The sequence below is a fragment of the Onychomys torridus genome, chromosome 23, assembly GCF_903995425.1.
Source record: "Onychomys torridus chromosome 23, mOncTor1.1, whole genome shotgun sequence".
Lineage (NCBI taxonomy): Eukaryota > Metazoa > Chordata > Mammalia > Rodentia > Cricetidae > Onychomys > Onychomys torridus.
The window spans coordinates 3,504,489-3,642,656 of NC_050465.1; the positions used below are offsets into that span (position 1 = coordinate 3,504,489).

General features: G+C 42.9%; 4 protein-coding genes and 2 pseudogenes across 17 annotated transcripts in view; 5 read left to right on the forward strand and 1 right to left on the reverse strand.

The window, feature by feature from the left end:
- The window catches only part of Dgkd (diacylglycerol kinase delta), a 97,812-nt gene extending 69,659 nt beyond the window's left edge, over nt 1-28,153 (forward strand). For both annotated transcript variants that reach the window (XM_036173069.1, XM_036173070.1), the window contains exons 8-30: nt 333-435; nt 1,036-1,198; nt 4,102-4,210; nt 6,643-6,782; nt 8,084-8,168; nt 9,527-9,621; nt 9,707-9,806; nt 9,889-10,162; nt 10,632-10,793; nt 11,464-11,589; nt 13,852-13,948; nt 16,150-16,260; nt 17,156-17,252; nt 17,393-17,500; nt 18,326-18,439; nt 19,242-19,376; nt 19,828-19,979; nt 21,241-21,352; nt 21,433-21,525; nt 22,340-22,459; nt 23,855-23,972; nt 25,105-25,235; nt 26,061-28,153. In XM_036173069.1, the coding sequence (XP_036028962.1) occupies nt 333-435; nt 1,036-1,198; nt 4,102-4,210; nt 6,643-6,782; nt 8,084-8,168; nt 9,527-9,621; nt 9,707-9,806; nt 9,889-10,162; nt 10,632-10,793; nt 11,464-11,589; nt 13,852-13,948; nt 16,150-16,260; nt 17,156-17,252; nt 17,393-17,500; nt 18,326-18,439; nt 19,242-19,376; nt 19,828-19,979; nt 21,241-21,352; nt 21,433-21,525; nt 22,340-22,459; nt 23,855-23,972; nt 25,105-25,235; nt 26,061-26,150 (2,835 nt within the window). In that variant the 3' untranslated portion in view covers nt 26,151-28,153. The remainder of the gene's footprint in view (nt 1-332; nt 436-1,035; nt 1,199-4,101; nt 4,211-6,642; nt 6,783-8,083; nt 8,169-9,526; nt 9,622-9,706; nt 9,807-9,888; nt 10,163-10,631; nt 10,794-11,463; nt 11,590-13,851; nt 13,949-16,149; nt 16,261-17,155; nt 17,253-17,392; nt 17,501-18,325; nt 18,440-19,241; nt 19,377-19,827; nt 19,980-21,240; nt 21,353-21,432; nt 21,526-22,339; nt 22,460-23,854; nt 23,973-25,104; nt 25,236-26,060) is intronic.
- Nucleotides 28,154-29,118: 965 nt separating this feature from the next.
- Nucleotides 29,119-111,737, reverse strand: Usp40 (ubiquitin specific peptidase 40). 13 transcript variants are annotated; one of them, XM_036172803.1, is made up of 33 exons: nt 111,643-111,737; nt 111,198-111,386; nt 110,505-110,722; nt 107,732-107,799; nt 106,258-106,371; nt 102,295-102,459; nt 96,309-96,455; nt 94,102-94,245; nt 87,672-87,800; nt 84,289-84,384; nt 83,112-83,219; nt 72,501-72,801; nt 69,398-69,479; nt 67,658-67,829; nt 65,432-65,516; nt 64,376-64,446; nt 62,944-63,266; nt 59,655-59,778; nt 57,998-58,055; nt 52,479-52,532; nt 51,467-51,555; nt 50,272-50,358; nt 48,337-48,373; nt 45,615-45,679; nt 43,715-43,789; nt 41,325-41,448; nt 37,756-37,850; nt 35,954-36,072; nt 35,214-35,279; nt 33,722-33,932; nt 33,506-33,601; nt 32,093-32,187; nt 29,119-30,529 (listed from the first exon to the last, which is right to left on the reverse strand). In XM_036172803.1, the coding sequence occupies exons 3-33, from the start codon at nt 110,701-110,703 to the stop codon at nt 30,418-30,420; spliced, it is 3,711 nt and encodes a 1,236-aa protein (XP_036028696.1). In that variant the 5' UTR covers nt 110,704-110,722; nt 111,198-111,386; nt 111,643-111,737; the 3' UTR covers nt 29,119-30,417. The 13 variants fall into 13 exon arrangements, with proteins under 13 accessions (XP_036028696.1, XP_036028694.1, XP_036028695.1 ...); XM_036172801.1 differs by having other exon boundaries at nt 111,198-111,397; XM_036172802.1 differs by lacking the exon at nt 111,198-111,386.
- A 4,567-nt stretch (nt 111,738-116,304) lies between these two features.
- LOC118573365 lies at nt 116,305-118,938 on the forward strand (annotated as a pseudogene).
- A 49-nt stretch (nt 118,939-118,987) lies between these two features.
- LOC118573366 lies at nt 118,988-121,314 on the forward strand (annotated as a pseudogene).
- Nucleotides 121,315-125,499: 4,185 nt separating this feature from the next.
- On the forward strand, nt 125,500-131,140 carry LOC118573367 (UDP-glucuronosyltransferase 1A7-like). Its single transcript, XM_036173661.1, has 2 exons — nt 125,500-126,354; nt 131,132-131,140. The coding sequence occupies exons 1-2, from the start codon at nt 125,500-125,502 to the stop codon at nt 131,138-131,140; spliced, it is 864 nt and encodes a 287-aa protein (XP_036029554.1).
- Nucleotides 131,141-132,610: 1,470 nt separating this feature from the next.
- Nucleotides 132,611-138,168, forward strand: part of LOC118573368 (UDP-glucuronosyltransferase 1A7-like) — a 5,641-nt gene continuing 83 nt past the window's right edge. The window contains exon 1 of the mRNA XM_036173662.1: nt 132,611-133,465. Coding sequence (XP_036029555.1) covers nt 132,611-133,465 — 855 coding nt within the window. The remainder of the gene's footprint in view (nt 133,466-138,168) is intronic.

The window sequence follows — 138,168 nt, forward strand, 5'->3', positions numbered from 1 at the left end:
CTGTGGTTTCTGGCATGTACCTGGTTTTGAGCATGTGACTGACTAGAAAGGAACCTAGTCACATGAAGGTAGGTTGTCTGGGAGCCCTGAAAGTTAAGGGTAGCTATGACAGAAGCTGGAGGCTGCTGTTCAGTTTCATGTCTGGCTCCTATTGGATGTATCTGATTCTCACTTCCATGGTACAAGGCCAGGAAACAGGTTGCTCAGAGCACAGGTTGGCCTACTCTGATGGTGTTTGCCTCTTCCTGAGAGGACTTTCCAGCTGCTGGCCAGGGAGTCTCTGGTATGTCTGAGGAGACTGACTCCTGGTGACATGTGGATTTTCATTTTAGGTTCACACATCGTGCAAAGAGTCCTTGGTGACAAAGTGCCCACTTGGACTGTGTAAGGTGTCTGTTATCCCTCCCACAGCACTCAACAGTATTGACTCTGATGGTAGGTACTCCATGCTTGTGTTCACATACACGACCTTTCTCCGTGCTGCCTTCCCCCACCATCTCTGGAGATGGGTGTGTTGGCAATTTTGAGACTTGGTCATCAAGAGGCAGGCTTAGCTGTGGAATGGTCAGGGCCACAGTTGGCATCCTGGGACTTGCCATGTGACCCACAGCTTGAATGAACTAGCACTTTTCTGGAAGGGTTGATAGAGACCTTTGGATATTGAGTGGAGACCAAATGTAAAGTGTCCTGGTCTGCCATGAGCTAGAGGGCTGTGCCTGTTACCATCTGTGGCAGAGCCTAGCATGCTGGCCCAGAGCTTCTCTCCATGTCCATCTGGACAATGAAGAAGCATGATGGCAAGGATTGGTGAAGGTGATCTCTGAGTACAAGTTTCAGAGGAAAGAGTTCTGCCAGGCTAGAAGATGTGAGGTGAGATGAGGTGGGCTCAACCTCCTCACAGCTGGGCTGTCCGTCATAGACTCATTGGCTCACTCTGTGAATTCTGTGCCTCTTGTGCTGATTGTTGCTGCTTATTGAGTCCACAGCACCTCAACAGATTGTAAGGGTTCTTTGCTGTTCCACCTTTACTTCCAGGGTTCTGGAAGGCCACCTGTCCCCCGTCTTGCACAAGCCCCTTGCTGGTCTTTGTCAACTCCAAAAGTGGAGACAACCAAGGTGTGAAGTTTCTCAGAAGATTCAAGCAGCTGCTGAACCCTGCCCAAGTATTTGACCTCATGAATGGAGGACCACACCTTGGGTAGGGATTGTGTGAGATGTGCTGTTCTTACAATGATTTATAGTTAAGACATGCTTGTTTTAAAAAGATCAAAGATAAGAAATTTTTAGCTAGTGCATATGAGCACTAGCTGCTCTTGTAGAGGACCCAAGTTTGATTCCCAGCACCCACATGGCAGCTCACAACAGTTTATAAGTCCAGTTCCAGGAGATCTGACACCCTCTTCTTGCCTCTGTAGACACTGCACACATGTGGTACATGATCATACATGGCAGCAAAACATCAAATATACATAAAATAAAAACAAATCTTTATAAAGAAAATTTTAAATAGCAAAGAAGTTCACCTGCCAAAATCCCCAAATTACACTTATGAAGGACATGCCCCTAATAGTTGGTAGATGTTTGCACCCTTTGAGCTTCCACTGTAAAAGCACATGTCTGTAAACATGTACCAAACACCTACACTAGCTGCTGTGTACAGCATGTTCACATGCATCAGCTCCTGTGCTTGGGGTCTTTCCATGTTGGTACTTACAGACTTGCCTTGCTCTCTTTACTGCCTCCTTAGTTCCTTGGTTTCTCCAGCAAAACCAAGGGGGCTTTTCCATCTTGAGAACACAGTAGTATCTTCATGCAGGTGTAATGAGACTTGAGGGGCATTTGGGTCTAAAGCTTCTCATCTCCTAGCCAGGGAGACAGTGCCTTTCCCTTTTGTGTTTGTATTTTCCACAGGTTTGTAGGAAACATTTGTTTTTGTAAGTAAGACTCAGAGGACATGCTAGCATTGGGAGAGATTGAAGTGGAAGGTGCTTGCAGCCCTACTTCAGTGTGAGTCTGGGAGGAACTCAGGAGGGGGTTCTTTTGGAGCCAGATGCTGCTATAACATGAGCTGGGGCTGCTTCTCTGTGTGTCTTTAGCTGACGTACTGTGGGGCTCATGCTTCCCATCACTCCTGGATATTCTTCCTTCAGTTTCTTTTTGTTATTCTTGCCAACTTGCTGCACAGCTTGCTAGAAGACAGTCACAAGTGGACTCCTCCCTCAGACTGCTTGCTCAAAGGCAGCACTCCTAGAATCCTGCATATAACTGTTTTTGGAATGGCACTGATCCACTCTTTCTGAGGTTGATGAGGAACTAGTCTCAGTTCAGCAGTAGGGAGATTCAAAGTCTCATGTGGAGGCGGCACTACATCAGACAGGTTCAGGTGGCTATGAATGTGCTGCCAGGGGTATTGCATGAAGGTTCCACTCTACTCTGACAGGGGGGCTGCATGGTAGAACTGGGTTTTAGCTTCACTGTGCTGTGGCAGGGAGCTACACGGTAGAACTGGATTTTGATGTGCAAGAGCTCCATGATTTACAGCTGGGCACAGGCTGAGGTGACACAAGAGGTCCAGTTGAGGTGGCATGGGAGTTGGTTTACTCCCTTCCTGTTTATGGGAAGCACCTGACATCATACAGTTGGTAATCTTCTTGAGTTCTGGCCTTGACTGAGCACTGCTTTACCAGAGAGCAAGGATCTTCATAGGTGAATATTTAAAGGACACATGTAAATATTTCTCTTACCACTTGGAGGTCACATGCAGCCTTGCTGCTCAGAACTTAGGTTCAGATCTGTGGCCATGTCTTGTGCCTATCCTAGTTTGTGTTCTGAGCATGTTCTCTGTGTCTAGCTCTGCTACAGACAGAGTCTGCAAGCCCCCTAGGTAGGAAAGCAACATATGTTGATAGTTAGGGTCACATGGTAGGACTCTGTGCCACTTGAATGGAGGGAGACACTGATTCTTTGGAATCTCCTGTAAGGGTACCTATATTAAGCTAGTGTCTTAGTATGTCCAATGTGCTAGCCTCTGAGGAGAGCCTTCATCTTCTCCTACATGCCTTGGTGGGGACTGGTCAGACCATGGGAGAGCTGAGGGCATCAGATGCTTGTCAGAGAGGGCTGCAATTGTTTGCTGAGATATTTGACTCTTTCCTGAAAAGGAAGGACAACAGCCTCTTAATTATCAACTCATTAGACAAAACATATGACATACCTCATGTTTGAGAAGGGTTTTGTTGGAGGCTCCCTGAGGACTCAGAGCAGCCATAGAGGTTGAGCCTAGCAGAACTTATTGAGAGAAAGAGGAGGATGTTGCTAGGGGGCCTGTCCAAAAGCTGGGCTAGGACTATGTCCAAGGAGGAACATATCCTGGTGGAGGCACTGTAGGACACTAGGGATGTGCATCCTGCTGGAGGTATGAGCATGAAGCTTCAGGAGTGTACACTGTGTGGAATCAGTCATTAGCACCTGTACGGTTCTTGCATTGAAAGCAAGGATGAAATCTGCAGGAAGAGCATGAGGAGCGAGCAGAGGCTGTGGTGGCATGAATGGGAGGGCCGTATAACCAGCAGGGGCCCATAAGGGAGGCTGAAGTTAAGGAGAGGAGGGCTGTGTGTCTGGTCTGGCGTTAAGTGCTGCAGAGGGGCTGCATACTGTGCACTTCTGTAGCCTGGGTGAGTGGTGTCAAGGCTCAGTGCCAAGCCACCAGGAAGGCTGGTTGGTTAGCACATGAACGAGGAATATTGAGGGTGGGGATTCTTGGGTCCAGTATTTGGCTGCGATGTGGAAGACTGTGCCCATAAGTCCTCTTAGGCGCTGACATCAAGTGAGACTGTCTTGATACTCTGAAATGTGTATATTGTCTCCTCCTTGGCCCTGCTGAAAGAGGTGCTGGGACAACCCACGTAGACAGAAATGGGCCCCGAGCCTCTAGAGGGCTAGACAGACACCTAATGTTGCCTTGTAGAACCTGTATACACCTGGGCTTGGCCTGGGTGCAGGTTCAGCCACATGGAATAGGGTGCTCCCCTCAGCTCAGGACAGACAACCCATTATTTATCTTAGAGTATACTCATTTCCCCTGCTTCCCATTCTCTACAGCTTACGGTTATTTCAGAAATTTGACACCTTCCGGATTCTGGTTTGTGGCGGGGATGGCAGTGTTGGCTGGGTCCTCTCTGAAATCGACAGTCTGAACCTTCACAAACAGGTACCTGGGTTGAGGGACATCCCACCTCCAGGCAAGAGCTGAGGTCAGAAAGGGGCCATGAAGTCTGGGTACTGTGCTGTTTCAGTGTGGCTGTGTCCAAGATGTAGCAGTGAAGTACTGGGAGAGGAGAGAGGAGAGAGGAGAGAAGAGAGAGGGATGGAGGGCCATTTAGGTCAAGGGAGGTATAAAAACAACATGGCATCAGGCTTTATGTGGGGAATGAGTGTGGGGGCTATAGTCACCTAAGTCTCAGCTGTTTCCTGGGATGTGATGTTCCTAATTGCTGGATGCTTCAGGGTTGAGAGGAAACGAAGAAAGAATCTTCAACAAGTTAGAGTTTTTATACTAAAATAAAAATAGATTATCCTAATTGCTTATTGTGTTCATTGAATTTTCACTCCCAGCCCCCTTCCTTGGTCTTTAGCCAGTGTATACACTGTCATAACCATCACTCAGATTGTTTGTATCAAAATGCACACAGTTCACCTGATATTCACCTGCTGGTCAGTTACTGTACTGTTGAAAGAGCAGTATGTGTGCACTTCCATACTTTGCTCCCTGGGCACCTTGGAGTGGCAGTTCTGCAGGGGATGCCCTGAGGTAGTGCTTCTCCCTAGGACAGGGGCTGGATGGCTGAGACAACCCTGGCAAAATCCTGTACATGCTCCACTGTCTTCTCTTTTGAGGAGCCCTTGTTTAAATATTTGTAGAGCCACACTGCCCTGTCAAGACTACTGCAGTTCACATTCTTCCTTTGTAGCTAATTCATTTTATTCTGCCCAACTATGTAAACAGTTTTTTTTTTTTTTTTTTTTTTGGGTGTGTGTGTGTGTGTGTGTGTGTGTGTGTGTTTCAAGACAGGGTTTCTCTGTAGTTTTGGAGCCTGTCCTGGATCTCTCTCTTTAGACCAGGCTGGTCTTGAACTCACAGAGATCTGCCTGGCTCTGCCTCCCGAGTACTGGGATTAAAGGCATGCACCACTGTTGTCTGGCAACAGTTTTATTTTTAAGTAATGATAAAGTCAAACACAGCCTTATTGGGCTGATATTTTAAATGGATCCCCTGTTCATGGGTTTGGTCTTAATTTTTATTGAGGTAATCACATTGAAGAAAATTGATGTTTCATGGTCATTGTTATATCAGCATCTCACTTGTCATTAAAGATCATTTTCCCTAGTTTTTTGGTTTGTCATTTTTCTCTTCCTTCATATTTTTTGTTGTTCTTGAGTTACTTGCCCCTATGCCAAGATCATAAAAACATTAATCTGTGTTGCACTATATATTGTTTAATGAATCCCTGACTTGAATGAGTTTTCAGTGATTTTGTGTTCTCTGTCCAGTCCTGCTCACCAAGTGGTAGGCACTTCGTGTGTTATCTGGAGTAGAGATGGTCCTAGGGCTTACTGACAGCCACCAGTAACTCTAGAAAAAGAAGTATCGCCTCCCAGTGGTGGGATTATGGTAGGACAGTTAGTTTTGTGACTGAGCTTACTGTTGCTTGCTAGGAAAGCTGTGAATGTGGTTCTTCTACTCAGTCATGTTCTGTGAACATTTGTTTCCTGTGGTTCCTTTGTGTTCCTTGGAGCTCTGTCAGCTCTCTCCTGCACCTCTAGTTTCCCCCACCCTGTGTGTGGTGGTGTTCCTTCTCCTGTCTTCTAGTACATGCTGTATGGATGAACCTCATGGGTCCCATCCTCATCCTTCACACTCTTCCTTAGGGTAAAGCTTTGTGACTTGCTGGAGTTTGGTGCCATGTCAACTTTGGGGACACTCTGGGGTTTTTGGGTATTGTAGTGCCACAGGTTTCCAACCCTACCTGTCACTCAGCTTCTACCTTGCTCATATGTCTCCATGCATCCAGGGCCCAAGTAGAAGCCTTGCTCAGTCTAAGATAGAGCAGGGTTGGGGTCAGTTTGGGGAAGCCACCCACTCATAGGTAAATGGGAGCAGATTAGGTCTGGTATGTTCATACTGCCTTAGCATGCTCTTTGATAGGATCCTAGAAGTCAGTGGGGGGTGATTTTAGCAGTGTGGAGTGATACTAGAGATGGCTTTTGGAATGTGAATTTGGCATCAGTGAGCGAGCTGCATAGTGGGTAGAGGGATGTTTGGGGAGTTACAGACTGACTCTTCAGGTGTGGTACTGCAGTATCTTTGGGAAGGAAGGGCTTGTAGAAACCAGAGTCCTTAAGGGTTGATTGTCAAGACGTGAATAATTGAGGAAAGGCTGGTGGTCCTGGTATCTACTATTGACCCCAGAACCTATGTGTCCCCTTCTGGTGGTGTCTGCTGAGAAGGTACAGGCCACATACTCAGATCAGACCTCCTGCACTTCCTGTGGCCATTGATGACATCAGCAGGGTGGGTCCTGGATGGGAATGATTCTTAGACCTGGTGTCTAAGGACATATTTTTCCCACTGTTTTCCACCAGTGTCAGCTAGGTGTGCTGCCCCTGGGGACAGGGAATGACCTGGCCCGTGTTCTCGGCTGGGGCTCTGCCTGTGATGATGACACCCACCTCCCTCAGATCTTGGCGAAGCTGGAGAGAGCCAGCACTAAGATGCTGGACAGGTGAGTGGGGCAGCCAGCACTGTGTGAATGGCAGCTGTGGCCAGGCTTCTTTGTCTGAAACCAGTGAGAACCAGGAGCGTGGGCCTTCTGACATGATTTGTATAAATTGGAGTTGAGCATATATTTTTTTTCTGATGATTTTTGTATAGATTCTGAAAAGGATAAAAGCAAGTAAAGTGAGAACATGACTTAGACTTTCAGGCCATCTTCTGAGGCCATTCTTGCATCCTTTAGGATTGCAGAGAAGGTGACTGTAGTCTGACTGTCTTGGTTCAGGGTCTAGTAATGATCTGCAAAATGATCCTCATCCTTGAGCAATACCATTGTCCCACTTTTGTTCCCAGAATGAGTATCGGTAGTTATCCTCTAGAGCACGGGTTCTCAATCTTCCTAATGCTGGGAACCTTTAATATAGTTCCTTATGTTGTGGTGACCCCAACCATACAATTATTTTCATGGCTGCTTTGTAACTGTAATTTTGCTACTCTTAGGAGTCTTAATGTAAATATCTGTGTTTTCTGATGGTCTTAGGTGATCCCTGTATTGGACCCAAAAGGGGTCACAACCCAGAGGTTGAGAACCACTGTTCTAGAGCATAAATAACTTGGCCTCCTTGAATGGAGTGTTCCTATTTCTGAGCTCAATGGCAGTTTCCCCACCCCCAAGACTCTATAATTTTTTTTGGTGTAAGTGTTCCTTGGTGCTTAGGATTCAGGAGCTTATGGCCAGAATGATTTTAATATACTTCCCATTTGGGCCCCTCTTAGTGAGAGGGTCCATGTGTCAGCTGTTGTGAGATACTACTTATCTCCTCTGGGCACACTGAGCAGTGTGAAGCTCTCGAAACTCTGTCTGATGTCAAGGTGGGAGATATTTCCAGTCTCTTCCAACAGAGCTGTGGTGACCTATGGGTTGTGGAGATGAGACATTTCTCACAGACAGGTGATGAGCTAAATTACAGATGCAAAGTCAAGATAAAGCTTAAAAATGAAGCCAGATTGCAAGTGCTGTGGTAGCCTGCAGTCCTAGCACGTACGAGGGGGAGACAGAGCTCTGGTCAGGTCATTCTGTTTCAGTTATAGAGTGAGTTCAAGGCTAACTGGGGTCACACTAGCCCATGTCTCCAAACAAACAAACAAACAAACAAACAAATGGAAAAAGAAGTCAGAATAGTACTAAGGTTAAGGCACAAAGACCAGAACATTGGAGCAATGAGGGGATGGTTGGGGGGGGGGGGGCGTCTTTAGATCCCTGAGTGCTGGTGGGCAGCCTGCAACTGAGCTGACCTTGGACCTGTGCAGGTGGAGTGTCATGGCATATGAGACCAAGCTTCCTCGGCAGGCCTCCTCCTCCACAGTCACTGAAGACTTCGGCGAGGACTCAGAGGTACCACTACCTACTTGCTCTTGCTCTTTCTCTTTTATAGTGCTGGGCATGGCACTTAGGATCTCACTCAACACTGGGATGCACCCTAGTCCATCACCTGCTGTATAAGCCCCACATGGTGATCTTCATGTACTCAGCTGTTTGACTGCACCCCTGTCCCTTGTGTGGTCCTCAAGGGTGAACCTTGGGCTAAGCAGGCTCAATCCTAGGGCTTCATAACTATGTGGGAGTTTCCTAAGTTGTCACCAGGATTTGAGGGGCTTCCAAATACCTAATCCCCTGTGACGTTCTGTGCTCCTGACTAGCTCAGCACCTATTGCAATCTGCTGTTGTTTCTACAAGCCCCCTCCTGTCTGCTTTCAGAAGTCCCCATGCTCTATTTCTGCTCACCTTCCCTTTCAGATGTCTGGGCTGCCCTTGCAGTTAGCTCACTCTGTGTCAGCATCAGTTCTCCCTGGATTCACCTTTGCAGTCTTGAGGGGTGGGGTTTTGTCTTTATGTCCTGACTGCAGTGCTGGGCACATGCAGTGTTGGCCCTACTAGGTGACTGGCACTACCTGAGTGTTGGTTGGTCTGTCAAGCAAAGGGTCAAGGGCAGCAGCAGTCAACAAGCAAAGCCAGACTGCTTTGCATGGCTTTACGGGCAGAGATTGTTCTGTGCTTTTGTTTTGAGAAGAATATTTTGTAGATGTTGGGCATGGTAGGGCATGCCTTTAGTCCCAGCACTTGAGAGGCAGAGGCAGGAGGATCTCTGTGTGTTCAAGCCCAGCCTGGTCTATAGAGCAAGTTCTAGGACAGCCAAGCCTACACAGAGAAACCCTGTCTCAGAAACAACCCAATAAATATTTGTTCAGAGCCTGAGAATTTCCCAGAAAAATCTTGGAGAGTCTAGTCAAGGTGGCTCTTTTTTTGGCCATGGGAAAGCTTGCTGGCCACGGGGAGGACAGAGGACAGTGGAGCTCTCCCATTGGTGGGTAGAGGTTCGCAGGCTGGTTTACACCCCATTGGCAGAGTTCCTGGTGAGCTAGAAAAGGCAGCTCTGCTCTGACTGGCCACTAGTATATCACTGAAGATGGACTGGGGTTACATGCCAGGGCCTCCAGGCTTGTTTCACTGTCCTGACTGTCTGTTACCTCTGACAGGTTTTGTTTTGTTCGGATCCATTGTTTTAGTCTGTTCACAGGTTGGTAAAGCTTTTGACCTTGTTCCCTTAGCAGTGGATAGCACTGACAGTGTTTGGAGATGATCTGTTCTGTTAGAGGTTACACCAGAAAGGCCCGAGAAAACCCCTGAGTCGGAGACTGATGGCACTCACGTCAGTTGTGAGACTAAGCGCCCCTTGTGTTGTGTGGTTATAGGTGCAACAAATTCTCTTCTATGAAGACTCCGTTGCAGCCCATCTTTCTAAAATCTTGACTTCAGACCAGCATTCCGTGGTGATCTCATCAGCCAAGTGAGTGCCAGGGCTTCAGGGCTTCAGAGAGGCAGCCAAGCGTGCCACCCAGGGTCCCACCCCAGCTGCCTTCTGTCTCCTGCAGAGTGCTCTGTGAGACGGTGAAGGACTTTGTAGCTCGCGTGGGCAAGGCCTATGAGAAGACAACAGAGAGCTCACGGGAGTCGGAGGTCATGGCCAAGAAGGTGGGTTCCTGGCACAGGGTAGGTGGGGCGGGCAGCAGGTGCAGAAGAGCCTACTCCCCATACCACCTTTTCTTTCATACAGTGCTCCGTCTTGAAAGAGAAGCTAGACTCTCTCCTCAAGACCTTGGACGATGAGTCTCAGGCTTCATCCTCTCTGTCCAACCCACCTCCAACCATTGCTGAGGAGGCTGAGGATGGGGACGGGTCAGGTAACATCTGTAACTCTGCTGGGGACCGGCTGATGGGCTCGGCATGCCCCTCCCGGCCACAAATCTTCCGGCCTCGGGAGCAGCTAATGCTGAGAGCGAACAGCCTGAAGAAAGCGATTCGCCAGATCATAGAGCACACAGAGAAAGGTAATGGACCTCTCAGTCACCAGGTGGCACCAGAATTTCCATGTTCCCTGGGTGTGGTATTCAACCAAGTACTGGAAACAGTCCTTCTGGTCCCTTACATTGGACACTCCCAACCTTACCACCATTCCCACCCTCCTGTCCTCTCTCACTTCACACCATGCCCTTCCCTCACTCCTTACCCTGAGTGGACCCACCTCTTCTCACTTCTGACTCTGTGGTCACACACTACCTTGTCACTCTCCTGCTGGGGCCTCTCTGTAACTCCTTTCACCTCCAAATCCTCCTGTCTCAGAGTCCTCCTCTCTAGCCTAGTAGCTGGGATGCCCAGGGCCTGTTACATTACCTGAGCTAGGGCACTGGGCTAAGGTGTGGTATGGTGAAGATTTTGGGTCTGAGCCTTGAGAAGAGAGGCCTAAAGCACCCCTAGTCCTACTGGCACAGTCTTAGCAAGAATATCCTTTCTTACCAGCGGTGGATGAGCAGAATGCCCAGACCCAGGAGCACCAGGGTTTCGTGCTGGGCCTCTCTGAATCTGAGGAGAAGAAGGACCTGAAAACTGATAATAGGGTGTGCCCGACATCTGCCCATAGTGAGAGCTGTGTAGTTGCCAAGGGGAGGAGCCACCGCAAAGGTATGACTGGGCTTTGGTTTGGGTGATACTTGGTGAGCTTGTCATGGGCATTTTAGGGTGCCTTTTCTCATTGCTCTGGCTACATGAGTAAACCAACATTCCCTCCAATAGTCTACATCTCTGTACCTCCTTCATGTCACTGAGATGTGTTTAGTGGAGACATGTACTGTAGGACCTGCAGGAAAGAGGGCCTCCCCAGCTGAGGAGCATCTGGTGCCTGTCTTCCCTGAGTTTCCTCAGAGCCTTCTTATGGCTGCTCATATGTGTCTGGCAAAACCGAGACTTTGGTCCCTCTTGCAATAGACCCCAGCAATGGTTTTCAAAAGCCTGTCCTGCCACTGTTGGGGAGGGACTCTTCCAGAGTAGACATCGTGTTGATTAGCATCAGAACTCTGTGCCTTCTACACCCAGACTGTGATTAGGGATCGACCCCTCTCCATCCTTATACTGCTTTCCATGTCTCTGTCCCTTCACAATGAGTCCAGACCCACAGTGTATGTGTGAGGACCTCTCCTTTCCCCAGGGACTGTTCATCACACATAACTATTGGCTGATGAGTGGCTGATAACCCTTCTTCTTCCCACAGCCCTCTTGTCTGTTCATTTTCTTGTGACTTCTTTCAGCTGTGTTTGACTTTGGACAGTTTCAAGTGTGTTGTCCTGTTTTACAGCATCCAGAGCCCCTTGTGAAAAGCTAGTGAGCAAAGGTCTGTCCCTCGGCAGCTCTGCTTCCCTCCCTCCCCAGACAGGAAGCCGGGATGGCCTGCCTGCTCTGAACACCAAGATCCTGTATCCAAGTGAGTAAACCACTCCCTGATGGAGGTCTCAGGTTGAGGGTGGGGGACCAAGGAGGAGGATAGAGATGCTTGCTGGCCATGGCTGGCCTTGTGGCACTCTGGGTCTTGGAATAAGAGTGTTGCTATCCTTGGAGAGCTTGTAGGCTCATGGAAATACAGACAGAACTCTGTAGTTTGTGTGACTGTATGAAAAGTGCCTTTTTGTTTAATTAGTGTTTTTTATTTGTTAGCAATTTAATACATGTATATAATGTATTTTGATCATATCTATTCCCAACACTCCCCTCCATATCCCCCCTATGGCCCTCTAATGTGTTCTCCCTACTTTATGTCCTCCTCTTAAAAATTTTTAAATTTTTTATAATCCACCTAGTCTAATTAATATGCTCCACCCACTGCAACATAGGCAAGTTATAAGCAGCCACACACCTAACAAAAATGACTCTCTCTTCCCTAACAGCTATCAACTGCCAGTAAGTAGCTCCTTAGCTGGGCCCAAGGCCTTAGAAGGAACTCTTCCCCTGTCTGTTTGACTTTTGACTGGCTTGATATTGTGCAGGTAGTCAGTGCTGCTGTCCATAAGACAGCCTGTCACAGCTCTCTTCCCCATCCTCTGGCTCTTACATTTTTCTCTGTCCTGTTTTCCTCAGTGTTCCCAGACTTTGGGAGGGGTTGATATAGATGTCCTATTTAGGGTAGAGCACTCAACACTCATTCATTCTTGGCACTTGGACCAACTAAGAGTCTACATTAACCACCGCCCACTGGAGAAGCATCTCTGACCAAGGTGGAGCATAGCACTAATCTATAGGTAGAAACAAATATTTAGATTACAGTTTGACATCGTAATTGTTTAGCAAAACAGAAGGTTCTTTCTTAGGACCCATACTCTTCCCAGGCATGGACTATTGGCCAGGCTTATAGCACTAGGTATGACTTCCCCTCTTGTGGTACAGGCCACAAATCCAGGCAGGAAGTAGTTAGCTATCCCATAACAGTCATAGCACTATGGTACCATGGGCACCTCCTGCCTGGTCAGTATTGCAGCATGCAGGCTCTAGTGCTGGGTAAGACCTTTGGTATTTTTTCTCCTAGCAGTCCACAAAACACATTTCAGCTCCATGAAAGCTAGCCAAGAGAGAGAGAGAGAGAGAGAGAGAGAGAGAGAGAGAGAGAGAGAGAGAGAGAGTTCCAAATTGGTTTCTCTCTGCCCTGAAAGTCAGGTGTGCTGTGTCTTTAGCAAGAGAGGTTTACCATGTAGTTATGGTGGACAACTGTAGTGGTACGTTTCTCTGGTCCTGCCTGGCCCCGTGGTCCTGTAGCTGATTATAAAACAATCATTTAGAGACTTAATATTATTTGCAAAGTGTATGGCCTATGGGAGGCTTCTTGCTAGCTAGCTCTTTCATCTTAAATTAACCCATTTCTATTAAATCTGTTTTGCCACATGGCTGTGGTGTTACTGGTCTGCTGGCATCTTGTTGCTCCTTGGGCGGTGGCTAGGCATCTCTCCCTACTCTTCTTTCTTCTCTCTGTATCTCTGCTTGGATTTCCTACCTGCCTCTAAGCTGCCTTGCCATAAGCCAAAACAGCTTTATTTATTAGCCAGTGGGAGCAACACATATTCACAGCATACAGGAAGACATTCCACAGCATCCCCCCCCCCCTTTTTTTTTTCCTGTGTAGCTTTGCGCCTTTTCTGGAACTCACTTGGTAGCCCAGGCTGGCCTCGAACTCACAGAGATCTGCCTGGCTCTGCCTCCTGAGTGCTGGGATTAAAGGCATGTGTCACCACCGCCCGGCTACTTCCCCCATTTTAAGCCTCTGAGTGATTATTTTATAAAGGGCTGCAGACCTCGGGGCGGGAGGAGAAACAGACCATTACAGACAACCAAGAGCAGTGTCAATAGTGCATGTTGTTTTGGGTACTCCTGGGGCCTCCCTGGACCAATAACATAGAGGGTAGTATCTCAAGCCTGCAAAGGTACCTGTTTAAATAAAAGGCATGTAGTGCCCAAATAATGCCCAGGTATATAGCTAAGGAGACTGTTTTTAGGTGTCTTCTGGGTGTTAAATTCTACTGGCTAATATAACCTACTTTTGTCGTGTAAATATGGGATGGTAGTGGTGATTTTGAATTGTTAGTCCAATTGGAGCACTTGTTCATAATGTTGTCCTGTAGAATATGTGGCGTCAACCTTTGAGATTTGATTTGCTCTGTCTAGAGCTTCCGGCCAGTACCCTCTTCCTCTTCCCTTTCAGGTGTCCGGGCAGGGATGTCTGGCTCCTTGCCAGGGGGCTCAGTCATCAGTCGCTTGCTAATTAATGCTGATCCCTTTAATGCCGAACCTGAAAACCTGTGAGTATGAGGCAACACCACTGGGACATTTTGTTAGGAAGCAGAGTGCAGAGGTCTGATTCAAAAATCAGATAGAGCCGTCAGCAGACAGCTGAGTAGCAAGCTCTTTTTTGGCTGTTCTTGAATGAGGAAAATTGGCAGCCTCAGAAGTGTGTCTGTGAGCCTTCTCCATAGGCTACTGTAGGACAGCAGAGGACAGACCTGTTGATTGTCCTGTCCCAGGCTCCACAACAGGCCAGATCTGTGTTGACTGTGTTGACATCTCTTTACTCGTACATTGTTTTTGTCCTTGTCTCTTGTTTTCCCATGATGTCTGCCATCCCTGCAGTGATGTAGCATTCTGAGACTGAAAGATCAGTCCTCCAGGTGGTTGTCCCTGGTCTTAGGGTTCCCAGGAGACAATGTCTTACTTGGAGGATTTTAGAGAGAAAGTCTCATTGCTGCTCTCTGCAGTGGTACAGTGGGGGCATGGCCTCTTCTGTTGTGTTCTAAGGCCTTGAGGACACCTGTGTGGTGGTTTAATGCATCCCTTGTGTATATTAGAGCTCACTGGAGATGGTTTTCCTCAAACCAAAGAAGACAATATTCTAGAGATTTTTGTTTTTGTTATCACTGCTAATTACAGCCTCTGGGCAGCTAGAGGGTGGTGACAGCTGGCTATAAGTTGCCTGATCTTACTATCTGGTGTGGTATGACGGAGTACTTGTGTGGTTCACAGAGGCCCTGTTTGGGTAAGCTGGCTCTTCAGTCAGCCTGGTGGTACATGGATCTCTGCTCTTGGTCTGGTCTTGTGCTCAGACCCTGATGGTTTCGAAACCTCAGCAGGGCCAGAGTTGTAGTCCCTCTGGGACAGCACTCTTGGGGCCCTGGACCAGGAGACTTCCTTTGCTTATGTCCTTTGATGTCATGGCCCCATCTGTGACTAAGCCTGTTCTTCCCCTCTTTGTCATTGGTAGGTTCCTCTTCCTTAGATCCCTGCACCCAACCTTTTCTTGTTTTGTCTTTGTACCCTATTTTCTGCATTACTTTTTTTTTTTTAATCTTCTAGGACCTATAAATACTGTTCATCATGTGTTCTTTAGCTTATAATATAGTTTGGCCCCAGAGCTTTTCTGAGCAATTACAAGGCACTTGAATTAGGTGTGTGATCAGGAAGGATTCCTGCTGTAGAGATTGGTTCTCATCAGATTGTAAGAAACTTAGGCTAAAATGTATTAGAATTCTGGTGCAAGCTTTGTGGACTCTTCTTCATGTCCAGTGTCTATGAGAGTTTTCAGAATTTACCCTCCTCCGAGTGTCTCTCTTCCCTGGGACTAGGGGAGAGCATGGGGTAGGACACACCTATGGCTCTGGAGGAGTGGGTGAATGCAGAGACAATGCCAAGGACAAGTACCCAGTAGCGCTCTGGAGATGGGAGACTTTTGACATTGGTACAGGAGTTTTCAATCACTGCCCTTTCACTTCAGAGACTGCTTGGGCAGTCTAGGGATGTTAGAGAAGCATGCCATGATTATCTTTGGGAAACAGGCTGGCAGTGCCTCGGAAGGGCAAACCAGAAGCTGTGTGTCCCAGTAGTTCTGCCCATGTTACAAACTCTAGAGATTCTAAAACACATGTCTACAGCAACACTGGGCATTAATGCTCCCAAGTCATCATTAGAAAACAAAACAATTTGAGTGTCCGTCAGCTAATGATAGACAAAAATATGGTGTGTCCACATAATAGAAGATTGCTTTGCAATAAATATAAACTGTGGATGAGGGAAAGGAGCCAGGTACACAGGCCACTTTCATTCCATTGATTTGACAGATCCTGGATAGGCACACCCAGAGGATCAGTGATTTCCAGGATCAGAATGGTAGGAGCCAGGGCAAGTGATGGTGGTTCTGAAATTTGATTGTAGAGATGAAAGGACTCTGAATGTACTAAAAACTGTTGAATCATGTACATTAAAGTGGTAGTGACATTGTATGTGAATTATGTCTCAGTAGAGCTCTTACCTAAACAAATACCCCAAACAAACCCTGAACAGGGCCCTGGGTTCAAACTCTAAACACAGAAAAACAAAACACCAAAGTGAAACAACAGCAAAACATGGAAGAAGTGATGAGTTTTGCTCTGTGGGAGAAATGGCAGCAGGTCAGTCTGTGGAGGAACCTGTCAGGCAGAGCTGTTGTGAGACTTTAAACTCACCTTTGCAGAGAGTACTACACAGAGAAGTGTGTCATGAACAACTATTTTGGCATCGGCTTGGATGCGAAGATATCTCTGGACTTTAACAACAAACGTGATGAGCACCCAGAGAAATGCAGGTAGGTAGTCCTCGTTGTCAGGTGTGGAAAGCAGGCAGCCCAAGAAGCCATCTCAGAAGGGGAAGGGCTCCACCCCTGGAGTTGGCCAGCTTGGGCAGACTGGGATGGGTTGTTTCTTACCTAGCATCAGCGTCTGTGATGGTGCATTAGAGGCAGGTGATGTCCTGTCCCAGGACTGTGTAGGGAGAGCTCTGCTCATCTACACACTGCCTCGTCCCTTCCCAGTTGTGGTCGGGACAGGGTGTATGGAAGTTGGGGATTGGAAATTTATTTTTTTCCCATGTGCTTTTCTGTGCTTTCTGGATTCTCTGTGGCAAGCGTAATCTGACTGACTGACTTGTGTGGGTGTGGATGAGCACGTGCTACAATGCATGCGTGGAGGTCAGAAGACCACCGCGAAGTGTCATGTGCCCCTTGCTTGCCACTCTGTTTTGAAAGTTTTCTATTTTTCACTGCTGTGTACCTGGTTGGCTGGTCCATGGTCTTCTGGGGATTTCTTGCTTTCCCATCAAGCTAGCATGCCTTGGGACTGTGGATGTGCTCTACGGCATTCAGTTGTATGTGGGTTCTGGAGATTCAGGCTCCAGTCCTCACACTTGCACAGCAAACACTTTATCCACTAGTCATCTCCCCAGCATAATTTTACAGCCAGAAGTCATGATATATACATTTTTTAAGGGTCACTTACTGGTTTTTCAGTTGTGCTTGCTCTTGGTGGAGTGCTAGTTTGTAACGTACTTCCTCATTGGTAAATTTACTCTTCTTGCATGTCAGAGAACCCAGACTATCTTGTCATGGTGTCCTGCTATACACAGTTGCTGAGTCCCAAGCTTCAAAGCAGTAATTCAGGTTATTGTAAGGAAAGCCCTGCCCAAAGGAACACTTCTTTTCCCAGGAGTCGGACGAAGAACATGATGTGGTACGGTGTCCTGGGCACCAAAGAACTGCTGCACAGAACCTATAGGAACCTGGAGCAAAAGGTCCTGCTGGAGGTGAGTGGTAGCCTCCTGGGTGATCTCCCATCCTTGGCTATAGACATTCCTGTTGGACTCCCTGAGGAGCTAGTGCTGGGGAAGGATTGGTTGGTGCATGCTGAACATTGCTCTTTTCTTTCCACCTTTTTGTGGCTCAGTGTGATGGGCGCCCGATTCCCCTCCCGAGTCTTCAGGGAATTGCTGTTCTCAACATTCCCAGCTATGCCGGAGGGACCAACTTCTGGGGGGGCACCAAGGAAGATGATGTATGTATGGGGTTTGAGGTGGGTGGGCTGGGCTTAGCAAAGTTGGGCATTTGTGACTAGATGTAATATTTTCCTGGTCCTGGCAGTGGGCATGGTGTCAGACAGATAGACAGGCTCCCTCACTGATTGGCCTGATACCTAGAAGGCAGGTCTAGCATATGATCAAGTGAGAGGAAGCTGAGACTTGAAGAACTTAGCCTGGCCAAGTTGGCTGGTACCAGATTGGGGGAGTACACCGTGTTGGTAGAAAAAACAAGATGTAAAAGCTGAGCATAAGGGGCAGAGAGCATAGAGAAAGGTTCCCCAACTACAGACGGAGAAGTGAGATGTCTGTAGGGCTTGGATTACATCTATAGAAGCCAAGGGCAGAAGTATGGAATTTATGCTAAGAATATAGGAAGATGTCAACAGGCTTTAACGGGGGGGGGGGGGGCATGTATGGTATCTTTACATGTAACTAAAAAGAAAATAACTAGCACTTATTGCAGATTTAAGAGTGGGCCACTGTTGTAAGCATCTGTTAGCACATTCATTTCACATACCTGCCCCTAAGGAGCTAGCAGTGTTACCTCCCTCTGAAGGAAGAAGGGCACGAATATCTTGCCTGAGGTCTCATGGCTAATAAGTAGTAAGTGTGAGAGCTAGTCCCAGACATTGTGCTAGCTGGATAAGATGCCCCACCCTGTGCTGTGTTTATAACCATCACTGCACCACCTGTGGGTGTGGGACTGTCTGCCTCACCAGAACCCCCAGAGCAGGAAGCAAAATAAGGGGGGTGGGTATTTGGGGAAGTGGGACAGACAGCTTTCAAGCTGGCCCTTTCAGACTTTTGCAGCTCCATCATTCGATGATAAGATTCTGGAGGTGGTCGCTGTGTTCGGCAGCATGCAAATGGCTGTGTCTCGTGTAATTAAGCTACAGCATCATCGGATTGCCCAGGTACTGGCTATGCTGCTCCAGGGGTCTAGCCTACCCTCTTCTGGGGCTCATCCCTGTTTGGAGAGGCAGGACCTGGCCTGGGACTCCCTGGATTTACTCACAGCACAGACCCAAGGAATATAGGTGTCTTCCTAGGACCTAAAGGTAGCCACACTATGTCCCCTTTCCCACTGAGTGCTGTGAGCCTTGCTGGGGTGGAAAAGACCCAGCCGAGCCGTGTCTGCTGCAGAAGTAGTGCACTGTGGCCATGGAGCTGTCTGTGACAGTGAGTGAGCCCACCAGTGTCTGGCACATGACTCTGAGGCTAGCTTTAACTCTGACAGCATCGATGAGCTGGTCTAGGTCCACACACAGGGGCAGGGAGGAAGTGACTATACATACAGTGGAGTGCTGATAAAATCTATTGGGTGAGATTAGCTGGTGTCTTCTGGCATTCTGTCTCCAACAGCAGCTGTTTAATGTTTGCCTTTTTGTTCTTGGGCACATTTAGTAAAAAGAGTTGCTGTACTTCATCACCTGCTGTTGGACTTTGCCCTGCCGTGGGGATGTTTACACATAACATGGATCATGACTGACTCCTTTACACTTTATCTCTCACTATCTGAACATCTTCTACATCTACTTACCTTATATTTGGGGAAGGAACAGTAGCGGCAGGTGGGGCAACAGAGCAGAGTATAAAAAAGGAGGGCCTTAGGTCAACAGCCAAATAAATGGCTGTGGGTGAGAGGGTGGGAGTGTAGACACTGTGGGTGCTTTAAAGCCCTTGGCACCTAAATAACTGTTAATGGCATCTGCTTAGTGTCGAACAGTGAAGATCTCCATCCTGGGGGACGAGGGCGTGCCTGTGCAGGTGGATGGAGAAGCCTGGATCCAGCCACCTGGGTACATTCGGATTGTGCACAAGAACAGGGCACAGACGCTGACCAGAGACAGGGTAAAAGCAACTGCCAGAAGGGGCGGGTGGGTGGAGGCTACCAGTGGCTTGCCCATGGGCTCTCTTGTACATTTATAAGAGGCAAAGATGTTTCATGCTTTGTTGCTGGATTTCTCTTCACGATACAGAGATTATTTGACGTAGTGGCGTGCCCTATAGTCTCAGTAATCCAGAGACAGGAGGCCAGCTAAGGTTATATAGTGAGACATGTTTCTTTTTTTGAGTTGAGGATCGAACCCAGGGCCTTGTACTTGCTAGGCGAGCGCTCTACCACTGAGCTAAATCCCCAACCCGTGAGACACGTTTCAAAAGACACGAAGATGAAGCTAACATCCCTTCCATAAAAAGCTGTTACCTTGCTGAACCCTTGGAGTGTGTTGTGGGCAGGTGTTGCTCACCCTCTGGAGGGGAGGGCACAGGGGAAGTCTTGACTCTAGTTCTCATGGTTTAGGCCTTTGAGAACACTCTGAAGTCTTGGGAGGACAAACAGAAGTGTGAGCTGCCCCGCCCACCATCCTTTTCCCTGCACCCTGAGATCCTGTCTGAGGAGGAAGCTACCCAGATGGACCAGTTTGGGCAAGCAGCGGGGGGCCTCATTCACAGGTAGGCTCTGCTGTATTTCTTGAGGCTTGGCAGGCTTTGGGGCTTTTCCAGGTCCCATTTGCTTGCTGGCTCTGCTTCACTGAGGGCCTTAAGCCTGACTCCTCTGGCTTGGTTGGCTTCCCTAGTCTTCTTGGTTATGCAGGTTTGCACAGTGAAAATGTCAGATCCACAGGATTTTCAGAGCCACTAAATCTTTAAATCCCATGCTGGGTTTCTGAGAAAGGCCTCAGTTGTCCTGGAGAGTAGTGTGCATCCTGCTCTGGTATTTATTGAGGAAAATCACCAGGCTTTTTCTTCTGTTAGCTGTTGTTGACAAGTGGTTCCTAGAGCTGCTGTTGCTTTTGTGGAATTGCCATTGCAGGCTCCCCTCCTCACCTCGGGCTTTCTCTAGAAGTTCTTGTCCTTTCCACAGCTTAGCCTCCCTCTTCTGTGAAGTTGCAAACCAGTTAGTGCCCTTGGCTGGACATTTCTTGTTTCTCTTGAGCTTTTTTTTCTTTGGCTCTGGCTATGGGTGCCCTGTGTGTTTCTCGGCCATGTCTGCCATGCTGTGGTGGGCAGACTGCTTAGCAGGTCAGTTTCTCTTTGGTCCTTGTGGGCGTCTCTAGGCGTCTCTGCCTCCACGCTGTTGTCTCTTGTTGGCAAGAAGCTGACACTGGCGCTACGCTCATTCTGCTCCCTTCCCTGTCTGCTATGTTTGTCTAGTTCCTTGTTTTGCAAGGGCCATGGTCCTATTGTCTTATAGTCCCTGGTAGCCTAGGAAGCCTGCCTGGAAGGTGTGTTCACTAGGTCAGCCTTCTGAGAGCCATCAGTAGTCCGACGCTTCCCATAGTATATGCAAGTTGCCCCCAAGCTTCTCATTCAGCATGCTCTGTCCCATCCCACCTCACCTTACCCAGCTCTCTGAACTATGCTGTGGTTGGCTCTTGGTCTTGCCCAGCCTGTTCTGGCCCAGAGCTCATCATCACCCCAGGTTCCAGTCAGAGGTGGTCTAACTTCAGACTGCAGAGTGACTTGGCCTAGTGCACAGCCTGCAAAGCTGCCTGCCTACTTTTCATTTTATACATTTTCTTCCCTGGAAAAGCTAGGGTTTGATGACAGATTTCCCACATAAGTCCACTGTTTGTTATCGGTCAGAATGTGATATGCCAGTGGCTATGACTGAGGTTGTGATGGTCTGTAGACCACTCCCTGTGCATCTGTCCTCTGAGTGTGTTCATAAGCAGTGTGTAAAGGCCTGACATATGTCTCCTTCCTTTTTCAGCATCCGGGAAATAGCACAGTCCCACAGAGACATGGAACAAGAACTCGCACATGCTGTCAATGCCAGCTCCAAAGCCATGGAGCGAGTGTATGGCAAGCCCAGAACTGCAGAGGTACTTAGCCTTTTTGGGTCTGGTACCTCCTCACTTTTGCAGCTCTTGGCCTTCCACATAGATGCATTTGTTCTTCTCAGGGGTTGAATTGCAGCTTTGTTCTGGAGATGGTGAATAACATCAGAGCGCTACGCAGTGAGACAGAGCTGCTGCTGGCTGGGAAGATGGCCCTGGTGAGCTGATAAGTGACAGGAGGGCTCTGGCTGTATGTGAGATGACCCTTGTCACCAGGGTGTTGGACACTGAAGGGTAGCAGTTTTCAGTTCAGGGTCCTGAGCCTGAAGGAAGGGGACTCAAAACCATGTAGTGTGGCCATTGGGTTGTGGCCACACTCTTTGGCAACATTTCAGCCAGGGTGTTGTTAGATGTTAAAGACCCTCTTAACAGTACCCGTGTAGTGGACAAATCATGTTTCTTCCCTTTCCTGTGGCAGGTGTTGGTCACATTAGGTGGGCTGTGCCGTCCTGTCTCCACCATGTCTCCACTCAGCATGTGGAACGACTGCTGGGTCAATCCTCAGTCTATTGGGTGGAGTGGGGTGTTGCCAAGCTCCAGTTTGCTGTGATGGCTGGCCACTAGCCTGAGTAGGACAGGGTGGGCCTTACTGGAGACTCCCGACTATGTCCCATTCTCCACTCCAAAGTGGTACTGTCCTGAATGCTCTAGCTGCTGCCTTAGCTATCTTCCATGCTTGTGCAGGAAGAGCAGGACCTGCCTGCTTGGTGACAGAAGAACCTAAAAGGACCACAGCTGGCCAGGTGCCAGGGCTGCTACAAGTGACTCCCAAAAGCCAGGGCAGAGGTTCACCCATGCTCACCTATTCCCTCAGGAAGGGAGGTTCTGGGCTCAAGCCTTAGCTGTAGCTTCAGTTCTACAAAGTTTTATAGCAGTGCCTAAGGAGCTTGAGAAGCCTTACCCACCTGGCTTGGCTGGTCCAGGCTTGCTGTGGTTTGCAGCTCCATTCCTCTCTCCCTTCTTTTGGAGCAGCAGTTGGATCCCCCTCAGAAGGAAAGGCTCGGAGCTGCCCTAGTCGAGATGGACCAGCAGCTCAGGAAGCTGACAGACACACCCTGGCTCTGCCAGCCCATGGAGCTTGGTGAGGAAGAGGTATGTTGGTGCTGAGTTTAATGGCTCATGCTGTTGTTAGTCCCTGTGTGCAGTATAGTCCTTGAGGCAGCTTTGGTCTGGAGACTTCTCTACTAAAATGGCCCTGGAGGCCAGGAGAGATTAGGCATGAAGGAAGGAGTTTACGAGTTGGGGATGAAGAGTGATCCTTGAAGAATGGGTCCCCACCGCCTCTGAAACAGGCAGGACTGGGGGGAAGGAAGCAGCAAGATGTGGAGCTAGCCTGCCGCTGTGACTAGTACACTGCAGCTCCTTGGAGGTTGTTGACAGGGATTGAGCCGGTGTAGTGGAATATTAGTGTCAGGGGTGTGACTTTTGTTTATGTTGCGTTTGTTTAACTCTATGAAGCTGTGTTACTGTGCTTGTGTAAAACACCTCATGGTCTAAAAAGAACTGGCCAGTAGCAAGGCAGGAGAGGGGATAAGGCAGGGCTGGCAGGCAGAGAGAATATATAGAGGGAGAAATCAGGGAAGAGAGAGACTAGCAGCCAGAGGAGGAGGAGGACTCCAGGGGCCAGCCACCCAGCTACACAGCAAGCCATGGAATAAGAGTAAGATTTACAGAAGAGAATGAGAAAAATCCAGAGGCAAAAGGTAGATGGGTTAAATTAAGGAAAGCTAGCTAGAAACTAAGCCGAGATGAGGGTGGGTATTCATAAGTAAGAAAAAGCCTGTTGTATTTATTTGATAGCTGGTGTCCATTCCCCATTCACAGTTTGCATCTATGGGTACTTAAAGAGAGTCCAACTGTGTGCATATCTAATAGTTTGGTTAGTCGGGGTTCCAGGGCACACTGTACTTGGGATAGAATCCACCTACAGCAGGAAGAGCAAGCTGAAGGAGACAGAAGAGGGAGGTATCTGGCAAGGACAAGCCCTAGGCTGCCTCTGGGATTCTGGTATCTTAAGAGATGGGAACAGAAGGGGCCAAGAGAAAAAGTCATCTTGGCCTCCTATAACACAGGAGAGAATGTCCTCTTTTTAACATAGTACAGGAGGTAAATGATATGAAATAGCACCTCTGCCCAGCTTAGTCTGTTGGAACCTTTAGCAGCAGGATATGAAAAACTAAGGATGAGGATGTTGGGGCTCAGAGTCTGAGAACACAAGTACCCCTTCCAGACGACCCCATCACCTGCATCAGGCAGCTCACAACTACATGTAACTCCAATTCCATGGGATCTAATGCCATTTCTGGCCTCCCTGGGAACCCATGCATACATGGCTTACACACAAATAAATAAACCCAAACAAATGTATAAGAATAAGAGAATCAAACATTTAGTGAACATGTTTCTTCCTACCCCCAGTCCCCAAAGATAGATTGGGTCTTGGCAAATGAGTTCCTTATTCTCAGTGTTTCCTACTTTCTCCAACAGAATGTGATGCTGGATCTTTCTAAACGCAGCCGCAGTGGTAAATTCCGCCTCGTGACCAAGTTTAAAAAGGAGAAAAATAATAAGAACAAAGAAGTTCACAGTAGCCTAGGAGCCCCTGGTACCTGCCGCTCTCCTGCATCTGTTTCTCTGGCTGTCAGTGCCAGCTGTCCTGGCTCAATTCTCCTGGTCTCTGCTTTTCTCCTTATCCTTGAGGCTTTTCCCCTTGGTCCTTGTGCTCTGATCGACCCCTAGTCACATTGGCTGCACTCGTCTGTCTTGTACCTACAAGACCAAACCTTGCTTGCTTCCTTTCTCTGTCTGGGTACTGACTGATGTAATGCCCTGCTCAAATACACCTTCCATGGAGACTGTGGGGTGATGGACAACTGAGCTGACCTGACTACCCTGAATTTGGGGGCTTGAGGTAGGGAGGACAACAGCAGAAATGACAGACAAACTTGGAGACACAAAACTCAGACTGTGCTGGGTCCTCTGTGCCTGCTCCTGCTGTCAGGCTGCCGATTCCCATTTAATTGACTCACTGATCAAGGTTCCTAAGCCTGGCACTCCAGGCCACCAGTGATTGTGGGTGAAGAAATCAATAGGAAATGGCGCTAAAGGACATTTTTCTCCCCTTGAATCAGTAAATTGGGGATTAAAATGTATCTCAGTGGTCGGCTCAGAGCACTGTGGCTGTGTCTGGCACCTTTGGGGCCCAGGACTGGATTTGGTGTGGCATCTGCCACCACTCAGGGCAGCTCCTGTTTGATTTTTCCATCTTTGCATGTTTGTCTAGAATTCGGTTTATGAGAATGATGGTGGATCTGACTCTGCATGGCCTAAGTCTGCATGTCTCCCTGTAGTGCTCCAGTTGTGAGCTCCTCTGGAAGCTGGAGGAAATGCTGGCTTTAGTCACAAAGATGTTCCCTTTGTGTTTGGTGATGTTTAATGCCCCTGGAACACAGAGGTATCCAAAAGGCTGGTGACCCACCTGGCAGGAGTAGCCAGCACTCCTGCACTGCATGCCCCTCCGAGGAGGGTGGCTTTCTGTCTGTCTCCTTTGCACTGCTGGAGCACAGTGCCTGTGGCTAGGTGATGGGTTCTGGCTTCTGGGGACATCTTGGGCACCACTGCTGGGATGTCTTGGGTGCTGGTTGCTGGAGACATCTTGGGTAGCACTGCTGGGTGTCTTGGTGTTGGCTGCTGGGCTCTGAGCATTCACTGCACTCGTGCTTTTCCGTCTCTGACAGTTCACCTCTGGGGGACAGAGGAGGTTGCTGCCTGGCTGGAGCACCTCAGTCTCTGTGAGTATAAGGACATCTTCACGAGGCACGACATCCGGGGCTCTGAGCTCCTGCACCTGGAGCGGAGGGACCTCAAGGTACTTCACAGGTGTCTTCTAGAACCCACACCTGGGCTTTTACACACTCCTTTCCGCTATGTTCTCTTCCCTGACCTTGGCGCATCCTCACATCACTAGTCATCACAGTTCTTGGTTCTTGGACCTTTTGTGTACCTCAGGTTGACTATGGTCCTTATTTTATCAGTGGTGACTTTCTCTGACAGATAAGCAAGGCCAAGTACAGACACAGTGGGGGAAGTGGTGGTTTTCTTAGCCACATAAGAAGGTACCTTCCTAACGTTAGAAACTAGGGAATGCAGCCCTGTGGTTCAGCTGGCAAGCTCTAAGTCCCCGTGGCTGGTGGGCCCTACTGTGCCCCATGTGAGTAAAGATGGAAGAGTCTGCTTTCTCAGGCCTGGGAGGAGGGTCAAGCTGCTCATCCTCCCTCCCTGAACATGCGCTCAGGTCTGTACCCATTGCACTACAAAGCTAAGCCCTGGCCCTCTTGGCCTTGAAGAGCTGTCTTTTGGGCATTGTTTCTGGTTTTGTCCCAAGGCGGCAAAAGGCCATGGGGACTTCCTTGACAGGTGGCTCCTCCAAGGCTGCCACCCACTTGCTGTCAGGCCTCCTTTCTTTTGTCTGCTGGCTGTCCTTCATGACAGCAGTCTTTGTAGGCTACAGGAGCCATGTGTTGGGTATCTGCATGACTGATGTTTGTGCCGATTCCTTCCTATTTCATCCGCTGGTGTTTTCCTCATTTGTATTCGAAAAGAGACTGAGAAAACATTGGTGGCAGCCAATTTGTAAAGCCTCTGGCCTGAGCCTTTTTCCTGATAACCATGGTGCCTATCTTCTCTGTTGCAGGACCTCGGTGTGACCAAAGTGGGCCACATGAAGAGGATCCTTTGTGGGATCAAGGAGCTGAGCCGGAGCTCCCCTGCCGCCGAGGCCTAGCCTCTGCATTCTCTGCCTGCATCTTCCGCTCCTCCCGAGACTGAGGCCCAGGGAGGACACCACTCAGCCCCGGCCTTTCTCACGGTGCTATTATCCCTTTGTTAATGACAGGAAGCCTGATGCCCCTTGGTAACAGCTGGAAGTCTTGAACATACCAACACAGCTACCTTTGAGAACCCCTTTCCTAGCTGTAGTCACGGGGCAGACTGGCAGTCCCACCTGTGGCTCGCCACAGAGAATATGGTGAAGGCTGGCCTCCCAGCACCTGCACTCTGCAGAACTTTCTTACCTGGGCCGCATGCTCGGGTTGTCCTGTGTTCTCCTTTTCAGTGTCCTTAATTGGTCACACCGGGCAGTACCATCTCCATCTCTACTGGGTCTCAGAAGCAGAGTCGGGTCCAGCCTCAGTGGTCCTCACCAGAATGTTCTCTGTGCCTGACAGCCACTCTGGTTCTTCACAGCAGCCCGCAAAGGGCGCCCACTGCTATGCCCCTTTTGTTCATGAGCTTTAGTTTTTAGAAACAAAAGTTATGTACTTTCCTGGTTTGAAAGTGACATGGATATGTTTCTAGGTTTATTAGAATCTGTGAAGGACAGGAAAGCTTAGGCCGGGCTTTAGGGCACTGGGCTTTCCACTGGGCTCTAAGATGCTACAGGCGTCTGCAGTCTAGTCTGGGGCAGACAAGGATGAGTTTACACTAGCTCAGCATTACTGTGGAGACGATGTATGCCATGGGAGAATGAACAGACAGCAGGAGCAGTCTGGGTCCATCTCAGGTGGCCTAGAGTCTCAGGCTCCGTAGTGGCTTCCCATCTGCTGTGAGGACTCTAACCATATAGCCCACGATGCTGCTGCCCTGCCACTATCTGCTGGGCAGAACTGGTTCTCAAACAGCAGGTGGCACTGTTGGTAGCAGAAGCTCCACAAGGCCCAGACTACATGCTGTGGGCAGTGCCCAGGTGAGGATACCCCTGGCCTTCATTGCCACTGACTTCCCCCTTCCCCACTTTCCTCACGGGGATTTGTAGACCAGCTGGAAAGGGCTTTAGCTCAGCCTTGGCAGGAGGGCTGCTGGGCTGTGGTCCTTACCCAGAGAGGACAGTGCCGTGAACTCTGCCACTGCTTTCCTATCTGACATGAGAAGGAGGTGCTGAGCTTGACTCTGGGTGGGGCCTACAGCAGCCCCAGCTGAGGAGGCAGGGCTGACGTGCTGCTTGTTCTGCAGACAGACACCCTGCTCATCTTCCCTGTCAGCCACAGGCAGATCTGAGAGTCCTGGCCAGTAGAGTGGCGGATGGAGAGCCTACAGCGCAGTCGCTGCTGCACTGTGCCCCAGGCTAGTTCCACCACAGCCCAGAGTTTCACCACAGCCACTGCCTGTCTCTGTGGGACCCGTTGCTTATCACATGTGGGCTGGGAGACTCTCTGCCTGTCTGTGGACTTCATGCCTCCATGAAAGCAACCCTGAATGGAAGCAGCTGTCACGTTTCCATCTGGTTCTGTTTCTTACTGAGCAGTCAGTTGAGACCTGAATGTGAAGGCAGGGATCATCTGGCCTCAGAGAAGTCACAGAGCCTGTGACAGACCAACAGAAACTTAGGTGAGGAGGAGGAAGAGGAGGAGGAGGAGCTGCTGAGGGCAGCAACACTCAAGTCCTTAGCGGCCTCCCGAGAAGGCATTGCATTTGGGTGAGGGGTGCTGGAGATCAGTGTTGTCCACAGCTGACACAGCACTGTTTACACAGTCCACAAGAAATGAGAGGTCCAGTCTGAGTGCTGGAGGGGCCTGTCAGAGGGGGCAAGAAGGAAGGGTCCCTGAGGAATTGGAGAAAAGGTTTTGTGCCTGCAGGTGGGGCTCACCCTCATATTTATAATCTTAATTTATAGTGACCACCTGGAGCCGATGCCTCTTTGTATTGTTATGTACATAGTCCGCATCAGAGAGTTGTAAATAAGTTCTTCTCTGTATAATAAAAACAAGCCTGTTTTTGATCTTCCATTCAGCACTCTTGTCCTCATTCCTGTGGTGTGACAGTTGCTAGCTGCTCTAAGACTTGGTGGCTGTAAAGCAAAAACAGTCATTGTAATCTGGGGGGGGGGGGGAGAGGGAGAGAGGGAGAGAGGGAGAGAGAGGGGCAGTGCAGCCAGCACAGCCCTGGATTAGTGACTAGCAACAAAAAAGGTCAAGCCGGTGCAGGAGCCTCAACTGGTGGACTGTAGCTGCTGTTCATGCTTCTTGTCAAGGTGCAGTGAATCACCTCCATACACTGATGTTTGGCTTACTGAACTTCAAAGAGGGAGCTGCTTGTGCTCCCTTAGGTAGTGAGGAGATTCTGTCATCGTTGAGGCCCTCATAGTTAAGTCTGATCTAGAGGGAAGGTAGCAACTATGAAACCACAGTTTTGGATTGACAGGAAATTCTTGGTACCACCTTGGCCCTGGTCAGATCCTGTTCCCCAGAATAGTGAACAGAGCTATGTGACAGCCAGTTTCTTCCAAAATACTTTCCCAGAAGTCTAGATTTATTTTAAGCCAAAATACCCTTATTGCCAAAGCAGTATTTCTACTATAAGCCATGTTTGTTGACTGTCTGAAGTATGCTTGGAGAAAAGGCCACACTCTTCAAGCAGCAGGACACAAGGCAGTCAGTGTATGACAGAACCAAGGACTGCAACTTTAAAAATGGTTTATTGTTTCTTTAATACAATCTTAGTGTCGTGCCCCCCCCCCCCCCCCCCCCCCCGCGCGCTCTGTTTAGTCTGTTCTATCTCCCAATTAAAAAAACAAAACAAACAAAAACCAACCAAGTAGAAAGGCCTGTCAACAGGCTTGGGCTGCAACCAGCCAGCACTTGAGGCACGTCTTTTTTTTTTTTTGGTTTTTCAAGACAGGATTTCTCTGTGTAGCTCTGGCTGTCCTGGACTAGCTCTGTAAACCAGGCTGGCCTTGAACTCACAGAGATCCACCTGGCTCTGCCACCCGAGTGCTGGGATTAAAGGCGTGCGCCACCACCTCCCGGTGAGGCACGTCTTCTAAAAGCAGTGTCTCAGCTTGTCCATCAGTACTGTTGCCAGAAGCTGGGGTGAGGAGCCATGTCAGTTACAGTACAAGAAACATAGCCACTAACCAGAGGACTCAGTTGTAGTCAAGTAATATTTACTGTGTGGGTCTCCTGGAACCCCTTGGTGTGTAGCTATAAGGACAGACCTAAAGATCACTCACTAGTCCAAATCCAACATCTTAAGATCCATGTGCTTCAACAGAAACAGTCACCTAAAATGACACCAACTGGCAAAATGGTGTTGAGAAGACAAAGGAAGAACAGGATTACCTGCTGAGTGTCAGCTGCACAGAGAAGTCAGCATAGCAATACCAGAGTGTGAGAAGCTTTAGCCAGCAGGAGGCAGCTGAAGCACAGGCCAGAGTTACTTTGCCCTGTCTCTCCCTGCCTTAGTTCTGTTACATGAAGACATGTAAGAGCTGATGAGAAACTGAGACCTGACAACTTCTCTTAGGAGTGCTGTCTTAGACTAAGTCGGTCCAGGGTCCCAAACCTGCCAGTTCAGTAATAGATACTGTTTTGATAGTGTATTAGTTACAGTGAATAAATACCAAATCTCTTAAATCAGCTAGTTATGTGTGCTCACTGGGAAGGAAAAGGTCAGGCTGCCCAGGACAACTGGGAACCTGAATTTGTTGTGCTAGGCTTCTGTGATTTCCTGCCTCTTGCCAGGCTATAGATGGTCAACATCACACCAAGGGAACATCAGCCTGTGAGCTGTCTTAGAGTCCTACCTTGAACTTGTCCCAAGAAGAGGCACGTGCTGTAAGTGAGGGCTGGAACCGGGAATGAACTCGGGACACACATACCCTTTCCTTGCAGTTTCAGCTTTAGATGACTAACTGGTCACCTCAGCAGTGTAAGCAACTGACCGTGTGTCTTACCTATCACATTTGTCCTCTTTGAATAACTTGCCACTGTCCAGGAGCACACTTTATGGAAAGAGGCTGCTGGGGCCAGGCTTGGGAGGTCTGTGCTGATTGGCACAGTGTCTGGGTCTGCTCAGCTCTGCGGCTGCTGTGTTGCAGAGCTGGTGATCAGGTGTACCTGCTTGGCCTGAGAAGTGTCATCCCTTTGTCACAAAGCTGAAGACTTGGTATCATTGGCTATGGAGGCAACCAGCTTGTCCACCATAAACCCACAAGGCAGCGGTCACAGGACTGGTGGGTGGTTCTATCTGGAACACAGTACATACGGCTGCAGGGGCTATCTGAAGCTGGCAACATGGATGGACAGAGAAGCTTCTGGTCCCCGGGGCCGAGTGCGCATCTCTGCACTGGAGAACACGTTGCTGTTCTGTGCACGCAGGGCTTCTCGGCTGTGGGAGACAGGATGGCACTGATACACAGGCATGGGTGAGGGGCCTATTTAGTTTTTTCTTTTTTAAGATTTACTTTCATGTGTATGTGTGTGTTGCCTGCATGCCTGGTGCCTGTGGAGGTCAGAAGAGGGCATTAAATATCCTGGAACAGGAGTTATACATGGTCTGAGCCACCATGTGGGTGCTAGGAACTGAAGCTAGGTCTTCTCTCTGCAAAAGGAACAAGAGCCATCTCTCCAGGCCCTGCACCAAAGGTACTTAGAATGGCTCCCAAGTGCATGCCTGATACTAGGGCTCAATGCGGAATAGGGTTTGCAAGTTGGGCACATGTTTTCAAACTGCCCATCTGAGGGCTCCAGTTCACTCTCATGCCATCCCTGTAAGAAGAGGGTTCCCCACATCCGGGCTGCACATTCAACAGTGTAGCCCTTCTCTCCTTCACATTTTAAACTGAGAGTTAACATTCACAGTGTACCCAGATCATAGCCACACACCTATGTGACAGTTCAGTCAGCTCCAGTTTGCTTCCTCAGTCTCTGTCCCCAAGTAACCCCCACTCTCACTCACCACTTAGCAGACCAGTCTTCACTGTGACTCCAACACAATCATGGCACTGTGGCTGCTGGTCTGGCATTCACACTGCACAGTGCCCCCTGCAGACGACTTCTATGACAGACTCATTCGAAGGCTGAGCTCAGGTTATTGTGCACTTTCTACTGTATCTGCTAAAAGTAGTTTCTGAGGGTACTGCTGTGTAACAGGTGTGTACTCAGTAGTGTGAAGCACCTCCAAAATGTTGTTCCACCTCTATAACCTGCCAGCTGGGCCACTGTCCCAGGCACTGTCTTCTTACCAAGGTGGCATCATTTCAGCAGTCCTAGTGAATGTGTAGTAGTTTGAATTGACGTTCTGTTGATGAATGAACTTAGTTGAGCATTTTCTGTATGCTGACAAGCTGTCTGCATTTCCCTTCTGTGAATTGTCTGCTCAAATTCTTTGTTTTTATTAGCTTGTTGGCCTCTCTACTAGCAGGTATGTTTATACTAGTAGTCCTAGCTTTTGACCTAGCCATCACACTCACAGAGACACGCTCTATAGACTAACCAGCATCTGGGCCGCCAGTCACTGAGCTTCACCCGTGTGTGGCAGCAGAGTGCCACACTACCACCATTTGTGATGGGCTCTCGGAGAGGGTGTGTAGGGAACAGTGATCCTGGTCCTTTATAAAGGTGAGCCTTTAATGAGCCCCATTGGTGGCTTTTGAATCTGGAAGCCTATAATAACATTAAGTCTCAAAAAATAATATGGAAAAAAGTGGGAAGCAGTGCTGGCTGGTAAGGACACAACCATTCCAGTCGCATGCAGAGGGGGTATGCCTGGCTGAACACAGGAGTAGCAGCAATACACAATGTTCCAGCTCTTCATGGGGATGATCATGACAGGGCCTGACCTGGAACACTGTTGGGTGACAACTAGGGCCCTGCAGAAGATCAGATGAGAAGTCTGAAAGGGTAGCAAGAATGCCAGCTTTCAGTCCTAGTGGCCAAGCCTCAGAGTTACCTTTTCTTTTTCTCCAAAGCCAGCTGCTTCTGGTTTTCCTTCCCAATGTCATCTCTGATTGTGCTGAAGTCATCATCGTCATCAAACAGGAGATTCTACATTTCAAAACAATAAAGACCAAATTTTCAGTCTGGCCTACATTTACAACAGGCTTGTAGTAAACTATTCAAACTGACAAGATACTCAGACTTAACTGATTTTTTTTTTTCAGTCAGTATTTATATTTATTTGCATGTGGTGTGTGTGTAGGGAGGTGGGGGAGGGGGTACATGCACATATCATGAGCATGCCACAACATGTGTGGAGATCAGAAGACAACTTTGTAGAGTCTGTTCTACCCTTCCTATGGCCGGGAGGATGGCTTAGCAGTTAAGGACTTGCTGTTCAAGTCTGAGAACCTGAATTCAAATCTCCAGCAACTATGTGGGAAAAGTCAGGCATATCTACTCATGCTGGCCACCTCTGCACTACAGAGGTGAAGACAGGAGGACCATCAGGGCTTGCTGGCCACCAAGTCTAGTTCCAGGTTCAGCAAAGTGCTAGCGAAGGATACCCAGCGTCCTCTCCTGGCCTCTGTGCATGCACAGGCATGCATAGCTATACATACACACAAATGAATAAAATAAACTTTAAGTCTAGACTGGCCTGAAACTTACAATCCTCCTGCCTCCAACTCCCAAGTGCTGTGATTACTGGTAAAGGCACCATGCCTGGCTGTTTGCCACTATTTAATGTACAGTTAGATTTTTATGTTTATTGGGTGTGATGGTTCGTATTACCTGTCCACTTGACAGAATCTAGAATCACCTGGGAGAGGGGCCTGCCTGTGGGATGTCTTGACTGCCTGAACTGAGCTGGGAAGACCCACCTACTCCAAGTGGCATCACTCTCTGGACACAGGGTCCTGGACTGTAAGATGGAGAAACTGGGCAGCAAGCATGCACTCATCTCCGTTCCTGACTCTGGTTGTGATGTGACAAGGTTTCTCAGGCCCTTGTCCCTGGGACTTCACCATGATAGGCTCTATCCTGGTCCTGTGAGCTCCAATAAGCCCTTTCTCTCCAAGTTGCTTTTATCAGGGCATTTTATCAGAGGCAGACAGAGGATCTAGGACAAGGGTCCTGAGCAAGTTGGCCTGAGTCCTTTGATACTGTCCTTGGCAGGGTGGCTCAAGGCTCTGCCTCCCTCACAATGAATTAGCTGTCTTTCCCCTCTTTCTCATTCATTCTTTGAAACAATTTGTATAAAACAAGATTATCTGCTAAGTTTCTCTACAAAATATTTGATCTTTGTGCTTCAACATGGTAAATTCACTTTTGTTTTTGAGGATCGAACCCAGGGCCTTGCGTTTGCTAGGCAAGCGCTCTACCACTGAGCTAAATCCCCAACCTGGTAAATTCACTTTTAACCCACCTTAATGCCAATAGTGTCTCCATCTTTCAAGTAATATGGTCCCCCTTGCAAAGTATCTTGGTTTTTCTTCTTTTTCCTTTTGGCAACTTGCTGATTCTATTGGAAAATCAATAAAATTCAGCTTCGAAGTTTTCACTGGACTTTCTACCGCTGTGAAAAACTTGGTTCTAATGTCAAGTCAACCAGCTCTGCTTTCTCTGAGAAAGCCCAACTCACCCAGCTAGATATTGGAAGCCACTCAAACTTTTCAGGAAAGTATTTGGCAATTTCAATCTTCTCCACAGGGAGAGAATAGAAATCAGCCACTCTCTGCCTCAAGGAGCCAGCAGTCCATCCTCGGGTGGTGTCCCATACCAGGTCCATGGCCAGGGTGTAGGCTCTCTCACCAGGGATGCGTAGCTGTGTCCTCAGCAGCACATCCCGAGGGCTGCAGGAGAGCAAAGTGGGCACCAGGCAATAGGACAGAAAAGATGGATGCTGCAGGGCATCATGGACAAGGCTCCCCACCTCAGGTGTACAGCAGGACAGTGGTCCTGCAGCAGAGTGACAAGGGGCACATGGAAAACAGCTGTGCGGCACAAGGCTACCACTACTGTGAAAGACATTGTCAGAGTATGGTCACTCTAGATAAAGACTGGTTCAAACCAATCAGACTGTCTACTAAGAAACTTCTGGAGAAACATGAGAAATACACACATCACCCATGCTCATAAAATACAGGTTTATAAGCTTGTTGGAAAAAGGCTTAGTAGTAATTACAGTACTGGAAAAGTCATAAACAAGATGACCTGTTTTCATTTGCCAATTCAGGAGGCATCTAAATGATAAATTCAAGGTGGGTTTGAAGGTGAAATCAATACTCATGAGCTCTGCTTATGGGACCAGAAACCACCATGACCTCATTTTCAAGGAGATGAAAGCATTTAAGAGATTCAAAGTGTTCACATGAATTGGTCCCTAAACTCCCTGTCCACACATGTACTCTTAGAAAGAGACTGGGGTTGAGGGAAGGCCAGGCCTGGAGGGAAGGACACTTTCAGAACAGGCTGACCGTAAGAGCAATCTCACTGCAATGGGGGAAGGAAGACAGTGCTCACTGATCTTCTAAACATTTTCCCCATGTGCAAAAAGCACAAAATGCTCTGAGTTTAGATGACTTTGGGGTACTTCTTCAGTATATAAATAATCACTACATCACACATACTACTGCAGGTCTTGGGGCTACAGCAATGAAAAATGAACAGTTTGCTCTCACAGCACTTCTATAACAGACCAGGAGACAGACACCTGCAAATGCATCACTCAGCACGCCGTGTGTCAGTAGGGCAGAGTGACGGGAGCCGCTCTAAATCATATACCCTCCCTGGGGAGAGTTGTAGGGGTGCATCCCTTAATGCCTCCGGTTGCCAAGAGCTTAGTAATTACTTGGGGATGACAGAAAAACTAACACTCGCTGCTCTTAACACCAAAGTGAGTTATAAGGAAGCCACACAGATCTCTAGAACCCAATCTAGAGTTTTTTGAGGCAGGTTCTTGCTACGCAGTCTAGGCTGGCATTGAACCTGTGGTACTCCTGCTTCAGCCACACCCTGTTACAGTCGGAGTTGTTGGACTGTTCAGAAGCAGTGAGAAAACCACACTTCTGATCAACCCCTATACTTTCAGGGAAACTGCCATCCTGTGGGAGGTGTGCATCAGGCTTCCTTACCCCAAGTCCTCCTCTTTTTGAAGAAGCTCTAAGCAGAGCTCTGTTCTCCGGCCCAGTCTGTACTCCCTGGGTATCGAAACAGAGCAACTGAGTAAGTCACTAGGTTTTTCTCTGCGCCCCAGGCCCCAATTCTAACCCTTTCCTGAACAAAGGGGGTGCTGTCTGCATGCTGCAGTTGAGGAGCCAGGCTTTCAGAAAGCAGGAGCATCTACACTGTGGTGGCTGCCTCGAGGACACTGGGTCGTTCCTCACTGCGCATGGAGACCCAGCTCTGGGAAGACAGCCAGATGCCAATCAAACACCCCTTTGGCCAACGTTGGCTGGGTGCTTTTTGGTTGATAATTGGGCAGACATGAAAGAACATGTTAGGGCTGCTTTTGCTAAAGGAAACTAAAATTAAATGCTCCAAACATTCCCACCAGGGTTCTAGAGGTGGAGCAGCTGGTCATGTGTGTGCCCTGAATATCAGAGAGCTCTATTTCTTGAAATCCTTTAAGTTATGGTCTTGTGGTCTTTAGGGTACAGAGACAATGCACAATGCTATGTCTGACCTTACCATGGAGGCTGATAATTATCCCAGAGTTAACTTGGGACAAGCAGCTTATCCAACTATAAGTTCTTAGGGATGGGTTTTCTGGGATAATCTGGCTCATGGCACAGCTTCCCTCATAGACCCTGCTTGCCCCCTAACCCCTACAGTGGCAGCAGGAAGGTGGCCAGGAACCCATTGAGACACGTACTTGAGCTGCCGCCAGTCAATGCGCAAGAGCCTGCTAGGGCGTTTGTTCTCCACTGTCCAAACTCTAAGCAGGGCTGTAGACCGGACTGCAAGCTCTGAGACAGAGGTCAAGGCCATGGCCTAGAAAAAGAAACTCTGATTTTAAAAGCACTCCTAAGCATCTGAATGAAACACTACATAACTCCAAGGGACGAGCACTTCAGTGTCAGAGTGTCAATAAATCTATTAGAAACCACAAGAGTCTGGTGTGGTAGGACATGCCCACAACCACAACCTTAAGAGGTCTCCAGGAGGATTAGAAGTTCAAGGTCATCCTTGGCTACATGTTTGTATTCCAGGTCAGCCTGGGATTTATCATATCCTGCCTCAAAAACCCCCTAACATTACAGAAATATCTGTCATAAATGAAGAATATCCTAGTACTTTTTATATTCCTTTCACTGAAACAGACCAGAAAAATGAGCTTTCTGTTTCTAAATCCACGTTACAAAATATTTTATTATTTTTAAAATTTGAGACAGGCTTCTGCTCTGCAACCCAGTTTGGATAATCTTCCTGCCTAGCCTCTTAAGTAACTACAGGTATGTACTAGCACTCCTGGCTGAAATTGTTTGTTGTTGCTGTTTGTTGTTTTGAGACAGGGTCTCTCTATGTAGTCCCAGCTGTCCTAGCATTCACTGTATAGATCAGGCTGACCATGAACTCACAGAGATCCACCTGCCTCTGCTTCCCAAGTGCTAGAATTAAAGGCGTGCGTCATTGCACTCAAATTGAAAAACTTCTTAGTCATGTTTTTACAAAGCCACTTAAGGATCAATTCTATATGGGTGTGACTTACACACACAGAGCCTGCTTGTTCATCTACATGAACACAAGTATGCAAACACATCTGCTCTTCGGTTACCGAACTTTTGGTTTTGAACTAGTTAAAAGACTTTGACTCTAACAGGCAGGCCCAAACTGTGTGATCTAATTCCATAGGGGCAGAAAACGTCAAGCGCCTTTCACATGGGGGGGTAAAGCATGGAAAACAGCCATTGTGCATTAGTTTTTTGCCTAAAAATGGCCATCTTTAATCTTTCAATTGAGTACCAGGAATAAAAAGGTCTTCTCACTTGTTTTCATGGAAATGGAGCCATTGCTTTTCTCAAGGAGGGTTATTTCATTTCCTGGGGGACACAAAAGATGCCCACTGCAGGTCACACTAGGCACTGTGTCTGTCTCTGTAGTAGCAGAAGCAGTGTTCAGGGCAGTCTGACAGCACAAGCTGCTGTCTCAGCACTGTGTGAGACCCAGCCTTCCCATTTGCACGGTGACAAAGTGACACACAGACAACACACGTCCAGGTCAGCATCCTCATATAGTCAGCTCTCAGCTGACTAAGGGAAACCCATACCACACAGCTCGGAACTAATGACATTTAACAAGAGGGTCACAATGTACAAACAATATCAATGAACAGCTAAAGGGAATGCTTTACATGTGGTTCAAGAAGCCATGTTTCCTAAAAAGTCAAAATGAATATAAGCCCCAAGTCGCTGAGGACAGATCCAAACACAAGCCCAGCATGCCTGTGAGGACTGGTGAGTGGTTACAGAGCAATGGCACCAACAGATAGATACCACATTGTCTATGCTGAGCGTGGGCTGCCTGCTGATACTTACCCCTGACCATGGCATATAACACATGCCATATCAGGACAGACTGTAATTGGGGGAAGAGGAAATAGAAGAATACATTAATTAATATCTCCCTGGAAGAAGCCGTATCAACACCAAAGAATGCTTCAGGAAGGGGCCTGACCTTTGACTTCAGTTCCACCAATGTGGCCTCTTCTGAGATCTCCACATCTCCCAAGTAGAGGAGGGTAACATCTGCAGGCTCAGGGCCAGGAGCACCTTCAAAAGGACAGATGCATGTTTGGGAAGAACCTAGCCTTACTTACGTCATGTTTCTCAAGACTGTAAACAGGCTCACCAGAGTGCTGTCTGAACCTCTCACCTGATTCCTTTGCATCTGCTTATGACTTCACTGTTGGCCATTCAGCTGCTCGGCTTACACTTAATGCTGTCTCCCTGCTGGCTGCTTTCCCGATTCCTTCCTGCCTCACAGAAGACTGTAGGCCAGATACTCTACATTTTTTTTCTTTCTCAGAACACTTACCTGACCTTTTCCTGTGTTTCCCTGTGTGTGTGCATATTTATGAGCAAGATTTTCAAGAGGAGGCAGGCAGTTATGGCTTTTGTCTACCAGTGTCTGCTATGCTGAATGCTATACAGTAAAGGCTCAGTAAATATTCATGGAATGAAGCAAATCTTAACAAGAGGATCTATGTATGCTTAAAAATAAAACCCAAACCAAAAGACAATGCCTGGGTGGCGAGCACACAGATCCAGTATTTGAAGGCAGGTAGAGGAAGATCACTGATGTCTGGTCACTTTGATCTACTGACTGGGCCAGTCAGGGCTACCCTATCTGAAAACCCGGAAACATGATGGCGGTGAAGTGGCACAGCAGATTATGGTCCTTTCTGCGAAAACCAGGTGACCTGAGTTCAAGTTCCTAAGTCCATGTAAAGGTGGAAAGAGGAACCAACTCCACAAAGTTGACCTACAACTTTCACATATGCTCCAAGAAAACACACACACACACACACACACACACACACACACACACACAATGGGGGAACATGTCAAATGTTCTCTCATGGAAAATTAATAGCTAAAACTTAAGTTCAGGATATCCACACTCATTTTTTAAAAATTACATTTCTTGATTACTGTGGAGCACCCTGCTAACACATATTAAGAAATTGCAGGTTGATTCTACATAATTAAATGAAGTTCTCTTCCTGAAGTGGGTTTTAGTAAGTTGTTTGGCTGGCCTTGAACTCTTCATCTTTCTGCTTCAGTCTTCTGAGAATGGGGAGGACAAGTGCATCTACTACTACCAGCTTACCAGTGTTCTTATGTCCCCAAACACTCAAATTCTAAATGAAAAGAGTTCCCACTGTGACACAGAAGCACTATCCAAGGTGAATCCTTCTCTTGACTTTCTAGGAGAAACAGGTTGAATATGCTTTCTAAACCTGTCCCCTCTCTATATGTAATCATGATTTCTAGCACCTAGATATCTTCAGAACTATTGACAATGAACTCATACAATCTAATCAGAATAATTCTCTGCAAATGCCACAGCTGACACTTAGAGAAGAATTTGACTTATTTACATTGATTTTCTTATGGAGGTTTAAAACAAGAACAAATACCATTTGTTCTTCAAAGCACCAAAACAGCTCAAGGTTAAGTAAAAGATACAGTAACCACACCATATCCCTAAAGCGTTGGGCCTGCTAAAACACATGCATTCCCTTTACTCACACCTCTAGACATGAAGCACACTTGCTGTAGTGAAGTGGGACTCTGCAAAGGCAGTTCCCTTCCTGCTGGGGGTGTGTCCACCGTGATGCATGAGTTGCAGTCTGAATTCGACAGCAAGTTTCTGCTGCCTGTATTTCAAACAAGTCAGCTGTATGACACCCAAGAAGCAGCCCCTAGGTGCTTTGGTAAAGACTCCGAAAGGCAGGAAACTACGCAGGATGTGTCTGGGCTCCAGCTCTGGCTCTTACCTTTGTAGTCAGGGGAATGGTGAAGCCACAATTATGTAGGCCCATGATAGTAAGTGGGACTGTTGCCCTGAGGCCCTTGAGAACTGCCACATAAAAGGTCTTTGAAAAAGTACCAGGCATTAGTAATACTCAAGATCTTCATGCTAGTTCATATTTTGGTCAACTTGATACAAACCAGTGTCATCTGGGAAAAGGTAAACTCAATTGAGAAAAATGTCTCCATCAGATTGCCCGTAGGCAAGCAAGCATGTGGGACATTTTATTGCTTGATGTGGGTGAGCCCAGCCCACTGTGGGCAGTGCTACCCCTGCTACTGGGCAGATAGTTCTGCAAGAAGTAATCTGAATGTGAGCCTGAAAAGCAAGTCAGTAAGCAGATTTCCTCCATGGTCTCTGCTTCAGTTCTTACTCCAGGTTCCTGCTAGAGCTCCTATCCTGACTTCTCTCAGTGATGGATAATCATGTGAACTATGAGGCGTATTGACTTTTCCTTCCCAAGTTCCTTTTGGTCAAGGTGTTTTACCATAACAACAGAAAGCAAACTAGGGCAATTGCTAAGATCACAGCACTTCCCAGAGCTCACAAAGCACTGCTTAAAAATGGACGTTAGTTTGGAAGATATTATTATAAAGGAATGACTAGTTTTTGATTTTCAACTTGCCATATATACATATGATAAAAGGTAGATTATTAAATCTACTTGTTTTAAAAATGATAAATAATGAAATTTTTGTCTGATTTTGTCAAATATTAATAGAGAGGACATTGTTAATACATATAATGGAGTTTTTTTGTCTGAATCTGTCAAATGTTAGTGGACTAGACATTGTTAATGCAATTCTTGACTGTATATATTGTATATACTTATTGGATATAGTTTATCTTATATTAGTCATAAACTTCTTTTATTATTTTAGACAAAAAAAGGGGAAATGTGGTGATAGTGTCCCCCAATATATTGTGTACCCTAATAAACTTTTCTGGGGTCAGAGAACAGAACAGCCACTAGACAGACATAGAAGCCAGGCATGGTGGTGTACACCTTTAATCCCAGGACTTGAGATCTAATGTTCTGCTTGGAAAAAACACACGCCTTTAATCCCAGGAAGTGATGGCAGGAAGCAGAAAAGTATATAAGGCGTGAGAACCAGGAACTAGAGGCTTAAGCTCTTAGGCTTTTAGCAGCAGTTCAGCTGAGATCCATTCAGATGAGGACTCAGAGGCTTCCAGCTTGAGGAAACAGGATCAGCTGAGAAGTTGACAAGGTGGGGGCTGGATGTGGTTTGTTCTGTTTCTCTGATCTTTCAGCATTCACCCCAACATCTGGCTCTGTGTTTGTGTTTATTAATAAGACCTTTTAAGATTTGTGCACCATACACACACACACACACACACACACACACACACACACACACAGACACACAGACACACAGACACACAGACACACACACACACACACACACGTATATCTAAACTTTTACTTTATGTGTATGGGTGTTTTGCCTACAAGTAGTCTGTGCACATGTGCAGGCAGTGCCTGAGGAGGAGGTGGTCAAGAAGAGGGTGTTGGATACGGTGGAGAGGAGTTACAGATGGTTGTGAGCCACCATGTGGGTGCTGGGAACTGAACCCAGGTCCTCTGAAAGAGCAACAAGTGCTCTTAACTGCTAAGGCACTGCTCCAGCCCCGCAACCTGGCATTCTTTATGTAAGTACTGCAGCTGACTCCCAGGGCACTGTTCTTACCTTGGGTGGGAGCAGATCCCCAGCTGCTACCTTGAGGAGAGGCACAATTGGAGTGGTCCCGACTCTCCCAGTGTCCTGACAGTCTTGCAGGCTGGTACCACCAGATGGGCACCTTCAAGAAACCCTGAAGAACAGAGTGTTTTAAGACTGAGTCTTCAAGTCTTCACTTTCACTGCTAGAGAGTTACAGGCTGTTGTGCTGGGAACCAAACTTGGGTCCTCTGTAAAAGCAGTACATGCTGATTTCTGAGTCAACTCTCCAGCCTTCATATGTACATTTCTACAACGTTCTTTTGAGAAGAGACTGGCCAAATAAATTATAGGTCTAGGGATGTAGTGCAGTGGCAGAGTGAGACACTAGCACAGGCAAGGTCCTCCCTTCCATCCCCAGCACACACAACATAAGTACTTTCACAAAGTGACTACCATGCTAAGAGTGAGAAACTTCATATGTACACACACTTAGAGACAAAATACAAATGAGAAAACTAGGTGAAAGTCAGGCAAGGTGGCTCCTGCCTTTAATCCCACCACTTGGGAAGCTGGGGCAGGACTGCCATGAATTCAAAATTAGCATGGACTATATGCAAAATATGGTTTGTAGCATATAATCATTTGTGCAATGGGAAAATATGCACATGCATGTACATACATGTACACTGTATACATATAGGACACATACCTGAGTGTACACACACCAAAGTGTAAACCCTCTGCAGGCTACAGAAAAAATTGGATGCCTATGTGGAGGACTGGGATGGTGAGGGCTGGGAAGAGGAGACATTCCAACTTTTCTTGGTTCAACATTTTAGGTATTTGGAATTTTATATCATAGATCTATTCAAACATTCACTTTAAAGATCCTTGTGCAAAGTCAAATAACAGTCTATGAAATGATGAAAAAGAAAAGAACAGATTTGATATGTGATCCTCAAGACATGGTTAAGTGAATTTAAAGACAGAACACTAATGAAGAGATATGGCCCTGCAGTGGACAGTGCAAAGGGACATTAACTCGCAGCTTACAAATATGCACATTTGAAGCCCCTTTATTTTCTTCTCACCATCCCCCTGCTTCACCCTCACGGGACTCTAATGCTTGGCTACAGTCCATTTTCTTAGAAGGACACACAGGAAACAAGGGGAAAGACATGGCTGTGACTCCTGCTTTTCATTTTCATCATTTGACAACGGCTTTCTATGCTGTTTGAATGTTCTAATAAGTGAATGTCATTTATCTGGGTATTGGAATTTGAACATTTTTATTTTTACCTTTTTGCTTTAGAGATGAATAAACACTGGTCTTAAAAGCAGTGATATGCAATGCTTGTAAAAACAAATAAAAATCACAACACGTGTGGGGGCAGCAAAGTGGGCCTTTTTACTTTCTCAGAGGACTGTCATTTGGAATGTGTCAGTGGTACATACCTTTTTTTTTTTTTTTTTTTTTTTTTTTTTTTCGGAGCTGAGGACTGAACCCAGGGCCTTGTGCTTGTTAGGCAAGCACTCTACCACTGAGCTAAATCCCCAACCGGAATGTGTCAGAAAAACAATTCGGCAATACAGAGCAAAAAAGTCTTTTTAAAACATGCATACCTTTGATTTAATAATCCTACCTTAGAGAGTTTCAGTACTAAATATAAGAACAAAATTAAGGGCTGGGAAGATGGCTCAGTGCCTTTTCAGAAGACCAGTGTCAGGACCTACACAGCAGCTCACAACTATAACTCCAGTTCCAGGGGATCTGGAGCTCTCTTCTGGTCTCTGTGGGCACCAAGTACACACACGGTACACAGAAAAACATAAAGGCAAAAATAAAAATAAATAAAAAAAGCAAAACTTAAAAACAAGCTGAATTTGTAACACTGGGAATATAAGAAATTAAGAAGCAGAGAATGACTAGTTTGGATGTAATGATAATTTCTGGACTTTTGATAAGGTAACTTTTGATAGTAACTATAAAGCCTGGTATGGTAGACACGCCTTTAATCCCAGTACTCAGGAGGCAGAGTCTGGTGGGTCTCCTTGTGTTCAAGGCCAGCCTGGTCTTCACAGCTAGCTTCAGGACAGCCAAAGGTATATAGGGAGACTCCCTCTAAAAAATAAGTTAAACATAAAAATGGAGGAAATAAAATTCTCTATATAATTAATTTAACATATAATTTAAACTTAATTGTATACAGACATTTTAATAGATAATGATTTTAATTTTATTTTACATATAGCTATTTTATCTAGAAGTTAGGAAGGAAATTTGCCTGACTGGTAAGATTTTGGCCAAGTTGTCTATGTTTTTTTATGACTGCTATATTTTCTCATTTCCCCATCATCACAGTAATCGGAAAACAGTAACCATTACTTATGAAATGCTATTTAGAAACAATGTCTTACCGGAGGAGGAAGTTTTCCTTCAGTTAAAAGCAAAGTGTCCCCAGAACATATCATGAGCTCTTTCAGTGTTGCGTCCTGGGAACACAGAAATCCTTTTCGTCACTTACGACTTCTGAAAGGAACAACGAGACCACTGGGTCTTTTAAAGTCTCATGCTTCCAGCACTGTCTCAAGAAACAGACAATGAAGCAGACCCGAAGACAAGAGATGAAACAGACGACATGTCATAGCAGCATTATGTATCAAATGTGGCGCAGACCACACGGACCTTCTGGGGGAAAGGGCTGCACTTGGAAAGTAAGAGCAAAGAAGAAAAGGAATTCTGTGGTGAAAAAAAAAAGAACAGAGGCAAAGTCTGGGGTGACACAGCAGCCTATTTTGGTTAAGAGCCGAGAGAGGGGAAGGATCGGAGTAGACAGCACCAGGTGGCAAGCGCTGGCAGTGAGTACAAGAATGGACACTGGCTGAGGTGTGGGTACAAACAGCCACTAAGACAGTTTGGCCACTGTGGACGATGCTGCAGAGGAACACCTGGTGGCAGGGAAGCCGCTGAAGTAACTTAGTTAAGAGGGGAAAGGCTCAAGGGACAGTCTGGCAGTGCAAAGGGTCAAGGAGAGTCTAGAAAGGCCGGCAACCTTTGAAGGCCTGGACTAAGTCAGAGAAGGAGGGAGACAGTAAGAAGATGAGGATGGGGAAGACTGTAAAGCTTGGAAGGCACTGCTTTGAAGGCAGTGTATTTACTTTGAGATAAGTTGTTTGACACTGATTGGGGAACGGATTATGAAGGAGACGTCCAGGCATGATGGTGGACGCCTGTAAGCCCAGCACTTGGTAGGCAGAGGCAGGAGGGTAGGCGTTCGAGGCCAGCCTGGGGTATGCAGTAATACACTGCCTTTGGAGAACAACAGACAAGTGAAGAGGCTACCTAATTTTAGGACTTCAGGATTCTCTGAGGCCATTTCTTCCTCTGTCATCCAATACCACCAAGACTCAGTGGACTTTACTGACCGGGAAAGGGTATCCCAGTGGAAGCCCTGGTATGCCTGTTTGAAAGTGTTCTGCTGTGAACCACTGCTGATTCCTAGACAGTGGGAAGGCACACAGAGCTGTGCCGACCACAAGACAGCAGGAAGTTCGCGGGAAGAGGGGAAGTGCTGACCCAGCTATCTAAGGTAGAGCTTCATTTGGCCACCTGCTAAGAATGTGGGTGAGGAGGTCTAATGCAATTTAAGACCAACAAATGAACTAATTGGATTCCAACTACCTAAACATAATTCTTCCTGCTGCTGGACTATGTGGCTGGTTGGTAGGAGTATTTATTTACAGAGAAATTCTGAAATTAAAGTATGTGGGGGGGTGGAATTTCTGAGTGTCTTCAAAGGCTTTCCCACATCCGCATACCATTTGCTCTCTGAAGTTCTCACTGTGAACTACTACTCCTCAGGCATGCCTGCTCATCAGAGGGAATCATCACTCATGACAGAAATGCTTTTACCTAGCCCAGACTTGTCATTTATTAGAAAACCAGTTGGAAAAAGTGAACATAGATAGACACATCCACAGATTTTTTTTGTATTCTAAAGAATAAAAGCTTTCTTTAGAATTGCTTCCTATAAGGGAAGAAGGAATTATGTATGAAAATATGAAATAAGCTTAACCATTTTAAAAAGCAAATTGTAGAAAAAGTGGGCTAGCAAGATGGTTCAATGGGTAAGGGAAATTGCCACCCAAGCCAGGTGAACTTGGAACCCATATAAGATAGAAGGAAAGAAGTGACTGCATGAAGTTGTCCTTTGGCCTCTAAGGCCTGCTGTGGCACATGTGGCATGTCCCAGCTCCCCGTCACACACACAATATAAAAATCAAGTGTTTTGAACATGAGGAGAAAGGAGGATCTTACTTCTTCACACAAAGGCTCCCCGGCTTCATAGCACCAATCCATCTTCCTCAAGTGCCACTGCTCTCCTAGGAGGGAATCGGCAGCAAGATGAAGAACTCTAGAGGAAAAGCTGTAAGGGTATGCAGGAACAGCTTCTAGAGAAAAAAGGCAGCCAGTGCAGCCCCATCCAGTCACAGGGTCATTTGTGCTGAAATTATGTTCTCCACAATATGAAAAATACTAAGTTGTTCCTTCAGCTCTAGTTTGCTTTCCTCCCAGCAGGAACTTGTAAAAATCAAAGCCACATACTTACTGGGGATATGTTCAGGAGTAACACTGAGCTGCCAAGTGCAAGCTCCTGAGCCCTCCTACAGTCAGACACACAGTAAACTGTAAGAACACTGGGCAGAGTGCACTTGCTGCCATGTGGTGGCGTTTCCTTTGTGCCTTACGAATACATGTATACTAGATCACATATCAGTTCTCGCTTTCTTTCTCTCTGCCCCTGCCAAGTATGGAACCTCTTCTGAAATCCTTAGCAAGTTGAATTTGATGTTGCTGTCACAGCTGGGAAATTTCTAAGGTGTACAGGAAACTATCCCCACCTACTCAGCAGTTAATCCTAGGCATGTCCATCAAGGGCATGTGAGTATCTACAAATGTTAATACAACCTGACTAGAGCTCCGTTTTCAGTAGACTAGCTGCACTGGGGAAATGACACTTCCTTTAAAACTGTCCCTCTGTGGGAAACATGTTGAATGGCGGAAGGTAAAACCCTGATTGTGAAAGGACTAGCAATGTTGATAAGTAAATACACCTAACAGGCAGAGGGTATTACTTCCTATTTACCTCTAGATAAATAGGAAAGTCCAAGGTTTGACTCTCCACAGTACCCCTTTTTTGTAAGAACCTGACTAGCTGTTAGTACTGGTTTAAACACAGTTAAGATTTGTCAACTAACTTCCTTCTTGTTTCCTTATTCTTTTTCTTAGGGGCTGGGGGGGCAGGAGGCTGTAGAGGATCAAATCAAGGGCTTTGAACATGCTAGGGAAGTACTCCACCACTGAGATATGTCATCAGATATTGTTTTTTTTTTTTTTTTTTTTTTGAGACAGGGCTTTGCTATGCTGCCAGTCTAGCTTAGAACTGTTTTTGTTTTTGTTTGTTTTGTTTTTTGTTTTTTTGAGTCAGGGTCTCTCTACACATCCCTGGCTATCCTGGAACTTACTCTGTAGACTAGGCTGGCCTGGGACTTGCAGAGATCTGCCTGCCTATGCTTCTTCAGTGCTGGGGCTAAAGGTGTATGCCATACAACTTTTGATCTTCTCTCCTCTGCCTTCAAAGGCTGGGATTATGGGGATGGGGCAGCACCCTGGGCCCTTATACTAACTTTTAAAATTAATCTAAGTATCTTTTAAAAAATCGCTAACGAGTTTCACAATAGTAGCACAGGCCTTTAATCCCAGCACTTAGGAGGCAGAGGCAGGCAGAACTCTGTGAGTTTGAGGCCAACCTGGGCTACATACAGAGTGAGTTCCAGGACAGCCAGGGCTATACAGAGAAATCCTGTCTAAAAAAAAAAAAAAGTCACTAATGAGTTACAAGTGAACACCATCTCTTCACTGTACTGCACAATGACAAGAAGCTGGGTTCTGAGAGCAGAGAAATGCCCCCCATTGGCTGTCTGGGAATGTCTTCTAGCTGTTTGAAGCCTGTTTGAAGCTTCCTCCTCACAAACTGGAACTAGGTGGAGATCCTTATGCTGGAGGGCTGCTGCTGAGGATGAACAAAGCACTGCATATACACTGCATATACACTGCATGCACACCCACACACTGCATGCACACCCACACACACTGCATGCACACCCACACACTGCATGCACACACACTGCACCCATACCCACACCCACTGCACGTACACACACCCACTGCATGCACACCCACACACACTGCGTGCACACACACCCACACCCACTGCATGCACAACACACTGCATGCACACACTGCATGCATGCACACTGCATGCACACACACTGTACATGCACACACACACACTGCACACGCACGCACATACTACACGCATACATACTGCATGCATACACATATACTGCATGCATACACATATACTGCATGCATACACATACACTGCATGTATACACATACACTGCATATACATACACTGCAGGAGTGCCTTGCCTTGAGAGTATATTAACTTCCCTCCTGAGACAAAGGCTTGAGAACAGGAGAGCACTCTAACAGGTCAGTATGGTGCTCTGCTAAGCTCACTGACACAGTTCTGGGTGGGAAGCACATTCAATTATCCTCAATGTATCTTCTTTATTTGCATTATATTTTCTAATTTACAACACAAAATACTGAAATAAACAGGGTGTAATTAAATTTTGAATTACTGTGATTTTTAAAAAAATCAGTAAAACACCTGCCAGAACAGTTTCAGGTGGTAGAAACCTTAGCTTTCTTTCTGTTACATCTTTGCTGGATCCAATGTTAGTTATCTTTACTTAGCACTAATTTGCCATTATTTTTAGTATGCAAATAAGAACCAGAAGAATTTTTATGTATTCACAAGATTTAAGCTATTATTTTTTCCTCACACTCTGTAAAATATTTTTCCATAACTCCCACAGAAGGAAGAAAGCTTGAGAATTCATCAAGAAGCTTCCAGATAACTGTTTTAAAGCATGTGGATAAAATTATATTATCAGGGTAAATAGCTTACCTCGCTGACCTGATTTCTCCAGCATTATCTTTAAACACTGTAAAAAAAAAAAAAAAAAAAAAAAAAAAAAAAAAAAAAAAATTACCCTCAGTGTTAGTTTTCTGATTCTGATCTACATAGTGTGAGGAGACACCTGGATTCTAAGCCCAGGACTAATTAAAGTCTGATTATCTACTTCATTGTTCTTGGATAAAGACACACAAAACCTTGATTTTTCACAAGCTAGCTCTCCTCTAGGGACAAGGTAGGCCAATCTAGATAGAGAAACAGAGTCCCTGCCACTTGCAACCAGGGCTTAGTTTAGAGTTCTGTTAACAATACGAGGCCCTGTGGGTGGCACACACTTGTAATTTCAGTCACTAAGGGTTAAATAACCAGCAACACAGACCAAACCAGACATTTAATTTGCTGACTTCTTAAAAGGACAAACAGGGTACACATGACCAAGTTTCATATACACAACCTCTTAGGAATCCTCCAGCCTGAACTAACACCCGGAAATCCCATACAAACTCACAGGAAAGAACTGTGGAAGTTGTGACCTCACAGCACAGTGTAAAACACCAGACACTTAGAAAACAAAAGCATAATTAACAACACCCAACTTCCTCAGGAAAAACATTCCTAAACCAAACTCATCAACAGATCAAAGTTGGGGTGAAATTACTTAAGAGCAAAGAGAAGCAAAACCAGCTTCTCACCGTCTGTCAGTGACTTGAGGTCTAGTTTAAGAAGAAAAGTAGAACACATGTCTGGCTCTTGGGCCCCGAGCATCTACTACAGGCCAGGCAACCAGTTATTCTCTTGTAGAGTTTGCATTATGTAAGCAGGTGGATGAGGGCATATTTGTGGACTCCAGGTACCTATATAGGTAGCAAGTTCTTGCTTGTGTAGCCCTGTCTAGCCTGGCCCTCACTATGTAGCTCAGGCTGCTCAGACTTGTAATACTTCCACTTCAGCCTCCTGAGTGTCTGGATTATAGCACACCATGTTTAATTTTTTCCCTTCAAACACCCTTCTGAAATTTTGTAACCTTCCTTCCATAGGACTTCAGCTCTTCTTCCTGAAGTTCAATCGCCCCACTTTGGTAAGTGCACCTCAGTCTCTACAGTCGCTTCACTGTCTTTTGTGAAGACGACGTTGCAGCTTGGCATACACTTTCCTGTCCTAGACAGAGAACAGCACTCACTACAGGACGCCCTGGTCCTCCTCCTAGAACCCAGTAGCTAAGCCTAGCAGCTATGCCCTGGGTGGTGGGGCTGCTTGCTGCTACCGAGCTGCTCAGGGATTGTAAACTGTGGTAGAGAAGGAAAGCATCCATATATATATATATGTATGTTTTAAGAGAAAACAGATGCAGTCCATTCACTCTCCCAGTTTACTGAAAACCCCTTCTTAATGACAACATAAGTCTTCACTTGTTTTCTCAATACACTGAAACATACAAAAACAGTCAACCCTGCTGTGTGATATTTTTATGTATATTAAGTAGGAAATATATTAAAATGTTAATAGTAGTGGGATAAGAAACAATGAAGGATTTTAATATTTTCTTTTAAATTAATTTCTTGCTGTTCCGAAACAGTTTTCTGTCACTCAGGCTGGCCTGGAACTCCCATATAGATGAAGATGCCTCTTACACCTTCCAAGTGCTGGGAATGCAGGGGGTGCCATCCTGTCTGCATAGCTCAAACTTCTATAGTATTGCTGATAATCAGAAAAGCAATAATCTTACAATAATAATAATAATAATAATAATAATAATAATAACAACAACAACTTTATTTAAAAGTTCCAGTTGGCTCACCAGCCTTCTGAATTGCCCTTTAACGAGCACAATCAAATCCTGGAAGTATACTGTGTAAGCCTTCAGCTTACGACTTCCAGATCCTGGCTTAGGACAGCATGGCCCCCAAGCCCAAAGTCATTACTCACATCTCTCACAGAGAGTGTTTCTTCTACAATGACTTCCATCTCTGCCCCAGGATGAATGTCACTTGCCAAAGCAAAAAACAGGAACAGCTATGAGCAAGACAGAAGTGTGAAAATAATTTCTCTGAATTGAAATATCTTACAGCCCATTATTTATTCATTCATTCATTCATTCATTCATTCATTCATTTATTGGTTTTTCAAGACAGGGTTTCTCTGTGTAGCTTTGTGCTTTTCCTGGAACTCGATTTGGAGACCAGGCTGTCCTTGAACTCACAGAGATCTGCCTGGCTCTGCCTCCCGAGTGCTGGGATTAAAGGCGTGCACTACCACCGCCCATGCCTATGATTTATTTCCAAACAAGTAGAGCTAAATGTCCATAGAGCATTAATACAAAGCTCAGTGGTGGGAGCAGAGTGCTTGCCCAGCATTCTTAAGGCCCAAGTTTTAACCTGATGTTGCAAAAACATGCAGTCAGGCAGACAAAACAAGCACCAAATTTTGTGAAAATAAGATCATATTGAATAATTTCATGTTATCATTTAAGTAACAATTTCACTTTTTTGAAAGCAAAAATATAATGGTACTCATGAGCACAGGACGCCTAACAAATGTCCCCATCATTTTAATCTACCTCACTTGTCACAGCTTGGCATGCCTGATACTTGCTATCATTCCAAGGAAAGCAGACTGAAGGACAGGGATTGGGAAAGTAATTAGATGGATCCAGGAGCCACAGGGAACAGGATCAAAGTCCAGGCTGCCCTGATTCAGGTAGTAATGAAGCTATGGCAATAACAGCTCTTTATCTAGGCAGTTTCTGGCAAGGGGTCCACTTTGTGGGCTGCTGAAGAGGACAAGGGTGAGGGAAGTCGGTATACAGCTATCACACATCCCGGCAAAACTCACTTAAGCCCAGTCAGTGTTTATATAACATCTCCTTGTTCAAACTGGTGGCCACTCAACCTTACACAGTCCCCCCAACCACAAAAGGAACCTCAGAAATATCCTTTGGAATAGTATTTTTTGTTCCAACAGGAAAATATATACACAGTCTAATAATATAAAATTTTAAAGGAAATTTAAAAGTAACTTTTTACAGAAAAACAGCACTCCTGGAGCATTAAATGTATCAGTAACAAAATAAAGACTTTTTAGCAAGAAAGGGCAAGCTCTCTTCTGCTGGGCTTTACTGTACCTGAGAGGAAGTTGGTGCTTTTCCCAGACAAAGTCCCAAGGAACTCCCCATCTTCACCTCTGCTTCCTCCAAAGTCCAAGCATCTGGTACTATGAGGAAATTTGATAATAAGGTGAATATTTTGAATTTCTACCTCTCTTAGCAAAATGACATTATTTTCTTTGAAAACTTAAGAGGATCACGGCTGCGCTGTAGCTTAGTAGGAGAATCTGTACTTATCCTGGGCAAGGCCCTTAGTTCCAGCCAGTATCACCACACCATTACTAGATTTTTTTTTTTTTTTTGAGACAGGGTTTCTCTGTGTAGCTTTGCACCTTTCCTGGAACTCACTCTGTAGCCCAGACAGGCCTCAAACTCACAGAGATCCGCCTGGCTCTGCCTCCCGAGTGCTGGGATTAAAGGCATGCGCCACCACCACCCAGCTAGATTTTTTATACACACTCTAAAGAATAGATTATTGGGAGAAAAAGGTGAATTGTGCTTCATGTGAAAGTATCACATATACAGGGGCTATGTTTAGTTTCCACATTTCTACAGCAGTCTCATTATCTTGTACCACAATGCTAAGAAACATGATTCATACTTAACATAACTTGACCTGTTTACACGCATTAAAAAGTCTGCACGATGGACTGGCTTCATCCACATTTAGAGTTGTTAGAGTGAGCACCATCAGTCATTAGATCATCTAGGATGAATCAGGTTCTGATGACAAGGGGTGTCAGGAAACAAAGACTATTCATAATTGGTGTCACAATGGACTGAACCAGCAGAGACTAAGAAGTCAAGTTATGAAGAGCCTTAGATGACAACCATGACTGCAGCAAGGACTGAAGAAAACAGAGACAGTGCAGGGCAAATAAGACAGTAACAAATAAGATACTTGGAGGAAATATGTCCACAGGTCACTCTCCCAAAGGCAACTTAGGAATGTGAGATATTGAAGCCATTATTTACTGTCCACATGTTCTGAATGAGAGCCTGCTAGTCTTTGAAAGCTGCCAAGATTTACCTGGACAAAGAAGCTTCCCGTTTCTATCAATGGGTCTCAAACAGCTGCTCTCAGCTGTGAATGAAAAGAAGGTGGTTAATTACTAAACAAAGAGCTCCAAAGCAATACTTCACTACATTAATTACAGGAAGTACAATAAGCAAGCCCCCAGCCCCCAAAAAGCAAAAAACCTCTGGATGAACCCAGTGGCTCTATACTGCGTCTGTAATCTCAGTGCTCACTCAGGAGGCCAGGGAAGAAGGGTCATGGATTCAAGGCCAGCTTTGGTGGCTATTCTTCACTTTGCAGTCATGCAGAACTATATAAACAGCTAAAATGGTTCAGTGGGAAAAATCACAACTAGCCAATGACTTTAGCATGTTCCCCCCCAAACATTACAAATTCTAAGGTTACAGAGGTATTAGGAAAAGAAAAAAAAGTGAAATGAATACATATGTATTTAAAACAGTAGAACAGCCAAATATTTATGTCTTGCAGAACACTGATCTAAAACAGGGTATGGTGGTACACACCCTACTATAAGCATTTGGAACTACTGCTAAAAATCTGAAGTCAGCCTGCTCCACATAGTGAATTCCAGGCCAGCCAGGGCTACACAGTGAGACCCTGTCTCCAAAACAAAAACAAGGAGATAGGTCCAGAATATGGACAAGGACTGCCACCACCAAGGACAGCTGGTGGTGAGGCATGAGCAGCTTTCCTGCTCCTTGGCAAGTGCTTGGACTGTGGAGTTGAACTCAGCTTCCAGGACTCTATTTCTGTGTTTAATGTCAGGAGACATCTCAGAAAGCTTTTTCAGTCTGAAGTCTTTCTCCAACATCACTTCCCCTGGGCTAGTTTTGGTTTTTTACTTCTTGTCACAACTACCATCCTCACTTAGGTCACTAAGTTTGCCTTCAGCAAGTTCCTTTGTTGTGTGTCTGGAGCCTCCTGAGTGACAGCTATGCCATGTTCCTGTAGACAGCAGCTGCTTCTATACTGGGTTTCTTTGGGTGCTTTCTTTCATGATCCATTTTTGTATGATGTCAGGTAGGCTTATAGCTGGGAGAAGAGGTAGCAGAACTACACACACTTTGCTTTCTGTGTGCGGAAATGCATGAGACATGCACTAGCCAATCACCACTGGACTTGAAGGAAGGGATGTGACTGGTCTCCTCTGCGCACTGAAGAGTAATAACTATGGACATGCTTCAGTCAAAGACGCACTGAAGTCTGAACTATTTAACTGAAATTCAAGCAAACTGCAAGTGTGTAAAGCAGAGCACCTGAATTTCAAATATACTTAGCAAATGGATGAGGCCAGCATGTGCTGCTGAGGATGCAGACTCCTGATCTCAGGGAAGGAGCACATTAAGTTTTCAGTCCAAAAGAATTCTTACAAAGCCAAGCATGAACTTGGAAGGAAGGAATGTCAAGATTTCTCAATGGGCAAGAATGGCACAAGCTTAAAATGATCTTAACTTTGTTAGAGTGAAACAGACTTTCTTCCCGAGTCTCCAGAGTTCTGTCTCGTATATTATGCTGTTATGAAGCTGACATACATTTTAAGTACACATTTCTTGTTAAAGAAGTAGATCAAAGTACTTCCCTAATTTAAAAAGTAGATTTTAAATACTGTGTTTTCAAAATAGTTTGTTTCAGTCTCAGCTGGGTATGATACTGCATGCCAACTACTTGGCCTACTACTGCAGGAGGGTTGTTTAAGGCCAGAAGTACAAGGTTGAGGCAGGGCAACATAGCAAGACAACTTCTTACCTCAGTTATAAACAAAGAAAACCAACTTTCCCTTTCCCTCCACAAGTCTTTTCTGTGTGTTCTGTGCCAGGGCACTGGGCTAGAAGCTCTGGTACAGAGGTGAGCCTGACAGCATGGCCTCTGCCCGCACAGAGCCTCATCTAATGGGAGGTGAACGGCAATGGGACAAATCCAAAGGCAGTCTGCAGAGTCCAGCGTGTTATGAGTGAAGCAGGAAGACTGAGACTCCCGGTCCGAACACCAGAGAATGTGGAAGTTAAGAGCAAAGGAACAGCTCAAGCTAGAAGATAGAGTGCAAAGGCAAGAAAGTTCAGAGAAGGGGGCACGGAGCGTCTCCAGGGAGACGAGAGCTTGTGCCAGGGCAGTCTGCAGTCTGCAGGGAATAAGCAGTGTTGGCAATGAGGTCACAGAGAGGCAGGCCCTGACTGCAAGATTCACAGATACACAGCTTTAGGGTAGTGGAAAAGCAGAAGGAGCTTGGACAGAGGGCAGGATCTAGCTCCTCAAGTGCAGAGGATCCCTTGCTGCTCGAGACATGGTGTGGAGGGAGAACAGGTGTCGCGAGGAGAAATCAGTTACTGGGCACAGTATCGAGCCAGTGTTCTTGATAAACCATATGCCTTTGATAAACTTGACTGATGTATTTTTAGTTAGAGTACTAAATACCCAGTCTAAGAGTACAACCCAAAGAGCTTGGTAAACACATAAGCACTCACACACAAACTACCATCCTCAAACCCCCATGCTACTCAACCCAACACCCTGACCCTCACCTGCCTTCTGTGACTGTCACTTAAAATGAGGTTACTAAAACACCTCCTGTGTAGAAACATAGTTTATACTTGTCTGTGTATACTTCCTTTCATTTGGCAGAATGATTTCTGAGAATGCATTCACGCTCTGTGTTTGGTGAGTGATGTAGATAAGTGTTGTAAGTAGTTTGCTTATCCATTTATTTGCTCACAGATGTAGGCTGCTTCCAGTTTTTGGGTTATGAATGTGTGTGTGTGTGTGTGTGTGTGTGTGTGTGTGTGTGTGTGTGTATGTATAGATATATAAAGACAGGGTTTCTCTATGTAGCTCTGTAGCCCAGGCTGACCTCAAACTCAGATCCTTCTGCCTCTGCCTCCCCAGTGCTGGATTAAAGGTGTACACCACCACTCTCATTTATGTTTTTATAAGGTTGTATGTTTTACCTTTCTCCACTAAATATCTAGGAATATAATTGGTAGGTAAATGTTTACATTTAAACAAACCAAACAAAAACCAAATCTAAGTTTTCCAAAGAGAATACAGCACTTCCTATTCCCTGCACTCAGCAACTCCACAGCTGGTTTTCTTGGGAATGGATGTTTACCTAGGGAGAGGGCTGCAACTTCCCTCTAGTGGCTCCTGACCCTTTTCTTTCCCACAGGCAGGTCTTCTTAGTTTGGGCTGGGATATCTTCTGTCTGGGTTACAAGTACTTTCTGTAAATTCTTTATCCAAGTCTAAACATGTGTTTTATAAGTTTTTCTCCTAGTTTGTAGCTTGCTTTTTCAAATGTCCTTTGAAGAGAACTTATCATGGCTACTCTGGGTAATTTACTTTTTTAAAAAAATATTCTTTCATAGTTTGAGTGTGCTTAAAAAAATCCTCTCTATATAGTAAAGTCACCAAGATTTTCTTCAAGAAATTTTATTTGTTTTAGTTTTAGCATTTAGTTCTATATTGATTTTAAGTTAATATTTCATAAGGTGGAGGGTAAAGATGAAGTCCGGATCTGAACATATAGAGGTCAAATGATCCATAACTTGTCTTTGAGGAAAGCCTCAAAGTCTTAAAGGTGCAAAAACTATTCTTTGTCCATTGTGCATAGCAGTGAGTTACACACATTGACATGCTCTCTGCGTCGTTTTCCAGACACCAGCAGCGGACAGAGTGAGTCTTGAAGCCACACACTGTTGCACTCTCTGAGCTGTCCTGGCTACTTTAAGGCTTTTGTTGTTGCTGCAGTTTGTGAGACAATGTCTCACTATGAAGCCTTGGCTGGTTTGGAACTTGCTCTATGTAGACCAGGTTGATCTTGCACTCACAGAGATCTGCCTGCCTCTGTCTCCCAAGTGCTGAGACTAACCATACCTGGTTACTTTCAATTCTTTATATTTCCATGCAATTTTAGAATGGCATTATCTTCTAAAAATAACCCTGTTAATGGTTTTAAGTGAGAACACACTGACTCTGGGGAGATGAGCTCTTCACAACAGTGTGCCTTTGGATTCGTGAACATGGCACACTGGTCCAGTTACTTGTGGTGTTCTTTAGTTCCCTCTGTACGTTTTCTAGTCCTCATGGTGTAGATTCTGCATATATCTTTCCAAACACACCTTTGACACTTTATGACATCACTACTGTTTTCTGGTAAGCACACCAGGGCAAACACTTGTAATTCTAATACTTAGGAGGCTGAGATAGGAGGATTTTGAGTTGCAGGTCATCTTAAGCTATATGGTAAGACCTTATCCAAAACAAAACAAAACAAACCCCAGATAAATAAACACAGTTTTCTCCATTTTAATGTCCATTTTGTTTTTTGCTGTTGACAGATAAGAGTTTAATGGATTCCTGTACATTGATTTTGAATTCTTGCATTCAATGTCACTAAAATGACAATGAGAAGGGACCATCACAAACATTAGCAAGGACTTGGGAGAAATTGCAACCCTGACACACTACTAATGTTTTGAAAATTAGTTAAACTAATTTACTAATGGTAAACACTTTGGAAACTGTATGGCAGTTTCTAATAAAAATAAACAGAGGGCTGGAGAGATGGCTCAGAGGTTAAGACTGTTCTCCTAGAGGTCCTGAGTTCAATTCCCAGCAACCACATGGTGGCTCACAACCACCTGTAATGAGATCTGGCGCCCTCTTCTGGCCTGCAGGCCGAACACTCACTGTACACATAATAAATAAATAAAATGTTTAAAAAAAATAAACATAAAATTGCCAGATGACTCGCAATGTTATAATGTTCTAAGTCTAACCAAGAGCCTTGAAAACACATGTCTACATGAAGATTCATATCCAAGTGTGCCCAACAGCACTACTCCAAAAGGCTAATGAAATGTAAACATCCTACAAACTGAATGGCAGTCAAGACTAAAAGGGGATAAACTGTTGGAAAGTTCTAACTAATGGACAGACTTCAAAGACTAGTGTGCTAAGCAAGAAGCCAGACACAAAAGTCTACGAACCATGTGGCTCCATTTATATGAAATGTTCAGAGAATGAACTGACAGAGACAGAAAGCCCATGGATGTTTCTGGAGTGATAGAGATGTTCCAAAACTAGACTGTGATCTTCTAGATCCATACATTCCTGACTGCCACTAAATTATACACTCAAGATGAATGGATTTTATGATATCTACATTGTATCTCAACGAAGCCATTAAAATCTAACTCTGAATGAGCAGTGAATTTGTAGACCTCACACTATAAAATTTATATAAACATAAAAGTAGACCTAAGTATATAATATATAGTACATTATGAATACATTTGAGTCAGGTATCTCATTGTCTTGGGGAGAAAGGGATAAGTTTGAGAAGGATACAGAAAACTTTTTATGGTTCAATTAAAAACAAACACATGAAAAAATATTAACATTTGTCCATTTTGGGTGGTAGGTATGAGAGATTTCCTTATTTTTTGTACTCTTTCATATTTTTCAATAAAAAAATTAAATTAAGCTAAAAACCAAAAAGCAAATAGAAATGATTACCTAGTTCCTTCATTAATTTTAATTCCTTTATGGCTTTAATTCGAATATCAAACACCACCTAAAATAGAGAAATAAACTAATGACTGTGTATAGGTTCAATGGATGGAGATGAAAATGAAGATTACCAGTGTGTACACGTAGAGATCATTTGACATATTACCTGACATTTGTTTTTGTCTACAGAGTTTTTAGCCACCCCTGACATCATTCTGTAAGACTGAAGGCAAAAGCTCAGAACAGATCCTAACTGTCTTCACCAAACTGATGGTAATGGGGACAAAAGGATACCATGGGAAAATAAAGAAACAGGTCTCACTGGAAAGCAATCAACTGACGACCATTCACCTGTAAAAGTCAAGGAAAGAAAATAGTGGACAGGCCCATTCCTCACAGTGGGGAAAATGGAGCTGGGCCCCCGGAACAGAGGATAAAAGTGCATAACAGCAATCCAAGATGACTATGGCTTCCACTTAAGTGACTTTTAGATTCTTTTTCTTTTTAGCTCACTTTAGGGCAATATCCCCTAGGGATCAAATGCTGGTAAAACTCAGAGGTGAAAGTGATGTCAGAATGCATACACCTGGTCCTCCACCAGAATCCACATGGTGCCGAGCAAGCAGCAGGCTCGAGTGACAAAGGACATCACCAGCACTTTCCACTCAGGATCAGGTACTAGTGTGCACTAGTCCTGTACTGTTCTTTTAGACAACCAATGAGTATAATGCTCCTTAAGAAATTCTAATATCAGGAATTGAAAAGATGGCTCCAGGGAGACAGTTTCTGCTGTCAAGCCTAATGACCTGAGTTTGATCCTTGGAACCTGCATAGTGGAGAGAGAGAAAACCAACTTCCAGGCCGTTCTCTGACTTCCACATGCATGCCTGTTCCCACAAATAAACAAATGTAAAGGAAGAAATTTAAAGAAATTATAAAATGGTATAAAAGAAAACAACTTAGTTTAATTTGCTATAGAAAAAAATCATTAATAAATTATTAACAAGAAAATATAAAAAGATGTTTTCTAACCAGGTATGGCAACACATGGCTTTAATATCAGCACTCAGGAGACAGAGGCAGGTAGATCTCTGTGAGTTTAAGGCCAGCCTGGTCTATATAGGAAGTTCCAGGATAGCTAGAACTCCATAGAGAGACTCTCAAAAATGCAAACACTGCCCCCCCCCCCCCCCCCCAAAAAAAAAAGAAAGAAAAAAATTATCTGAGATAATTTTTAAGAAAATTAGAATTATAGTCTTCAAATGGAGCTGGAGGAATTCCTTCTAAGGGCAGTTGGTAGGACACAGTATATATATATATAGTAATTTAGGATAAAAGCAAAAACTTGGCAACACAAAAACCAAAATAACAAATACATATCTGCACACATACATGTGCACTTAACAATGCAGAGAGGATCCTTGACAACAGGTCTTCATGTTACCAATGAGCCCCACATTCTAGTTGTAGACTCCCAGGGTGAGGAGTGTAAAACAGCCCAAACTTCTGAGACAGGCCACTGGCTGGTACAAGTAAATAAGCAGTAACAAGGCAGTAAGACTTCAGACGTCTGCTGACACCGCTGTGCGGAAGACTGACTCTGTTTGTACATATAAACGCTGTTGCCAGACACTGCCAGCCAGGCTAATGGCCATGTACTCACTGTGTGCACGGTTGCGGCTATCTGAACCTGTTCCTCGTCAGATTCTAACTGGCACAAGTTTTTCACTTGCAGCCAGTTCAGCTCATCCACACTGGAGGTCCATCTCCCTTGTCTGGGCAACAGACTGTAAGTAAAGAAGGACATTGAAAGAATGAATCCTTCCACTTTCCTTGGACATCACTTTTCTAAACTGTGCATGTATCTCTTAAAGTGACTAAAGAAAAGGGACCCCCCCCCCAAAAAAAAAAAAAAGCCGGGTGGTGGTGGCGCACGCCTTTAATCCCAGCACTTGAGAGGCAGAGGCAGGCGGATCTCTGTGAGTTCAAGGCCAGCCTGGGCTACCAAGCGAGATCCAGGGAAGGCGCAAAGCTACACAGGGAAACCCTGTCTGGGGGGGAGGGGGAGGAAGATAAAAAGAAAAGGGACCACACTCTACTGACTTGCTGCCACAATACCAGCTACCTTTTTGGGGTAATCCCAAGTTAAATAATTGGAGTTTGTTTTCAAGGGGCTTTTTTTTTTTTTTTTTTTTGAGATAAGGTCTTATGCAGCCCAGGCTGACCTTCAACTCACCATGTAGCCAAGACTGGCCTAAAACTCCCAAGTGCTGGGATGACAGACATGTACTACTACTGTAGTACTACACCTGGCTTCAAGGGACACGTCTAAAAAGGAATGGTCAACTGCTGTCTGCCTGCACAGGAAACACTAAGGTGGCTTTGGAAGATTATTAAAGCCTACCCATTGGGATCTGAACTTAACAGCAGGGCAGCTGTGTACACATGTGCAAATCTACAGAACAACCAAAGTGTCATACTTAGGTGGTCATATACATCATATATCTGGCATTTCTCTGTAGAGTTGTTTGTTTTGTCTTAGACAGGGTTTCTCTGAGTAGCCCTGGCTGTCCTCCAACTTGGGGAATGCAGAGGTTTGAATGAGAATGGTCCGTATAGGTGGAAATGTTTAGGAAGGATTAGGGAGTTTGGCCTTGTTGGAGGAGGTGCGCCACTGCGGACAGGTCTGAGATTGTAAAAGCCCACAGTCCCCAGTCTCAGTCTCTCTGCCTCCTGTGGATAAGACTGTAAACTGTCAGCTGCTGCTCCAGGGTCATGCCTGCCTGCCATGCTGGTCAAGGACTCTAACTCTCTGGAACCATGGACCTCAAATTAAGCACTTCCTTTTATAAGTTGCCTTGGCCATGGTACTACTTTATTACCCCCAACACATTTCTACACATTATTTCAGTTACTGCACTCTGATACCCTACCTCAGAAGATAAAACGGAGTTTTAGGAGAAGATGTTTTCGGAAGACTATCTCACAGTAGTGGACAACTGGAGGAGGAGGAGGATGGCAAAGATGTCACCACACTTAGCACTTGCTATGTGTGACACTCTAAGCAGGTACTAGTAATCATGTCATCTTATGTAAGAAACTGAGCAGAAAGGTGAGATTAACTTGTCTAAACTCACACTGTTGGTCACACATCAAACTGGGAAATAATCTAGGCAGTTGGCTGAGTATTAGTCTTTATCACTGGGTCATACCACCTCACTCAGGAACAGTTGGGCAAATGATGATGCCCACATCCATTAGTAGGAAGCTTACAGAGTCTACAAACATAGGTGGGGAAAGCAAGACACAGCTATTTATCAAAAAGATAATCGTTAGTATGCTTAAAAAGAGAAAAACCTCCCAACAATGATTTCAGTTTAGAAGAAAAGCAAAGCCACCAGACAGCAAGCAAAATTGCATGGTCAACAGAGGGTCAGGATCTCCAATGTTCTTGCTTTATCTCCTGAGCCTACTAAATGAAGACTGTCTTTTATAAAGAGCACATGATTCACTCTCCTATAAATGAGGCAAAGAAGTGGAACCCCTTTCCTGAGAGATAACAGACATACAATGGATCACAAAAGCCACAGGGCTCTGCTTCTCAGCAGCGCACACTGACTGTAAAAAGGCACCAACACAGACATGGCAGCAACGAGGAGCAGTGCTTTGGAGCTTCAGGCTACAGGAGCCAGGGGGATTTTCTTCCAAGCAACTGTCCCTTTGGGAAGGCTAGGTGGCTCCCAGAAGTCATGGAGAAGACCACAAGGAAAGCCTGAATTGTCCCACGAATCTCTTTTTCCTTATGAGAATGGGCTTTTAGTTTTATAACTCAATCAGAATTCACTTGACAGGATTTTGTCTTATAGACAACTAATTGAGACCATATCTGCTACGCAGGGACAGCTCTATAACAGTATACACACACACACACACACACACACACACACACACACACACACACACACATATACATATACATACATACATACATACATATATATGTTTTACAACTCAAGTATTCAATACAGTCCTTAGGAGCTAGACCTGATGCAGCCAGCACTTGGGACACAGAGACAGGTAGATCAGGAGTTAAAGGCTAGCCTCAGATAAATAGAGTTTGAGGCCAGTCTGGATGACATGAGCTCTGATCTCAGAAGTAAACAACAGGGGATGCAGCAGGAATGGATAAAGGTGTCAGTGACACAAGCCTGAAGACCTGCGTTTGGTCCCTGTAACCTACATAAGAGGTGGCAGGAGAGACCAACACCAGAGTTGCCCTTTGACTTCTATAGGTGCCTATGAATGCATGCCATGCACACATACACAAATCATAAACAAAAGACAGTATTTGGAACAATGGCTAGAAATAAAGGAACATTTCGTTATTACCACTAAAATAAATCTGAGTTCTACTGGGTAGTGCTGTAATTAGGATTACTTTGAAAGTTCTCCCCCTGGTGGGAGGACCAACCCCGAAGCTGCCTAGGCCCAGAACTAGGCTTATGACTTTGCCTGCCCCCACATCTACCCCATCTATGATCTGCTGGAGAACATGAAGGAATCTGACCTGCAGGCCCAAAGCTGTATGATCTCCATAACACAGGGCAACAACAGGATATCCAAGAAGAGTCCCAGTGAGGACCCAGCATTGATAGTGTAATAGAAACCAGAGTCCTTGAACCAGACCAATGATTCTTTGCGATGAACACTTGCAAGTAAAGATATGTGGACAAAGGGGTTCACAGTGTGACTCACAGTGAGTCACACTGCAGCTTCTATGATGAGATTTTAGATTTTTTTTCCTTTTTTCTCTTGAATTTTGTTTTACTGGGGGGGGGGTAACAGAGGTAGAGGCAGATGCAAAGGTATGGGGAAATGAAAGATACATGATGTAAAAGACACACCGAATAAATAAAAAGAAAGTTCTCCCCTTTCCCTTTTCAGTGAGTTACCTGTTATCATCACTGTCTGCATCCTGAACCAAAATTAAGCTTCCATTTCTGAGACCTTGTTCTCTGAATGTCTTCTTCATGTCCTCCTTGGAAATAGCAGTCCAACATTCTTCATCTGTAGACTCCACACTGTTTGTGAGGATGACACCTACAGGAATGGCCAAGGCTGTGAACACAGTGCCCACTTCTGCGTTAGCTGGAAAGACGTGTGGCGACTCCACCAACTGCTCACACTTTGAGCCTTCACCACTCATTCCGAGATGAACAATGTGTAACAGCAGAGGCTCACAATCAGAACCAGTCTGAATCTGGACTCCACCAACCTGCAACAACACAACACAACCACGAGGGAAGTTTGTTTGCCAAATTCAACACCCTTCCACAGCAAAAGCCTGTTCTTGTAGCACAACCCACATCTTTTCCAGCTGAATAGTTAATAGTTTTTTTATACTGCCTTTTAAGTACTGAAAGAACAGTTTCGGATTTTATGTTGAAAATTTCTCTTATCCATCTTTTCTGACTTGAAAGGAGGTGCTCAATAAATTACTGTTATGTGTGTGCATTTGTGTGTACATGTGTGCATGAAGATATGCATATATGCATATGTGTGCAGCCAAGGTGACAGTCTTGGGTGTCCTTTCTGTTTTTTTGAGACAGAGTCTCTCTCTCACTGACCTAGAACTCACCAAGTAGGCTAAGCTGGCTGGCCAGTAGCCCCAGCAATATGCCCATTTCTACTTCCCCAGTGTGGGGATTACAAGAGCATGTCATCATACCTGGCTTTTTTTTTACCTGGGGTCAGGGGATCTATCTCAGGGCTTCAAGCACTTTATCTAGGAACAATCTCTTCTGCCATTAAAATATTTCTTTAATCTAACAACTACTGTTGACTGGACCTCAAAAGTACTGAACATTCCAGCAATTTCCTTCCCTCCCTTTTCCCCTGGCACCTCTTTTCAGTTTCTGAGACACACATCTTAGGCTGGCCTAGAACTCATTATGTAGTTTAGGCTGCCCTTCAACTTGAGCAGTTCTTCTGTCTCAGGCTTCCCTGGTGCTGGGATCACATGTGTTCATTACATCCAGTTCATTGCAGTAATTTTCTAATGGCTAACTGTATGCTGAATAAAATTTCATTATAATGACTTTTTTGTTAGGAATGAGACTTAGTCTCATGTTGCCCAGGTTGGCTTTGAACTTGCTATGTAGCTGAGGATGACCTTGAACTTTGATCTTCTTGCGTCTACTTCCTGAATGCTGAGATTACAAGTGTGTGCCACCATCATACTTGGTTTTATGTAGCACTGGGGACTGGGCTGGGTCCAAGGCTTCCTGTATGCTAGGCAAGCACTCTACCAACCAGGATAGCCCTGCAATGGAATTTTTAAACACCCTAAATTACCATGAATATTTCTTCAGGCATTTTTCTTACCTCTATTCCATTCCACACAAAGATGTCTTCCCCATCAGCAATTTCAGCTTCACACAGTGTCAGTTCATCTCCTAGAATGATGGGACAGTCAGTTCATTCCCCATGACCACCAAATGCAGCTAAACCAAAGACAGAGCTGCAACTCTCCAATGTGTATTTAAAAAGGCACTTATTAAGAAAATCACAAAAAGCAGTAATTATTTTATTATATATAGTATTTTATATTGCTTTTATCTGGACCATTATATAGTTTTGTTAGCACAGCAGCAGGACAGGAGGGTACACAGAGGTCAAGAGTCAGGCCCATGTCACCTGAGATTACGCATAGACTCCAAATGGCACCAGATCACCACCAATCTGCTGTAGGGGTTAGTTGTCACAATATTTGGTGGGGTCCCAAATGTATGTTACTGCTCTATCATTCTCACAATTGGTTTGTTGTTATTTGTCGTTTTTTTGTCTGCTACAAAAAGTGAAGCTGGGTGGGAAAAGCAAAGTCACATAAATAAAATTCTAAGGGTTTTAAACCATTTTGCTCAATAATTTGTGGTTATATATACATATGTAAATTATATACATATGTAAATTATATTTATATATAATTTGAAAGTTTTGGTAGAAGGGTGGCCTTAAGTTTCAAAATGTATAAAACATTTCATATTGGGAAGATGGACAGATTGCTTCTTTAAAACTCACAATGTTACCCTAATCTATGCAATCAAAAGATGGAAGGGCTACCGAGACGGCTCAGTGGGAAGACACCTGCTGACGGTCTGCTGACCTGAGTTCCTGTATGGTGGAAACAAAGAGTCCACTCCTGAAAGGTGTCCTCTGACTTCCAATGGCTCCTGTGTCTCCATGTGCACACCCTTGTGCTGGTGTGTACACACACATAGACACACACACACACACACACACACACACACACACACACACACACAGATAAATGCAATTTTAAAAAGAAGGTAGAAGGCAAAATAGGACTGACAAAGAAAATTACAGATAAGTTCCCAAGATACACATAAAATGAGTTGCTATGTTCCCTACTGATCTTACCATCGAGGGTATGGTACACATGAAGTCCTGCTGGCACACGCTTTGCAACACTAAGAACCATGTCTCCTTCCCAGAATTCCAATAGCTAAAGAACATTAAGAGTGGAGAAACAATGAGCTATAACACATGAGTAGCACAAGCCCTGACTCAGGAAGAACAGCAAATGAATACTCCTGTCCCTGACCAACACCAGCATTTTAGAAAGAAACATCATTTGATAAATTATTCAAGTCTGAAGATGTTGACTGCATCCATTACAGACTGAAGAATTTAGATGCACAAGGAAAAACTCCAAAAGCATCTAAACAATCTTATTCAATGTAAGGCCCAAGCTGGCCTAGGAATTTCTGCCCAAAGAGCTATCTATGGTTTTGTTTAGAAAAGCAACTCTGGCTCCAGCCCACATGTATGCTCCAGGGATGCTAGAAAGGAAGGCCCCTACTCTAAAATTAAAAAGGAGTTTTTATTTTGGGCTGGAGTGTAGCTCAGGGTACAGTATTTGCCTAGCTTGCCTGAGGACCAGAGTTTTATACCAGCACCACACACAAGCACAGGATCTGTTATATACTGGATGGCCAGAGGTTTGCTAAGTTTCTACACCTGAGCCTGAGGACTGTAGGAACTGCACTGAAATAATATTAGAACGACATTTCTACTCTAAGCTTTCTTCATAACATTGTAAGATATTTCTCATAAAAAGCCAAGACATTTTGTTTTAGAAGACGTTTATAAGAGTCATTTACTGTGTTAATTTCCTGGTCTCTTGCCAGCAGCTTCTATCTGAGGTAACAGTGTGCAGAGATGTGTGCTTGAAATACTAGATAGACAACAGAGAAAAGAGAGCACAATACTTAAGAGACAAGTCAGGCCTTTTCAATGTGAAATGCTCTCCACAAGCTCAGAACCCCAAGTCTCTGGGCTTTAACTCTGCCAGAACTTAACTCAGAAGTTAAGACAGCTATGGGATTCTAAGGAGCTGGCCACTGGAGCAGCATGTACACTATATGTAAAGTAAAAAAGATACTAGCTTAGCCGGGCATGGTGGCGCACGCCTGTAATCCCAGCACTCGGGAGGCAGAGCCAGACAGATCTCTGTGAGTTAAGAGGCCAGACTGGGCTACAGAGTGAGTTCCAGGACAGGTCCAAAACGACACAGAGAGAAACCCTGTCTCGCGAAAAAACAAAAACAAAACAACAACAAAGATAATAGTTTGCTTTTCTTAGGAGAAAATAAAAGAAAAAGCTGATACTTTTAGTGATAGATACAAATATCTAGAGAATTCATTTAAGTTTATTCTGGGGCCCCAAGTTTACATTTTCTCCTTTTTCTCCTCTTTTTGACATGGAGTCTCAAGCTTACTGTGTAGCTGAGGCTGACCTTGAACTCCTGCTCTGCTCGCACCATGAAAATGCTGGGATAATAGACACGTGCCACTAAGCCTGGCCAGAGCTTCCATTTCTAAATCCTCTGATCAGGAAGTAGTGAGGGGGAGGAAGTGGGGCTAAGGGCAGGACACCAGGTAGGAGGAGGAGAGACCAGGGTCCTAGCACTACCATACTAACTAGATGTCTGTGCATGTGCGACACTGGGTGCCTTCAGATACTAGTTCATTTTCAAATGGAGTTGGCTTGCCTTGGTGAGGCTGAAGAGTCAAATGAAATGATGAAAGCATCATGAGCTAAGTATCAAACAAGAGGATCTATTAAGGGCTTGTCTAGTATGTTCACACTAGAACAACAAATATGAATATTAGCAGTCAAGTGACCTAACACCAGACAATACAACACTAGTTATCTTCATTTGTTCAGTGGTTCTTGTTTTAAGTATTAGGCTCAACTTTTCTTCTCATTTCTTTTGAAAAGCAATTCTCTTTCATTTGTTTTGCAAAAGTAGAGACAATTTTACTTTGTCATCTACCAGGCTCCATCAGTCACCTCAAAAGCTGCTGAGAAAATACACAGAAATGCATTTCTGAAGACTTAAACCTGTGATCCCAGTACTTAGGGGGTTGATGTGGGAGAACTGTGATTTCACGTCCAGCCTGGGCAATATAGTGAGACACTATCTAAAAACAAATCAAACCAACCACGCAACCAAGCAAACAAAGAACAACAACCCCAGACTTCCAAGTAAGAGAAGGTTTGGTTCATTCTGCTATGCACTGGCAGATACAGTCAGCCTGAAATGGACCTCAATGTTTCTGTTAAAAGAAAAATAATAATTACCTGAAATATTGACTGACGGAGATCTCCTAAAGTTTTTCTTTTATCAAAGGTTAAATCCCACACACTCTCTGTCTGAGAGATTTCAGGGTGCAGAGCCCCATTAAAGAAACGGTAGTGAGGACCCAGATGGAGATGCAATTCAAAATTGTTGTTTGCAGAGTCACATTCTGCCCTTTAGAGACATAATAAACATACATATACTATGTTTTTGTAACACTCTATCTCAAACCAAAAATAGTTGTCTTACCAATACAAGCAAGCTCTCCATTCTACTTTGGTAACATCTTTTTCTTCTGCCTGCCAGAATGATTCATTTTGGCTTTCAACACAAAGCATACATTCAGTTGGAAGTGCATCATGAATTCTAAGAGAAAATTGTTTCCATGGAAACTGCACACTGTTAGCCATCTCCAGTCCTGTCACAAACACTGACAGACAGAATGCTAAATGCCCACACACATGTTCAGAGGTGGATTTCCAACTTCCACTAGGCTCCCGAGGCTTTCCCAGAAGATGTCAATAACTGTTAGAAGATTCTTCCCAGCACTTGTTTCCAGGCTGAAATCCTGAGTGACAAGCTGTTTCCTGCTCCTCTCCGCCTACACTCAGTTGACTCAAAGCCTGGCACCAAACTCATCCTCCTAGGCAGGATGACCAGTGCTGGCTGGAAGGAGGCTGCCACCAGGACTCAGTACTTGAGATGCATTCTATTCTGAGCAAGAGGAACATTAATAAAGCCACACTAAGGACTTCAGTTTTAGCTTTTGCTGTTTTGTTTTTATTTCTTAAGTTGCAACTGCTAACCTAACAGGTGTTTTTTTTTTTTTTTTTTTTTTTTTTTTTTTTTTCCCATTTAACGTGTTTCAATGCTTTAGCTTTTATTGAGAGTTCCATTGATCTTGGTGTCTCATTTGTTGGATCTGCTATTTTCACTGCCAGCTACAACTCCAGGATAAAATTTCTAAACACAGTTTGCTACATTCTCTGCCCCTTCAACACCCAGGAGGATCACAGAAACATCCACTTCCCTCCCCAATACTCTGCTGAAACCCCTGGAAAGCAAATACAGCATCAGAACAGTCTCCAAAGCCCAAGGTTAGCCATGCTCCCAAGTCATGCTTTTAGTTATTTTAAGCCTTTATTTTTATTTGGGGTATTTTGCTTACATGCACACATGTGCATGTATATGTATGCATGGCCATATGTGTGCACTACCTTCAGAGGCCAGAAGAGAGCATAGATCCCAGAGAACACGAATTACAGACAGTTGTGTGCATAGTGTGGGTGTTGGAAACAAGGTTCCTCTGGAAGAGCAGCCAGCGGTCTTAACCACCGAGTCCAGCCATTACAGTCCTCATCTACCCACCACCTACCCTAGACTGACATTAAGCCCTTTTGCAATCAACCCACCTCTAGTCTTCAGTCACTATGTGTTAGTTCTTACAACCACTTAAAACTGAGGGAATCATTTGGCCAGGCAGAGCACAATTCTTGTAGTGCAACTGCAAGCTAGTGATCACGCCTCTAGACTTCCTAGGCTCTGACTGCTACTTAGCAATTGTTACTCTATGTTATTACTCACTCTTACATATGGATAAATAGTATCTTTACTATTATCTATACCTATAACTAGTTGATAGATATACGTATTTTGATAAACTTTCATACTTAATGCTTATGTCCCAAACTGATGAGTATTTTCCAGAAATACTTTGCAAACACCAAATGTATTCAAACTACCTTCTCATTTGCAGTTGAATGTTGGCTTCATCCATTTCCTTCAGCAAATGACATGGAACCCTGTATCTTGGATTGGCTCGAGCTGTGAACAAAACTGTCCATTAATTTGTTTTGACTAAACAAAATTGGGTTGCTAAAGAGGCAGGATGAAAATCTGAGGTCAGGTATGGTAATACACACCTGTGATTCCAGCACTGGGAAAGCTGAGACACAAGGAGTTGGAGGCCAACCTGGGATACACTGAAAGACATTCTCTCAAATAAATATGAGGGGCTGAAGAGATGGCTCAGAAGTTAGGTGTGCTTGATGCTTTTGCATAGGACTGGGGTTTGGTTCTTACCACTTCAGGCAGCTTCAAATGTCTATAATTCCAGGGGTCTGATGCCCTCAGATGTGCACATACACAACTGTGCTGGAAGCCAGGGGCACTATCATTGACTAGTTAAGTGAAAACAGATTTTTCTCTCAATCTTAGTTTTGCTGGAAAAGCACCACCACCAACAAAAAGATGAAAATAACTTTTTTAAGTTGATCTAGAAGAATCCCATTGTTTCAACTCTCTTTGAGCATTCTGTTGTTGTTTAAAGAACACTCACTAGTTTTGTCCCTATTATAAATTTAACAGTTGGTTACTGTAAAAACTCAGAAATTAGGGCTGGAGGTAGCTCAGCAGTTAAGAACTTTTCTTCTAGGAGATCTAGGTTTGGTTTTCAACACCCACATGGTGTCCAGCAACCCTGTGTAACTCAAGTTCTAGGGATCTAATGCCTTCCTCTGGCCTCCCAGAGCACCCAGCACACATATGGTGCACAGACATACAAGGCAAAACACTTAAAATACATAAATCTTTTTTAATTCCAGAAATCTTTTTTTTTTTTTTTTGATAGAGGATCCTGAAACTATTTAACTTGGGTTGGTCTTGAATTCACTACAATCTTCTTGCCTGAGTCTCCCAGGTGCTGGGGTTGTATGTATAAATCACCATGACTAGTGTGAAAATTATTTTCAAAGTATATTAGGGAATTACCTGTAGTCTCATCCCCAAGACATCACCCACACATACATTTTATAAAAACTGAAATGTAGTCAGCAAACTGGTAGCTTGCTTTTTTTACTTCATATTCCCACAGGATTAAATATGTGACTGAACAGTTGTGTACTTAGGAAGTAGCATAATTATTCTAATATTTTTCTTTATTTTGAAAAAAAATTACTTAATGTGCATGAGTTTTTTTTTTTTTTTTTTTTTTTTTTGCCTGCATGTGTGCCTCTGTGCCACCTGTGTATCTGGTGCTCTTGGAGGCCAGAAGAGGGTATTAGATAACCTGGAGTTGCAGTTTTGAGTCATTATGTGGGTGCTGGGAATCAAAACCCAGATCCTCTGACAAGCAGCCAGTAAGCTTAACCACTGAGCCATCTCTCCAGTCCCTAAGTCTTTTCTTTTAGATACTGTGGTGGATTGAATAAGAATGGCTCCCACAGACTCATAGATTTAGATGCTTGGTCAGCAGGGAACAGCAGCATATTAGGAAGTGTGGACTTGTCAGTGTATATGTGGCTTTGTTGGAAGATACGTGTCACTGGGGTGGACTTTTGAGGTTTCAAATGCCCAAGCCAGGCCCTGTGTCACTCTCTCTTTCTGCAGCCTGCCTATCCGGATACAGAACTCTCAGTTACCTCTCCAACACCCTGTCTACCTGAATGACACCATGCTTTCCACCATGATCATGGACTAAACTCTAAACTGTAAGCCAGCCCCAATTAAATGTTTTCCTTTATGAGAGTTGCTGTGGTCATGTGTCTTCACAGCAATAATTAAGATAGATCTGAAGGTGATTTCTAGCTGGTCATGGTTACAAAGATAATGATGGCAACAGATACCTTTAAGTATTAAGTATTCATCCACTATGCTGACCTTCTTCTCTCTTGCTCCACTTTGATGTGCAGCCCACTAGGCTGCAGAGTTACTAGGTTGCCCAGGCTGGCTTTGAACTCATTCTATCGCCCAGTCAGGTCTTGAACTGTAATCCTCCTGCCTCACTTTCTGAATACCTGGGATTACAAGTCTATACCACTAGGTTGGGATCTCTTTCCTTCCTTCAAAGACAAAGGCTTTCTGGTTAGCATTTATCATGTAAAATCAAGATCTATAAAGTTAATTTTTCTTTAATTCTTATGCAAATTAATAACTGTTTTATTATTTATAAAAAAGATCGCTATTCCCATTTTCTAAGAACATTATCTTACTGCTAATCATAGCTCTGCCAATCTAAGAAGCTTTTTCTCTTTCTTTTTTCTTGAAACAGGGTCTCACTAAATAACCCTGGGTGGCCAGAAATTTGCTATGAAACCAGGCTAGCCTTGAACTCACAGAGAGATCTGCCTGCTTCTGCCTCCCAAGTCCTATGACTGAAGGTGTAAACCACCACATTCGGCAGCAGTTTTTTTTTTTTTTTTTTTTTTTTTTACTTTTAAGATAACTCTGGCGAGGGACCAAACCATCTTACTGATTTACTCATGGTAATAGTTTCTATTATAAATACTTATTATTTATTAAGATGAAGTTGGGATAGTTAAACTAAGGTAGGAGCTCTCTCAGAAGGTTCAACAGAGTGCTTCAAATATATTTCAACCGTTCAAGAACATAATACTTTGAGGAAATGGAAGAGACAGGGGTGTAAAAAGGAAAGTAAGAAAACAAGACCATGTACAACTCAAAAGCAACATGTGGCTGAATGACAGAGCCAAGCATAAAACTGGGCAACTGCACTCAAGTTTGCCACCATAATAACAACATAGGCCATCCAAGAAAATTCAATTTTGAAAAAATGTAACTATGACCAAGAGGAGAAAAATTTAAGACCTTTTCTCCTAAAATGACAAACTGAAAAATAAAGTATGATTTCCTGCTTAAATAAAGAAATGCATAAGTAAGGAAAACTTAAAAGACAAGCTAATAGATTTCATTTGGCTAGTATTAGTTTTAAAATATGTAAAGACAGCCAGGCAAACCCATCTCTTCAAAGACATGACTTCAGGCAGCACTGGAAGCTTGTCTGCTGGAGTTACTAACAAGAAAAATCAGAACACTTATCTCCCGTACCTTCAGAGGGCCTCCGCAGCTTGGCTTTCCGATAAAACAGCATGTAGGCACTTTCTTTACCCTGGAACTGCTGTGCGATAGCGTTCTCTCTGATTGGCTGGACTTGGGAATCATTGATATCAAACCAGTGGGGGCAGCTGGTGTTATCACTTAACCCTGGGGGTTCTGAAGCAAGTGTATGCAGAATCTGTTCCCGGTTCCTTTGGAGGTCAGACGGGGCCTGAGTCAAATGGCTCTTGAGGAGACTAACTGTACTTTCATCTGCGCTGAGCAGAAACATCTGAGGATGGAGCTGTAAGAACTATTCAGAACAAACAAAAACAAAAATTAGGGTTTATTTAAAAAAAGTTCTAATAATAACGTTTTTAAGGCCAGGCGGTGGTGGCGCATGCCTGTAATCCCAGCACTCGGGAGGCAGAGGCAGGTGGACCTCTATTAGTTCAAGGCCAGCCTGGTCTACAGAGCGAGTTCCAGGACAGGCTCCAAAGCTACAGAGAAACCCTGTCTCAAAAAACCAAAAAGGTTTTTAACTAGATAAGACAATGTGTGTGTGTGTGTAGATGTTTTTAACCTTCCCTTCTTTTTTGCTAGCCGTGTGTGTGTGTGTGTGTGTGTGTGTGTGTGTGTGTGTGTGTGTGTGTGTGTGTAACACTCATCTGGGCATGACGAATCTGAGTACACTGTTATAGTTCTGCTGAGGGAAAAAAGTGTCAAGCCACGGTGTAAAAGCACTTAACAATCTATCACCACTGTGTTTCAACAAGTGCTTCAATCGGGAAGAACAAACGTTTCTAAACTATCCAGGAGCCATCTAACCACAGATTCACATTTGCTGACTCTTGAGATTGAGTCCTGTGTTCTTGGAGTTCTCAGAAAACTCTTGCCCACACCTGTAATTTGAAGTGTTTTCAATTAAAAGGCTTCCACAAAACAAAGGAAAAAAAAAAACCTTTGTCAACTACAAATCAGACAGGGGATTAATACTGAGCATGTAAAAAGAATACCAAAAAACAACAAAAAAAGCCCCACCAAATCAATCAATCAAAAAATGATCTAGTGAAAGGAACAGAAAGTTCTCACTAGGAAAACCACAAAGACCAATAAAAGCTTTAAAAAGTAATCAACATCCTTAGTCATCAGGGAAATGCAAATGAAAACCACTTCGATTCCATCTTACCCCAGTCAGAATGGTTGTCATCAAGAAAACAAGACAACAAATGCTGGAGGATCCTTGGGAAGAGGTCTAAGTAACCATTCATAGCCACTATGGAAATAAGTATGGATGTTCCTCAAAAAATGACAGCTGTGCCAACTCTGAGAATATATTGGAAGGACTTTAGCACACCACAGTCACTTGCCCATCCATATTTATTGCTGCGCTCTTCACAATAGCCAAGGGAACCAGAGTAGATGTTTGTCAAGAGATGAACAGAAAATGTAGCACATGTACACAGTAGAATTTTAGATAGCCATAAGGAAAAATGGAGTCATGACATCTGTAGTAAAATGAATATAACTGGCAATATTACAGTAAGCAAAGAAAGCTTTGTCTTAGGAAGACAGATAATATATGCTTCCTCTCATATGTGGAATGTAGATTTAAATATATATTTATAGATATCCATATATTAATAGGTATGTATTTATATGCATATTTATACACGGTCATGAGCATTTTTTTTTTTTTTTTTTTTTTTTGGTTTTTCGAGACAGGGTTTCTCTGTGTAGCTTTGCACCTTTCCTGGAACTCACTCGGCCTTGAACTCACAGAGATCTGCCTGGCTCTGCCTCCCGAGTGCTGGGATTAAAGGCGTGCTCCACCCAGCTGCAAGTGGTCTTAAAGGCAGTGGGAAACAGAGATGGTAAAGAATACATGCAATAAAAAATAGAAGTTGGGACTAACAGGAGGAAGAAAGGAAACCATTGTTGTAGGATATTTGTTCACACTGACATTCCTTGACTACCAATAACGTTTACCTTGAATCAGAGGGCTGTGGAATATTCCTTTACACTATGTGAATATATATATATATATATATATTGATTGGTTTAATAAAGAAGCTGACTGGCCAATAGCTGAACAGGATAAAGTTTAGGTGGGAGAGCTAAATGGAGAACGATGGAAAGAAGGGTAGAGTCAGAGGAGTTGCCAGCAGAGGCAGAGAGAAGCAAGATGGGCATGGCATATTGAGAAAAGGTCCTGAGCCAAGTGGCAAAGCATAGATAAAAAATATGGGTTAATTTAAATGTAAAAGATGGCTAGTAACAAGCCTGAGCTACAGCCGATCATTTACAATTAATATTAAGACTCTGAATGGTTATTCAAGAGCGGCTTCTGATATAGGAAAACTCTGCCTACAGAGGGTGAAGTTAGTGAGTCAGTCAATATTAATAAATATTATTAATACTTGCCATAGAGGGTTTGGAGGACCCAGATAGAGGGGCACAGGAAGACAGAGGAAGGGGCTTAAAGAGATTCATGGCCCTTTTGATCTGTGAAGCGTGGAAAGTTAGGGTCAGCTCATCACTTCTCTACTGCTCTTTGGATCTATCAGGTTTTTTTTTTTTTTTTTTTACCCCAATATCTGACTTCTGAGTTTTTATTGATATCAGAATAACTTAGATAAACACAGCATCTTAAGGGACTATTCTTTTTTATTCCATAATTATATTTATAATAATCATTAATTACATTAATTGTATTTATTATATTTCCTGATACTACTGTCCATTTGTGTTTTTTCCCCCCATCATACAAAACAGAGATTCTGTACTTAGGAAATTATTGCTGTATATTCCTTTCTTCGTTATCTTGAGATAATTTTTCTGTCTCTATGAATTTGTATATTCTCTATATTTCATGTAATATAATTCTATAGTATTTGTCCTTTTTTTAATGTAAAAACATTTTATGTACAACTGCAGGAGAAATAATACATAGCTAGCTTTAACATAAAAACATGTTATAATTGAAAAGTCCAGGGTTATTTTAAACAGTAAAATATTTTCTCTGTAGAAAATAGTATAAATGATAACATATCCTAATAAGCCCCTTTAAGCCAAATGATAGCTGAATTATACATATAAATCTTGATTAGATTCTGGGATACAGAAGAAACCTATCTTCATCTGTTCAGAGAGCTATGTTTTACTTACATTGTGTAAGTGAGATTCCTATTCATCTTCCTCTTCACTGTTTAACTTATGGCAGACATTTTTCTAATCCATAATCTAAAAAGAGTTTAGCCTCCCCTCCTGAAAGTACAGCCAGCATTTTCTGTCATCAGCTTGATACAGTACAGATTCTTATCCTAGTAGTGAAATATTTCATTAAAGCTTGCCCAGTAATTGGGTAAAACCAAAACTTATTATAAGCCACAGTCATCCTAGGGTCCCTCCTGCTATACAGCCTCCCTGGATCTGTGGGTTGCAGTCTGATTGTCCTTTGCTTTATATCTAGTATCCACTTATGAGTGGATGTTTGTCATTCTGAGTTTGGGTTACCTCACTCAGGATCATATTTTCTAGTTCCATCCATTTGCCTGCAAATGTCATGTTGTCATTGTTTTTCTCTGCTGAGTAGTACTCCGTTGTGTATATGTATCACATTTTCTTTTTTTTTTAACTGATATATTTTTTATTAAATTTTTTAAATATTATATTTGTGTTTTAATTTTACATATCAGCCATGGGTTCCCCTGTCCTCCCTCTTCCCACACCCACCCCAAACTTCTCCCCATCCCCTCCCCTCTATTCCCATCTCCTCCAGGGGCAAGACTCCCCTGGGGATTCATTTAAACCTGGTGGGTTCAGTACAGGAAGGTCCAGTCCCCTCCTTCCCGACTGAGCAAAGTGTCCCTGTGTAAGCCCAAGGTTCCAAACAGCTAGCTCATGCACTAAGGACAGGTCCCGGTCCCACAGCCTGGGTGCCTCCCAAACAGATCAAGCTATTCAATTATCTCACTTATCCAGAGGGCCTGATCCAGCTGGGGTCTCCACAACCTTTGGTTCATAATTCATGTGCTTCCATTCGTTTGGCTATTTGTCCCTGTGCTTTTTCCAATCTCAACAATTCATGCTCTTACAGTCCCTCCTCTTTCTCGACAATTGGACACCTGGAGCTCCACCTGGGGCCTGGCTGAGGATCTCTGCATCCACTTCCATCAGTTATTGGATGAGAGTTCCAGCTCGACTGGTAGGGTGTTTGGCCATCTGATCACCAGACTAGGTCAGATCAGGCTTTCTCTCGACTATTGCCAGCAGTCTACAGAGGATATATCATTGTGGATTTAAGGGGACATCTCCAGCACTCTGCCTATTCCTGTTCTCATGTGGTTTTCATTTATCATGGTCTGTTATTCCTTGTTCTCCCTTTCTGTTCTTGATCCAGCTGGGATCTCCTGCTCCCCTAAGCTTTCTTTCCCTCAAACCTTGCCCTTCATTACTCCCACTGTCGTCCAGGTTGTTCATGTAGATCTCATCCATTTCTCTGTCATTGGGTGGTCCCTGTGTCTTTCCTAGGGTCCCATTTTCTAGGTAGCCTCCCTGGAGTTGTATAGCAGTCTAGTCATCTTTGTTTTACATCTAGTATCCTCCTGAGTGAGTACATACTATGTTTGTCCTTCTGAGTCTGGGTTACCTCACTTAGGATGATTTTTTCTAGATCCATCCATTTGCTTGCAAACCTCATGATGGCATTGTTTTTCTCTGCTGAGTAGTACTCCATTGTGTATATGTACCATATTTTCTTTATCCATTCTTCAGTTGAAGGGCATCTAGGTTGTTTCCATGTTCTGGCTATTACAAACAATGCTGATATGAACATAGCTGAGCAAATGCCCTTGTGGTATGTTTGAGCATTCCTTGGGTATATGCCCAAGAGTGCTACAGCTGGGTCTTGGGGGAGATGGATTCCCAATTTTCTAAGGAAGCGCCATACTGATTTTCAAAGTGGCTGTACAAGCTTGCATTCCCACCAGCAGTGGAGGAGGGTTCCCCTTGCTCCACATCCTCTCCAGCATAAGCTGTCTTCTGTGTTTTATATCTTAGCCACTCTGACAGGTGTAAGGTGGTATCTCAGAGTCATTTTGATTTGCATTTCCCAGATAATTAGGGATGTTGAGCAATTCCTTAAATGTCTTTCAGCCATTTGAACTTCCTCTGTTGAGAATTCTCTGTTTAGTTCTATAGCCCATTTCTTAATTGGACTGTTGGGCATTTTGATGTCTAATTTCTTGAGTTCTTTATACATTTTCTTAATTCATTCTTCAGTTGATGGGCATCTACTTTGTTTCTGGGTTCTGGCTATTACGAATAATGCTGCTATGAACATAGTTGAGCATGTTTCTTTGTGGTATGACTGAGCATTCCTTAAGGAACTATTCTATTGTCACTAATTTCATAATCCTTTGGTTTTATTTTGACTCTTTAAAACTTTTCTTTGGTTTAATTTTTAATCTTTAATACTTTTCTTATGGTATATATATTATTTTAAAATTTATAAGACTATTATATATATTTAAACTTTCTGTTATTATATTAATGGTCATATAGAGTACTAATTCTAGAAATAGGCTTTATCTAGCTTCCTGTATGTGATTTTGAGTCTGAAGCAGGTCACTAGGAACTAAGTTTATATACTCCTGATGTACTTAACAAATTGTGGAGATCTACTGCATATGACATTTAAACTGTTTAAGTTTTCTGCAGTGAACCATGACCATTCCTGACAGTGACCTTTAAGGTCTCCAAGATGATGGGGCACTGCAATAACAAAGCCACCTGGACTGCAATAACACCATTAAGCTGACAACACCACCCCAAAATCAGCTTTGGACTACAAACTGCTCAGAACAACTTCAAACAGTTAGTTAAGATGGTCCAGCCTCATAGACTGCTCCAGCCAGGACTTCAGATAAGCCCTGCACTTTCCCATCACACCTAGACTGGACAACAGCTAGCTCTTCCAGGACTTAACCATTATCTCAGTTTTTCTCAGGGTCTCCTAAAGATGCCATAGCCCCAGACAGCAGGAAGTAATTTTAAGAGCATGATGCTCATATTCCCAAGAGGTAGGGTGGGTGGTTTTTGGTCAGTCAGTGGTTTACGGATGTTTATCATCACTTAGGGGGTTACTTGCAAGTTGTTACTGGTCATGGTAAAGGAGGTTAGGTTAAGTGATCTCTTTCTGGAAAGATTTTTTTTTTTAAAAGGGGGAGATAGGAATGATAGGATAAGAGGGTAGGAAATTGAATCTACTTTTAAACTAAAAAGTAGTTATTAATTTCAAATATTTTACATTGGTATGGATTTTGGTATATTGATACAAATTTAAGGTTATTTTTGTTAGACCATATTGTATATATGTTTCTACTCTTAAGATATTTTTGTATATTGATACAAATTTCAGGTTACTTTTGTTACAACATACTGTATATATGTTTCTACTCTTGTTTAAAGTATTGTACCTATGAGGCTCATTTAAAAATGTAATGTCAAGTTCTAGTCCTTGAAAGCTATTTAGGATAATAAAGAAAAACAGGTTAGTAGTTAGTCATCTATAACAATTAAACTTATAGTCATGTTAGGTATGTTTTCAAGGTCAAACAGAGATATATTTTAGATAGATGTTTTTTAAACACTTTAGAGATCTACAGGATATGACATTAAGATGTTTTAATAACATAAGGCTTTTCATGACAGGGAGACACAACTGCTCCTGGCAACACCAATTTACTTCAAAAAAGATAATGGGCATTGAAGAACCTCTATATGGAATTTGCTTTCATTGTGGCAATGTTATCCACTGGGCAAGAAACTGCCCTTGCCTTGACTGCTGACAGTACACAGTCCAAATTGGACAAGCAGGATACAAAAGAAGGCAGCTACCAAACTTTGTCAAGACAAGATGGGACAGTCCTTCAAAAATTTCTGCTTCACAGAAAAGTTTGTCAGATATTCTAGGCCTGTAGGCCAAGGATGGATGCCCAATGTGGCAAAGCAACCTTCGGTGACTGTCCAGGCAGCTAGATGTCTCTGTCATTTCTGTACGTATTTTTAAAAGTTGTTTGCTCTGTATTCCTGTTTGCTCAGGTAATACTATATCCTTCTTGGGTCTCTGATGTGGTTGAAGACTAGATAGTTATAGATACAGTTTTCCTTGTTATCAAATTCACAAAAGAAATCCACAAAAGAAATGTAAAATGTATAAGGTTGAGAGACATAAATACTTAAGTTGTTTATCTAAGAAAATGTTTTAAGGTCTAAAAAGATGTTTCTAGGTAGGTAATAGAAGTTGTGATAAAAAAGTGAATTAGGTACAAAACTCTGGACTCACTAAGATAACAGAGTATTTTGTCTGAATTTGTCCAATATAAATGGACTGGACATTGTAAATGTAATTCTTACTTGATAATTATCTTTATTGTATATAGTTTTACTTATGTTAAAGTTAAAACCTTCCTTTTTATTTATACAAAAAGGAGGAAATGTTGTGAGATATTTGTTTGCATTGACACTCCAAGACTGACAATAAATTTACCTTGAATTAGAGGGTGGAGTCAGTGATGGGTTGACTGGAATTAGCCCTAGAGATTTTGGAGGACCCAGATAGAGGGGCACATATAGGGAGGGGCTCAGAGAGATTTTCAGGCCTTTCAATTGGTAAGTATGTAGAGTTAGGGTCAGCTGATCATCCCTCCACCACTCTTTGATCTATCAGTTTTTTTATGCCAATATTTGACTTCCAAGTTTTTATTGATATCAGAATAACTTAGATAAATGCAACAAACCATGTTGGGGAAAAGGAATAATAGGGGAGGTAATGTGAGAGGAAAATTATTGAGAACAAAGTACAATGACAAACAGGTTATAGATCAAGATGAAACCTATTACTTTGTATGCTAATCTAAAATTTTTAAAAATAAAAAAAGCAATCTAAATAAAGGCAATTACAAAGTTTAAAAGTATTTTTGATAGTGGTTCACTATAGATCCAGAGTGTTAGGAAAATAAGTAATCGCATGACCAAGCCTCCTTTATTTTAACCTTACTAATCTTCTCTACTATGGAAAATTAATAGGGAACTTCAGGTAGTATGAGCATGGAAAGGCTCAAGTTGCAACTTCAAAGACTATTCAAGTTCTTGCAAAGGAAGAGAAAAAAATCTGCCCCATTACTGTCAATTCCTCCTTCTCACTCCCTTCTCTCTCATCTCTATCCCCTCTTCTGCGTGGCATTGGACACCCTCTCCATTTGCTGACCCCCATCAATCAACACAAAACTAAGACAACATGGAATGACTTTTTTTTTTCAGACTAAAGCATACCCCCATATCCAGCAAAAATATCATTAAAAACTGAAGGCAGAATAGAGATTTTTTTTTTTTTGATAAAGGCTGAGTATGTTTCCTACTACAGTCTGGAGTCTTAAGAACTGATGCAGGGTAGGATACTAAAAATAAGCCTGGACAAACAGAAAAAGCATTGAACAACAAGATGAATATATAAAATAACTTTCCCCCTAATTTCTTTAAAAGTCACCTAAATATTAAAAGTAAAATTAGTTTGTGTAGCAGAACTGGCATCACATGCAGTGGTGAGATGTAAGATGGTAGCAACAGAAAAGGATGGGACTGTGTTACTAGCATCTTACACAGGACAGATTCAGTCTGCTCATCAATAATTAGTAACAAAAATGTAAAATGTAATCTAGACATCAGTCACTAAAAATTAAACAGATAGGTAAAAAAATTAAACTAAAATTTCTTGCGTACTACAAAGGAAAGTGAGGATGGAAAATCAAGATAGAAGAAGAATAGAAAAATTAGTGATCTAGAAGATTCAAGGACAATCTTATCAATTATTACATTAAATGTAAATAAATAAATACTAAAAACAAGAAGATGTTGACAAACTCTCATCTGACAGTAAACAAAAAGGAAGTGATGAGAATCAGGAAAAAGGTGTTTTCTTAAAAAGTTTAAAAGCTTGTAAACTTCTAGCAAGACCAATGAAAAAGAACCCAACAGTATACATTATCAACACATAAATAGAAAGGAGACATAATTCCAGGCCTTCAAAACTTAAAAGGATAACATGGTAATTTTTCAAATAGCATTATGACAACAAATATAACCATAAAAAGTTAATTAAAAACCTTATTCCACCCTGCAAAAAGAAACTGAGACATGCATAAGAATCTTGAGTAGCTATATTCATACCAGACCAAGTATACCTCACAGGACAGGTATGAGCAGAGATTAAGAAGGACATTTGATGTCAGGAAACTGTAACAATATTAAATGTTCATATTCTTAGTAATACAGCTTCAAGATATACAAAGAATAGTCATAACTAAAGAAGGAAGGGACAAGCCCATAATTATAACTGGAAGACATAAAAATACCTCTTTTAATAATTCATAGGACAAAAAGAAAAAATTAGTAAAGGCAGAGAATAAAGACCATTTTTAAGCAATTGATCTCATTGATATTTATCTCTGGTTGTGAGCCTAGTCTTTAATGGCTGAGCCATCTCTACAACCCCCTCATTGATATTCATGAAACAGGACATCACCAACTGCAAAAAACAGTATCTCAAAAACTGAGTCATGAAACAAGTCTCACTACATTCAAAAGAAATGAAGTCACATCTAATAAGTTCTTAGAGCACAATAGTATTAACCAAAAAAATCGGTTTGTAGATAAAATTAAAAGTTACTAGAAATCTCCAAATATTTGGAAATTAAGCACCACACTTTCACACATGGGAAATTACACAATTTTAAACTGAGTGATAAGGAGAATTTACAGGTAAGTTAGTGCTTAGCAAGAAGTCTTAACTTTACAAGCATGTATCAGAAGACTTAACTACAAAAAGATGCTAAATTAAATTTCTCGAAACAATTAAAAATAAGAACATAATAAAATAGAAAACAGATAATAGAGACCATCAACAGCTATATATTTAATTGCATCAAAAGCGAAGGTTGGCTTTTTTGAAAAGCCTTTCCACAACAACCTCAATAACCCCCTATGAACACTGATGGGAAGAAAGAAGCAAGGATATAAATCTTATTCATGAGAAGTGAAAAAGAAACCAAAACTTCAAGTTCTAAAGACACGAAAAGGATAATACAGGGCATTTTGAACCAATTTTATGCCAGGAAATTAGAGCTCATAGACAGAGTCTCTAAAACAACATCATTACAAACAAATTCAACAGTGGAAAGTGAGCTTTTCTGATGGTCGAATTACTCACTTGACACTCAGAAGAGCAGGTCAATGCTTTGTTCTCTGTGAAGTTGCTGCATTTCTTGCAACACTAGTTCGTGAGTCTGATTTAAACACAGGAGCCAAATGCCTGGCTTGACGACTCCTTAAGCTTTAGAGTAACTTCTTAGTGATTAATAGCTTCTTTTCCTGCTTATGTCTTCATAAATATCCTAAATACACCATATGTGATCTGTAACCCACCAGCAGAATTCTAACCACTAAACAAAAAGACTGATTACTTTTTATCTGTTTTAAAGTTCCTTTTACATAGGTACTCATGTAGCTAGATCATGATATGGTTCCTGGAATGAGGACTGCCTATGTTGATGTCAGCACTACCTTTCGCAATGGTCCATGCTGTTTTCTGTACTTCTTGTTCCAAGATATTCCTGTCTTTTTCAAGAGTTTCTGGCCCAGCTGATCAACAGGGATTTGATTGGTCTCCTCCTTATGAAAGAAATACAGTCAGTTAACATCCGATGAGAAATAATGACACTACAAATTCAGAGGGATCAAAAGGAGTGCACCTGCTTATCTCCTCTAGAGCACAAACTTAAAATTTATAAGATCAATCAGACTATATGTTTTTAAAGGTAACCTTAAGTGCCCGTTTAGAAGACCTTCAATTTGAAAACCTATTTGCCAAGGGTCTCAGACAGAAATTCAAAGAGCACCATGCAGAGGGAGTTCTGCAGTTTGCCACATTCCTAACATTATTTATGATTTTGGAAGAACAAACAAGGAAGAAGGAAGACGTTGCTGACACAGGTTTTATATCTTCCTAAGATTAATAGGCTGTACCTTTAGCCCCCAATACTTCAGAATAGGATGTGCTTAGAGGTAAAGACTCCAAAGACACAGGTTAAAATGCTCTTTTATTTGTTTAGAGATAGGGTCTTATGTTGCCCAGGCTAGCTATGTAACTGAGAATGACTTTGAACTTCTGACCCTCTTTCTTCTACCTCTCAAGTTCTGGGATTATATGATACTTCATACACCACTTTATGTGGCACTAAAGATTGAACTTGGGTCTTGTATATGCTAGACAAGCATTTTACCAACTGGGCCACATTCCTGGTACTTGTCTTTTTTGCAAGTGCTTCCAGTATCAGGACAAATCGATTTTTCTTTGAAACAGGCTCTCATTTTGTAGCCCAGGCTGGCCCCAAATTCAAGATGTTTCTCTGCTTCAGCCTCTCAAAATGAGAGATTAAAAGAAAGAGCCACCATACCAAATGATTAAGTTCAAATGAATTAGGGTGTGGTGGCACACACCTTTAATCCCAGCACTGGGGAGATAAAGGCAGGCAGATCTCTGTGAGTTCAAGGCCAGCTTGGTCTACAAAGCAAAGAGCCCTTGTCTTAAAAAAAAAAAAAAAAAAAAAAAAAAAGTTAAAAGGAAACCATATTTTAATTTAGATATCCTCATATAAATCACACCACACACACAAACACAACACATACATGTATATATAATATTTACCTGCACATAAATATGTACAAAGATCCACTTTACCTGCAATAAGATTGTTTTTAGAATCATCAATGGGTCATCAGCCTCTTCTTCATTTTGAAGATCTTTCAAATGCACATCCATATCATTTATCTCTTCCTAAGAAGGAAAATAGTGTTTCACAGACGCCAGTTTAATAACCAAATAAAAATGTTTAAGCCACTGGAGGATGAAAGGTTAAACTATCATTATAAGCTATACAAGCTGGAGAATCAGACAATTTTACACAATTTACTTAGTCTCTCTGGTTTTATTAGGACTATGAGACAAAGAAAGAATCTAGCTTGTGGTTGTGTAAGAATGGCCTCCATCAGCTCATTTATTTAAATGCTTAGTCACTAGGGAGTGAACTATTTGAGAAGGACTAGGAGATGTGACCTTGTTGGAGTAGGTGTGGCTTTGTTGGACGAAGTATATAACTGGGGATGTGTGCTGAGGTTTCAGAAAGCTCATACCAGGCCCAGTGTGCCATTCTCTTTTTGCCTCCACGCTCTCTGCCATGATGGTGGACTAAACCTCTGAACTATAAGCAAGCCCCACTTAGATGCTTTCTTTTGCCTTATGATGGTGTCTCGTCACAGCAACACAAGAGTGACGAAGACATAGTACAATTCAGAGTGGGTTCCCACATTTGCCAGCTAAGAAACGTGGGGTCTCATAAAATTTGTGTTCATTACCATTCATTTAAAAATATTTTTTGGTCTTCACTAGTATGTGTACAGTTTCTTGTTTTGGTTTAAGGAAATCCTACCCGTTTTTGTAGGCTCAACCTAAACATTGACTTCTATTTCCTTATCATTCAAAAAGTTAAAGCCCAGGCTATGCACAGTGGCACAGGTCCCTTGCTAGGCAAATTTTGTTGACTTGAAAAAACATACATATAGTTGGGCAGTGGTGGAATACTCCTTTAATCCCAGCACTAAGCAGAGACAGGTGGCTTTCTAGTTTCAGAACAGCCAGGGTTACACAGAGAAAACATGTATTGAAAACAAAAATACACATAACACTTTGCAAAAGTATTTTTGTTTTGTTTTGTTTCTGTTTTGAGATGGTCTTGAACTCAGAGATCCACCTGCTTCTGCCTTCAGAGTGCTGGGATCAAAGGCATTGGCTCTACAAGTTTTTTGCTCTTTTTTTTTTTTTTGTCTTTGTAAATTATAACTTTCTTAGATTTCTGATTTTTAAAAAAAGATTTATTTATTTTATGTATGAGTGCTTATACTTCATGTATCATTGGTGCCTTCAGAGGCCTGAAGATGGTGTTCTATCCCTTGGAACTAGAGTTACAGATGGTTGTGTGTTCCCCTGGAAGTGCTGGGAACTGAGCCCAGGTTTTTTTCCAGAGCAGCAAACTGAGCCTTTTCTCCAGCCCACTAAAAAAGTATTTTAAACTAGCTAAAAAGTATTTTAAAACTAGCTAATTTAAAACTGCTAATTAATAACATGAAGAAAAAAGTAGTTAAGAAATAACAGATTATGGCAGACCCATCTATCATCTTTGGCAACTCATTAAAAATGATAAAGCAGACAAAACAAAAGCATCTTTTTCTTTTTAAGTTGATTTTTTTTAGTAAGTATACAAAATAATAAATTTAACTGTCAACTTAACAAACTCTAAAATCACCTGGGAGGTAGGCCTTGGGCATGCCTGTGGGGAATTATCTTGATTGAGTTAACTGAGTGGGATGACTCACTCACTATGGGTGGCACCATTCCCTGGGCTGAGATCCCAGACTATAAAAGAGAATGTGCACTGAATACAAACATTCATTTCCCTCTGCTTCCTGACCAAAGATGTACTGTGACCAGCTGCATCCTCGAGCTCTTGACCCCATGACTTCCCTGCCATGATGCACCCTTCTTCCTTTGGCCAGACATTTTAGCACAGCGACAAGATAGTAACTAAGCCCAGCCTTGCTAACAGTGTCCATTTCAATGCTCACACAGAACAGCTTCAGGGAAGGAAGCCTAGGGCTGACTTAAATGAGGGAGGAACAACCAATTCTCCAATGCTTTGGCACCAACTGAATGTTCTACATCTCCACTCAATCCTGACACTAGCTATGTGGGAACAGATCCCACCTGTTGAGGAGTCAGTCTCAAAAGATTGGTCCTGGTCTACAGAGTGAGTTCCAGGACAGCTAGGGCTACACAGAGAAACCCTGTCTAAAAACAACAACAACAACAACAACAACAACAACAACAAAAACAAAAACCCAAAAATCCAAAAAACAAAGAACAACAAAACCCACAGAAAAAAAAAAAAAAAAGAAAATAATCAAGCTCACACAGAAATCCATATTCTACTTATTCTCTTTTGTTTGTATTGAAACAGGGTCTTACTCTGTAGACCAGGCTTGCCTGAAACTCTCTGTAGCCCAGACTGGCCTCAAACTCATGGTGATTCTCTTGCCTCAGCCTTTCAAGTGTTAGACTTATAGGTGTGTGCCACCATGCCCACTTTCTTCAGCGTACCCTTGATTTTGTGAGGAGACAGGACTTTAATAGATAGCAACTGGGTGTGACTGCCCATCCTTATGCCTGGAGTCCCAGCACTTGAGACAGGCAGGATGAGTGTCAGCTACAAGACACCATAGACTGCAAAGTAAGAGTGTCAAATAGACAAACAGAAAACACAAAATCAAACCACCAGATAGGCAATGAAGAGAACACAAAGCCTGTTCCTTCAAGTCACACTAACAGCAGAAGATTCTAACATTTCTAGAGAACAGCAAGTCACTGAAGAGATGAACACAAAATTTCAAGGAGATCTAGAACCCACAACCCTAGGGGAAGACAGAAGAATCATTAAACCTGAAAATAAAGTATCGTGTGACTGTTTTATGAGTTAACAGGCTGCCAGCTGGATAAATGACACAGCCCGAAAGCAGCTGAGCAAAACTACAGGGGAAAGCAGAAACAAGTGCCCTCAGGCTGGACTGGCTTAGAGGCAGGTGCACCTTTCAAGTCCAAAGCAAGGCCTTATGCTACTGAAAAAGGCTGAAACAGACAATGTTAAAGGTCTGTGGATTTGATGGAGGGCTAGGGAAGAGAATACCCTTGTGTTTGGTAGGCAAACACAAAGCATTTACAAGCAAAGGTGCCAGACGCTCTCAACTTTAATCCAAATTGTTCACTAGGGTGAGGTCACTAGTGTGTAGGAATCTATGTATGCCACATGCATAAATATGACAAAGGTAAACAACTGGAGATTCTAGGTAGAGGGCACACAGGAGCTATACATGTAAAATGAACCTTTAGGACTATGAAAGTTTTCTAAAGGAGGGATATATACTAAAGGCAAAAAACGATCAATAGAATACTGTAACAAGAACAGAAATGTAACAAAATTACAAACTTATTTCTAAACAAATTTGTTAGCTTACTTGACACTGCCAGTTTCCTAGATGATCAACATCTTTAATGTACACATGGTAATGACCTCCATAGCAGCCACCTTTGTGGATAATGACAGAGAAGAGGTCATACATATATTCTGTGTCATCCAGTTCACTCTAAAAGAAAAATAAACATTGATACAGTTTAAGAAGGTGAGATACACAATCAAAGGGAAGAGAACTCCCTACCCTTGAAACTAGTAAGAAACATCCTTGTAATGATTAGAGTGCTATCACAGTATTTAAGGATAAATAAAGATAAATTTAAATAATTGGGCTAAAATTTTTTTTCTTGTCTTTGAGGATGGCCTCAAATTCTTGGAGATCTTCCTTCTTTGGCTTCTTTTGTGTTAAGATTATAGGCATGAACCACTATGCACAGCTGAATTTTAAGTCTTAACTTATAGATTTATTGTCAATCATACCACATTGAGCACATGCATCTGAAGATGTTATTTTTACTGGCATTAACTAAGATAATGAGTCTGTGTTAGACTGTTAGTAAAGAAAGCCATCTTTGTATTGTGCCCATCATGCTGTTTAGGACATATGCTCTTTTCCTACCCAAACTGTCTGATATCCCGAGAAGGATGCTGTGTACCTTCAAGTCAAGGCTCTCCTGGCATGTTAGTTTCTTGCACAGAATAGGAACTCATCAATTGTGAACATCACCTGGTCTTGTTCAGAGGTGTTAGTTTAGTGGAATGAAAAGGTTCCTCTATGATCAACCCCTTCTATAATATACTATGCAATCAATCACAAGTAACCCAACAGTAAACTCCTACAGTAACAATGAAAAAAAATACTATATTTAAGAGATACTTTAAATTCCAGATGCAGAAGGAAAAGGAAAAGCCAGCTATGGTGGCACACCTCTGTAATTCCAGCACTTGGGAGACCATCCTTAGCTACATAGCAGGTTTTATGCTAGCTTGGGCTACATGAGGCCCTGTCTATAAAAACAACAAAGAAAGAAGAAAAGACAAAAAAAGAAAAGAGAGATGGTGGAGAGAGCAAGGAAGGGAGGAAAGGATGACTTAGTCCTTTCATTCTAGGAGTGTGAACCACAGGACATGAGATACGAGGTCTCTTCTGGCTTTGAACTCAATGTCATCTGCAATGTAAAATGTGCACATGGGTGTTACCTGGGAGATACAAGTGACCAGATGAATTTATTTCCTTAACTATAGTTTTTAAGTGGGCAACATTTAAAAAATGTCTTATTCAGGCAAAAGACAAGAAACAGAAAGATAAAAAATGACATTTTTTCTCAGTATAGAAATTCAAAAGTAAAATTAATGTGGAGTTTCTAGATAAGTGCCTGTTTTTTGATATATTAAAATATGTTAGAATCATGTGATAAACTGCCTTTTATAAAAGGAGAAACAAGTATATTAGTAGCTCTAGGAAAGTCATTTTTTGAGTGTTTCAGTAACGGGCTTAGGGCCAGTAGGCACTACTAGACCCGAGGGTTGTTAATTCATGTAAGAAAACAAATAGCACAGAGCTCAGCAGTGAGGCCCAAATAGAGGGAGGCTCAGCTATGAAGTTAAAAAATTATATCTATATATTTTTTAACACAGAAATTCAATAGCTGGATGTTTGTAAACAAAACAATTACCTGTAATAAGAAATAGGTAGAATGATGGAAAACTAAAGAACCTGGAAATAAATGACAAAACTATGCCCAGTTAATTTTTGACATGCATTTGATAAAAGGCAGCCAGTTCAACAGTGGCTCTAGCAGACCTGGATTTGTACTTGTAGAAGATGAAGTTAGATCTTTATCTTTCACCTTTATAAAGTTCTATTCAAAATGTATCACAGACCTTAATTTAAAGTGCGCAACCCTGAAATTTCTAGAACATAAGGGGACATCTTTCAAGATAATGGAGAAGACAAAAACTTTTTGAATACTAATACATAGGAACTAACCCACTATCAAAAAATGGGACTACACAAAAATAAAAGGTTCTGTACAGCAAAGAAACAGTCAGCAGAATTAACGGATAGTGCACAGGTTAGGAGAAAGGCTTTCCCAGCCACACTTCAGATAAGGGGCTGATATCAGAATTTACCAAGAAATGCAAACATTAAATGTCAAGGAAATAAAACTGCCAGTCAACACAAAGGCAGACAAATTTAAAAGACAGTTAATTTTCAATAAAATAGCTAAAGAAACACAAATGGCCAATAACTACTTGAAAAGCGTTCAAATCCCTAGCCAAATACTTAGAGATGCTCCACCTGACCACAATGGGAATGGCTCTCATCAACAAATGTGACAACTGATACAGGTGAGGATGTGGAGAGAAATGAACCCTTAGCCACTGTTGTTGGAGGTGTTAAGTTAATACAGCCATTGTGGAAATCAGTTTGGAGATTTCTCAAAAAATTCAAACTATAACTACCATACAACCCAGCTACTTCACTCCTGGGTATATAATATATCCAGACAACTCCATACCTTATTGTCTTAGTTAGGGCTCCAGCTGCTGTGACGAAACATCAAAAACAACTTGGGGAGGAAAGAGTTTATTTGGCTTACTTCCCACTTAGGGAAGCCTGGGCAGGAACTCAAACAGGGAGGGACCCTAAAGCAGGAGCTGATGCAAAGGTCATGGAGGAGTGCTGCTTAGGTTTTGCTCTGCCTGCTTTCTTATAACCCAGGACTACCAGCCCACAGGTACAACCACCCATAATGGGCTGGGTTCTTCCAAATCAACCACTAATTAAGAAACTGGCCGGGCAGTGGTGGCCCACGCCTATAATCCCAGCACTCAGGAGGCAGAGGCAGGTGGATCTCTGTGAGTTCGAGGCCAGCCTGGTCTACAGAGCTAGTCTAGGACAGGCTCCAAAGCTACAGAGAAACCCTGTCTCGAAAAACCAAAAAAAAAAAAAAAGGAAAAAAAAAAAAAAAAAAGAAAAGACAAGAAACTGCCCTACAGGCTTGCCTGCAGCAAGACCTTACGGAGACATTTTCTCAATCGAGGTTCCTGCTCTCAGATAATACTAGCTGTGTCAAGTTGACAAAAACTAGACAGGACAACTGACCCCTTGTCAATTTGACATACTAATATAACACTGTTTAGCCATACTCTTTCTTGTTCATCCCCAAGATCACACATTAATAAACATAACACTATAAAACATTCCAAGTTTTGAAAGTCCCATAACCTTTAAAAGTTCAAACACTTAATGTTAGAATTCCTAGCCACTCCCCCAGCTACATGACCACACATGCGCTGTCCAATAGCCAGGCAAGATGCTTAGTCATCCTAGGGCCTTACGTCCTATGTAATTCATGCGCTGCATGATCACATAATTTATGCACATACGTGGCATAACTATGTAAGCCCATATGCGCATGTGTGTGGGGCCTATAAAAGCAGGTTCCACGTATTCCTCCCCTCTTTTCCTGCACGGTCATTCCATAGGCCTCTGCATACCCCTTCTGTTCCTTCTCTTAATAAACTCTTATGGTGGGTTTTGTTGTGCCTCGTGGCTTTTCTCAAATGGTAAAAAGCACTGCTTAATAAATAACACTTAAAACTTCATATTCAAACTCCAAAAATCCAAGGTATTTTTAAGAGTTCAGAGTCTCTCAACTGTGGGCTCCTGTAAAATAAGAAATAAGTTAAATGCTTTCTTACTTTGAGAGAGAAGAACCAGGGCATATTCACAATCTGAACCAAGCTAAACCAACTTGAACAGTATAAATAACTCAGTGTTCTATGTCTGGGATTTACTCATGATCCAGGCTCCCCCAAAGGGCCTGGGTCACCTCTCCAGCTCTACCTTCTTCAGCTCACACAGACTGTCTTCTAGGCTCAGGTCAGTCCCACTCCATGGCTCCTGCTATCTTTGGTGATCTTCCCGTGGTACTGGCATCTCCACAATGCTGCAACTGGGTTGCACTTTCTCCAATAGCCTCTCATGGGCTCTCTTCATGGCACTATGCCTTAACTTCCCTCCATGACCCTTTCAAAGCTGGGGCTCCAACTGCTACTGAAGTCCCAGAGGTTGTACTTTCACCAATGACCTTTCTTGACCTCTCACGAGTACCAAGCCTCAGCTGTTTTCTATGACCCTTTCATGCTTTCAAAACAAGTACCATCTGGGAGACTCTTACACAATACCAGTTCAGCTGCCAGCTCAAGGTACAACCTTGGCTGCCTCTGGAACACAGCTTCTGTGTGTTGACCCCAAGGAAAAAACTCCCAGAAGATTTCACCTCAATGATTCTGCTCTCCTCTTAATCACTGCTAATTACTCAGCTCTAGCTGACCAGTTATCAATTGTCCCAATAAAGCAAAAGTTTCACTTTAGTGGTTCTGGTCTTTTGTTAATCATGCTGAGTCTTCAGCCCCAGATGACCACAATCACAGACTTAATTCAAAATAGCAAATAGCCAAGATAAAGTCTTTAAACATCCCCCTGAACTTCAGAAGCCAGGCCTCCATCTGCACTGTTCTCAGTATTATCTTCCGAGCTCCAACAGAAAACCCACAGAGATCTCAATGCTCAATGGCTTTTTTAGCCCAAGTTCCAAAGTCCTTCCACAATTCTCCCCAAAACATGGTCAGGTTTGCCACAGTAATACCCTACAATCTTGGCATCAACTTCCATCTTAGGGTTACTGCTGCTCTGATGAAACACCATAATCAAAAGCATCTTGGGGAGTAAAGTGTTTATTTGTCTTACATATCTGGAGTCATGGTCCACTGAGGGAAGCCAAGGCAGGAACTTGAACCTGATGGGAACCTGGAGGCAGAAGCTGATGCAGAGGCATGGAAGAGTACTGCTTACTTGTTTGCTCATGGCTTATTCAGCCTGCTTTCACATAGAACCCAGGACCACCGCCCCATGGGTGGCACCACCCACAATGGGCTGGGTCCTCCCAGATCAATCACTAATTAAGAAAACGCTCTATAGGCTTGCCTGCAGTCAGATCTTATGGAAGTATTTTCTCAGTTGAGCTTGCTTCCTCTCAGATGATATTAGCTGGTATCAAGGTGACATAAAAACTAGCTAGAACATTTACTATTGAGGTATTTGCACCCCCATGTTTATTACTGCCTATTTTCACTATAACAAAGAATTGGAATCAATCAAGATGTCAATAGACAAGTGGATAATGGAAATTTGGTGTGTATATATACATGAATATTAAGCAGCTCTAAAAAATATAATAAAATTTGCATGAAAAATCCCACATGGTATCCCTCATATGTGGGTATATACCAAGTCAATAATATGCACATGTGGGTACAGTATAACAAGTGGGAAAGAGAAGAAGAAAGGCTAAATATAAAAGGACGAGGAAGAACTGAGTGTAGGCAATGGCTATGAGTTATAGAAGAGCATAGACGGTTTATTATTTTTCTAATTTTGCCATGGTCCTTTCAGTTTTGGTGGTGGGCAGGTTCATAAAAATATATTTGATCATGAAAGTGTAAAATCAATGCGAAGCTCCACAGCTTCAGAATGGCTATTTGTATAGAAGTTCACTGAGCTCTAAATACTTAGGGTCTGGTTAATTTCAGTGTATGACTTTTTTTTTTTTTTTATAATAAAGTTTATTTTAAAAAAAGAAATACATGAGTCCTCACTCTGATTTTGGTATATATAAGAGGGACATAAAATATTTTAAAATGCCTTATAAAAGTAGGCTAATTTCATAATTAACTTGATTTCAAAATATTTTCTTTCCTGTGTCTTAAGGACTCCACTGTTCTGCTGCTGCCGTTTGGTGGCACCGCAGATGAAGCCATGTTCTTGCCCTGCCAGGCAAGTGCTCTACAGTAGCTGTACCCTGGCCTTGCAAACTCTAGGAAAGTTCCATTTGCCTGTGCAAGTTCTAGACATTAACTCATTACCACACTCAAATTAAACTAAATCTAAACAGCAAAGTAACAAAATTACTGGTCATTTTTCTAAAAGCAGGTAATTTATAGTTTGGTTTATACATTTTCATCTTAAAGATTTTTCAAGCAGAATTTAACAAAGAAAACTGAGATACTTTAGATATTCAAAAGGACTGTCAGGCATGGTACCACAGGCCTGTAATCTTAACCCATAAGATAGAGGTTGAGTTCAAGGCCAACCTGGGCTGTAAAAGATCCTGTTTCAAAGAAAAAAAGAACAAAAGGAGAAATTCAAAGAGTATAAGAAAACCAATTTGGACTACTCTCTCCTCCTAGGAGACGTGCACTTTTGGCCATGTCTGAAGATGTTCTGGCTTGTCTGTTGAGTAGGGATGCATACACATTATATGAATCAGGGGTAGTCACCATGACAAAGAATTATTTAACTCAAAATATTAACAGGACCATGGTTGAGAAATCCTATAATAAACTGAGTATTTTAGTCTTGGGAAGGAGGGAAGGAGAAAGAATTCAAACATAAAGTTTCAAACCTGTTCACAAAAAGGCTTGAGATTGATCCGGAGGGGGAACGTATAACAGCTCGTTTCCTTGTAGCGTTCACATTTCACAAAATCAAAATTAAATCTTAGTAATGAAATAGTAAGAAAAGGAGGCAGCTTACGCAACTTGGCAGACTGTAAAAAGAAAAATTAACCAAGTTTTAAAAATGAAAGGATACATAATGCTACGTAAAATAGTAAAAAATGACATATGTCCTTAAATCATACAAATGCATACTGAATTCAATTAAAACTTAAATCACACAAGAAGGTTCTGAATTCAATATAAATTCATTTACTTTATGGAACTAAGGATGGTATTGTACAATTACACTTACAGAAAAAAACATTTACCCGCCCCAGTTTTATGCTTTCAGGGTTGTTATCCAAAATTACTATTTGATGGGTGTGTCCTAAATGGGTGCTCCCTCTCCGTCATTAGCCCTTGGGCTTTCACCTTGCTCCTTGCTCCTTTGCTTCACCTAGCAAACACACAATCTTATTCAGTGAAGAAGTAGAATTCTGAATGATTCAAAGTTATATATGTATATATATTTTTTCCGAAGAGAAGATTCATAGTTGTCATTAGACTGTGAAAAGAGGCTCTTGACTCCCCAGGGTTCAAGATCTACTGATGAGGTTTTATTTGTTGCTCTTTTAAGATTTATTTTTACTTGATGTCTGATTCCCTGGGACTGAAGTCACAGAGGGTGAGAGTTGTGGTGTTGGAATCTATCCGGTCCTCTGGAAAGCAGCCAGTGCTCTTAACCACTGAGCCACCTACCCAGCCCTGTCTGTTGTTTTCCAAGTTCAAAAGCAAACATCTCATTGCTGTTTTCACTCCTCACTTTAAAACAAGATACTAATTAAGCTGCTTTTTAAGAGTCATCAGCTGTCCCCAATGTTCTTGCACTGGTGGCCTTAGGGAAGAAGAATGCTTCCCTGCAGAAATCAGTAATTATATGTTTAACATCACTAAAAACATATTTAAAGTTACAATTTCATATATCCTATGGGTTAAAAAAGGTGAAATAAGGCTAGGAGTAGTAGTGTATACTTATAATCCCAGGATTTAGAAGGAGGAGGGATGAGAGTCTGAAGATAACCTGGGCTTTATAGCAAGTTCCTGGCCAGCCTGGGCTACACAGAAAGACTGTCTAAAATCAACAAAAGAAAAAAAAGCAATCATTGTAACATGGAAGATTTCTAAATTTATTCCAAAGATGCACCTAAAATAAACGAGAAACTCAACTCTAATATGGCTAGAAAAAAGTGTCTCATTGGTCACAGGTAGAGAAGGAGCTGAGAGGAAGGCTAGAGAGGTGCAGCAAATGGCACACTCAAGTCAGAGGAATGGAAAATGCACTAATCACTCTCTCTCTCTCTCTCTCACACACACACACACACACACACACACACACTCAAGTCAGAGGAATGGAAAATGCACTAATCACACTCTCTCTCTCTCTCTCACACACACACACACACACACACACACACACTCAAGTCAGAGGAACGGAAAATGCACTATCACTCTCACACACACACACACACACACACACACACACTCAAGTCAGAGGAATGGAAAATGCACTAATCACTGTCTCTCTCTCTCTCACACACACACACACACACACACACACACACACACTCAAGTCAGAGGAATGGAAAATGCACTAATCACACACTCTCTCTCTCTCTCTCTCTCTCACACACACACACACACACACAACCTCTAATAATACTTTTATATTAATATTAAAGAATTACTAATACTTAGCAGATCTGCTAACACTAGCTTTTGTTGGAAATTAAACCATGTAAAATATATTAAAAACCCATTTCACACAGAAATCACATACAGCTGTGAAAGTATGCGGAAAAAGAAATATACATGGTTGCCAGAGGAGATAAAGGAGGAAAAAACAAACTCAAAAAGGTTTTCCAAATCTGTCTTCTGAAGACAGCCATTCATAGGCCAGACTCCTGGAGAATAAGTAGGTAAACTCATGTAGGACACAGAACTCTTCCCCTAACTGGCACAACACAATAGCATGAGGCCAGTTTTCAGCTTTTGAGGTATTGCCATCTGTAGTATTCAAAGCAATTAAGTGTATCTTCCTGACTTCACACAGATGACTTCAGCTGGCATATCTTCCTGTCTATAGGCATAAAGGAAGGAAGGCATGGTTGGTTACTTTTGCTGCTTTAACCAGCCGGTCACAGGTGCCACAGTGGTACAGGTTATCACAGTCGAAAACTTCCTCTTCCACATACATGTTCCAGAGTGCATCTTCTAAACCAGATACATTTTTGACTGCTACTGTCAGATCCAAGAAGTCTTCCTGAAATATAAAAGAATATTACACTGAGAGAACAAATGATTTCACAGACGTTTACAACTGAAATATATATTGGGAGTGATCAAATATATATATTCTTCAATTTGCACATAAGAAGATATATATGCCATGGTAATATATTATAAATTCTTACACTAAATTATTATTCTTTCTAAGTCAAACTATAATTCTGTTTAAAGTACATTAAGAAAATAGTTTATAAGAAAAAGGTTTATGAGTTTAAATGTAGATTTAATAACCTTCATGTTTCCCCAGGAAATAAATTGTAAAAAGATATATACTTGAGTTTAAGTACCCCCCCAACACGTATGTGTATGTACACACACGTATGTATACACACACACATACACACACATGCACACATACACACAATTGGTTAGTGTTGCTTTAATCTTTAAAATGATAATAGCAACCCCTAGGCAGAGTTGAATTTTTCTAATGTAAACTTCCTCACTTTCTTTTGCTAAGATTGGTTTAAAATATGCCGAGAAAATGACCAGAAAAAATATTTTGGCACAGATTAAACAGGTATTTCTATGAAAGTTAAAAAAGATGGCACTTTGTAAAAAGGAAATCTCCTATATCTACTGTGGGAACCCACAAAGTTTTCCTAGTGAGATCTGAGCTTGCTTTACCCATCAGAGCTGCATTAGAGGATTGATGGCTTGACCACATATGTGCATGGTTACTAGGTGACTGGAAGGGTCTACACCTGGCTGAGCTAGGGGGAGGTCTTTGCTCCACTCTTTGGAATTCCTATAAATAGCCTTTAGAAGAGACAGAAGGGGTCAGAAGATAAGGATCCAGGCCCTCCCGAGCTGTCCTGTGTTCCTATCTGTTTCTCTTCCCTCTGTCCTTCTATCTAATATCTCCTATCCCTCCCTGTCATAAAATGTGGGAGTCAGTCTTCCAGCTGGGCTCCCACAAATGGTGCCAAGAACAGGGCATTATGGGTGTAAGGGGGCATTCCTGATAAGGAATTAAAAACAAGGTGACAGTATTTTATTGTCAGGAGTGAAAGTAAGGCAGCCGAACGCCGAAGTTGAAAAGTGAGGCTGCAGGGAATATCTCTCTCTCTAGGTTTCTTTCTTGTCTCTCTCTTAATTTCTACCTATAAAAAGGGGGAAAAATAAGGTAGAATGTAGGAATATAGTGTAGAAAAAAACTTACGGCAAGAAGGAAAAAAAAATATCAGGCAGAATACAGGAATATAGTGTAAAAAAACTTAGGAGAAGATAAGCAACAGGATAGAGGAACTATGTTCTTGATTTTCCAACTCTGGGTCTATGAATGCAAACTCCTGGGGAAGAATCAGAGAAAATATATCAAAGATGAGAAAAACGCGCAGAAAAAGATTCTGTGGAAGCTTTTGGCCTGTGAATAGCTTAGATTTCAGTCCTGAGCAGCAGAGGAAAGAATTTTCCCCAAGATGGATATGGACGAAATAAAACTTTTCACTTGACTGACATAGTTACTGTATGAAAACATCATACCACCAGAATTAGTTTCCTGGGCTATGAAGCCAAATTTAGGGAACAGAAGTCTTGGGAAAAACTTAGTAATCTTTCTCTCAAAAACTGATAGCTTTCTTGGGAAAAACTTAGTAATCTTTCTCTAAAAAATTGAAAGCTTTTCAGGTCTTTCCTTTTCAAGTTTTTTTCTTCCTGTAAGGGCAAAATTAAACTCACCTGGAAAATCTATCAGAACAAGAAAATCACCTGTAATTGCTCTAGAAGAAAAAAAAAAAACCTCTTGGAATATGACAAATCCTCTCTGCTAGTCCTGTCTCTCCTTTAAGCCAGGAGTAGAAAAACAGCAGCCAGAATACCTGTAGCCAGAGATATGCCCAAGAAAATGCAGGCAGAAAGCTGAGAGCTGCAGCAGAGGCAGTGCAGCACCCGGTAGGGGCTGCTGGAGCAGTGCAGCAGTGACAGGGACTCTGTATCTGGGGGAGGAGACAAGCCAGGACAAGACAAAGATCTATCCCAGAGGGAATCTCTCTGAAAAGGATGAAAAATCTTTTATTTCAAGTACTTTCATCCTCTTTCACTGACCTGGTAAGACCGAGGAGCAAGCCCCGAGGGGTCTTTACTTCTGGCACCAAAGCACCTGTCGGAATGAGCACAGGCAGACTTATGTGACCTGCTCTGGGCAAAGTGTCAGGTGAAGGAAATACACCTATCAGTGCCAGCTCAGGGAGAACAGAAATCTCCTGTAGTAAAAGCAAAAACTTGGGGTTGGGGATTTAGCTCAGTGGTAGAGCGCTTGCCTAGCAAGCGCAAGGCCCTGGGTTCAGTCCTCAGTTCCCCCACACCCCCACCCTCCCAAAAAAGAGCAAAATCTTGACTCAGAAACCTTCCGTGGTAAAAGCAAAAGCTTGAACACAAACCGTGTAAATGGAAATGGGAGTGCAGTGGACCAGAAAGGCAGTATGGGAAATGTAATTAGTTCATCACAGCATGACGATTAAAGAACGGCAGCCCAGTAAAAAAGATACTGGTCCTGCACTGCCCCCAAACTCTGTTTTTTCAGTTTTTTTTTTTTCCCAGCTCAAAATGCTATTTTTTCCACAAGCTTTTTAGCTTGCCTCTTGAGAACTACAAACAGGTGAACAACTTGCCCTGTCAGAAGGCAATTAAAATGTTAATACCATTTGTCAACAAGTCACTTTGAAATCCTTTAGAAAACTAGGGAAAGAGAACCATACACTGGGAAATTACTTTCGGTGTGAAAAAAGAAAAAACTTACAGGCAAATAAAAAAAAAAAAAATAAAAAATTTGGGTTGTGCTTGAAATGCAAGAGAGAAACATTGGCATCATTGAAACGCTCATGATAATCTTAAAAAGCAGCTTTTAAAAATTGAGAAGAGGGAATTTTACCCTCAGTCAAACTTGGAGCCACTGATGAATTAGGCTCTAACTTCAAACTGTCAGGAAAACTTTCAGAATGATATCAAAGCTGACTATAAACTCCAAACTTTAGAAATGATTTGTGTACTTCCTATCTTGTTAATAGTTCTGTTAAGAAATATTTTCTAGATGATTACTATAGAGTTTGCTTTTGAATGTAAGTTAATTCTATTAAGAGATTCTTTCTAGGGGCTGGAGATATGGCTCAGAGGTTAAGAGTAATGACTGCTCTTCCAGAGGTCCTGAGTTCAATTCCCAGCACCCACATGGTGGCTCACAACCATCTGTAATGAGGTCTGGCGCCCTCTTCTGTGTACAAAATAAATAAATAAATCTTTTTAAAAAAAGATTCTTTCTAGTATAATTTCTATTAAGAGATTCTTCCAAATAAGTTTGTAAAATAGGTCTATAAAGTTTCCTCTTGAATATAAGTTTGTAAAAAGTATAAATATTGAATGAAAAAGTGTAAATGTTGAATGTAAGTTTGTAAAAAATGTAAATGTTGAATGTAAGTTTATAAAAATGTAAATGTTGAATGTAAGTTTATAAAAAAGTGTATACTGATGTTCATATTAGAATTATTTTTATAACTCCATTAATAGCTATCTAGTCTGAACGAGTAAGGTAACACTAATTTTTAAAAGATAAACCAAATCAAATTAGAGGCATCTTGAAGTTTTTATTACTCTTTTACCCTCGGATATATTTGAATACTTTTTATGATAGCTTAAAATATAATGTTATGGTCTCAGTAGCTTCTGGAAAACTTAAGTGAAGGTGTCATAATTTGGAGAGCTTTTCTGTCTTCTTCCTAGAAGTTTCTACTCCTTCTGTTTTTGTTTAGAAAGGGGTAGGCCTCCCACAAAGGGATAAGCCTCCCATAATCAACTTAGTTTGTAAAAGTGTCTTTATAACTAGCATGGGTTTTAGTTTACTTGAGTGGAAACTTTGAAGTGATTTTAAATGACTGTTTTCTCTTGGGAATCAAAATAGTCTCTTGAAAATTTTATTGAATATCTGTAAAGGAGAGAGTTTTGATTTAGAAAAGGGCTTAGTGCAGCTAAGACTGCTATAGTCACCTTAGACCCATTCCAATAAGGATATTCCATCTTTATTATCCTCTACTCCTTTACAGGGAAGTGTGGCAGCTATAAAGATCACTGTGGATGTTTGTAAGCTCTTAGTCAGGACCTGAGTTAGAATTGAATTAGGCTCTGTACCCACTCCTATCAGAGGTTGGTAGCCAAAGATGGGCAACTTTCTTCTTGATAGTTTCCTAAACATATGTATGTAAAATTAATGAAGAAGAATGACCTAAGACAGGCACAGTCGATCTGAGGGGACTGAGGGGCTCTTTTTTATATCAAGAAGGGGGAGTTGTGGAGGCCTACAAAGTTTTCCTATGAGATCTGAGCTTGCTTTACCAAGCAGAGCTGCATTAGAGGACTGTTTGACCATGTGCATGGTTACTAGGTGATTGGAAGGGTCTACACCTGGTTGAGCTGGGGGAAGGTCTTTGCTACACTCTTTGGTATTCCACAATCTACTGAAACTACATTTGAATTGTATTTCTAGCAATAAATGCTGTTATGGAAACTGAAAAGTAGCAGAGCACAGGTTTACTTCATGACAAAATTCTTAAGTAATAGAACTAATACTTCATGTTAACAATATGCTGTTTCCATGGAAAGTTACTGTTTATACAATAGGCTTTTGTATGACATGTTTTACCACTGCTTTGTTAATAACTGCATTAGAGCTCAGTCAATCAAAGACATGGAAGACACCTTTAGTTACTTTCAAACTAGGCTAACCAAGACAGCTTCTACTAGCACAGGTAATAAGGGCCAGATACACCATTTTTTTTTTCATCCCCAACTAGCATTTGTAACTATGTAAGGCCCTGGGCTCAAACTCAAGGTCCCACATAAATAAATAAATGAATGAATGAATGAATGAATAAATAAATGAATGAATGAATGAATGAAAAAACCATAGATATATTTAACACATATTTATTAATATATATTTGCATCTATTTCTAAAAAAAAGCAACAAATGCATTTGGAAAATGGTATTAAATTTTCCATTCAGTCAGATACAGAAACCTCCTACAACTCCTACCATAATAACAGGAGATTTTCATTAAATATTCAGTAATGAACCCATTTGCTGAGTAGGACTTGAAAAGCAACAGAGATGATTTCATTGACACAAACAAATTCCCAGTCAAACTGAATTGGCAATCTGTATTATCACAAAGAAATTAAAGCGATAATTCAAACAGAACTGTACCAGCTCTAAATGACAGTTTATATGTTATATAAATATAAGCACACACTGCAAATACACTTCCTAAAGGATGTTAACAAACTAAACCTATTTAATTAGAGATTTGTTAATTAAATATTTTTTTGGTATCCTGACTTTATTACCTCCCCAATTAACTTTCTTTTCCGTGTATGTGTGTAGGTCATGTGTATGCCAGAGCCTGCAGAACCCAGAAGATCCCTTAGAGCTGGAGCTATAGGCAGCTGTGAGCAGCCCTACATAGGTGCTGGGAATGGAACATTGGTCCTTCGGAAGAGTGGCAGAAAGCATTCTCAGCCACTGAGCCATCTTTCAAGCTCCCTAGTGAACTGTCTTTACACTAACTTCTTTCATGAGATGTCTATATGTAAACATTTCCCCAAACCACCTTTTTTAAACATCTATCAGAGCACTGAATAAAGACTGTTTCAAGAATTTGCAGGCTGGTAAAAAAGGCTCAATAGGTAAAGGTCCCTACCACCAAGCCTGACAATCTGAGTTCAATCCCTAGGACCCATGTGGTGAAAGAAGCATAGTAGATTTCATTGTACGGATTATAATTTACAAAAATTTGTTAGCAAAGGAGCTCCTGTCCACTCACCTGCTTCTCACTGATGTTCTTACACTCTTTGCAAATAATCTGGTTCACAATGGTGCCATGGTATAGACGATTAATGAGGTCATGGCCAGAGGTCCCAACTAAAGAAGTTTCCAAAGCACTAAAGAGAATTCTGTTCAGTTCCTGCACATCATGTTGTCTCATTTCCTAAAAAACAGAAATAGTTTTTGTTTTGGAGAAAAGGTCTTTGAGTTGTCAAGGCTGGCCCTGAATTTACAATTTTCCTGCTTGAGTCTGAGTGCTGCTGGTATTACAGGTACAATGTCCAGCTAAAACAGCTGACTTTTAAATATAACTTTTACTTCAAATTTTTAAGAATGGATGTTTAAGAATACTATCAATTAAACATATAAGAAAAACTTTGGATAGATGTATAGATGACTAAGTACGTTAAAACACCACTTATTTTTATTTGTAAATAAAAATAAAACTATAACTAGGCAGTGTTTAGTGTGTATTTCCTCAGTGGCGGTGAAGTGCACTCTGAATTATGAGAGAACACCCACCTGCCCATGTCACAGGAGGACAGAAGGAAAGAGCAGGACAGGTTTAGACAGTGTGTAAGCCAGCAGTGTGTGCACAGGTAAACCTCACTTAGATCACAACAGCTGGAGACGGCAGAAATCAGAAATGAGTATTTCAAAGCATAAACCAACTAAAACAAGAGTAATGTAGTGTTGCTGAGAAAAATTCAAACTGCCTCTTAACTTGAATCCATTTGGAGTCATTGGCTGTGTGTGATCAAGTCTTTCAGAACAAGCTGTACCTCCAAGACGTGCTCTACCACTGGCAGGCAGAGAAGGGCAGTGAAAGGGAGAATCAAGGCCAAGGCCAAGGTACCAGGAGGAGTGGGGGCCTTAGCTAGAACAGCAAGTGCTACTGAGCCCATCACACTGACATAAAAGTGTCACAGAAACAGCAAAGTGTCTTTCAGCCTTGGTACATTTGATGTCACTGTTGCCTTCACTAAGGAAAGCCAAAAGGAGGCAGAGGAACAATTCAGGGTACAGAAAGAGAAGCAGCCAGGGGAATAATATAACAATAAGTTTATGTGACATGTGGCAGGTAAAGGGGATGAAAGCTGAAGCAGTGTGAGACTGGTGATCTTTTTCTTGCCCTTTAAAATATAAGATACCAATAACTCTCATCCAATAACTGATGGAAGTGGATGCAGAGATCCTCAGCCAGGCCCCAGGTGGAGCTCCAGGTGTCCAACTGTCGAGAAAGAGGAGGGACTGTAAGAGCGTGAATTGTTGAATCCAAGATTGGAAAAGCACAGGGACAAAGAGCCAATCGAATGGAAGCACATGAATTATGAACCAAAAGCTGTGGAGCCCCCAGCTGGATCAGGCCCTCTGGGTAAGTGAGACAATTGAATAGCTTGATCTGTTTGGGAGGCATCCAGGCTGTGGGACCGGGACCTGTCCCAGTGCATGAGCTGGCTGTTTGGAACCTTGGGCTTACACAGGGACACTTTGCTCAGCCTGGAAGGAGGGGACTGGACCTTCCTGTACTGAATCCACCAGGTTTAAATGAATCCCCAGGGGAGTCTTGGCCCTGGAGGTAATGGGAATGGAGGGGAGGGGATGGGAGAAAGGTGGGGGTGGGTGCGGGAGCGGGGAGGACAGGGGAACCCATGGCTGATGTGTAAAATTAAAACACAAATATAATTAAAAAAAAAAAAGTTTAAAAAAAAATAAGATACCAGGGGATGTAAATGTGTCCTATATCACGGTTTGAAAGGGAAGAAAAACTTCAAAGTCTGTTTCTGAGCAACCATTTATTTAGCAAAGGTACCTCAAAGACCTTCTACCATCCAGGTTCAGTTCTTTACTTACAAAACATAAAAGAATTAAGAAAAGTGTTTCAGCCAGGTGGTGGTGGTGTACATCTTAAATCCTAGCACTTGGGAGGCAGAGGCAGACAGATTTCTGTGAGTTCGAGGATAGCCTGGTCTACAAAGTGAGTTCCAAGACAGCCAGGGCTACACAAAAAAATCTTGTCTCAACACACTAAACACACACACACACACACACACACACACACACACACACACACACAACAAACAAACAAACAAACAAAAAACCAGGCTGTGGGCCTGGGTGGTAGCTGAGCTGGTCAGTCTGGGCCACTGGGGCTACCTACCTCATGCAAGGGGGCACTCAAGGTCAGTCCACCCTTGCCTGTGGTGAGGGGTGGGGCCATCTCTCCTGAGTACAGGGGCTAGCTCTCCTGTAAGGGTCAGGGCCAGCTCTCTTGCTGCAGTGTCCAGAGAGAGGCAATGCCATCTTTCCCTGGGCCAGCAAAGGGCAGGGCAGGTTCAGTATGACTCACTGCAATAAACATTTGCTAATAAAGCTGATTGGACAAAAGGGTGTACTATATTACACATTGAGGCTCGCATTGCCACTAGGACGAATGAAGAGGTGGTGGAGAGGCAGGGAAAAAAGGAGAAGTGAAGAGGGTTTTTGTTTTGTTTGTTTTTTGTTTTGATCTTGTTTTTGTTTGCTTGCTTGCTTCATTTTGATTTTTTATTTTATTTTATTTTGTGGGGAGGTACTGCAGGAGTAAGGGGAGGATACAGGGGACCAAGAGGTGAGCAGAATTGGGGTGCACGATGTGAAACTCACAAAGAATCACTAAACAAACTAAATTTTCAAAAAAACTATTATGAAGCCAGCAACTTAGTAGAAGCTCAAATACAAAGAGAAGCCTCCATTGAAACATGGCATATCCACACAGCAGAGGTTCACTGGGCAGTAAGAAGGAATGAACCTTGACATTATGTTAAGTGAAACATATCAGTTACAAAAGATCACATAATGCATAACTCTATTCCTATGTAATGTTCAGGAACAGGCAGATCTACACACAGAAAAGTAGGCTTTGGACTAACCAAGAGCCAGAGGAAGAGTGAATGGGGAGTGACTGCAAATGCATGGGGGTTAGAGTAGTGAAAACAATCTAAACTGATGGTAGTAGTGATTGTTGCCCAATTCTGTGAAGATACTAAAAGCCACTGAACTATACCTTTAAAAGAGTGGATTTTATGGTATATAAACCTCAATGAAGTGGTTATAATTTTAAAGGGAAGGGTATAGGAATACACCCTAAGCATCAGTCCTATGCCTGAAATGTAGCATGCTTTTTAGAGAATGTACTATTACCTGCTTCAAAGTCCAAGCCCTACTTCTTTAATACCATAGGGATTATACCACTGATTAAGGAGTGCTCCTAGTTAGAAGGCCACAGGAGAGAGCTTTACAGGAATGTACCTATTCTGCAAACAATAAGACCTTGTATTGTCTGTATTGATATACTAACAATCCATCAGTACTGACTGCAAGATCCTCAGTTGTTGCCACAGATGTTTGTCTGTATGTGGTAGAATGCCTTTTAGGAATACAAACAGAAAAATGAGTCATGCCCTACAGCAGATATAGAAAGAAAATGAAAAGTTAGGAGTCAGGGTGGAGGAAATTAAATTCAGGGGTCAGGACAAGGAAATGAAAAAAATCAGGCAAAGCACTAATCTAGCTGCAGTGCATTCTCATCAGGGTGCCCAGATCAAGCAAGAAGCCCATCCCAAATGTGGGCAACACTCTGAACAACCACTAGTTTATGGACTATCGCTGACGACTGAAACGTTGATGAGCAATCTGACATCTACACTTTAAATAACAATGATGTAACAGGTGTCAAAGCTCAACTAAACTACATAAAAATTGTGGAGTACAAATTTCAAAAATCAGTTCCTGTATCTCTCCCTGAATTAACAACATTCTTCCTAACCCCAAGGCACAGGCAGTTGTAAGCATCTAAATATCCACGTGTGCGTGCCTTGTAATTATTCATGTGTAAAGACTTCCAAACAGGCTGAGCTGCAGAGACAAAATTAAAGGACATGAGACAGAACAGGAAGCCTCCCTGCTGGCACCTTCCTACCTCATCGCTGGTCCACCCGAAGCTGTCAGTGAGGTCTATGGTGGATGCAGCCTCCTGGTCTAAGAGCAGTAACTGAGCAAACAAGCGCTGTAACTGCAAAGGTATGATCCGAACCTGGGGAGAGAGTGAGAATTTCCAGGTGAGTATTCACGTGTGGAGTGAAGCTTCAAAAGCTGTAGACTAGTTTTCTCCTATCTCCTGGCTTACCCAGTAGAAAATCCCTTATTACACAGGGAGAACTAATTAAGATTCAGTTCTTTGAAAATTCTAATTCAGTCCAAAAGGTTTTAGTGATCTGGAGTTTTCTCCCATGACATAGTTTGGATCAGTCTGGAGTTCTGAAACTTCAGAAGCTAGGCTCCACCTGGCCTCCCTTTCTGCTAGCTCCAGGCCAGAGAGCAGGGCCTCTCACAGTCCAGTGTGCAGGCCAACTTTAAAGACTCAAAGAAAGAGTAAGCATTCAGGAAGTCCTGTGATAATTCTATACTCCCATGATATTAAAAATATATACTTCAAAAGCACTGCTCTGCAACAGGTTGAAAAGAAATTGACATTTATTTTTGCCATAAAGATGGTTTTGAAGCATGAGACTGCATGGCAAATCACCATTCTTCGAAGTCCTGAGCCTGCGTGTGATAAGGAGCTTCTGAGTGAGGTTCCAGCAGGAAGAACACAATTAGAGCTGTGCTTTAAACAACTTCACCACAGCAATGTACAAGACAATGTACTAATTTCTCCTTAATGTATTTCCAGAACACTAAAGTGAGAAAATACTGGTCTCTAGGGTTTCCCCCATGTATTACTGCAAATAAGTGCACTGAATGGATGTTCTGGTTAGCTAGTATGGATAGTTTTCAAGCTTCTCCTTTGCCTTGAAAATAAGTACAGCAAAGTGAGACATGTTTGTGATAGCAGCAGCAGCAGCATGGCATTTTGAAAAAACATTCTTTCTTGGAGGAAAATGTCATTGCTAATTAAGTATGAGGCAAGTCACTTTCTGTCAATAAAGACAATACTTTGTAATAAATAACTTTGTTTTCTATGGATAAGGACCTTAATTCCTTCCTTAAGAACCATTTCCTGGGCTAGGGAGATGTGCTTGCCACACAAGAATGAGCACTGGAGTTCAAATCCCTAGCACCCACTTACAGGCTGTCTGAGCGTGATGACAAGCCTTAATCTCTGCTCTCAGAAGGCAGAGCCAGGGTCCCTAGACAAGTGGGCTAGGTAAATTAGCTGGAGTGAGAGTACAAGTGAGAGACTCTGCCTCAATGAATAAGGTGGAAAGCGATGGAGGGTGTCAACCTCTGACATGCACAAACACACATGTATGCTCACATGCATACACATGCACACTCCCACAACAGGCAAACATGCATATCACAGGAATGCATACAACACACATGTACACATGCAAAAAAATTCCCAAAATTTCCTGAATATTCAAAGACCCAATAAATTACAGATTTAGTACCTTTGCATCAGGTTTATCCTTATCCTCTAAAGAACCAAGCTCTTCTGGACCAAGAGAAAATAAAGCTTCTAAACAAAAAAAAGTAGAGTCAGATATGTAAATGATATGATTTCATCTTAGAAAATTGTTTAGGAAGCCAAGACCTCCATTAAGCAGTATCAGCAAAAGATTTAGAAATGACTAAGTCAATATTTGTACCTTTCATTTACACATTTTGTAGTCTTTTAACATTGTTGTCCACTGGATCTAAGAACATATGTACGAGATGTGACCATCAGTATGACAGATCCATAGGACATAAAAATACAAGCAGGCAAAGCACTATGGGACATCCTTTAATCCTAGAATTCCTGGGGCAGTGGCAGGAAGATCTCAAGTTCAAGGCCTACTTGGTCTACATAACAAGACCTTGCCTTAAAAATCCATAGACTAAGAGGACGTAGCTCAAGGGTAGGTGCCTATCTAACAAGAGCAAAGACCTGGTACTGCCCCCAAACAAACAAAATCTCTATAAACATAAAACAAACAAACAAACAATGACTGGTTTCAACTCCCTTAGGCTATGGGACTCAAAAGTTATGAGGAGTCTCAGAAAATAGAAAAATGTCACAGGTGAATATTTTCCCATGTGAGGCTGCTAAGCAATCTTCCAAGTCAAGGGCCAGACTGGGTGTCTTTTATCTTAATATCCCCCCATCCTTTGCTTTTTGGTGTGTAAATGTCTTTTCTAGAGTTCCAATAATAAGAGATGACAATGATCTTACTTGAAAAAGGAAGTTGTCAGCCCCTGCACTGGCCTCCAGATTTCTTTTTTGAAACATTCCAGAGGTAAAGTGATGAATGGGGTGAATATGTCTCTTTATTGAAAAACACTGATGCCCTAGTGATTACTCTTAAGAATGTTTTGTTTCTCACTAAGTGCTGGGGCTGGGAAAAATAAACTAAAAGCCTATAGGTTAAAGAACAAAACCACTCAAGGGCTTTTTAGAATAATCTCCCATTATTCCTCACTGTAATGTACTAGCCATATAATGAAATTCAATTTAGTCTTACTTTAAAATACTACTCCCCACAAAAGACATATATACACAAAAGTCCCTTTTTTCCTCCATCGGTACTCTGTCAGCCTTCCCAAACCATACACCCTCCCCCAACAGCAAGATCATGCTAAGCCAAGCAGAGTGCACAGTACACAATACAATGTCAAACTACATGCTTGAACAGACAAGAGGAAGCTGGCCCGCAGCTCTCAAGCTCCTGGTATTCTTCATGATCTGCCCTGTCCCTCACCTTTCTCTTTTTCTTTCTTGGTTTTTTGAAAAAGGTCTCACTATACAGCCTAGGCTAGCCTTAAACTTTTAATCTTCCTGCCTAAACCTCCTGAGTGCTGGGACTACAGGTGTTTCTTTTTCTTCTTTTTGTTTAGAGAGAGTGACTCATGTGGCCTTGAACTTCTGATCCTCCTCTTCCCTCCACCTCCCAAGTGCTCTCAGTCTGTTCTTACGGCTATTTTCTGCTTCAAGCTGCCTTTTAACTTCAACCATATTAAAACCTGGAAGATCTTTATCCCTCTTAGTATCTGCTTAGTAATGCTGAAAACTTCTAAGGGCTGGGAGGCAACTTTATGTAGAGGCTGAAGTCAAGAGCACAAGATACCATTCTGAAATGTTAGCTCACTCCACTGGAATGGCCCACTAGAAGTGGTCAACAGCAAATATTTCCTAGATCTTTGGAGAAAGAAGCCTCTCTAAGCTTAGAGCAACAGAATAACCTTCCAAAGATCTGATAAGCTGGATGGTAGTGGGAACTTGGCATTCAAATACAAGACAAACTAGATTGACCTCGAGAGAACCTGTGGAGACATGAGCTTCATATTCATGTACACTAGGTCCCCCAATCAGGATCATGCAGAGGCCAAACAAGGCTCATGCTGGAATCAAGAACAGATGCTGAGACCCTAATGAAGGAAGCTGGAGTGGAGAGAGGGGAAGGAAACAAACGTGTTGAGAAACAAGGGCAAGAGGTCAGGCTTTAGTGGGGACCGGCTGCCTTCCAGCATCTGGTTTCTGGAGAAATAGTCATTCGTCACAGTAACTCCCCACACCCATTTAATATAGCTAATCTGAGTGGGTTTGTTTCTTTTCGGTCTTTCAGATTCATAATCTCTAGATTTTAGGATGAAGGAGGAATTTGTACATTACTTTTCATTCCCACTATAGCCTGGGACAGACAATACTGGTTAATTAGATTAATGAATATAATGAATATAGTCACCCTCCTGAGAAGAACTGAAATTCCTAAGAAGCTTCACCGAGGTCAGGTTCTGAGGCCAAACAAATTCAGGACAGATCAGCTCAGAATCAGAGCTCTCTGAATTTCAGAAATGCAAATAAGTACAGATGTGTGTAAATAATCTGACAACTCTTCCCACTGCAGAAGTCAAGGCTTTTTGAGTAACCATGACTTAAGTGTTCGTTACAGTGGAGAAAAATGGGAGAACTGTCATTATGCTGTCTTTTAAATTATGGGAATTAGAAAAACTTTGCCTTTTTTTGTTATGAAACATTACAATCACTACACAGAATAGATTTTTTAAACTTAGGCTTCACAATTTTCTTTGGAGAACTGCCAGTACATGTCTTACTTTGTGACAATGAACACATATTGGTGAATCCACCTTTAAAATACTTTCTCTTTTATGTTTTTTACATAATTAATCACATATAAAATCCATGGTATATATTATTATTCAAATGCATGTAACATAGCATACCTCTGAATTCAGGTGTGAAATGAAGAGTCTGAAGAAGGGAATTGAGGTAACAGGTTCCACCCTGATTTCTGATTCCACTTAAATTGGTGAATTCTCTAGGGGCAGGTGGCTCCAACCCTTTAGTCTTTAATTTCTTCCCTTTTCCATACTGACTATTTGACACACTGGAATAATCCTCTTCAAATAGGTTCCCAAACATTGTGGAACCAAATACTATCCTTTAAAGAAAATGACATGTTACATAAGTGCTTTTATTCTTAAAACGAACCCCCAATCTTCCTTGTTCTGTTAAACTGTTCTTCAGAAAATACAGTAGTTTGTGTTTTGGAGATAGCAAGATCTGACTTCTCTTTCATACCTACAGGGGTCCTAATTAACCTGCCTAGCTAATATTTACTTCTATGTAAACTGTCGCTGCACATGTTTTATAAGGGTAGTTTAGCCAGTACTAAGTTCAAAGGGCATGGTCCACAGGAACTGATAACTATTCTTGGATTCCACATCACTAAATGAGAAAAAAAGAAAGTCGGCAGCAACCTTAGGATCATCAATAACTCTCTGAAATCTCAGCTTCTCCCATGTCTTCATATACTGTATCAGACCACAGTTTCAGTGAATTAAACCTATCGCGTTAATCATCTCGACAGTAGTCTCGGCACTTTGGCACCAAACTAGCGAGTCTGGAGTAAGTACCTGAAGGAAGACAGACTCCGGCCATTAGAGCCTCCCAACGCATCCAAAGATCAATACCAGTTACCGGGGAGCTGCGGGAACCTGCTGTTTCTCGTGTGGCAGAGGGGAAATTGCGGGGAAACGCGGAGGACACTTTCTAAGTAACAGGAAGGGCCGAAATGCAGGTGTTCCCCTTTTCCACAAGGTCTTCTGAAGAAAAGCTCAAGGAATGGAACTCGCGAGTCAGGCCTCGAGCTCGCGAGCTGGACTCCCGTCGTGCCATAGCACAGAGGCCTTCCCGCCCACCAAGACGCCCAGGGCCCAGGAGCGCAACCAGGCGTGCGTCCCCGAGGCCCGACCCCTGACGCGCCGCCAGGAGAGGCCGGGCGTCTGGCTACAGGCCGCCGGCGTCGCCCCTACGCTGCCCTCGGCCCTCCCTGCGCCCCCGTTCCCCAGCTCCACTTACTGCCTATAGCCCAGACCCCCGCCCCGGCCACAACACAGAGTAAACGAACTCGCTCCGAACCGGTACCGCCATGCCGGCGAGGGCGGGTCTCCGGAAAGTGATTTCCCCCCCCCATATGAGGACTACATTTCCCAGGATGCTTCGCGCCACGCGGAGATTTATGGGCAATGTAGTTGTTGCTAAAGAGATTGTGGGTAGGGCAGCGAGACTATGCTCACTTTCTAGTCTACTTGTAAGTTATGTTTATTACAACCTGCAAATTTAAAGACTAACACATTGGGGCTATATGTTTCTAGAGCTTTCACCAATTAAATGGAATATGTATTTATATATTCTCTGCTCTGGAATATTCAAAGGGACCTTAAAATCATTTTTCTTTCAAGCATATATCCAATACAAAACTTGTGAAAATGTTGTACGTTCTGTGAACCTTACATCGTCCTCAATCGTTATTTAATCTCTATCAACCTTAAGCAGTTTATATATAAGCATGCAGGCATGTGTGCACACAGATTTCCTTCCAAACGATCTACCTAGCCTGGGCACTTGGATGGGAGGCTACTTCGCGTCCTCTGTATCTTGTATCTACTTGTATCTTCCTTGTCACCCAACCTCTATCAAGACATTAATGAAGGAAATAGAGAAACCTAATTTTCATTTCAGCTGAGATTTTGAGAGCTGAAGAACAAGAATAAGGATGGAGGGAGCTGTGGGTCAGGGGTTGGACAGTCAAAGTGAATGTCAGACCAAGGGATTTGTATTTGGAACGTTTGAGGAAGACTGGTGTGGCTAGAAAGCTCAGGGAATGTTGGGAAGAAAGGACTGCAGGCAAAGATGGGTTAGGAAAAGAGGTCTGGGCCAGGACATGGGCAGGGTGATGCTGTGGAATAATCCTTTTGTACACTGTGAATATGTATTGCTCCCATTGGCTAATAAAAAGCTGATAGGCTGGTATCTAGGAAGTAAGGCAGAATAGCCAGACACAGAGAACTTTGGGAAGAGAAAGGGCAAAGTCAGAGAAGTCACCAGCCAGACACAGAGGAAGGAGGAGATGAATGCGCCATGTTAATAAAGGTACCGCCACAATGCAGAGTGTAAATAAGGAATATGGGTTAGCTTAAAATGCAAGAGCTGACTAGTAATGTTGGGGATATCTCCTGGAGCTGGCCCCTCCCAACTCTGTTCCTGAGAAAGCCCATGTACGTCAGCCCCTCCTTGTGGCTGCTCAGGACCACACCTACAGGCTATTTAAGACCTGGTAACCATATTTGCCATGTAATTCCTCTCCTGACCTCCTGTCTCCCAGGAGTTGCTTTGTTCTGCTCATTAAACCTGGGTTTATTAATTTGGTTTGGTTGGCTTATTATATCAGAGGCAGTGGATATCCAGTAATTGGGGATCCAAAACTTATCAAATAATAAGCCTGAGCTATTGGCTGAGCATTTACAATTAATGTAAGTTTCTGTGTGGTAGTTTGGAAGTGGCTCCAGGGATGGGAAAACTCCACCTACAGGGAGGACATTCGGCTCTCAGGACTGCAATCTGTGGGCCACTTTGCTTCTAGCAACCCCCTCTTCACTTTTCTTTCCTGGCTGCATCATTTTCTGCCCTCTTGTCTGTTGGCTGCTCCACCTTACCTAATCCTACTTCATTGCCCTCCCCTCTTTAAAATTGCACATATACCTCAAATTTTTATTCCCTGACCTAAGACCAACCTCTGTAAAGTGAGATTCACACATTCAGGAGGCCTTACTGTTGCAGGATATTTGATCTCACTATGAACCCTGAGATTGCATTATTTACTAGAAAAAAACCTGTTTCTAGTTCTGGTATGGCTCAGCTCTAACAGCACTATTTTTTAAAATAAATTTATTGATTGATTGATTTTATATCCCAGCTGCAGCCTCCTCTCCCTCTTCTCCTCCCAGCACCCCCCCCCCCACAACTCATCACATACCTTTAATCCAGGAGCTTTCTGCTTGAATATAGTAAACAGGATTAAATAAAATTGACCATAGGTTATGAGACACAGCGAGCAACTAGTTGATAGGAAGTGATCGTAAAAATCCACAGAGAATAATAGAGAGAGGCAGGATGATGGATAGAGAGACACACAGGAAGTAGAAGGGAAGGACAATCAGTTTGAGATTTTTTGTTTGTTTGTTTGAGCCAGCAGAAGAGAGGAGTTCTTTCTGGGACGTCGGTGGAGGAGGAAGTTCAGCCGGGTGCTCTTTCTGCCTCTCTGACTAGCAGGTTTTCACCCCAGCATCTGGCTCCCAAGTCTTTATTGGTAAAATCAAATAATTGAGATTTTGTTAAAAACAACACTTTACCTTCTAGGCAATTATATACCCATGTGCCAATGTGCTTGTTAGGTTTTTCTTTTGCTAGTTTTTGTGTTTTGTTTGTAAATTTGACACAGACTAGGGTCTTGTGTCTTTCCAGAGGGAACCAATATTGAGAAAATGCCTCTATAAGATTGGCCTGAAGGCAAGTAGAGGGGAGCATTTTCTTGATTAATGATTGATGTGGGAGGACCCAGCCCGCTATGGGCAGTACCACCTTTGGAGAGTTTATAAAAAACAAACTGAGTGAGCCACACAGAAGAAGCCAGTAATCTGGGTTCCTCCACGGTCTCTGCTTCTGTGTCTCAAGTTCCTGCCCTGAATTCCCTTTCTGATGAACTGTAAGCTGGACGAAATAAACCCTTTACTCCCCAATTGCTTTTAATTATGGTATTTATCACAGCAATCGAAAGTAAACTATGGCACCCCAGCAAACTTCCCAGTGCCTGGCTCATTATTAGATCTTCACAATAATCAAATGGAAGAACGGGCCACATTTGTAGGAGGGTGGAAGACAGTGATGCTGAGAGCAATTTAGATTATGATGCCCCTGCTTCCAAATTCTTGTTTCAAACCACTTCCAAAGGCTTTCCAATTGCATAGTCAGTCAGTCGTAGCAATGCCCGCCTTCTTGATACTAATTTTTGGATTAGTTATTTTCTCATTATTGCATTAAATATTTAACCAAAGCTACTTAAGCAAAATAGAGTTTATTTTCTGCTCATAGTTGGAGGGATAGTCCATCATCATGGGAAAAACTTAGTGGTCAAGGCAATTCCAGTTGTGGTGGCAGGAACGTGAGACGGCTAGCCCACACTGTCTGCAAAGAGGGAGCAGAGAAAGATGAATGCCCATGCTCAGCTCACTTTCTCTTTTGCATTCAGACCCACACCCCAGCCCATTTGAAGGTGCCGTTTATACTCAGAGTGGGGCTTCCTTCCTAGTTAAGCCTTTCTGGTAACACCCTTGTAGACGCATCCAAATGCATATTTCCTTGGTGATTTTAACAATCCAACCAAATGAACAATCAAAATGAACCATTGTAGTGGATGATTCTTTTGATGTATTGTTGAATTTTCATTTCATTGGGGAGGATTACGTTTGTGTTCACCAAGAATATGGACCTTTAATTTTCTGTTTCTTCTGAGTTGGTATCAGTGTAATGAAAGGTGTTTGAAAGTATTCTGCTCTCTCTCTCTCTCTCTCTCTCTCTCTCTCTCTCTCTCTCTCTCTCTCTCCCTCTCTGTCACTGTCTCTTGAGGAGCTTTTAACGGTTTCTTCCCTCTGGGTCAGTACACAGAAGCTGATCAACATCGTCCAAAGGGGTCAGGCTACATCTTGAGCAACTTGATGACATTGTCTACAAGGTAGTGTTTAGTTTGTTTGTTTGTTTGTTGTTTTTGGAAAGAAATGTGCAAGAGTGAGAATCCTGGAGGTTTTCACCAAGACTCAAGAAAGCTACTGAGACCAGCCAAAGTACAGCAAGGTTAGATTTTCTACTTGGAGACTCTGAGCATCTATCACATGAAGTTATGATGATGAGACCCAAGCTACAATGGGGACCACAGGATGCCGATGGTGACAGGACAAATTCAAGTGGGATGTTGGAAACCTGGTACATATTTTCTCCCTGACAGCTTGAGTGTTCATCTTCACCATCCACTTCTTTTGTGGCAGGGTCTTTCATTGTTACCAGCTGCATATGCCAGGTGCATTAGTTACTGTTCCATTACCATGAAGAGAGGATTGCATCAGGGAAGAACAGAAGAATCCTGCTGCAAAAAGGCCAGAGCAAGCAGCAGTGCCTACCCCTGGCAGAGCTGCTTATGACAAACAATGCCACTGCCAGCCAGGTCAGGAAGGAACATCCCTCAGAACTTCCCTGGAAGCTGTTTGCCAACTTGTATCTGAGCAGAGAGTTTTCATTACTCTGAACACACTGTCCAATAATTACTCTGGAGAACCTCCAAAAAGGCAATGTCTCTTCAAATTTTCTTTCACTTTAATCTTCCTGAGCTCTCAGAGTCCAAGATCATTGACTAAAATTCTGTCTCAATACTTCTTATATTGCAGAACATAATTCTCTCTATAGCTAAGAACATAGCTATTCTTATCAGGAACACATAAGTATCTTGGCAATTACAATTTATTAATTATTGATCTTCTGAGTTCAATCACTGGCAGTGGGTATTACATTTTTATTAATATGCAAATATGAAATCACTCTCCTTGGGGGCATTTGTACTTGTACTTCTCCATTTGTGTAAGAAGAACTGAGAGTCTCAGCAGTTGGACTGTCCTGGGCTCTGCTTCTCTCATGGCTCCTGCAGACCTTCCAGCTTCCCTTCCTCTGTGTGTGTGTCTGCTGTTGGCCTCTGGCTTTGCCCAGGCAGGCTGCTGCTGGTGCCCATGGATGGGAGCCACTGGTTCACCATGCAGATGGTTGTGGATAAACTCATCCACAGAGGGCATGAGGTGGTAGCAGTTTTGCCAGAGGTGAGTTGGCAACTGGGAAAATCCCTGAATTTGAGGAGTGACGATGTACTCAACTTCTCATACTCTGGAGGATCTAGATGAAGAGTTCAAAGTTTTTATGGATGCTCACTGGAAAACCAGCAGCATATTTTCTCTATTACAACGTTCATCCAGTGATTTTTTTTTTTTTTGAATTGTGTTTTTCACATTGTAGGAGTTTGTTTAATGACAAGAAGTTAGTGGAGTACTTGAAGCAGAGTTCTTTTGATGCTGTGTTCCTGGATCCTTTCGATGAGTGCAGCTTAACTGTGGCCAAGTATTTGTCGCTCCCGTCTGTGGTCTTCAGCAGGGAAATTATTTTGTCACTCTCTTGAAGATGGTACCCAGTGTCCTAGCACCCTCTCTTATGTTCCCAGAGTTCTCTTGAAACTCACAGACAGCATGACTTTCAAGGGGAGTGTGTGGAACCACCACACATGGCAGAGCATGCATTTTACCCCAGCCTGTTCAAAACTGCTGTAGAAATTGCCTCTGAAATTTCCCAGACCTAAGCGACTGTGAATGACGTCTTCAGTCAAGTGTCCATTTGGCTGTTATAAATTGACTTTGTGTTGGAGGTCCCCAGACCTGTGATGCCCAACATAGTCTTCATTGGCAGGATCAACTGCCACCAGGGAAAGCTGCTGTGGAATAATCCTTCTTGTACACTGTAAACATTTGTCACTCAAATTGGTTTAGTAAAACACTGATTGGCCAGTAGCCAGGCAGGAAGTATAGGCAGGGCAACCAAACTAAGGATGATGAGGAAAAGGGTGGAGTCAGGAGTCTCCAGCCAGACACAGAGGGAGCAGGGGATGAAGCTGCCATTCTAATAAAGGTTCCACCTCATGGCAAAGCATAAATAAGAATTATGGGTTAACTTAAGTGTAAGAGTTATCTAGTAACAAGCCTGAGCTATTGGCTGAGCATTTATAATTAATATTCAGCCTCTGAGTTGGTTATTTGGGACCAATGGTTGAGACAAAAAATATCCAATCACTGAAAGCCACCTTCCAAGTTATATTATCTCTCCTTTAGCACATAAAGAGAGGTCTGGCTTTGCACAAATGAAGACTCTTTGGTACACAGCATGGATATGGCATAACTACAAATCTGACTTTCTATAAATAAAGTGTCTGGAACCCAAGAAGTTATTAGAGCACCTAGAGCAGAGTTGTTTGGGGGCTGTGTTTCTGGATCCTTTCAATCTGTGTGACTTAACTTTTGCCAAGTACTTTCCACTCCCGTCCATGGGCTTCAGCTGAGTCTTTGCCTCTATATTGATGATAGTACTCAATGCTCCCATCCCATCTTACATCCTCAAAACTCATATTTCTACCTCAAAGACCGTAGTGTGAGTTACAGGAGTAGTGGTATCTCCACAGTTTGTAGGTTTGTCAAGGTGGGAGGTGTCATCTCTTTCCAATCCATAAAGACAACAGTCCCACTTTGATGTTTTACATCCTGGTGAGGGGTGGGCTGAATCAGTGATATTTAAAGTTTACAGAAAGATGACTGCAGTAAGAATTCTATATTCTCCTCTTCCTTACAACCAAGGAAAGAGGTGGGAACATTTTAATATATGATCATAACTTTGTTGGTAAGAGAACATAAAGACCAATGCAGGTAGAGATGGGTGCTCAGTTGCTTCATTAATTTTTGAAGAGGAAAGAAGGGCAAATGGTAGATTAGTGAGTTTGTTTATCACAAAGAGGGATGCAGAGTGAAGGGCTTCTTTTCCAAAGCCATTTTGGTCAGCCTGATGATCATACAGTGGATGCATAGGGGTCACGTATGAGAAGTATCCGCCTCATCCCATTTTGGTCTTCTGTTGTGATGAGAGTACCAAATTTCCACTGGGAATGTGTGAAATCCAGTCATAAAATGCTTATGATGGGCTGTGTGCAGGTGCCCTCTCCTGTGATATCAGTTAGCTCCAAGTTGGGGAATGGAGTCAGTAACGCGGTAGCCAGAGGGGAGGAGGATGTTACCACCAGGAAACTAAGAAGAGGATTCAGAATAGCTAATCCTTGAAAAGACTCTAGCCAGACGTGACATCTCATCTGTCAGCACATCCTGTAACAGGAAAGAGGATCATGCTATCTATCCAGTGCTTTACACCAGTGCTTCACAAAGCTACCTGGGTTAAGGAAAATCAAGAGCAACTCAAATTTATTATTATTTTACCACCAATAATAGAGCTCCTATAAAATAGAAAACACAGAGGATAGAAAACATGAGATTGCTGGTGATGGACTCAGTTGACCAGGCAGCAGTCATTGCTCGTTGCTCTGAGATTCTCACCACAGGTGCTGTATCACCTGCCTGGCAGCTGAACCCACACTATGTGCTGGGAGAAGACCCAGAGCAGCACTGTTTTGGACTCAAGCAAAAGAGTTTGCGTGACTACTGTTCAGTCAGAGATAAGAGAGATTAGAGTTCTTAGTTAAACATGAAAGTACATTGCCAAATGTCCTGACTGATGGATGACTCAATACCAGGATGAAGTCTGGTTCCCGTCCAGGTTTGTTATCATCACCTGTTTGAGAACCTGGCAACATTTCTGTTCTGAATCTGAGGTGACATCTCAAAGTTCTAAGTTAGAAGGATCTTAAAGTCTTCAGCAAAAAAGAGCCTCTGGCTGTTGTACCTGGAGCAAAGAAACCTGGCCATCATCATTGGAAGGCTTAGAGGCTTATCAGAGTTCAGAGGCTCAACACACTTCCATCTTCTGTCTAGATGACAATTCAGAAGCCAGGCTCAGAAATAGTCATCCTTTCCTTGAAGGAAAGAAAGGAATCTTTCCATGACTATCAAATAGCCAGTATTTCAGAGATGCTGCTTTTAGTATAGGGGGTGCCTAGATGATTGGTTTACAAGAGTCCTGCAGTAAGTAGGACAATGTTCCCAAGCTCGGTGCTTATCAGTCATGTCTCTTGCAATCTCAGATCTGTGAAGTTGCCACCCCTGCAAGAGCAAGGTAGAGTTGGTTTGGCTCTGTCCCAGCCCTGCCTAACACAGTGTCCTTTAGTGAGGGACTGGCTTTCCTGGGACCTTCTCTAGCATTTTACACCTCTTCGTCTTGACTAACTCATTTCTCACTGTCTACCTTCTTATGATGTTAAAACAAACACATGATATATACAGAGAATCCTTATAGGCAGTAAACTCTGAATTCTGAAAATCCAAACAAATAGTTTTATTACTCTTTCAAAACTGGTTTTTCAATAGAGGACATAATCTTTCCAAGGCAAAGATCATACTGTCATTATCAGAAAAATACACAAGTAGATATTTCAGCCAGTGAAAGTCATCATTATTCTTTTGTGTGAATCGTTACCACTGAATTTAACTTCAGTGATACTTAAAACTTAAAGGTGTTTGTAACATATACAAACACCTTTAGTTGCTTTTCTGTCTGTGTTGTAACAGTCCAGAGTATCAGCAGCTGGATTTCCCTGTGCTGCACTTCTCCCATGGCTCCTGCAGATCTCCCAGCCTCCCTTCCTCTGTGTGTGTGTCTACTGATCACCTCTGGCTTTGCCCAGGCAGGCAAGCTACTGGTGGTACCTGTGGTGATATTTTATTTGTACTGAAATGTGATTTTATTTGTATATTAATAAAGTTGCCTTGGGGTCAGAGCAAGCCATAGCAGAAGCTGGGCGGTGGTGGTGCGTGCCTTTAATCCCAGCACTTGGGAGGTAGAGCTAGGCAGGATCTCTGTGTTCAAAGATACAGCCAGCATGGAGACACATGCCTTTAATCTTAATACCAACCATAGAAGACCTGGAGGTCTGTACAGACAGGCAGTGATGAGGAGGTCATGTGGCTGGGTTTACAACCAATGAGAAGGCAGAACAGAAAGTCTGTATAAAAGACAGGATACAAGAAGTAAGTCATTTGCAGAGAGGAAAGACAGAGCAGCAGTGAAGGGTAAGGTTTTCAGCTCTCAGCTATTGCTCTGACCTCTTGGCTTTTAACTCTGCAATTGGCTCTGTGTTTCTTATTTAACAAGACGGTTACATCTACAGGTACCCATGGATGGGAGCCATTGGTTCACCATGCAGATGGATGTGGAGAAACTTGCCCAAAGAGGGCAAGAGATGGTGGCAGAGGTGAGTTGGCAACTGGGAAAATCCCTGAATTTGACAGTGAAGTTGTACTCAACTTCTCACTCTCTGGAAGATCTGGACCGTGAGTTCAAGGTTTTTAGTGATTCCCAGTGGAGACCTTGGGAAGAAACCTTTTATTCTGTATTACACAACAGAGCCAGCAAGTATCTCGAATTAGTATTTTCACAGTGTTGGAACTTGTTTAATGACAAGAAGTTAGTGAAGTACTTGAAGCAGAGTTCTTTTGATGCTGGTTCCTGGATCCTTTCGATGTGTATGGCTTAACTGTGGCCAAGTACTTGTCACTCCCATCAGTGATCTTCACTGGAGGAGTATTTTGTTATTTTTTTGATGATGGTGCTCAGTGCCCCAGTCCTCTTTCTTATGTTCCCAGAGTTCTCTTGAAACTCACAGACACCATGACTTTCAAGGAGAGAGTGTGGAACTATCTTGTCTATAAGGTGGAACATTCAGTTTGTCCCTTTGTTTACAAAACTGCCATAGGAATTGCCTCTGAAGTTCTCCAGACCGCAGTAACTATGTATGACCTCTTCAGTCAAGTATCCATTTGGTTGTTATGCACTGATTTTGTCTTAGAGTTCCCCAGACCTGTGATGCCCAACATGGTATTCATTGGCGGGATTAACTGTCACCAGGGAAGGCCACTTTCCAGGGTATGCTTTCTCTCTGTGAGCACATGAAGAAAGGTCCACCTTGAGACAACAAAAAAGAAATTCTTTACTGAGTTGTGATTTCATGTTTACATTAGCTGCATCTGGAATCTCTTTCTGGTTAATAGAAAATTCTATACAGGTGTCCTATTAATGTGGATGTGTATACCTATGGCATAATTGCATGCAACTTCCAAACTATGATCTGGATTTAAATTTGTGTGTATGTATGTGTATATCTCCTCTTCTTTGCCCCATGTGTATGTAAGTTTGTGTAGAACATAAAAATAAAAAAGGTAACTTGGAAGGGGAGGGAGTGGCCTGAAGGGAAGGGGTGGGGAAAGAGACAGATACGTGTAACATGAAGCAGAAGGGGGGTTAGCTATTTGGAAGGAAGAGGATGAGCAAATAGATGCGAAGGGCATAGTAGGATGGGTGAGGACTGGGGTATCCAAGGGCAAAGCTGAATGACACATATGCATGAAAATGGCATGATGCTATCCATTACTCTGTATGCTAACTTTAAATTTAATTTTAAAATGGCACAAACACTTTCAAGCCACATTTTAATATTGTTTTTAGAGTCACTGACATACACATCAAGTTATGAAAGGTTTTGCTTTCCTAGTTCCAGTCTACCCTCCATAAGAAAGCAATCTTAGCTGTATTTATAAATTTTTCCAATTTTTAGAAATTACACATAAACTGAATGGATGCATTCATTCCATTACATAAAATAACAACAACAACACACATAATTTTGTTTACCATGCATTGGCATTTGACAATGATCACAGACAAACACCATGTCTGTGATAAGCCAATAAGTACAATACTTTACTAATCACATTAAAATCTTTACGTTGATTAGCCCTTTTATAATTTTTTTTGTGAACAAGTCTGTGCTGCCCACTCTTGGACATTTCTTTTAAATGAGTATGTGTCTATATTCTTTGCATTATCTGTGTAGCAGGTATAAAGTAGAGTTTCTGAGTCAAATGTTTTATGCAGATCTTTAATCAGTTAGAGAACATGTTTTATAAATCCTGAACAAACTGTGTGCTTTGACTGGCAGCCTCTCAGAGTCTTAGCTTTCCGACAGTTTAGTGATGCTAGCCACCGTCAAGCTTTTTGTTTTATGAGTTTTCTGGGCCAATGCCCCAGTCCACTGTCTTATGTTCCCAGAATTCTCTCAAAACTCACAGACATCATGACTTTCACAGAGAGAGTGTGGAACCACCTTTTCTACATGGAGGAGCATGTATTTTGCCCCTATTTTTTTTTTTTTCAAAACTGCTACAGACATTGCCTCTGAAGTTCTCCAGAACCCAGTGACTATGGATGACCTCTTCAGCCAGGTGGCCATTTGGTTGTTCCACACAGATTTTGTGTTGAATTTCCCTAGATCTTTGATGCCCAACATGGTCTTTGTTGGCAGGATCAACTGTCACCAGGGAAAGCCAATTTCCAAGGTATATTATTTCTTCTTCTCCTTCTTCTCCTTCTCCTTCTCCTTCCTCCTTCTCCTTCTCCTTCTTCTTTTTCTTCTTCTTCTTCTTCTTCCTCCTCCTCCTCCTCCTCCTCTTCTTCTTCTTCTTCTTCTCCTTCTCCTTCTTCTTTTTTGAGCTGAGGATTGAACCCAGGGCCTTGCACTTCCTAGGGAAGCGCTCTACCACTAAGCTAAATCCCCAACCCATATTATTTATTCCTTAGCACATGAAGACAGGCCTGGGTTTGGATAATAAAAGTGAAATTCTTTACTGACCTGGGCTTTATTGTAAATATCACTACATATGGAATTTCTTCCAAGATTAGAGAATTGTTTTGTGCCAACTCACTAATTAGGAAGCAGTTCTATATAGGTGCCCTATTGATATGTCTGTGTATACCTGTGGCAATATTGCATATACATTCCAAGCTACAATCTAAATTTAAATATCTATATATGCATTCCTATTTGTGTGTATGTGGCAGGGGCCATAAAATTACAAAGGGGAGGGGACAAAGAAAAGTTTCCTGAGTAGGAAAAGAGAAAATAATGATAGACATGTACCATGAAAACAGAAAAGGGGAGCACTGAGGGGTAGGAAGAGAACATATGGAGTGTAAGGCTGCCCAGAGAAGAGTGGGGTAAACAGAAAAGGCAAAATGTCTGAAAAATGTCACAATGCCACTGAATACTCTGTATTCTGACTTTAAAATGTGATTTAAAGAGACAAAAACACTTCAAGCTACAAGTTACTGTTTTTGGAGATGTTTAAAGAGCAGCCTGAGCCTCCAACCACCAACCATCTCTCAAGCTCCCATGCCCACTTTTACATTTTTTTCAGAGTTCTGCTTCTATTTGCCTTCTTAAAGGAACAAGACTTTGCTTATCTAAGGTCCACAGAGGTAGACACGTACATGCCAGATAAGTTGGTGGGTCTTCTTTCATGGATACATGAAGGCACTATTGGCTTACTAGACCAAGCATAACTAGCTCCAACATATTTCTGGGATTGACTGAGTGGGACTCATCCTGTCTGGGAGGGCTTAGTAGGGTAACTCAGAAATTGGGATAGAAGAAGCAGACCAAGGACTCCAGGTAGTTTTCAACCTCCTGTCCTGAAGGAGAAGGCAATCAGCTCAGCTTCAGGGATGGTCTGTTGGGTTGGCATATGTGGCAGCCACATTGAGATACCAGTGAGGCACAGAGGCTGGTCCCTATGGTCACTGCCTTTTTGTTCATGTCCTCCCCCAGGTGGAATAATTAAGCCATTACCACTCTACTTCCCAAAGATGACCCTCTGGGAAGGGTCTTGAAAGGCCAGGAAAACCTTATGAGTGCCTCTGGTTTCTCTTTTTCTTATTGACATCACAGGCCTTAGAGACCCACCCCATCTGTTGCTGTGCTGTGTGATTTGTGAATGTAGAATGAGAGAGGTACAGAAATGTCAGGCCTGTATCTACAGAAGTAAAGACATAAAATCATGCCTTTACACCACACAGAGAAATTAGCTTTAAGATGATGCATGATGGTATAAAAAAGTTCACACCACACAACTTACAATATCTGGTTAAATCATCAAAATCCTGCTCTGAGAGTCTCTTCACAGAGGTCATATTGTCTGGTGTGTGAAGGTTGAGATGGAACACTGTGCCTACACTGTATGTGGAGAGCATTCTCTGGGCATCACTGTTCTAGATCCAAAAAGAATGGTTCCCGTGACTAATGTTTGTCAGAAACAGTAAGTGATTAAGGGATTGTTTACGAACTCACTAAATACACTGTCATGTCCTGACTCAGTATTTAATACCCAGACTAGGTCTAACATCAGCACCTTCATGGAATTGTGGTGAAAGGTGGAAGTCCTATGTTCTGATCCTTTTGTTCCTAGGAAACCTGGGCCTCTGGCCATTGTGGCTGAGTAAGTTAATCTGATCATCAGCATTGGAGGAAACAAGGTTTCAGAGGCTCAGCTTTTCATCTTCTGTCTTCTGTCCGGGTGTCTGTCTAAAGGCCAAGCTCAGAAAGAAATTCATCCTGTCTTAGAAAGGGTGCTGAAATAACAGAAACTGATCTAACACAGAGAATATTTCCATTTAGACAGGGAAAATGCCTGTGTAATATTGGTTTACAGGAGTCCTCAGGAGGGCAGAGGCCCAAGGCTCAGTGCCTGTCAGTCAAGACTGCTACAGTCTCAGATCCATTAAATCATTACAGTTTACTATTGATTGACCCTGGCCTGTCCTATGTTCCATAATATGCTCTTTAGGGAGGGACCAGCTTTTCTGTGACCTCTAGCTCTCTCTATGTACCTCTTTTAGGTGACTTTCACTGTTCATCCTTTTTAGTTTTCCATCTTATGAAGTATAAATTTGCACATGATAAATGCAGATGATCCTTATAGGCAGCTTCTTATGTTTTCTGAATTTAAAAATCAAAACGGATTGTTTGATAACTCTTCAAAACTGTGTCTGCAATAGAGGTCATGATCTTTCTGAAACAAATCCATATTTTTTTTTAATCTGGAAGGTACAAAGGCATTCATTTCAGCCAATGTGTTTTGATAATTATTGCTCTTTTGAGTAAATCATTAGCATTAAATTTAACCTCACTTGGAAACATACAAATATAGGCGTCCACTGAGCAAAATCTTGTGCCTATACCCAACCAGCTCTATTAGAGTAGCTGAGAGTCTCAACAGCTGGACAGTCCTGGGCTCTGCTTCTCCCATGGCTTCTGGAGATCTTCCAACCTCCCTTCTTCTGTGTGTGTGTCTGCTGCTGGTCCCTGGCTTTGCCCAGGCAGACAGGCTGCTGGTGGTTCCCATGGATGGGAGCCACTGGTTCACCATGCAGATGGTGGTGGAGAAACTCATCCACAGGGGCCATGAGGTGATGACAGTTGTGCCAGAGGTGAGTTGGCAACTGGGAAAATCCCTGAATTTGACAATGAAGATGTACTCCACTTCTCACTCTCTGGAAGATATGAACCGTGTGTTCAAGTATCTTTCTGACACTCAATGGAAAAATGTAGAACCAAGTATGTTTTCTTTACTGACAGGCTCAGCCAAACATTTCTTTGAATTACTATTTTCACATTGTAGAGATTTGTTTAATGACAAAAAGTTAGTGGAGTTCCTGAAGCAGAGTTCTTTTGATGCTGTGTTTCTGGATCCTCTTGATGTGTGTGGTTTAACTGTGGCCAAGTATTTGTCGCTCCCTTCAGTGATCATTGCAAGAGGTATATTTTGTCACTATCTTGAAGCAGGTGCCCAGTGCCCCAGTCCACTGTCTTATGTTCCCAGAGGTCTCTTGAAACTCACAGACACCATGACTTTCAAGGAGAGAGTGTGGAACTACCTCTCCTACATGGTGGAGCGTGCATTTTGCCCCCAGTTTTTCAAAATTGCTACAGACATTGCTTCTGAAGTTCTCCAGACCCCAGTGACTATGGATGACCTCTTCAGCCAAGTGTCCATTTGGTTGTTACGCACAGACTTTGTGTTAGATTTCCCCACACCTGTGATGCCCAACATGGTCTTCATTGGTGGGATCAACTGCCAAAAAAGAAAGCTGATTTCCAAGGTATGTTATTTGTTGTTTATTACATGAAGAGATCCCCGAGTTTGTACAATCATAAAGAAATTCTCACCTGAGCTGTAATTTATCGTTTATGGAATTTCTTCCTGGTTTGCGGAATTGTTTTGTGGGATCTCACTAATTAGGAAACAATTCTATATAGGTGTCCTATAGTTATGTCTGTGTATACTTGTGACATAATTGCATATACATTCCAAGCTACAATCTAAATTTAAATGTCTATGTATGCCTTTGTATTTGTGTGTATGTGGCAGGGGCCATGAAATTACAAAGGGGGAGGGACAAAGAAAACATTCCTAAGGAGGAAAAGACACAATAATTGTAGACATATCATATGAAAACTGAAAAAATGAGCACTCAGGGGTAGGAAGAGAACATATGGAGTGTAAGGCTGACTAGAGAAGAGTGGAGTAAATAAAAAAGGCAAAATGTCTGAAAAATGCCACAATTACACTGAATTCTCTGTATGCTGACTTTAAAATGCATGCTGTGAGAGAGTACTCTGCTCTCTCAGCTCATTCTTGCATCTCAGACCTGCCTGGCTCCACAGAGAACTCTACTCCTGCACAATGGTATTCCATTTATCATCAGCCAAAAGGTACAGCCAACCTTGCTGGTTTTCACAAGTAGGATCTTGGGTCCACTGGCATTCAAAGGAGTCCCATGTCTGTGGAGCCATGAGCAAGTGGGGTATGAAATATGTCTAGATATTTCAAGGTTGGCTTCTCTTCATATCTAGGTCAGTGCTTAGGATCAAGGAGTCATACTAATGCCCAAGGGCAAAAGCTCCACCTGCTCTTGGTCCTAGTGATTGTGAGTACTTTATGCCAGTTGTTAATATTCTGACCTGCCCCTTGAAATCCCACCCGCTTGGTGCTGCCCTGCTCCTGATGTAAAAGCTCCCTTCTAAGGAAAAACTCCCTTTCTCTGCCTCTCTCTTCTGCTTTTCCTCACACGAGGTGCACACCCTCACTCTCCATCTCATCTTGTCTTTCTCTCTTTCTCTTCTTTTCCCATCTTTCTCTTCATGTCTCTATTATAATAAACTCTTCATGTGGATGCATCGTCTTGGTTATCAATTTCTGACCACCACTGCTGCCATCACGACCACGACAGAATGGCATGCATCTGTCCAGCATGTTTTCCTGCACACTCGGTAAACCCTCGGGGGTAGCCCTTTCACGTAATAATTCATAACACCAGCGTTATGCTATTAGTTGCCTATGTTGTGGTGTAGTTGGAAAGCAGATACGGAACAGCCCAGCCTTGTTCTTTTGCTTTCACCAACTAGAGTCCTTTGTGGAGCTTTATGAACTTTAGGATTATTCTCCTTTTGTGTGAAGAATGTCCATTGGAATTCTAATAGGGATGACATTAAATCTGCAGACCTCTGTGGGGAGGTCCTAGTGAGGTTTGTGTTGGTGGGATAAGCACATGACCAAAGGCAGCTGGGGGTGGAAGGTTTATTTCACTTTTAGATGGCAGTCCATCATGAAGGGAAGTCACGGCAGGAACTCAAGCGAGGTAGGAACTCTGGAGCCAGGAACTGAAGCAGAGGCCAGGGCGGCCTCTTAGACCTGCTTTTCATGACTTGCTCAGCTTTCTTTCTTATCCACCCTAAGACCTGCTGCCCAGGGGTGATGCTTCTAGGTCCTCCCCCATCCATCATTTCATCTAGAGAGTGCCCCACAGACTATAGATGGATCATAGAGGCAGTTCCTCAATTGACATTCCCTCTTCTTGGTGACTAATTTGTGTCAAGTTGACAAAAACTAACCAGCACAGAGAACTACAGACATCTTGCCAGTACTGATTTATCCCACCAGTGAGCAGAAGATATCTTGCATTTATGCTTTCCTTTAAATCCACATGTTATAGACTTCAAGACATTAGTCTGAAAAATCTGCTCTAATTCATTGAGGCCACACTTGCTGTGTGATGTGTTTCTTCGTCTTTTTACCTTTGCAGAAATTATTTTCATGGTGTCTAAGTTTAGTTGGGGAGAGTAACACACAGAGTCAAAGGCAAGGTTGACATTTCTGCTCTGAGTTTTTTGAAATTGAGAGACATCAGGTGGGGCACCACACAGAAACAACACTCACATACTGCTGAGCTGTGGATGCTGTCTACTGTGAACGCAATGTTCCTTCTTCTTTCTATAGCTGCATCATTGTGGCTCTTAAATGAGTGTTCCCTGTACAGAGACAAGAGAGAGAGCCTCAGAAGCATCTCAGAATGTTAGGAGAGAAAACCACCAGCCAAGAACTCTTTCTCTCCCAATCCCACCCCCAGATATTGGTGTAAGTCTATGGGAGAGAGAGTAGATTGACATGCTTGAGATGTTCTTCTTATGGTTCTCAGTTGGATTTCATTCAGTTCTGTGGTCCGTGAAGCTAGCTGAGGCTTCTGTCTAAGTGTTTGAGAGGCAAAGGTGTCCTGGTCTCTGAGTAATTAAGTTAAGGAGTATTTCTGTGATCAGGAGGAATGTGAGAATTCAACTTGTACCAGTTGCTGAAATCCCTGTCCTTATTTTTGCTTTTCAAAGACATTGATGGGAAAGTGCCACTTAGAGCCTAGGACAAGGTCTTGTAATGCTTAGGTTCCTTAAAGGAATGGTCTTGTCTTTCTAATAAGGATTAGGTAGCAATATTGCCTGTTGAATACCTCACTGACACGTCCTCAAGTCTCCTGACACACATCATACTGTTTCCCTTTGAGAGCCACTCCAAACTCTGTAATGAAATGGGATTACATGCACCAACACAGGCTTTCTCGTGTTCCTTTTCTTTGCAGGCCCACTATAGCTGTCCTAAAACCTGTGGATATGTTTTGTTTTCCAGAGGCTTGAGGATACAGCTTCCTATTCAGTTTTTTTTTTTTTTTCTCAAGTTCTTTTGGCAGAGATTCAACATGTGTACTAACCTGTAATCCTGGAAGGACTAAATAGTGACAACCTCATGGAGCCAGAGCTCACATTGACTTCTCTACTTGGGTGGGCCACTGCCTTTGCCTGGTTATGGGATGGTCTGTCTTTGCTGTCTAGTGACAACACTCTCGAAAGTAGCTGGATGGGAATTGCAGTAGTGTCTGGTCCAGTGAGTCACAGAGGAACTTCTGTGGTCAGGCAATTTCTCAAATTGTATCTGATACTGAGCAAAGCTGCAGACTAGTCTCTGATATTAGAGTATCCTGCTCAGAGCCAGATCTTCACAGCAGCAGATCCACACAGGATCAGACACTATATATATATATATGTTGTGGACTTTTAGTTGAAAATGTGTTTCATTTGTTTATGCTGTAGAATATTTGTTTAATGATGCCAAGATGTGTTGTACTCTTATGTTGTATTTGTTTTTACTCTGTGAAGCTGTGTTTAATTTGCCCGTCTAAAACACCTGATTGTTCTAATAAAGAGCTGAAGGCCAGGAGAGGGATAGGTGGAGCTACCAGGCAGAGAGAATAAACAGGAGGAGAAATCTAGGCTCAGGAGAAGGGAGAGGAGCAAGAAAAGCAGAAGAAGAGGAGGAGACCAAGGGCCAGCTACCCAGCCAAACAACCAGCCATGGAGTAAGAAGAAAATGAAAAGATATAGAATAGAGAAAGGTAAAAGTCCAGAGACAAATTAGGAGAAGAGAAACAGGTAAATTTAATTTCAATAAGTAAAGCTGAGTGCAAACAAACTAAGCTAAGGCTGGGCATTCATAAATAAGAATAAAACTCCGTATATTTATTAGGGAGTTTGGTGGTGAGCATCCTTCAAAATAAAACCAACTACATATTAACACAGAGGTTTGCCTCTCTTCTGGGGCAGAACTGTATGGTTGATTTCTTCCTAAACTGAATTCCCAAATAAATCAAGCCTGGCTCCTTCTCTAAGTATGCAGAAGTGGAATTTAGCTGTCAGGGTGGAGCTGTTGCACATCCTTTGAAATCAAGGGGACCCACTGCTTGACTTCCCCAGACAAGCAGGACTAACTTCTCCAGTTCTGGAACCTGAGAAGGAGGGAGGCCCTGTTTCCAGATTGAGTTATTGGCAACTTGTTTTCCAGATTATTATAGCTGTTGCTTGGTTTTTTCTACTAATAGGATCCATGGAGGTGGCAGTCTCTTACTATGAGGATCAGGGGCAGTATATTTTTTAATAAATTATTTTTATTTTATGGTATTGGGGTTTTCCCTGCATGAATGTCTGTGTGAGGGTGTCAGCAACCCTGGAATGGGCTTTACAGACAGGAGTGAGCTGTCAGGTAGTATCTGCAAATTGAACCTGGGTCCTCTGAAAGAGCAGCCAGTGCTTCCAGCCACCAAACCATCTCTCAAGCTCCCATGCCCACTTTTACATTTTTTTCAGAGTTCTGCTTCTATTTGCCTTCTTAAAAGAACCAGACTTTTCTTATCTGAGGTACACAGAGGTAGACACCTACATGCCAGATAAGTTGGTGGGTCATCTTTCATGGATACATGAAGGCACTATTGGCTTTGTAGACCAAGCATAACTAGCTCCAACTTATTTCTGGGATTGGTTGAGTGGGACTCCCCCCCGTCTCGGAGGGCTTAGTAGGGTAACTCAGAAATTGGGATAGAAGAAGCAGTCCAAGGACTCCAGGTAGTTTTCAACCTCCTGTCCTGAAGGAGAAGGCAATCAGCTCAGCTTCAGGGATGGTCTGTTGGGTTGGCATATGTGGCAGCCACACTGAGATACCAGTGAGGCACAGAGGCTGGTCCCTATGGTCACTGCCTTTTTGTTCATGTCCTCCCCCAGGTGGAATAATTAAGCCATTACCACTCTACTTCCCAAAGAGGACCCTCTGGGAAGGGTCTTGAAAGGCCAGGAAAACCTTATGAGTGCCTCTGGTTTCTCTTTTTCTTATTGACATCACAGGCCTTGGAGACCCACCCCATCTGTTGCTGTGCTGTGTGATTTGTGAATGTAGAATGAGAGAGGTACAGAAATGTCAGGCCTGTATCTACAGAAGTAAAGACATAAAATCATGCCTTTACACCACACAGAGAAATTAGCTTTAAGATGATGCATGACGGTATAAAAAAGTTCACACCACACAACTTACAATATCTGGTTAAATCATCAAAATCCTGCTCTGAGAGTCTCTTCACAGAGGTCATATTGTCTGGTGCGTGAAGGTTGAGATGGAACACTGTGCCTACACTGTATGTGGAGAGCATTCTCTGGGCATCACTGTTCTAGATCCAAAAAGAATGGTTCCCGTGACTAACGTTTGTCAGAAACAGTAAGTGATTAAGGGATTGTTTACTAACTCACTGAATACACTGTCATGTCCTGACTCAGTATTTAATACCCAGACTAGGTCTAACATCAGCACCTTCATGGAATTGTGGTGAAAGGTGGAAGTCCTATGTTCTGATCCTTTTGTTCCTAGGAAACCTGGGCCTCTGGCCATTGTGGCTGAGTAAGTTAATCTGATCATCAGCATTGGAGGCAACAAGGTTTCAGAGGCTCAGCTTTTCATCTTCTGTCTTCTGTCTGGGTGTCTGTCTAAAGGCCAAGCTCAGAAAGAAATTCATCCTGTCTTAGAAAGGGTGCTGAAATAACAGAAACTGATCTAACACAGAGAATATTTCCATTTAGACAGGGAAAATGCCTGTGTAATATTGGTTTACAGGAGTCCTCAGGAGGGCAGAGGCCCAAGGCTCAGTGCCTGTCAGTCAAGACTGCTACAGTCTCAGATCCATTAAATCATTACAGTTTACTATTGATTTGACCCTGGCCTGTCCTATGTTCCATAATATGCTCTTTAGGGAGGGACCAGCTTTTCTGTGACCTCTAGCTCTCTCTATGTACCTCTTTTAGGTGACTTTCACTGTTCATCCTTTTTAGTTTTCCATCTTATGAAGTATAAATTTGCACATGATAAATGCAGATGATCCTTATAGGCAGCTTCTTATGTTTTCTGAATTTAAAAATCAAAACGGATTGTTTGATAACTCTTCAAAACTGTGTCTGCAATAGAGGTCATGATCTTTCTGAAACAAATCCATAATTTTTTTTTTTAATCTGGAAGATACAAAGGCATTCATTTCAGCCAATGTGTTTTGATAATTATTGCTCTTTTGAGTAAATCATTAGCATTAAATTTAACCTCACTTGGAAACATACAAATATAGGCGTCCACTGAGCAAAATCTTGTGCCTATACCCAACCAGCTCTATTAGAGTAGCTGAGAGTCTCAACAGCTGGACAGTCCTGGGCTCTGCTTCTCCCATGGCTTCTGGAGATCTTCCAACCTCCCTTCTTCTGTGTGTGTGTCTGCTGCTGGTCCCTGGCTTTGCCCAGGCAGACAGGCTGCTGGTGGTTCCCATGGATGGGAGCCACTGGTTCACCATGCAGATGGTGGTGGAGAAACTCATCCACAGGGGCCATGAGGTGATGACAGTTGTGCCAGAGGTGAGTTGGCAACTGGGAAAATCCCTGAATTTGACAATGAAGATGTACTCCACTTCTCACTCTCTGGAAGATATGAACCGTGTGTTCAAGTATCTTTCTGACACTCAATGGAAAAATGTAGAACCAAGTATGTTTTCTTTACTGACAGGCTCAGCCAAACATTTCTTTGAATTACTATTTTCACATTGTAGAGATTTGTTTAATGACAAAAAGTTAGTGGAGTTCCTGAAGCAGAGTTCTTTTGATGCTGTGTTTCTGGATCCTCTTGATGTGTGTGGTTTAACTGTGGCCAAGTATTTGTCGGTCCCTTCAGTGATCATTGCAAGAGGTATATTTTGTCACTATCTTGAAGCAGGTGCCCAGTGCCCCAGTCCACTGTCTTATGTTCCCAGAGGTCTCTTGAAACTCACAGACACCATGACTTTCAAGGAGAGAGTGTGGAACTACCTCTCCTACATGGTGGAGCGTGCATTTTGCCCCCAGTTTTTCAAAATTGCTACAGACATTGCTTCTGAAGTTCTCCAGACCCCAGTGACTATGGATGACCTCTTCAGCCAAGTGTCCATTTGGTTGTTACGCACAGACTTTGTGTTAGATTTCCCCACACCTGTGATGCCCAACATGGTCTTCATTGGTGGGATCAACTGCCAAAAAAGAAAGCTGATTTCCAAGGTATGTTATTTGTTGTTTATTACATGAAGAGATCCCCGAGTTTGTACAATCATAAAGAAATTCTCACCTGAGCTGTAATTTATCGTTTATGGAATTTCTTCCTGGTTTGCGGAATTGTTTTGTGGGATCTCACTAATTAGGAAACAATTCTATATAGGTGTCCTATAGTTATGTCTGTGTATACTTGTGACATAATTGCATATACATTCCAAGCTACAATCTAAATTTAAATGTCTATGTATGCCTTTGTATTTGTGTGTATGTGGCAGGGGCCATGAAATTACAAAGGGGGAGGGACAAAGAAAACATTCCTAAGGAGGAAAAGACACAATAATTGTAGACATATCGTATGAAAACTGAAAAAATGAGCACTCAGGGGTAGGAAGAGAACATATGGAGTGTAAGGCTGACTAGAGAAGAGTGGAGTAAATAAAAAAGGCAAAATGTCTGAAAAAATGCCACAATTACACTGAATTCTCTGTATGCTGACTTTAAAATGCATGCTGTGAGAGAGTACTCTGCTCTCTCAGCTCATTCTTGCATCTCAGACCTGCCTGGCTCCACAGAGAACTCTACTCCTGCACAATGGTATTCCATTTATCATCAGCCAAAAGGTACAGCCAACCTTGCTGGTTTTCACAAGTAGGATCTTGGGTCCACTGGCATTCAAAGGAGTCCCATGTCTGTGGAGCCATGAGCAAGTGGGGTATGAAATATGTCTAGATATTTCAAGGTTGGCTTCTCTTCATATCTAGGTCAGTGCTTAGGATCAAGGAGTCATACTAATGCCCAAGGGCAAAGGCTCCACCTGCTCTTGGTCCTAGTGATTGTGAGTACTTTATGCCAGTTGTTAATATTCTGACCTGCCCCTTGAAATCCCACCCGCTTGGTGCTGCCCTGCTCCTGATGTAAAAGCTCCCTTCTAAGGAAAAACTCCCTTTCTCTGCCTCTCTCTTCTGCTTTTCCTCACACGAGGTGCACACCCTCACTCTCCATCTCATCTTGTCTTTCTCTCTTTCTCTTCTTTTCCCATCTTTCTCTTCATGTCTCTATTATAATAAACTCTTCATGTGGATGCATCGTCTTGGTTATCAATTTCTGACCACCACTGCTGCCATCACGACCACTACAGAATGGCATGCATCTGTCCAGCATGTTTTCCTGCACACTCGGTAAACCCTCGGGGGTAGCCCTTTCACGTAATAATTCATAACACCAGCGTTATGCTATTAGTTGCCTATGTTGTGGTGTAGTTGGAAAGCAGATACGGAACAGCCCAGCCTTGTTCTTTTGCTTTCACCAACTAGAGTCCTTTGTGGAGCTTTATGAACTTTAGGATTATTCTCCTTTTGTGTGAAGAATGTCCATTGGAATTCTAATAGGGATGACATTAAATCTGCAGACCTCTGTGGGGAGGTCCTAGTGAGGTTTGTGTTGGTGGGATAAGCACATGACCAAAGGCAGCTGGGGGTGGAAGGTTTATTTCACTTTTAGATGGCAGTCCATCATGAAGGGAAGTCACGGCAGGAACTCAAGCGAGGTAGGAACTCTGGAGCCAGGAACTGAAGCAGAGGCCAGGGCGGCCTCTTAGACCTGCTTTTCATGACTTGCTCAGCTTTCTTTCTTATCCACCCTAAGACCTGCTGCCCAGGGGTGATGCTGCTAGGTCCTCCCCCATCCATCATTTCATCTAGAGAGTGCCCCACAGACTATAGATGGATCATAGAGGCAGTTCCTCAATTGACATTCCCTCTTCTTGGTGACTAATTTGTGTCAAGTTGACAAAAACTAACCAGCACAGAGCACTACAGACATCTTGCCAGTACTGATTTATCCCACCAGTGAGCAGAAGATATCTTGCATTTATGCTTTACTTTAAATCCACATGTTATAGTCTTCAAGACATTAGTCTGAAAAATCTGCTCTAATTCATTGAGGCCACACTTGCTGTGTGATGTGTTTCTTCGTCTTTTTACCTTTGCAGAAATTATTTTCATGGTGTCTAAGTTTAGTTGGGGAGAGTAACACACAGAGTCAAAGGCAAGGTTGACATTTCTGCTCTGAGTTTTTTGAAATTGAGAGACATCAGGTGGGGCACCACACAGAAACAACACTCACATACTGCTGAGCTGTGGATGCTGTCTACTGTGAACGCAATGTTCCTTCTTCTTTCTATAGCTGCATCATTGTGGCTCTTAAATGAGTGTTCCCTGTACAGAGACAAGAGAGAGAGCCTCAGAAGCATCTCAGAATGTTAGGAGAGAAAACCACCAGCCAAGAACTCTTTCTCTCCCAATCCCACCCCCAGATATTGGTGTAAGTCTATGGGAGAGAGAGTAGATTGACATGCTTGAGAATGTTCTTCTTATGGTTCTCAGTTGGATTTCATTCAGTTCTGTGGTCCGTGAAGCTAGCTGAGGCTTCTGTCTAAGTGTTTGAGAGGCAAAGGTGTCCTGGTCTCTGAGTAATTAAGTTAAGGAGTATTTCTGTGATCAGGAGGAATGTGAGAATTCAACTTGTACCAGTTGCTGAAATCCCTGTCCTTATTTTTGCTTTTCAAAGACATTGATGGGAAAGTGCCACTTAGAGCCTAGGACAAGGTCTTGTAATGCTTAGGTTCCTTAAAGGAATGGTCTTGTCTTTCTAATAAGGATTAGGTAGCAATATTGCCTGTTGAATACCTCACTGACACGTCCTCAAGTCTCCTGACACACATCATACTGTTTCCCTTTGAGAGCCACTCCAAACTCTGTAATGAAATGGGATTACATGCACCAACACAGGCTTTCTCGTGTTCCTTTTCTTTGCAGGCCCACTATAGCTGTCCTAAAACCTGTGGATATGTTTGGTTTTCCAGAGGCTTGAGGATACAGCTTCCTATTCAGTTTTTTTTTTTTTTCTCAAGTTCTTTTGGCAGAGATTCAACATGTGTACTAACCTGTAATCCTGGAAGGACTAAATAGTGACAACCTCATGGAGCCAGAGCTCACATTGACTTCTCTACTTGGGTGGGCCACTGCCTTTGCCTGGTTATGGGATGGTCTGTCTTTGCTGTCTAGTGACAATACTCTCGAAAGTAGCTGGATGGGAATTGCAGTAGTGTCTGGTCCAGTGAGTCACAGAGGAACTTCTGTGGTCAGGCAATTTCTCAAATTGTATCTGATACTGAGCAAAGCTGCAGACTAGTCTCTGATATTAGAGTATCCTGCTCAGAGCCAGATCTTCACAGCAGCAGATCCACACAGGATCAGACACTATATATATATGTTGTGGACTTTTAGTTGAAAATGTGTTTCATTTGTTTATGCTGTAGAATATTTGTTTAATGATGCCAAGATGTGTTGTACTCTTATGTTGTATTTGTTTTTACTCTGTGAAGCTGTTTTAATTTGCCCGTCTAAAACACCCTGATTGTTCTAATAAAGAGCTGAAGGCCAGGAGAGGGATAGGTGGAGCTACCAGGCAGAGAGAATAAACAGGAGGAGAAATCTAGGCTCAGGAGAAGGGAGAGGAGCAAGAAAAGCAGAAGAAGAGGAGGAGACCAAGGGCCAGCTACCCAGCCAAACAACCAGCCATGGAGTAAGAAGAAAATGAAAAGATATAGAATAGAGAAAGGTAAAAGTCCAGAGACAAATTAGGAGAAGAGAAACAGGTAAATTTAATTTCAATAAGTAAAGCTGAGTGCAAACAAACTAAGCTAAGGCTGGGCATTCATAAATAAGAATAAAACTCCGTATATTTATTAGGGAGTTTGGTGGTGAGCATCCTTCAAAATAAAACCAACTACATATTAACACAGAGGTTTGCCTCTCTTCTGGGGCAGAACTGTATGGTTGATTTCTTCCTAAACTGAATTCCCAAATAAATCAAGCCTGGCTCCTTCTCTAAGTATGCAGAAGTGGAATTTAGCTGTCAGGGTGGAGCTGTTGCACATCCTTTGAAATCAAGGGGACCCACTGCTTGACTTCCCCAGACAAGCAGGACTAACTTCTCCAGTTCTGGAACCTGAGAAGGAGGGAGGCCCTGTTTCCAGATTGAGTTATTGGCAACTTGTTTTCCAGATTATTATAGCTGTTGCTTGGTTTTTTCTACTAATAGGATCCATGGAGGTGGCAGTCTCTTACTATGAGGATCAGGGGCAGTATATTTTTTAATAAATTATTTTTATTTTATGGTATTGGGGTTTTCCCTGCATGAATGTCTGTGTGAGGGTGTCAGCAACCCTGGAATTGGGCTTTACAGACAGGAGTGAGCTGTCAGGTAGTATCTGCAAATTGAACCTGGGTCCTCTGAAAGAGCAGCCAGTGCTTCCAGCCACCAAACCATCTCTCAAGCTCCCATGCCCACTTTTACATTTTTTTCAGAGTTCTGCTTCTATTTGCCTTCTTAAAAGAACCAGACTTTTCTTATCTGAGGTACACAGAGGTAGACACCTACATGCCAGATAAGTTGGTGGGTCATCTTTCATGGATACATGAAGGCACTATTGGCTTTGTAGACCAAGCATAACTAGCTCCAACTTATTTCTGGGATTGGTTGAGTGGGACTCCCCCCGTCTCGGAGGGCTTAGTAGGGTAACTCAGAAATTGGGGATAGAAAGAAGCAGTCCAAGGACTCCAGGTAGTTTTCCAACCTCCTGTCCTGAAGGAGAAGGCAATCAGCTCAGCTTCAGGGATGGTCTGTTGGGTTGGCATATGTGCAGC

Coding starts and splice junctions, on each gene's coding strand:
- Usp40 (XM_036172802.1), bottom strand. CDS start 110,703: ATGTTTGGGAACCTATTTGAAGAGGATTATTCCAGTGTGTCAAATAGT. Junction 59,779..62,943: donor GCAGACAGTGATGATAACAG/GTAACTCACTGA, acceptor CTTTACTTACAG/TCTGTTGCCCAGACAAGGGA. Junction 48,374..50,271: donor AAACACTCTCTGTGAGAGAT/GTGAGTAATGAC, acceptor TTTTTTTTACAG/TGTTTAAAGATAATGCTGGA.
- LOC118573367 (XM_036173661.1), top strand. CDS start 125,500: ATGGCTTCTGGAGATCTTCCAACCTCCCTTCTTCTGTGTGTGTGTCTG.